Source organism: Triturus cristatus, chromosome 3_2 (genome assembly GCF_964204655.1).
Source record: "Triturus cristatus chromosome 3_2, aTriCri1.1, whole genome shotgun sequence".
In the NCBI taxonomy this organism is placed as follows: Eukaryota; Metazoa; Chordata; class Amphibia; order Caudata; family Salamandridae; genus Triturus; species Triturus cristatus.
The window spans coordinates 784,869,781-785,013,959 of record NC_140584.1 but is presented as its reverse complement, the minus strand read 5'-3'; the positions used below and the strand labels follow the sequence as shown (position 1 = coordinate 785,013,959).

Below are 144,179 nucleotides of genomic sequence, written 5' to 3'. Positions count from 1 at the left end.
GTAATCCTAACGAACGAATCCTTGTGAAGAAAACAAGCAAGTTCTATAAAGGCCTCAACCCTAATGGGCAATAGCTTGTGCAAACAAAGGAGTGCTATTACATTTGTAATCCTAATGGGACTGCTTTGTGCAAACAAACAAGTGCACCTCTATAGCCTTGTGGGTGTGGTGCAAGATAGTTCTTCGAGTTCAATGATCTCTTCTGCGGGGTTTTCATGGGTTTGCTCCCTGTTTCAGGGAAGGAGTTCCACAACAGTGTGAAACAAGCATTTGCAATGCAATAGGCCTCGCATTTGTGAAACTTTAAGCTATTGAAGTTGCAAATGCTAATTTTTTTTTTGTTCTTCTTTTTGCTAAAAAAATATCCCAGCAGCACCATAAGTAATAAAAGATATTTCACAAAGCAAGGAAAGGGTGCAGTACCACAGGCTGTTACTATGAGTCCCTGCGGAGTTATAAAGGGCCATCTATTAGCCATACAAGATACTGCACCCTTAATGCAATTATAAAGAGAAAGATTGCAGCGCAGCATATCTTTCCATTTGTTTTTATTGGAAGTGAGATCTTTGTTAACTTGCATTTAAAAAATGCCCCATTGTTTTTATTTAAATGGTGCATTTTCAAAACCCAAACTAGCAAAAATCTCACTACCAAAAAACAACAACATTTGCAATGCAATAGGTCTCGCATTTATAAGAGTTTGAGCTATTGGCATTGTAAAATTACAATGCCTTTTATTTATGTTTTGGTTGTAAAACAAATAAAAGGCATTGTCATTTACAATGTCAGTAGCATAAACTCGCATAAAAGCAGTGTGCGGTGTGCAGCAGTGTGCGGTGTGCAGCAGTGTGCGGCGTGCAGCAGTGTGCGGCGTGCAGCAGTGTGCGGCGTGCAGCAGTGAGGCGTGCAGCAGTGTGAGGCGTGCAGCAGTGTGCGGCGCGTGCAGCAGTGTGCGGCGCGTGCAGCAGTGTGCGGCGTGCAGCAGTGTTTCGTGTAGCAGTGTGAGGCGTGCAGCAGTGTCGTGCAGCATGCAGCAGTGAGTAATGCAGCAGTGTGCAGTGTGCGGCGTGCAGCAGTGTGTGGCGTGCAGCAGTGTGTGGCGTGCAGCAGTGTGAGGCGTGTAGAAGTGTGCGGCGTGCAGCAGTGTGCGGCGTGCAGCAGTGTTTCGTATAGCAGTGTGAGGCATGCAGCAGTGTGTGGCGTGCAGCGGCATCCAGCAGTGTGCGGCGTGCAGCAGTGTTGTGCAGCATGCAGCAGTGAGTAATGCAGCAGTGTGTGGCGTGCAGCAGTGTGCGGAGTGCAGCAGTGTGTGGCGTGCAGCAGTGTGTGGCGTGCAGCAGTGTGCGGCGTGCAGCAGTGTGTGGCGTGCAGCAGTGTGCGGCGTGCAGCAGTGTGCGGCGTGCAGCGGCGTGCAGCAGTGTGTGGCGTGCAGCAGTGTGTGGCGTGCAGCAGTGTGCTGCGTGTAGCAGTGTCGTGCAGCAGTGAGTAATGCAGCAGTGTGCAGCAGTGTGTGGCGTGCAGCAGTGTGGCGTGCAGCAGTGTGTGGCGTGCAGCAGTGTGCGGCGTGCAGCAGTGTGCGGCGTGCAACAGTGTTTCGTGTAGCAGTGTGAGGCATGCAGCAGTGTGAGGCGTTCAGCAGTGTCGTGCAGCATACAGCAGTGAGTAATGCAGCAGTGTGTGGCGTGCAGCAGTGTTTCGTGTAGCAGTGTGCGGCGTGCAGCAGTGCATGGCTCTTTCTTCCCCCACATTACACTCTATGCCCCTTTATTCCACTCTTTCAATTGCTTTTCAAGCCCTACTGTGGTTTCTTCTCGTGTTTTTTCTCTCGTTTTTTTGTGTGCAGTTTTATATAGCTTGAACTTTCCAATTAGAGCGCTTAACATGAGCGCTAGATTACATTATTTCTTAAACATGTGGAGATTAAGGGATTTGCCCAAGATCAAATTATTTTGAGCGAGGCCGGGATTTGAGCCAGATTCCTCCACTGCGAAATCGTCAGCTCTAGCCTTTATGCATCACCTCTTCCCCTGGGTCAATGTCTGATGGGTAAAAGTACATGTTGATTCCCAAAAAATGAGTGCTGGTGGGCTACACCTGCAGTCACCACCTCAAATTAAGCACTGCCCAGAGTGTCTGATTCAAGCCGGAAATGATGCAGCGCAGTGACAGTGGTGCAGCCACAGATGGCGCTACCACTTGCTGCTATGCTGGGCTACTCTACCGCAATTTCTGCGTTCCTAGTCACGGTGAATTTAGTAAGACAATTATGCATTAGTCGTGGTAAGGCCAGCTGGTCACTGCTGTCTGGGATTCCTCCTCAGATGAGGTGAGTGGTGACAAATAGCTTCCTTCACTGCAGACCCCCGCCCCTCAGGCAACACAGGCAGCAGCACCGAGGGAGGCAAGTTCTGAAGCCCCTAGAGAGTTGAAATTCTACTCTGATCAAAATATGCACATGCACTGCGCGCGCCGTATGAATGATCGGGTTATCAGTGATAAACGGGCGTATCTTGTGGTACTATTCACATTAAGGTATTTAGCTGCGTAAAGATGCGCCATATTGAATCACACACATGAGTTGAGCAAGGTACAGGTCTGTAAGAAATCCGGCTTTGTCAATGTAACCCATAATATAGGAAAGGCAACGCCCTAATGCTCTGTTTACCAACAATGTATGAGAGACACTCAAAATCTTTTGGAAAATACATGAAAGTTTACGGAAATATTTTCATTTTTTTTTGTGGAAACGAAAGTTAAAATCTGGTTGGAGCATATATATATATATATATATATATATATAATGAGCGGAAATAACCGCGGAAGTGGATAGTAATTAATTTCTGCCAATTAATTATTTAAATAATAAAACCAGCAAACAATAGTAGTTATATTTATTCCTGAAAGTTTTGGAAAAAAGCTTATTAAACAAGGCGCAGCTGGGAAATGTCTCTCTATAAAATCGTGCATTGGAAAAAAAGGGGGGAAAAGCGAATTTTCTTTTGAAGGAACAACAAAACATTTTCAATTATTTTGGTTCGGAGCCCAGACCGAGCAGCTATGTCCAGGTGGTGTGCTTTCACTCAAGGTCACTGTAGGTTAACAGGACCTTTTGGGGGCCGAAGTCCAAACGTAGCATCTGAACTGAGAGCACGACTTCGAGTCTGTGATCAAGGGTTTCCGAAAAAGAAAGGAAAACAAACAAGCAACAAAAAGACAGACGCGCTCTGTGGTGGGGGAGGGGGAGGAGCACTGAGGCGCAAAAGTGAAAGCAGGCTGGCTGGCGAGTGGTGTGCGCTGAAGCGCTTCCCCAAAAGTGGATTGCATGGCGGCACGATGCACGTGATTGTGCGCGTGCTCGCCATGCAATCAACTTTTGGGAGCACTTTGAAATGCCCCTTTACTAAAGTCTCGCATAGCAATTGCTATCGCAATAGCTAGGCGAGACCTAAAAACAAATGGAAAGCTGCAGTTTTTTCTATTTATAATTGCATTAAGGATGCACTACCATATGTGGCTAAGAGAGGTCTCTTTACAACTCCACGGGGCCACCCAGTGAAAGACTGTGGTACTGCACCCTTTCCTTGCTTAATGGAATTTTTTTTTTATTTTTATTTTTTGGTCTCGCCTACGCAGCGCTGCATAGGAGGAGACCTTTAGGAATCGATTCACTTTTTGGGCCAAAAACGTGCATGCTTTGCATTGCTTTCAATGGCAACGTGTGCACGTTTGGTGATTCCCTTGCGGGAGCGAGCTTTGAAACCATTTGTTTGTAATTAACTTGCAACCAGATGGTGCCCCTGCTCGTTCCCACAAGGGAAACACTTTGTGTGCTCTCGGCCGCACTCTCCCCCCCACCCCTCCCCCTCAGCTGCATTCCTCGCATCTCACAGCATTTTGCCTGCAGAAGCGAGCAGTGCCACCTTGTTTACATAGAAATGGTCAGCTTGCCTGTATTACTGAGTATATCGTATGTGTTTTAATTAATCGCCCAATAAAGTATTAAACATGAACCCGTAGCTTTGTGGCCTGAAAACTGATCCTGGCAACTGAGCATTTTGATGAACTGCTTTACCTCTCTACCTCTCCCTCTCTACTTCTCTCTCTCTCTCTCTCTCTACCTCTCTCTCTATACCTCTCTACCCCTCCCTCTCTACCTCTACCCGTCTACCTCTCTACACCTCTCTACCTCACTCTAGCTCTCTACTTCTCTCTCTACCTCTCCCTCTCTCTACCTCTCCCTCTCTCCCTCTCTCTCTCGCTCTCTAACCTCTCTACCTCTACCTCTCTCTCTCTACCTCTCCATCTATATCTCTACCTCTCTCTCCCGCTACTTCTCTACCTCTCTCGCTCTATCTCTCTCCCTCTCGCTCTACCCCTCTCCCTCTCTCTCTCTACCTCTACACCTCTCTCTATCTCTCCCTCTACATCTCTACCTCTCTCTGCCTCTCTACCTCTCTCTACCTCCCTCTCTACCTCTTTACACCTCTCTACCTCTCTCTCTACCCCTCTCTACACCTCTCTCCCTCTTACCTCTCCCGCTATCTCTCTAGCATTACCTCTCTCTCTCTAACTATCCCTCAACCTCTATATCTCTACCTCTCTCTCTACCTCTCTCTCTCTACCTCTCTCTCTCTACCTCTCCCTCTATATCTCTACCTCTCTACCTCTCTCGCTCAACCTCTGTCGTTCTACCTCTCTCTACATCGCTACCTCTCTCCCACTACTTCTCTACCTCTCTCGCTCTACCTCTCTCCACCTCTCTACTTCTCTCTCTACCCCTCTCTACCTCTACCTGTCTACCTCTCTACCTCACTCTAGCTCTCTACTTCTCTCTCCTTCTCCCTCTACCTCTCTCTACCTCTCCCTACCTCTCCACCTCTCTCTCTATCTCTCTCTCTCTACCTCTCTCTCTACCTCTCTCTTTACCTCTCTACCTCCCTCTCTATCTCTCTACACCTCTCTCCCTCTACTTCTCTACCTCTCGCTCTACCTCTTTCTATACCTCTCTCTACACCTCTCTCTCTAGCTCTCCCTCCTTCTCTCTCCCTCTACCTCTCTCTCTCTCTACCTCTCTCTCTACCTCTCTCCCTCTCTCTCTCGGTACCTCTCTACCTCTCCCTCTATATCTCTACCTCTCTCTCTACCTCTCTCTCTCTACCTCTACACCTCTCTACCTCTACACCTCTCTACCTCTACACCTCTCTACCTCTACACCTCTCTACCTCTCTACCTCTCTACCTCTCCCTCTACATCTCCCGCTACATCTCTACCTCTCTCTACCTCTCTACCCCTCTCTACCTCTACCTGTCTACCTCTCTACACCTCTCTACCTCACTCTAGCTCTCTACTTCTCTACCTCTCTCTACCTCTACCTCTCCCTCACTACCTCTCTCTACCTCTATATCTCTACCTCTCTCTATCTCTCTCTATCTCTACCTCTCTCTATCTCTACCTCTATATCTCTACCACTCTCTTCACCTCTCTACACCTCTCTCCCTCTAGTTCTCTACCTCTCGCTCTCTCTACACCTCTCTCTCTACCTCCACCTCTCTCTCTACCTCCATCTCTCTCTCTACCGCTACCTCTCTATCTTCTCTACCTCTCTCTCCTTCTCTCTCCCTCTCTCTACCTCTGCCTCTCTCTCTCTACCGCTCTCTCTACCTCTCTCTCTCTACCTCTCCCTCTATATCCCTCTACCTCTACCTCTCTCTCTACCTCTCTCGCTCTAACTCTACCTCTCTACACCTCTCTACATATCTTCTCTACCTCTCCCTCTACCTCTCTAGCATTACCTCTCTACCTCTCTCTCTACACCTCTACCTCTCTCTCTACGTCTCTCTCTCTCTACGTCTCTCTCTCTCTACGTCTCTCTCTCTCTACGTCTCTCTCTCTCTACGTCTCTCTCTCTCTACGTCTCTCTCTCTACGTCTCTCTCTCTCTCTACGTCTCTCTCTCTACGTCTCTCTACGTTTCTCTCTACCTCTCTACGTTTCTCTCTACCTCTCTCTCTCTACCTGTCTCTACCCCTCTCTCTAGCTACCCCTCTCTCTAGCTACCCCTCTCTCTAGCTACCCCTCTCTCTATCTACCCCTCTCTCTATCTACCCCTATCTATCTACCCCTCTCTATCTACCTGTCCCTGCTTCTCTACCTCTCTACCGCTCTCAAAGATGGCTGCAGCGTCTACGTGGGATGCGGTGGACTAAGTGGCAGCCGGAGCCTGATAGCACTGCTTGTCCTTTAAAAAAAAAAAAAGCATTGGCATAGCCAATAGGTCACCCCTTCGGGACCTTATAAGTGTTTAGTTATCCAGTACAATATCCTTGGTGCAACAACATCAAGTGTTGCATGGCTAAACACTTATAAGGCCCCAAAGGCGAGACCTATTGGCTATGCCAATGCTTGTTTACTTATGCTACTGCTGTGATAGCTTTTAACAAAAAAAAAAAAATTGCATTTGCACCACCAATAGCTAAAAGTTTAACTAATGCGAGACCAATTGCATTGCAAATGCTTTTTTTAAATGTATTTTGTTTGTTGTTGTGGAAGAGAGACATGCTGCCAGTACGTCAGCCGTTTCGAAAACGTTCACACCTTAATGTAGTTCATGCAAGAAGGATGCAAGAATGAGGAAGGTGTGAAAAAGGACTGAAGCATATTGTAGAGTTGGTTGAATGTAAATCGGTGCTACATGTTGTCTTCAAGATCTCAAGTAATGTATTTATGTCAAGAGCAAGTCTCCTCTACTGCAGAAAATAAAATATCAACATGACACTGAAGAATGACAAGGCGCACTGCTCTTCGAGGAAGGGCGATGAGAGGTGGTTATATGGTTACAACTGAGGCATGCCCACACAAGCAATCAAGTCACAATATTTTAGCACCAATTCAAGTCGTTTCACGCAGTTCTGGTAGCTGTACAACTATTTTGTATTGTTGCGGCTGCTGCCTCCAAAAAAAGCATTGAAAATGCAATAGGTCTCGCCTTTGATTAAGTTAAAGCTATTTGCTTTGCTAATGGTATTGTATAGAAAAGCAAATAGCTTTAACTTAATGAAAGGCGAGACCTATTGCAGGGAAGGGTGGCAGCGCAGGGGGGTTTGTAGCGTGGTGACGAGGAAGGCACATCTTAAATCCAGAGACATTAAGTACCAGTTGCTTGGGTCTTTTCGCTTCCATTGCACACTTTTGATTAATGCTTTACTTCAACAGCGCAACAGCGACATTATTCGCAGAGTGCGCGATTAAACAGTGTTGCAGATTTCCTCTGATAGCATATTGTTCTACATGTGCATTTTTGAGCAGGGAGTTTCAGGCTATCATAAATCAAACAATGGGGTAAATTCTGCAACTTATTCAAGGGAATGATTGTTTTAGCTCACGTTTAATTAGCTTTTCTGGGAAACTTACAACCTGAGCTATACAAAGCAAATGTGCATAAGAATTCAATGAACAATGTTACAAACGGTTTGCCTCTTGTGAGAATCACAGGGAAGAAGAAAAACTTGCGGATTGATAGGATGGGCCCAGTTCAACAAGATTTCACCATTGCATTACTTCTTGTACAAAGAAGTTCAAGGGTGGATACCAAATATGCCAACATGAGCTAACGTGACTGCCAACGCCCATCTCCTTCAATCATCCAATCAGATTGACACAGAGTCTTACTGTCTCTTGTCTCAGCGCTGAGAGGGCTGCTGGACATACTGGCATTGACTGCACACTGCACTGCTGAGACCGGAAGCATTTATGGGAAAGGCCTGGCCCTCCACCACCGTGAAACAGCGGGGACATTCTGTCTTTCGCTCAGCTGCTGTTGGTTTGTGGCTGCACTTTAGCTGTCTCTTTCCCTGCCCTGTCAGTTTCTGGCCTGCCAATTTCAACTTGAAGCTTGACTGGGCTAATCTGATGCAAATACCTCCAGGGAAAACCCTGAAACTGATGAACAGTTATGTCAAGTCGATTTTGCACCATTGGGAAAAGGTAACCTCTGTGAGGAAAAAAAACAACAAGGTTAAAGAGACAAGGGCTTTTCACGTGTAACGCCACTGCGGCACACCCTGCTCTCGGTTTACCACCCCTCATAAATGTCCTGGTGGTGGAAAGGCACACAGTGTGTCCTGGTGCAAGTCACGGGATGTAAAGCTGCACGTGGGAAGGCACACAGTGTGTCCTGGTGGTGGGAAGGCACACAGTGTGTCCTGGTACACGGGTAGAAAAAGCTGCACATGGGAAGGCACACAGTGTGTCCTGGTGCACGGCACGGGACGCAAGGCTGAGCGTGGGAAGGCACACAGTGTGTTCTGGTGCAAGGCATGGGATGTAAAGCTGCACGTGGGAAGGCACACAGTGTGTCCTGGTGCACGGCACGGGACGTAAGGCTGCACGTGGGAAGGCACACAGTGTGTCCTGGTGCAAGTCATGGGAGTTAAAGCTGCACGTGGCAAGGCACACAGCGTGTCCTGGTGCACGGGGAGATAAAGCTGCACGAGGGAAGGTACACAGTGTGTCCTGGTGCACGGGAGGTAAAGCTGCATGTGGGAAGGCACACTGTGTTCTGGTGCAAGGCATGGGACATAAAGCTGCACGTGGGAAGGCACACAGTGTGTTCTGGTGCACGCGAGACAAAGCTGTACGTGGGAAGGCACACTGTGTTCTGGTGCACGGCACGTAAAGCTGCACATGGGAAGGCACACAGTGTGCTCTGGTGCACGTGAGACAAATCTGCACGTGGGAAGGCACACAGTGTGTCCTGATGCACGGGACGCAAAGCTGCACGTAGGAAGGCACACAGTGTGTCCTGGTGGTGGAAAGGCACGCAGTGTGTCCTGGTGCAAGTCACGGGACGCAAGGCTGCACGTGGGAAGGCACACAGCGTGTCCTGGTGGTAGGGAGGCACACAGTGTGTTCTGGTGCACACGGGACATACAGCTGCACGTGGGAAGGCACACAGTGTGTTCTGGTGCACGCAAGACATAAAGCTGCACGTGGGAGGGCACACGGTGTGTGCTGGTGCACGGCACGGGACGTGAAGCTGCTCGTGGGAAGGCACACAGTGTATTCTGGTGCAAGGCACGGGACGCAAGGCTGCACGTGGGAAGGCACACAGACTGTGTGACACAGTGTATCCTGGTGCAAGGCATGGGACGTTGAGCTGGGTATACTGTGAGCAGAGGACCAAGGATGTAGTGTGCAGTGTGAAGAACATGGTGTTCCGGAGGTCACTGGTGTGTCGATCATCAGAGCCGGGATTCAGATCTCTCCGGCCCACGACCTGGCAAGATTTGTTGTTCTTTGTCAGTAATTTCCATACCTTTTGTTGTTCACTGTATCCTCTCACACGTGTTCCGTGTGTTTTTACAATGACCGTCTTGCGCTTTCGTGCAAATCTCGATTAAGTTGTGCCTATCACCTTGACGCCCACGAGGGCTCATACATCCTACACTAAACTATCGATATAAATACAGGACATTGGTGTCCTGCACTTACGAGCTTCGGGCACAATACCCATAACTGCGAGGTACACAGCCCAAGTGTATAAGACACAATACAAACAGCCAGTGAGGGGGCGGTGCCGAAAGGCCAGACCCTGTGTAGTGCAGAGTTCAGGAACAGAGGGCACCGTGTGCGTGCTCACAAGAAGCAAGTTAGCCATTAAGGTGACGTCTCCTTCCACCGGGGCGAGGGCCTTCCTCCTCAGGGGGCTGCACCCAGTGCCCTGAGCTCCATCCCCATCAGGGCACCCTAGGCACACGAGCACAGAAGCGTGGCACTGAGTGGCACCCAGAGATAGCTGGCTTCCGGGCGCTGCACAGAACACGGAGAGGGAACAGGAGAAAGAGTTTACATCTCACTCCTGTACTGGACAGGGAGATTCACCACCACACCGCACCACGGAAAGGGTACAGGGTCAATAGGTTACATCTCACTCCCACACCGGACAGGGAGATTCATCCCTGCACCGCACCATGGAAGGGGTACAGGGACAAGAGTTTACACCTCACACCCACACCGGTGAGAGAGATTCACCCCCACACAGCACCACGGAAGGGTACAGGGTCAAGAGGTTACATCTCATACCCTCACCAGACAGGGAGCTTCACCCACACACCGCACCACATAAGGGGTACAGGAGCAAGAGGTTACATCGCACACCCACACCGATGAGGGAGATTCACCCCCACACCACACCACGGGAGGGGTACAGGGGCAAGAGGTTACATCTCATTTATACTGCAGGAAACAGGCAGTTTCGGCTGCGCCGCACAGGGAGAGTGAAAGGCGCTAGAGTGGAAGCCCACATGGAAGTAGTATAGCGCCAAGAAACAAACTCTGTGTCAGACGAAGGGGCGCTTTAGCTCTGGCAACAGCGGTCATCGAGGTCTGCCAGGTGCATGCACTGCTGACACGAGAGGGGATTGGGTAGGAGTGGGATCCCGTGATGGACAGAGGGGAGGGTTGTGTGATGGACAGAGGGAACGGTTCTGTGACAGAGTGACGGGTTGTGTGACGGGAGAGTAACTGTTTGTGTGACTGACAGAGTGAAGGGTTGTGTGATGGATAGAGTGACTGGTTGTGTGACGGACAGAGTGAAGGGTTGTGTGACAGGCAGATGATGCTCACAGAACCCATACCATAAAGGATGGTTTGACCCCGCCTCGGACTCCTGACCCAGCCCACGCCCGCGAGCTCTTCCCATATGATCGATATGCACGGACTGATGCCTTATCGATCAGGTGCTCATTACCAGCAGGCTCGAGTGCACGGTGCACACCATCAGTGTGTGATGTGGGACTCCCCTTGCTTGGAACTGCAGACTCCATAACAAGTAGAATCTCTGTTATCCAACGGAGAGTACACCTTAAAATGGAAAGTGCGTCTTAAAATGGTCATCGGTCTATTCTCATTTTTATTTTCATTGCAGCGCATGTTTATTTCTTTGGCCAGAAGCATATTGTGGAATTACAGATGTCACTGACATGTATGAACCCCCTACTTATTATGACACCTTCCCAGCTCCACACTCACGTAAGAAAAGTTGGCAAACAGAAATTCGCTGTATTAACACTTATTTTCAGCGAAAAAATACAGATGAGTATTCTCCGTAACAAAGCGGGTACTTACCAGAGAATGAGACTCCTTCCGCCCGGGCTGCTATGCAATGGAGGCAAGTGACACTGACACAGGCCAGGACTGGCACGAGCTTCTCTCTGTCTGCCACCCCCCTGCACTGCTACCCATGGCTCGCGCTGACTCCCACACCTACTGCCAGAAAAATACCACGCACATACCTCAATGAGATGACCCGCCCTGAAAACCTTCCTCGCCCTCCAAACAAGTTTCAGAGTAGGCCATATGCACATTAATGGCTGGCGAACTGTTTGTGGATCCAAGGATGTGAGAGCCCGAGCTGGGTGTACGGCGGGCCGAGTCTGCACGGTACGCTCAGCAGCTGCGGCACTGGTGGTGTTCACTGAGGCTGGGTGGCGGTTTGGGAGATGGTGGGGACGATGACACAAAAGTGTATCGCGCAGTGCAATGAACAAAAGAAATAATTATGAGAGGCATACGCTTACAGTCATGGCGGCAGAGAATAAACAAGCATATAATAAAAAGTGCGGCAAGCTAATAATATACCTACTGTGTCACGCCGCGGTAAGAGATCCAATCCCGCTGGGCATGGCTAAAAGGTGACCGGGTAGCAACAAGCAGCGATTGACATGCCTGTGCCCAGTCATTGCACTGCCTTCTGCATAATTTGTGATGCCAAACGACGTGCAAAAATCAAAACTGAAGGCGGAGGTGGGACGAGGCTTCTGGAATCGTATCGATTCCAAGAAGCCTCGTAAGACGAGAGCAGCGCATGCGCTGCTTACGTCAGGCCGAGACCTAAAAACCCTGAGCTCCTGAAGTTACCCTTCCTAAGGGCACACTGTCTTTATCCCGATCTGAATGTTGTACCGTTTGGCTGGGTCAATGGCACTGCTGCCGGACCGTTCGTGGTTTAGGGAAACACCAGTGTTGCTTATTATTAGCATTTTTCATGTAAAAGTGTTACCAAAGGTGCGTTGTACAGCACTTTTCACCTTATAAGCAGGCGCTGATGCACAGCTCATGGTTACTGCGCCTCAAACTGATCAACACCTGCCTACCTGTAGACTATCGGCACCTCCCTAAAGTCGTAGGTGTCATGCCTAAAGTTCAAAGACGTTTAAACAGTAGTCCATTATCTACGATGCATTTCAAATCTTTAAAAACATTTAAAAGTAAAGTTGAATAAGAGAAAGGCTTAGATATTTAGAGCTGTCTGTTTGAAGATACCATAGTTACGGGCCTGGGTAGCGCCCAGATTCGGGTGGTGCTCATGTACACAAGAGTGGTGAGAAATATTGAGAGGTTCTGTGCACCGGGGGGCACGCAGCAAGCTGAGTTATTGTCAAACACGAATCCATTGGGGTTTGCACTGGTGTGGCTGTGTTATGTAATGGAGGGTGGGTTTTTGTATGTGGTGACTTCAATTTAACAATTGGTTCACTGAAACTGAGCACTTTCTGTGCCTCGTTTTCAGATATGCACAAAGTGCCCATCTGCTTGAATTTCGTGGGGATGCCCTTTGTGGTCCGGCAGTGCCAGGTTCGTAGGTATGCATAAGGTGGCAGCACACTGCCACGTTAGAGAGATTAACGAGACACAACTATTGTGCAAAGGCCATGAGTACGAAGCCAGTAGCTCCCCATGCCAGCCTGTAGATGTGCACATTGTGACCCCGCAACGTTCTACAATGCCAGGCTCGTAGGTCTGCATAAGGTGGCAGCGCAGTGTGATGGTCGCGAGGATACACTAGGTGACACAGTTGTGTCAGGTTCGTAGATGGAAGTGGCTCTATTGTTCTGCAGGTAGTGGCTGTGATGTTGCTGGCTTTTCATATGTTGGCGAGTATTGATTAAGGACACTGAGGCAGCTTGTGCTTCCAGGGCTCGGTCAAGACTGATTTTCAGCCACGCCCACAGTTATTTATTTGCCATAAACATTCCCATGTAAGTGTGTGTTTACAAGGCAACCACCCCTCGATGTTGCAGCGAGGTGGTACACTCCAGTGGCCTCATGCTTCAATCCTAGTTGCAGTTGTGCAGTGGCTTTAGCGTTGCTTAACCTGATGACGGTATAGACTTGACAGAAGGGATTTTTTGTATTACTCTTATTAACAATGAAGAGCCTTGCAGCGAACTGCTTTAGCCGCAGTCTCAGGTTTACGAAGCCTTTTTAATGGGCAGGTTTACGGCCGTGCAGATTTAAACGCATGGCGGCCAGTGAAGTGGGCGCCATGCTAAATAAAACAAAACCATAACATGTCACCAACATCCGAGCTGCGAGGCTGTGAGTAACCGGCCCTGAAAGCCAAGATCCTTCCTAATTAAAAGAGGCGCGTCGGGGTGCGCACGCGTGCAATGAAGAGTGAAAACCTGATGTGAAGCAGTGACCCTAAGGCTTTGAATCAAAATGAAACGCCCAAGCTTTGGAAGGATGCTGTAAACAGACACCTTCATTGCCCAAGCCCTTGCCCCCTGACCTCTGCCAGAAGCGCACAGAAGTGTAAACAGCCTTGTTAAAGGCACCCGCTGTGGAAGGAATGCAGCTGCCATTCTGCGCGCCCCTGCTCGCTTCCAAGACTCAAACACCATGGGAGTGAACATTTTAAGAAAAGGTGGGACATGCAACCGCCTTTGGCCAAGTGCGTGCTTTAATTTTTTGAAAGCAACACGCAAAAGTCAATATATGTGAAAACCACACACACAAGCTTTCTGAAAGCTTTCTGAATGTCTGGAGTGATTCCAAGAGGCCCTCTCCTAGAGCAGCGCATTCACGCTGCGCTAGGCTCGACCTAACCACTGACCTTCATTCTTTCCACGTGGCCGCGGAGTGGTTACGCCACAGGACAGCCAAATGCCTCGTCATTCGCTCCCAGCAGCATTTCTGTGCGAAGCCTCTGTTTCCCTGGGCAGGACCCCGGCATTACTGCACTGACTGCAGATGGAGTGCAGCTCATATTGCAGGCAGTCTCCCGGAACACCAGGGCAATATATTTTAATGGCGTCTGGCAAGCTAACAGGGCACCCGCTTATTGCTTCACTCATCTATCTGTGCGATATTAATTTCCTGTTTAGGAAAATTCATAGTGCGGAGATCTACAGCCCCCTCCCCAGCTAGCATGGTAAATGGCTACTACAGAAAAGGAATGAAATAAATCAGCCCAACACTCCTTCGCCTCAGGCATAATAACAATGAAGCAGTACCACCTGGTGGACTAAATAACGTATAGCACCATATAAGGTGCTCAAACACTTCGGGCTTTTTGCTAAAGAATTAGATTAGGGCGACCAGATGTCTAGAACCACAAACATTTCCAATGCAATAGGTCTTGCATTTGCGAGAGTTTAAGCTATTTGCGTTGTAAATGACAATGCCTTTTTTTAAACTGCTTAGCGCTTGCTTGATAATGTCAGCGACCGTTTTCAATTACGCCTTGCATGTCATCGCTAATGACATGCAAGGTAGGCGTTCCTGACTTAAAGTCCATGAAAACGGTCGCTAACACAACATCGCCCTATTACCAATGCGGCCCGAATCCAGCGACGCGATAAAAAAAATGTGCGCTAAGCGCGTTTATCGCATTTCCCTAACGCCTAAATGATATATGACTTAGCCATACATTACATGGGAGGTGGATAGTCAGGTTACGACCACGCTTGCCTATTAGCAAGCTTTATTTTTTTCCATCGCACTGGGTTTATCGCAGGATTTCTCCCGCTAAAACCCTCTATCGCTGGCTTTCACATCACATCTTAGCGGTGCCTTGATAATAGGACGCTAATGATGCGATGTGAACCAGTGATAGACTGCGATAAAAAAAAAATGCGCTATCGCATTTTGTTGATAATATCCCCCTTACTAACTTGTAGTGCTCCCAACTCTACAATTTACGACCTTACCATGCTCGGATTAGACCAGACTCTGGCTGTTGCTCTAGTGCATTCTGATTCAGGCCTCTTCAGTGCCCGCTGCACAGCGAGAATGAGGAGGCACATTAGCACAAGCACAGAACATCTGTCCCTGATGTGACAGGAGCTGATGAAAATTAAGCGAGCACTGCAGTGTCAGCTACGCGCTAATCCAGCCCTCTTAAAAAACCGGGATATCTATTTAAATCAGAATGACGGGGGGGGGGGGGGGGGGGGTGGGGGCAGGCCCAGTCCGTGAAAAACAGGGACTGTCCGGGGAAATCCAGGATGTCTGCTCACCCTAGACTGAATGTCAAGATGCCAGAAGTCATGCAAAAAAAAAAACCAGTCATCTCAGGAGGTTTTAGAATGTTGTAACGCTCAACTGTAGTTACGTCAAGCCATAACTTCTCCAGTAGTGAGAAGGGAGCATACTCAACCCAGACAGTACCCAAAAACCAGGACATTTATGCATTTTGGATAAAAGTGTCAGGACACGGGGATCCTCGTAAGATCTCGCAAAAGATGTGGCCAGAATCACAGACATGTTGAGGCGACATCAAGACTGGAACCCGGTTCCCCAGTTCCAAAGTGGGCAGCTCTGGCCATTAACCTAAACTCTCGCCCCTGTGCCAGGTCGCCAAAGAGGCAGGAGAAACCACCTCAAAGGCCGTGGGCCTGCTGGGGCAGTGAACAGGCATGGTGCCATTCCAAGCGCCATGACCCCACGATGATGGGGGGGGATGGGGGAGTCCGGATTCAGCGGGATTGGTGCCTTGTTCAAAAATGTGCAGGATATGGAACACCGCATGGGTAGCGCTTCATCAAAATATGTCTTACCCTCAAACTGGAAACCCAACAGGTGGTAGCTTTCAGGTTGCACTAGCAGATTTAATGGCTCTCTTTGCCATTAAGGCCCGCCATCCTGCTGCTCACACCAAGTCAATGGCATAATCTACTGATGCATAGCCATCCTCGTAGTCCTCAGGTCTGATCCCATCATTGACTGACTATGCTTCTGGGAAGAATAAGGGGTGAATTAGTCTCTATTGACCATGCTCCTTCTTGGGTACCACCCTTAGGGGGGAATTCACTAGGTCTGGAGGACACCCTGCTCCCAGAGGGCCCTCCACCCTGCCCAGCTCTATCTCTTTTAGAATCCTTTTGTGGACTATCTTAGGTTGCTGTATTGCTGAGTGAAGATTTTTGACATTGCTTGTCTTGACGTGCCCTGTCACTGGACTTCGGAAACCTTTTAAAAAGCTGTCACATGGCAAGTGTGCGTCTGCCTTATTGTAGAATTGGACAGCCAGCTGTCTTGGCCGGTGTATGTTGATGTGGGAGTGGGCTAGCTGAAAGCCCCCTCATGCATTTTGCAGTTTAGCATTCTCAGGGCTACTTCTTTCTCACCTTCTCTTTTTTGTCTCTCTCTGTCACCTCTAACTTTCTTGCAGTCCACTGCTGGGTCCCCCCCATACCACAGGTGGGGTACACATGCTTGAATTTACTAGCTGCGACCCATGCACATTCATTCTCATCATACTTTAAACATATTGCTGAGTACCGTTTCCCTGGTTGTCCCCCTTTCCAACCTGAGAAATTCTTCTGCTAAAAGAAGTACTTCTGCTTCCCTTGATGCCACTTGAAGTGGCCGTTCCGAAAGGGCTGCTTGTGTTTCCCCGCCCATGACCTGGATTACCTGGCCACCATCATCTTATGCATGGAACCTGACACATCTTCTTCATTCCATTCCATGTCTGGGTGCGCCAGCATCTTTAACCTAAAACCCTCATCATAGTGCAACCATGCTTCCCCTGCAAATTGACTGTATGCCTCATGAATTTTGGACTCGTATAATCATAAGTCTTTTGCGCAATGAGGGAACGTTTCCACTATCACGAAGGACATTATCCTCAAAGCGTTCAATCAGTTATCAAAATCTTTCTTTTCTTTCTCGAGTCCTCTCTTTCCTGTCTTTCTCCTTATTAGGTCTCGCGTGGCGTGGCAGCGCATGCGTTGCACGCCTCGCGAGATTTATTGCAGATGAGTACTTTGTGAAAAGGGCTTGAAGCCCCCGCCCCTTATTCCCATTGGCTCGTGTCACTGGTTATGTTAAATGGTGGGCTGCCATTGGAAATAAGGGGGCAGATTTACAAGCCCAATACGCCACTTTTGCATCTCGCTTTCACTTCAAAGTGAAAACGCGATGCAAAAATAAACCGCGGATGCCTGGCGAGCGCTTGTTTGCATCGCGCCGTTCCGCCATTGCCAAAGCGCCTGTCCCGGCTGCGCACGTTGTCCTGCTTGTAAAAGCAGATTACTAGCTCGCACCATAGAAATGAAATAGTTATTTCAAGAGGTTGACCGGTCGTAACCTTCCCGGCGCTCAACAAGAACAAACGGGATACTGTTACCTTAGCCAAAACACTGGTGAATCACTGACGAGGTTCCAAACTGCTTTCTAGAAACTTACACTACAAAAATATATGAATCAACCCTGCTGTTATTTCCTGTACCTTATATTTAGCCATTACTTTTTAGTCATAAAATTAACACCCCCTTATTGGGGAGAAGAAGAAAAAAAACGCCATAACTGGAGAGCCGCGGGCCCATGTGCCACTGACCCGTGGCATTATTGGTAGCTATGGCCGTTCTTAAATCGCCGAATTACGTAAAACTCACAGGTCACTGCAAATATTTTAAAATATCAAGCGCTCCTAGTTCTGTTTAAGTTTCAGGCCAGCAATTTTTTTTTTTTTTTAATCTTCAAAAAATCCTTTTTACAGCAGGGACGACCCACACACAACAGCACGACGGGCTCGGTACCCCCACAGCAACCACGAGCCAGACACAACAGCAAGATGGGCTCGTTACCCCCACAGCAACCAATCTCCCCTGCAGCTGGAACTCAGAGGACATGGCACATTTTCTAATATGATGGCACAGCTATCTTTGGAAGGTAGCACATAATGCCTATCTTAAGTCATATGAATGACGTAATCGGGAAATGCTCACAGTCCCTTACTGGGGGGGCATATTATCAAGCCAGGCGATAAAAGTATCGCCGCTTTAGCGGCAGAAAACTGCCAGATACATCGTTACCGAAGGTAAGTAACTTGTACATCTGATAGAGACTACTGGTCGCAGATCCCTTAACGTAGAATAGATTCCCTAGCCATACCCAGAGGGGAGGAGGGTCTGCGAGAGAACCTCACCAGCTTGGAAGAACACAGGGCCCCAACAGGGGATGTGTCATGGGGACAGGAAGGACGGCCCAGCCCCCACCAAGCAGAGATAAGCAAGAACAAGGAGAAGGGAAGGCCAGGATACCACAAGCCTACCTGAGGGGCAAAGGGCGTCCGCCAGAAAACCCAGAGGGACAGACGGCACCAAGCGAGTACCAAAGGAAGAAAAGAACCACCCTCAAAATCCAAGGAGAAGAGGTGGAACGGATGAAGAGCCCGCCTCAGGAGAGCACACACAGCTAAGGGGACAGCTGAACGGGTATCAGCCCGAGGTAGGGGACAAGGCAGAAACGGCCCCACAGCCGATAAGCGCATACTTGAGAAGTAAGACACAGTTGCGCAATGCTCCAGCATATCAAGGGACAGGAGCACATGGGTACACGCCGAGGCCCACGGTGGTGGACCATAACTATCAGGCGTGCGCGTACTATGAAGTAGTGTGCCCAGAACAAGCCGAGCGCAAGACGAAGATAAAAGGCAAGGGAACCCCAGAACGAGCCCCAAAGAAAGACCGTCCCAGTGGCACAACCCGGCTCACGAAGAGAAGTGGGACCGGCCAGAAGATAAAGAGGAGAAGAACCCCCAAGAAGCAGCTGGGGAGGGAGGGGGGGGGGGGGGGTGGAGGAAACAAAGCGACCCCCGGGAAGCGAGAAATATGTAGTACAGACCTAAAGCCTTCAACCAGAACACAGGAGAACACCAGGAATATCCTAGCCACCCTGGAACACAAGGCAGAGGCCCAGGTCGAAACGTTGGATAATAAAGTGGAAACACCAAGACAACAGTCAAAAGTCGATCTGGAGATCCAGAGGCTGAAGAGGGAAGGCAAAACGCACAGAAGCAGATATCCCGCAGGAACAAAGGGCAAAATGTACGACAGGCAAGCCCTGTAGAAGAAGGATAGAAACACCATTGGATACTGAGCAGGACAGAACCTGGAGCAGCGCAAGCTGCGCTAAGGCGGAAGAAATGCGTTACTTACCTGTAACTGCAGTTATGCAGTATTGGTATCTTTCATAGATTCACATGCCTGAATCATTCCCCGTCGTCGGGATGGGAGTCCCCGGTACATAAATAAAGTAATGTCCCATTAGACATCTATAGTAATAGGCCAAGGGCCTCACATTAGTAACATCTCCATGTCCTTTTGTAAAAAGGACAACCCTAGAAAAGAGCCAATCAGCTATCACCACCCTCTGGAACCCTCCTGGAAGGAGCTCTAGTCCCTCAGATTTTCATAAGCACAATGCTAAGAAGGTGTATCACAGAGAACTAGGTGAGCCCTTCCAGGGGAGGCGGGTGGGTTGCATGTGAATCTATGAAAGATACCAATACTGGATAACTGCAGTTACAGGTAAGTAACGCATTCCTTATCCAGTATTAGGGTATCTTTCATAGATTCACATGTCTGAATCAGAGTAGAAAGCAATGATAAGCACATTTCGGATGGTACAGCATATACAAATTCACCAGATAATAACATATCAATGTGAAACATAGAAAGTACCAAAGGTCAATCAAAGAAACCATTATGGAACACAATAGAGAAATGTGCGTATAAAAGAAAGGATGGTGGGATGAAAAAAAGGGCTCACCTCTATCGAAATAGATGACGCAACACCACCTGTCCCACTGCAGCATCCTTCATGAGTATCCAAGCAGTAATGCTTGGTAAATGTATGCTGCGTCTTCTATGTTGCCGCTCTGCAAATGTCTGCGATAGGCACACCTGCAAAGAGTGCCATGGAAGTAGACATCGCCCTAGTGGAATAGGCTCGAACCGTGGAACGCAAGGGTTGGCACGCTTGCTGGTGACAGAAAGTAATAGCTCCAGAGATCCAACGAGAGATACTTTGTCTAGTAAGTGGAAGACCTTTCCTAGGTCGAATGTAAGCCACAAAGAGTTGTTTGGATTTGCAGAACGATTTTGTCCTGTCAAGGTAGAATTTAAGGCAGCGTTTAAGGTCTAGAGAGTGTAGAGCTCTTTCTGCCGCCGTTTGAGGATTTGGAAAAAAGGTCCGCAAGACTATAGGTTCATTAAGGTGAAAGTCTGACAGGACTTTGGGCACCAATTTAGGATTAGTCCGCAGCATGACCCCGTCATGTTTGAACTGAAGAAAAGGGTCTTGAACTGAGAATGTATGGAGCTCACTTACTCGCCTGGCAGAGGTAAGGGCTAGAAGGAGTGCCGCTTCCAAGAAAGATATTTAAGATCAGCTCTGTGTATCGGCTCAAAAGGGTGTTTCATAAGCTGAGCAAGAACTGTGTTGAGCTGCCAAGTGGGAGGCAGAGCCTTCACTAGAGGAAAAGTCCTGAATAGGCCTTTGAGAAATTTTTTAATCAACCTACTAGACCAAAGAGAAGGGCCTGCAGAAGATCTTCTGAAACGGGATATTGCTGCTAGATGAACTTTATTAGAGGCGTGAGCAAGACCTGAAGTTGCCAGATGGAGAAGGTAAGGCAGTATTTGTTCTGGGGAAGACGAAAGAGGGTGTATTTTCGCTGACTTACACCAGATGCAGAACATCTTTCATTTTAAGGAATAGGTCTTGTTAGTACTGTCGGCTCGAACCCGAGCCAGAACCGCCCTGCAGTCTGGAGGAATGTCTAGGCCATGAAACTCTCGGAACTCAGGAGCCAAACCTATAACTTGAGAGATGTTGGATCCGGATGAAGGACTTGTTCCCGGTTCATTGTGAGGAGAGAGGGAAACTGTTTCAAAGAGATCGGCGTTTCCAGAGAGAGAAGATGGAGCTCCGTGAACCAATGCTGACGCGGCCACGCCGGAGCTATTAGGATTAGCGTGCAGGGTTCTGTCTTCAGCTTCCTGAGGACCCTGGGAATCAGGGGGAATCAGTAGGAAAGCATATGCAAAGACGTTGAACCATGCGATCCAAAATGCATTCCCTAGAGATCCCCGTTGGGGATGCCAGCTTACGGAGTTTTGGCATTTGGCTTTCTGTTTGGTAGCAAATAGGTCCAGGAGAGGAGTGCCCCATTGGGAGAATATGTGGTCGAGAGTCCGCTGGTTCAACTCCTATTCGTGGCATGTTGTTTGTTGCCTGCTTAGAGAATCAGCCAGTAAGTTGTCTGTTCCTGGAACATATCCCGCTCGAAGGGAAATGTTGTGATGAAGTAACCAGTTCCAGATTTTTTGAGATTCGTGAGATCGTGTCAGTGAACGAGTCCCTCCCTGCTTGTTCAGGTAGTGCATCGTCGTAGTATTGTCCGTCCAGATGAGCACTAGAGAACCTTTGATCCTGGGAAGGAACGCCAGGAGAGCCAGATAGACAGCTCGTAGCTCGGGGAGGTTTATGTGAACCTTTCGTTCGGCAGGAGACCACTTCCTGCTGATTCGGAGTTCTTGGAGGAAAGCTCCCCAACCCTCCAGGGACGCATCTATTGTGATGACCTGTGGAGAAGCTTGGAGGAAGAAAGGCAGGCCTTGAGAAAGATTCCGTGGACGAGTCCACCACTGCAGAGCAGTGACCTTCTGAGGGGTCACTTGAATGACATCGTCAAAGGATCCTTCGGATTGAATCCATTGAGCAGACCGTGCTTCTTGGAGAGAGCGCATGTGGGGGCGACAGTAAGGAACAAGCAGAATACAGAATGACATAATTCCGAGAAGGGATTTGAAGAGGCGTACTGAGAGAGACTTATTGGATTTTATGTTATTTGCCAAATGAAGAAGTTTGTTCTGCCGCTCTTGTGATGGGAAAGCCTTTTTCTGGGTTGTGTCGAGAGTAGCACCCAGAAAGGTTATCCGCTGAGAAAGCTGGAGGACGGACTTGTACTGATTCAGAGGGAGTCCTAGGCGACTGAAAAGCTGTAGACAGGCGTCGAACGACCTGGTCGCGCCGTCCAGAGAAGGTGCCTTGACGAGCTAGTCGTCGAGATAGGGAAAGACCTGATGGTGTTGCTGCCTGAGATATGCAGCCACTGGAAAGAGGCATTTCGTAAAAATGTGTGGATCTGACTTGAGTCCGAAGGGCAGGACTCGGAATTGATAATGTCTGCCTGCCACGGCAAACCTCAGGAATTTCTTGTGGTGTCTGTGGATAGGAATATGGAAATAGGCATCTTGAAGATCCAAAGACACCATGTAGTCGTTTGAGTTGAGAAGTTGCAGCACTTCTTGGATGGTAACCATTTGAAACAACTGTTTCTTTAAAAAATTGTTGAGACTTCTCAAGTCCAGGATTGGTCTCCATTTCTTCTCCTTTTTGCGCACCAGGAAAAAACGGGAGTAAAACCCTTTCCCCCCATTGACGAAGAGGAACCCTTTCTATAGCTCCCTTCTGGAGCATGAATGAAAGTTCCAGGAGTAACAGGCGTAGATTTTTGTGAAGCATAGGTCGAGGAGGGGTCTGGGGAGGTTTGTGAGTGACCTCCAGCGAATGTCCAAACTGTATCATTTTAAGAACCCAACCGTCCGTTATTTGTTTCCAATTGCGTAAGAAGTGGGAAATTCTTCCTCCAACTTTGAAGGGTGGAGAGGAGATGGAAACCGGCGGTAGAGAAAAGTCATTGCCGCCGAGCAGCGTCCTTCTGTCGTCCTCCTTTTCCTCGAAAGGAGGTTTTAGTGTAAGAGGATTGCTGTTGTTGACATTGTTGGTACTGTGGCCGATATTGTTGGTTGGAGGAGGCATAGGAAGACCGATAGTGTTGGTAGCCTCCTCTGGTGGAAGATTGACCTCTACCCCTTGAGCCACGAAAATGGGGGGGGGGGGGGGGGTTTGTAAATCGAAGGGTACCCAAAGCCCTAGCTGTGTCGGTATCCTTTTTTATACCCTGAAGAGCCTCATCTTTATGCGTGCCAGAGAGAAGCTAACCATCATAGGCCATGTCCAGAATTTTTGTCTGGACTTCCGGCTGGAATGAAGTTGCCTTCATCCAACCTCGGCGTCGTAGTACAGCAGCGCCAGCTAGTTGACGGAAACCAGTAGAGGCGATATCCATCGCACAATCGATGATCTCGGAAGCCGAACGTTCGCCCTCCAGCAAGATCTTCTTCGCTTCTTCCCTCGAGTCATCCGGCAAGGCTCCCAAGTATGGAGCAATGTCCACCCACATCTGCCTGTTATAGCGCCCTAATAATGCTAAGGAATTTGACACACGCACTGTCAATGCAGACATAGAAGAAAAACATTTTCCAATATTGTCAAGTCGTCTGCCTTCTTTGTCAGGAGGAGCAGACAGCGGGCAGAAGGGACTTTAGATTTCCTCTGAGCAGCCTAAGTGATGACGGAATCAGGCTTTGGATGTCCGGTAAGGCACGCTGGATCAGTGTCCGGAGTTCTGTATTTTTTGTCTAGCCGAGGTAACACTGGGGGAAATCGAAGATGGATTGTGCATTATTTTTACACTCTGATCCCAGATGTAGTCTATAATAGGTACTGATCTTACAGACTTTTTGAAAGGTTCTTTAAAGTCATAAAGGAAACAATCCTGTTGGTGAGAAGGCATAGGGATCTGGAAACGCTGTGCTGCTCTTGCCAAGATATTATGAAAACCCCCGATATCCTCAGGAGGCGAATCTGCTTGAGTAGGCACCGGGGACGCTGGACAAGGGATAACATAATCATCCCACTCATCATGAGTCGATTGAGAATCATGGAGTTCTCCCTCCTCTTGTTGCTCGTCATCCTCATCATCTGTGGAAGTTGGAGGCAGTAGCGTGAAAGGCACAGACTGTGGAGGAAGAGGTGGAGGCTGTAGCCTTGGCGGCGGAGAGACAACCGAAGCAGGAGACGTAGCAGAAATAGGAAATCTCTGCTTGTAGTCAGTAATCAGAAATTGGAGGTCAGAAACCAAAGACGCGGGTAGACAAACCATGAGAGGTTGGGGGGGGGGGGGGATGGCTGTCGTCCGGATAATATGGCTTGTCTTCTGGTTCTTGTTCGTCATAGTCCGAACTCTCTTGGTATTTGACATGGAGTTCGGAAGGACTTGTTGCAGTTCCAAACATATTGCCATCGTCTGAATCTTCCCCCTCTTCCAAAAGGTGAGTCTGAGGTAACGGCTGGACCCTGCTAGGAGAAGTCAGGGCAGGTGTCAACGTGCGTTTTGTTATTTTGAGATGGACATACGCACTCTCCACTTTGGACTCTGGTGTCGTCGACGAGCCAGTCGTCGGTGTCGTTGTCGACGGTGAAGCACCGACTGGCAAAATGGAAGGAAACGTCGACAAAGCTCCCGTCGACGGAGCAGTCGTCAACGGTGCCGTCGTCGACGGGGTAGACGTCGACGGAACGCTCTTCGTAGACGTAGGCGTCGACACGCTCGTCGGCGATCGCAGCGTTGACGCTGGCTTGGACGTCGACGATGATTTTTTATTTTAATCGTCGGCGATACAGGTTTAGCAGGCGTCGACAATGAAGTCGTCGACGTGGACGAGGCAGAAGATGCCAAAGAGGTGGATACTGTCGTCGTCGATGAAGTTACCCCCACAGCTGTAGACGGGGATTTTCTCACCGTTGATGCCACCGTCGACGAAGCAGTCGTCGACGAGGTGGAACTAGGCTTTTTAAAAGGTGTGTAGAACCTCCTGTGGAGAAACCTGTGTTTGTAAAGCCTTAAGGGGAGCCTCGGAAGACTTTTTGTACGTCTTCTTTTGAGGGGGCTGCGACGAAGGTCCTGGAGAAGCAACTCTGGGCCTTTTGTGAGAGGATTTTGAAGATGTAGAGTAGCCTTCACTCTCCTCAGAAGACAAGACTTGGTCATTATCTATAAGCCTCTGCAGCCAAATTAGAAGGTGTCCCTCCCGATCTTTAAGGGTCTTTGAAGAAAATGTACGACATACCTTACAGTCCTTTGAGGAGCGGTCCGGGTAAAGACAATAGAGGCAGTTTTTGTGTTGGTCATCAACATGAAGCCTCTATTTACCACAGGAAGCACAGGGCCTAAAAAGGCCTTTCTTTGGAGTATCTGCCATGAAGATATTGAGAACTGACACAGAAGAAGGAATCCTGAAGAAACAAAATCACTGGAAATCTAGAAAAGAAGTAAAACTGAGCAGAGCTCAGGGGAGACTCCCTTAGCACGACGTGCGGTAGAAAATCTGAGGGACTAGAGCTCCTTCCAGTAGGGTTCCAGAGGGTGGTGATAGCTGATTGGCTCTTTTCTAGAGTTTGGTCCTTTTTACAAAAGGACATGGAGATGTTACTAATGTGAGGCCTTTGGCCTATTACTATATATGTCTAATGGGACATTACTTTATTTATGTACCGGGGACTCCCATCCCGACGACGGGGAATGATTCAGGCATGTGAATCTATGAAAGATACCCTAATACTGGATTAGAAAGAAAAAAAAAAAAAAAAAAAAAAAAATGAGACCGCACCTAGCGGTATACAATGACGCCAGGAAACGCAAGGAATCCGAGAAGGTATCTACACCCGCCCAGCTTAGGACAGAGCTATACAATAGCCTACAAGTACCCCACCTAGGGTATGACACGTCCCAAAACAAAACAGGGGAACACCTCTTAGGAAAACCCGCAGCAGAGGTCAAGAACATAAAAGACCTGTCGGTATCACCACAGGCGGCTTACCAATCAGCCCCAAAAAAATACACAGAGTCCAACCAGAGGACCTATACGGCTTCACTTACAGCCAAAAATCACACACCACAAAAGTTGAAGGGCTGTACCAGCAGCCAAAAGTACAGAGGGGCCAATTTAAGGACCCTGAAGGCATTCCAAGCCACACACAGCACACAGACGGGTCAACCGAAACACTAGGCCCAAAGAGAAAGGTGGGATAGATGCCTCCCATAAGACACCTGAGGACCGACAAGCCGAAGCTTACGGAGGGGGGAGGAGGGGGGAGGAGGACGGAGCCCCGCAAGGAGTAGTTGAATAGCGGAGTTCACGTGGGTGTTAAATTAAAGAATCCCATCAAAAGGCAGGTCAACAAGACGCTCCCGAATATTCTCTGAAAAGACCCTATCCCGCAACCAAGCATGGCGGCTGAGGGCCACAGAACTCGCCATAGCGCGGGCGAGAGAATCAGAGCCATCCAAGGCCGAACGGAGAATAAATGCAGCTAACTCCAGACCCTCCAGCACATGGTGCCGCAAATCAGCGCGGGCACCTTCGTGGGAGGTGCGAGACAGAAGGGACTCCGCTGAATCCCATAGGTCAGAGGTAGCCCTGGCCAACACACAAAGTGTGTTGAGCGCACGCAGAGCAGCACTAGTGGAAGCGAAAATGTTACGCCCCCAGGAGTCCAACCACCGGGCCTCCTGTGACGGAGGGAGCAACACTGAAGGCAAGGAAGGAAAAGCAGTCTGCAGGACAGGTTCCTGGGCAGAAGGGTGGGAAAAAAGGCAGACTGGATCGTGCGGGGCAGGACGGTGGCGGTGGAGGAGCGGCTGAGGCACCGGATCCCCTGTAGCAGGATGCCCCCAGGCCCCCAGAAGAGAGTTGTGTAGCAAAGCTTCAAATGGAAGCGGCTCCCCTCCACCAGAGTCCTGGTGGAGAACCTCACAAGTGGTCTGTTCGGAGTGGAGCGACCAGGTTGCCAATTTGCAAAATGCCGGTGGCCGTGGAGATGACCCGGACAAAGGCTACACTCGCCTCCGTAGGGCGTCGTGGGGGAGAGAGCAACTCTTCTGTGGGCGAAGGCTGCAATCTAAGCCGCCCATCCCCGTGCCCTGCTGGAGGAAGAAACGGCCAGACCCTGTAGGATGGAAGACCCATGGATGAGTGAGGTGCCTGAGGTGTCTCCGGTGAAGACAGAGAAGCCTGCGGGGCAATCAACTGCAAGGTGTGGAAGAGCGGGTCCGGGGGCTGTGAAAGCAGAGACGGCATAGAACCCGCCGGGGAAAAGGCAACAATGCGGCGTCCAGTGTCCGGTGAAGAGGAGACAAGGAGAGGACAATCCTCCGGAAAGGAAGGGACATCCGGAGAAGTCGTCGTCGATCCGACTTCGGGACGGTGCCGGGGAGTCCGCCATGGGCACCGGTGTGTCCTCGATCAGTGCCGAAGTGTCCACCAGGGGTGCAGAGTTGGCCTCCACCACCACGTGCCTCATAGGAGCAAGGGGCAGGGGTCTGAGTCGAAGTGGTCAATGAACGGCGCCGAAAAGGCACCGGCTCGACCTCCGACGAGGCAGCCGCCTGCGCAGAGGACCGAGAGGGACTCGGGGAGGTGCCCCGGGGCCCGGCCTCCACCCGCAGCGCTGCCAGGGCAGAAAGCCGTCGGTCCGGGAAGACAGCCGCCTGCCCAGAGGACCGAGGGGGACTCCGGGACGAGCCTGGAGTCCTGGCGACCTCCTGCTACACCACAGGGAACCCCGCGGGGTTTTGTGGTGAGGCAGGGACGCCGTGGGTCGAAGAGGGGGAATCCCGTAGGGCCGCACTTCGACGACACCACACCTTCAAGACCTGAAGTCGAACTAGTCGGTGCCGGGGGTGAAGCCGCCGGCGAGTCCGCAGAAGGCCCCGTGCATGGCGAGAGATCCGCGGAAGTCTCAGGGAGAGGAGGGGGGCCCAAAGAAGCCTGCAGAGCCGTAGCGTAGGCCTTCATTTGGGCCCTTGTCGCCCCAATGCCAGGAAACTGATAGGGTGGCGAGGGCACACGTCCCGAGAGGAACCCGCGCCCTCTGCAGAAGGAGGACAGGGCCTTGGTGGCAAGCTGCAGGCCTTACTGGTGGGCGAGCGACGTGGGGCCTCGGTGAAGGACGATGTCGCAGCCGGAATCGGTGGCTTGTGGACCCTTCCGAGGTAGGGGACGGACGCTGTGACGAGACCAATCTGGACAAGCGGGCCGAAAGCAATTTCATACGGCGCTCCCGCCGGGACTTCGGCTTGAGATGCTGACAAGCGTCGCAGTCCGCAGAATCATGGTGCTTGCCTAAACACCACATACAAATAGGGTGAGGGTCCGTCGCCGACATCTGACGCGTACAAGAAGCACACGTTTTGAAACCCGAAGGCATTGCACACTGTTCGCAACGCAAAGGCATTAAAAGAGGCCTGAAAACAGGTCAAGGGAACTCACTTCGGATCCACGTTGCACGCGGAAAAGAAGGAAACTGACGTCAGTGCGCCGGGGTGGGCTTGTGACCTCGCTGACATCACATTCGCGGACGTCAGGGCGGAGTCACGTGGTGGCGCGCAGAGATGCTGTGGCAAAAACAATTCCGGATCCAGTCTCACGCCTGGGAATAAAATCTACGTTAAGGAATCTGCGGCTAGTAGTCTCTATCAGATTGATGAGACAATGGCAGCCGAGCAATAAATATGGAGGTAAATGCAGCAGAGTGAGTGATATGCGCGTACTCTTGGGCACAGACAGATAGACACACAAATGGTGATCACAATTCCTTCATTATAGTACCCTTTGTTGCTTTGTATATATGAACATCTGATCTAGGATCATAATGAACCTCAGATACAGAGAATGGCCCCTGCAGCATGGTTAGAAATTTCTGGTCCCGTTCATAGCGAATCCGACAGGCTAGAAGAATCACAGTATGTTCTGAACACAGGTGTTCTAAAGTTTTCAACAAATCCTCAAAAGTATCCTCTAGGTAAACAATATCTGCTCCCAGAATCAAATCGAACGTTCTTGAGAAGCTCTCCAGGTCATGTCCCCAGGTCAATTCCATGACAGAAACATTTTGCTGGATATGAGCGGGCAGGTTTGCTCGGACATTCGACTCAAGAAATTCCAAAGCCACCTTTCGGTCAGTAATTGTCACATCTGCACCTGCAATAAACGCAAAAACCATTAACAGCAGTTATAAACGTTGCATTTACAAACGAAATTACATTAAATGCAATGAGGCAAATCACACCTGATGAATCTTAATCACATTGAACCATGTTTCTGATTTGAATCAACAAGAATATTTTACATTGTTGGTTCAGACTGGGGTCTTGGGCGTTTTCATATAGGTGGACACAAAATTTCTTCCATCTCCGCATTCCCTAGGTTTACAACAATTGGTGATAAATTACCCCAATTAGGTTTTATCAAGCAATCTCCTGTCAATTTGTATACTACATCCCAGGTTTCTCTCCATTACCCAGTTTTGAGACCCCTGCACCATCATGTGGCAAAAGCACAAAACCTTTAAAAACTTTCATAGCTCTATGATGCCATTTTATTTCAAGTTTTTTTAAATTGTTTTATTGGTACAGAACCATACATACTTCTAGGTGGGAATCTAATCACACCTAGCAGAGCTTCGACATTTATTAATACACGCACTCTGAATTATATTTATTACATCCTAGGAGACCCAATGCAAAGACATTTCCCTTGAATAAGGGAAGGAAATAATGCCCAACCAATATATTGCAGTATACCTCTCCATATACATTCTTGAATTACCATGGCCATACCACATAGTACAGCTTCAAATGCCCTTATAACAAAGAGAGGAGTTTTGAAAACATGTACCACAACACTGTCCCATGGAGCACGTCTGAGTAGACTCTCACTAATTAGAACAGACAAATCTGGGACATAATCTACCATCCCTCTGGATTAACATTATGTCCACCCCCCGCACTCACATCATCCCCAATACAATTCTCCATTATCATATTGTTGTACAGCTCATATGCCCACTCTCTTAATGGAAAGGACTAGGTAGGAAGAGATCAGGCTGATTTCAGGATTCTCCAGGAAAGTGGAATATTGGGATGATATTGGTTTATTAGGCGTAAGGTTAGGATAGAATGTCATACAGAGAAAGAGAGAAAAATCGAAAGTTGCATTGCTTCAGCTTTTTACTGCATATTCTCAAATCTTTTTAACTTTTCTATTATGTGTACTAACACTGTAACTAAGACATTGAATGATTAAAGTTATTTTTGTTTATTGTAGCCAGACTGAAGAGGAAGCGTGTGAAAAGGCTAATTTTCATTGACTGTACATTTATATTAGACAATATGGCACACTTGTTGCGAGCAGGAATGTCAAGTAAATCAAAAGACCTATAAAATATAAATAGGGTTTCAGGCTTTCAGTTAAAACCAATAAGTGATATTCACCACTGAAGAGAATGTTTCTTTTTCAGTAGAATCTGGAAAGCACCATATTTTGCTCCAATTTTACTGCTTTGGCACTCTGTTATGTCAGAGTATAGCTGCGGCCCCTACCTCAAACTCTTTCCTGGAATGGAAGCTCCTACTACGACTCACTCAGGCCGTGGTTAGCTGCTTAATATGCTCTTGTGACTATCTACAAGGTCCCTAGACGTACTTTATTTCCATTCTGGGAGCCTTGCTCAACCTGTGTGTCCTCGGATCACTGTACGTTGCTGTGTAATGGCTAGCAGATGAATAGCTGGACTCTGCGCAGTGTCTCAGTCCAGGGTAGCGAGACATTCATGATGTAGAACTCCTTCACTAAGAAAGTTATAGGGTTTTGTTTTTAGAAAGCTGTAGTGTAAATCTAGGCAACAAAGAACGCTATGCATATAGATACTCCAGAATCAATCTCCTTATCGAAAACACTGCACCCAGCTCTCCTGCTCCTAGGTTTACCTTATGATGGTCTGAAAAGCCTTTATGAACCACATCCCCTCAAACATAAGGATCCGAGGCCGTATTATTTTGAACAACTTCAATGCCCATTACACATTCTCAGCACAGGTTCCTGCACCAGTTTTGCTGATATTCTGCTGCTTCTAGCCCATAAATTAACTCAGAAACCTTACATGTTAGAGTATAAGTTGTAGACACTACAACTCCGAAACATGGAAGTCAATCACTGCTCTTTGTTTCCAAGTATTAATATCAGACAGCACACTTTTAAGAAAAACAGATGTGTAGACCCCTTCTTAGCCAGTGCACTACAATGGGACACCGGCATAAAGCAGCCCTATGATCATAAAGTTCAGTTTTCATTCCTACATGTCAAAGTGAAGCTTGGACCTTATGGTGTGGAAACAAAACTTGAAACTTGACAACAACACATGTACAAACCCCTGTGACTGCAATTGATTGAAGCACATTGAGCTGTTTTCCCCCCTCAAGAACCCCTCAAGATGGAAAATGCACTAGAACTGTAAATCCACATCAATTGTTGATATAAAATCAGAATAAAAAAGTAACATTTACACTTTCTATTATAAAATCTAAACACATATTGTAAGAAATTGGTTTATTATTTGGGGTGGTTGACTTGCCACTTCAAGGAACAATCACAACCAATGTCAAAGGGAACCCTCAAAGTCAATAAATTAACCTAAACTTAACCTCCCGGGAGCGATGACACAGAGCAGAAGAGCTCAACTTTGGGCAATGTGTAAAGTATTTCTACAATACCAAAACAGTAATAAAGTCAAAATGCAAAACAATAAAAATCCCAAACCAAATTAACAAAATAGAGTAAAATGTAATAAACAAAATTGCCCTAAATTGACAAAAATCCAATAAGGGGAACTGGAGATATGAATCTTTAAAGTTTTAAGAAGGAATAGCACCAAGAAGCACAAAATTCAAATGAGAGTATGGTTGCGGTAGATCGAGACCGAATGTAATTTGACGCTGACCAAGTTTGAGCGCCGATAGGATACACCAACCAGGTTCGTCCGGGACAAAGATTTTACCTCCTGACTTTTGTTCTTCAAGACACAATCCACCAAAAGTGTACACTTCTAAAGCCCCTCTGGACCTCAGGGGTGTCACTTTAGAAGGCACAGGGTGTCAGGCAGAGGCCAACAGCTGAGTCCAGTCCTATCAGGCCACTGACAGCAGGTCCAGTCCTCTTCTGTTCTTCCTCAGGTTCTGTAATGTTCTAAAGTGGGTGCCTGGAGTGTCAAATCTATGTTTGGCACAAGTGGATGGGAATGACTGCTGGGCTTGCCCTATTCCATGAGGTGAAAGTTCCCTGGGCCAATCCTACCCACTTTGGGCCTTTTCAAGCTGGTAAAGCCTTCAGTCACACTAAACTTTGACTCCGAGGGCTAGGTGTGTGGGCAGTGTTCTATGGAAATATAAGTGTCTCCCAAGTCTAATACTAAAATCCAGTTTGAAGCAGCCACTGTACAGCCAATACACCAGAGACAGACATCTGGTAGGACAAAAGCAGGGTTTTCCAGCACATCACAGTGGATACACAAGAACGGTCTCGGAATCCTGGTCTCTACGCTTCAAGTGGGGAGAAGAGTTGGCCTAACGGCTAGGGCGGTCGACCTTGAATCTGGGGAACTGGGTTCGAGTCTCGGCAAGGACGCTGAACATCTTGTGATTCTGGGTAAATCACGTAATCTCCCCGTGCCTAACAATAAATGAATCTGTCCTCATGTAATGCAACTGGTGTTATGTAAAGCGCTCCGATACCCGATTTGGGTCAAGTTCGCGCTATATAAAACTCTGTAAAAAAACACATAAAGTGCTCCCTAAGTGCTCTATGAAAGCACAGCATATCTGTCAAGCAGGATTTGACACAAATGTCAGATAGGATGCTTACAGCCCCCACCCTTTTTGTGAGCTGAAGGACGTCATCCCTGCGCATTCAGGGTGACACGTGAATCACAGGAACCTAGCTTAATCAGGAGGAAAGCTTTGCGGCGTTGGCTCCCAAGAAGGGACAGTGATGTAGCTGCAGTGAAGGTGGGGTGGGGTGGATTGGGCAGATAACAGGAATAAAAACAGCAGTGAACTGAAAAGTTGCAGGAGCACCCCATAAATGACTTTCTAACACATTGCAAAGCGGCAGAACGCAGGAAAAGTATTTTTAAAATGTTTGTATAGGGCAAGACTTGATGGAAGATTCCCTAAAAGTGCCTTGATGTGCCATCAACATTAGCAACTGCTCACGTTTCTCACCCAGACAGCTGTACTTTAGTCCTCTGCTGTATGTCCCTAAAACAGGAACTGCTAGAACCATGCGGGGGAGGGAGGCAGCTATCAGCACAGACGACTAGAAAGAAATAGACATGCCAGTCATGAAGACAGACCTGTTGCACAGTATCCACTGATTTTAAATAAGAACTGAAGATGATATTTAAAAAGCTTACTTGATCTGCACTCTGACCGGAGTGCTAGGATTAGTGATCTTATACAGGAAATGCACTCTATGGGTGCCAGAGTGGTGAAAATATAAACTGGGGTCTATACATTGTTTTTTCCAGATTGAATCTCGAGCTGACACAAAAGTCAATGGAATTGTTGAAAACAGAGGAACTTGAGAACAGATCTAGAAGGGAGAACCTACAATTTAAGGGCCTGAAATAAGATGGAGAAAGCCCTAATCTGAGGGCTTTAATGATAGGCATGTTCTCGACTCTTCTGAGCGATGATCATCTGAACCTCTGCCTAGACAGGGTACACCATGGGCCAACAAGAGACCTCAGCACTCCTTGAGGCTGAGAGATATCCTGGTCAAATTTTATTATTTAAGAGGAAGTTCTCAGGGCCTCTAGTTCAAGACTTCCAAGACTGCACTTGCACGATATTTCAAGGCGTGTCACTAGCGATCCTTGAGAATCTGTTAACAATTAACATATCCATTGTGCATGGCCTTCCGATTTAAGGAGGGGCAACGTTATTTTATAGAAAGGTCGGAGATGGCCAACCTTTTAAAGATCTGATGAAGAACCAATCCCAGGAGGAACCACATTCCAACTAAATAAGGCTGGACTAAACTGAAAGAAGCAAAACCAAAGGAAATGATGGACGGAGTGTTGAACATTGCAAGCACTCACCCCCAGTCAACTGATCTGGGTTTAATCGACCACCGTTCTTTAGCCCACTCTGCCACCCCAGTTCAGACATGGCCATATGCAAATCAGTCTGACCCTGTGCCTCATGGGAACAGTCCAGCCCGAACTGCTAAGCCATGTCTTCCCTGGACCGAAAACAAGCTTCCTAGGACCGGTTTCTGGCATTTCAGCCGTCTTCAGCCAGGCTTGCTTGAATCCAGTGGCAAAGTGAGCAAGGGACTCACGTCTGAGCATACCCTGCCAACTTATGGCGAACAAAGCAAAACCAAAGGAAGTCCCTTGCTCACTTTGCCACTGGATTCAAGCAAATCTTCCACCCTCCCACGCCTCTGCCCCGCCCGTCCCTACAGCGCTGGCTCAGAGTCAGCAAATGCAAAATAAAAGGATGCAAGAACATACATCGTTTAATTCTTCATTTGCTAGCTCTGTGCAAGCAGTGGGGAGACGCTTCTGCGCCAAGCGGTTGTCGGTCTGCTTGGCGTCTGATTAATGCAAGCATTCATTTGACAAATCAGATCTGAAGAACTTACCCAGTAAAGCAGCTACTATGCCCACCAGTCCTGTTCCGGCACCCAGCTCGATCGCAGACTGCTTTTGTAGGTCAATAGTGCCCATCTCCAAAAAGGTGCAGAGAATAACGGCCTGAAAAGAGAAATCCAGCTTCAAAAATGTTGCCATCTTGCCATAAAATATTTGCTCTGAAGAAAGATCTGGACAGGTCAGGATGCATTTAGTATTGCTGATATCCACGTCATTTACAATTACAGACTGCTTCCCGCTTATGCTGCGCAGTAATTTGCAATTGGATTAAAAACTGCTAAATCATGGGAACCTGCGACAGCAAAACAACATTGCTACAAGAAGGGAAAGTGCAATAAAAAGTAAACATTGCTATATTCCCATATTAGCCATAGGAAACACACTTTAATTGTTTTATTGTTTGTTGTTTCATCTGTTTAGCCATACAATAAGTAAAAACAGTTAATTGATACATAAGAACATATAAAACAATGATCAATCACAGACATTTGTAGAGCGCACTACTCACCCGTAGGGTCTCAAGGCGCTGGGGGGAGGGGGGTGCCGCTACTGCTCGAACAGCCAGGTCTTCAGCTTCTTCCTGAAGGAGAGGTGGTCTTGGGTCAGGCGTAGGTCGGTCGGGAGGGAGTTCCAGGTCTTGGCGGCCAGGTAGGAGAAGGACCTTCCTCCTGTAGTCGCTCTTCGGATGCGGGGGACGGCGGCGAGGGCGTGGTTGGCTGATCGGAGGTGGCGTTTGGGAGCGTAGAAGTTGATTCGGTTGTTGAGGTAGCTCGGGCCTTGGTCGTGTAGGGCTTTGTGTGCGTGGGTGAGGAGGCGGAAGGTGATTCTTTTGTTGACGGGGAGCCAGTGTAGGTCTCTCAGATGTCCAGAGATGTGGCTGGTTCGTGGGATGTCGAGGATGAGTCTGGCTGAGGCGTTCTGGATCCGCTGGAGTCTCTTTTGGAGCTTGGCGGTGGTACCGGTGTAGAGGGCGTTGCCGTAGTCCAGTCGGCTAGTGACGAGGGCCTGGGTGACGGTCTTCCTGGTCTCGGTGGGGATCCACCAGAAGATCTTCCGTAGCATGCGTAGGATGTTGAAGCACGCCGAGGAGACGTTGTTGACTTGCCTGGTCATGGAGAGGGAGGAGTCCAGGATGAAGCCCAGGTTGCGTGCGTGGTCTGTCGGTTTGGGTGCGGTGCCCAGGGCGGGAGGCCACCAGGAGTCGTCCCAGGCGGAGGGTGAGGAGCCCAGGATGAGGACCTCCGTCTTGTCTGAGTTCAGTTTCAGGCGGCTGGTCGTCATCCATTCGGCTACCTCTTTCATCCCTTCGTGCAGGTTGGCTCTGGCGGCGGCGGGGTCGTCGGTCAGGGAGAGGATCAGCTGGGTGTCGTCGGCGTAGGAGATTATGCTGAGGTTGTGTTGGCGTGCGATGGCCGCGAGGGGGCTCATGTAAACGTTGAAGAGGGTGGGGCTCAGCGAGGATCCTTGAGGGACGCCGCAGATGACTTCGGTGGCCTCTGACTTGTACGGTGGTAGGCGGACTCTCTGTGTTCTTCTGTCGAGGAAGGAGATGATCCATTCCAGAGCCTTCTCCTGGATTCCGACGTTGCTGAGGCGATGCACTAGGGTGCGGTGGCAGACAGTGTCGAATGCCGCGGAGAGGTCTAGGAGGATGAGGGCCGCTGTTTCTCCCTTGTCCATCAGGGCTCGGATGTCATCGGTGGCGGCGATGAGGGCGGTCTCGGTGCTGTGGTTGGCTCGGAAGCCAGATTGTGAGGGGTCGAGGGATCCATTCGTCTCAAGGAAGGCGGTCAGCTGCTTGTTGACGGTCTTCTCGATGACTTTGGCTGGAAACGGGAGGAGCGAGATGGGGCGGTAATTCTTGAGTTCGGTGGGGTCTGCTGTGGGTTTCTTGAGAAGAGCGCTGAGTTCGGCGTGCTTCCAGCTCTCAGGGAAGGTGGCGGTGTCGAAGGATGTGTTGATGACGTCTCGCAGGTGGGGTGCGATGACAGCGTCGGCCTTGTTGAAGACGTGGTGAGGGCAGGGGTCGGTCGGCGATCCGGAGTGGATGGAGTTCATCGTGCGGATGGTGTCTTCGGTGCTGATCGGAGTCCAGGCGTGGAGGGTGGTGGTGGGGGGTGGTTGTTCGGTCGTGGTGTGCGTTGGTTGGTTGTTGAAGCTGTTGTGTATGTCCGTGATCTTGTTGTGGAAGTAAGATGCGAGGGAGTTGCAGAGGTCTTGCGATGGGGTGATGTCGTTGTTTCCTGCGTTGGGGTTGGAAAGCTCTTTCACGATGTTGAAGAGTTCCTTGCAGTTGTGTGCGTTGTTGTCCAGCCGGTCCTTGAATGCAGTTTTCTTGGCGGCGCGGATCAGCTGGTGGTGCTTCCGGGTGGCAAGCTTGAGGGTGGTCCTGTTGTCTGGTGTTGGTTCCCTTCTCCAGACTTTCTCGAGGGCTCGGCAGTTCTTCTTGGAGCTCTTGAGTTCGTCGGTGAACCATGGGGCTTTCCTACTGCCGGGTCTGCTGGGCGGGATCCTCAGCGGGGCGAGCTCGTCCGCGCAGTCGCTGATCCACTTCGTGAGGTTGTCGGCGGCCTGGCTGGGGTTCGCTGAGCTGGCAGGAGGGTGCTGGCTCAGGGAGGTGGCGAGCTGGTCGGCTGTGATCTTGTTCCAGCTTCTGCGGGCAGTCTGTTGCTGGTGGTGGTGGGTCGTCGTTCTTTTGAAGGTGAAGTGGACGCATCTGTGGTCCGTCCATTGAAGCTCTGTGGCGTGGCTGAAGGCGATGTCTGTGCTGGATGAGAAGACTGCGTCGAGTGTGTGTCCGGCGAGGTGGGTGGGGGTGGACACCAGCTGCTTGAGTCCAAGATTGGCGAGGTTGTCGAGCAGGGTGCTGGTGTTGCGGTCGTTGTTGTTCTCCAGGTGGAAGTTGAGGTCCCCCAGGAGTATGTAGTCAGCGGAGGGGAGGGCATGCGGGCTGACGAAGTCGGCGATGTCCTCGCTGAATTGGGTGCGTGGTCCCGGAGGTCGGTAGATCAGGGTGCCTCTGAGGGTGGTCTTCGGGTCGGTGTGGATTTGGAAATGCAGGTGTTCGGCGGTGGTCAGGGTGTTGTCGGTGCTAGTCGTGATACGGATGGTGTTCCTGTGGATGATGGCGATGCCTCCTCCCATCTGGTTGGCGGTGCGGTCCCTCCGGGTGATCTTGTAGCCTTCTGGGATGGCGACGGCGATGTCGGGAGCTGAAGAGGCGTTCATCCAGGTCTCCGTGATGAAGGCAACGTCAGGGGCTGTGGTGTCTAGGAGGTTCCAGAGTTCTATGGCGTGTCTGTGGACGGAGCGGGTGTTGAGCAGGATGCACTTGAGGTGGGTGCTGCTGGTGTTCGACTTGGCGGGTGCTGGAGCGAGGCAGGTCTGGATGCAGGAGAACTTGCAGGCGTGGCAGCTGAAGGGTCCGTGGGTGCGTCGTGGTGTGGCTCGGTGGCATCCTGGGAATCGGCCGGTGTTGAGTGCGATGAGGGTGGCGGCGGTGTACGTCAGGCGGGTCGGCTGGGGTCCCCGTGGGCCAGGGGTCCTGGCACTGGGCGCGGTCCAGGCGCGGACGGGCGCAGACGGGCTTGCCTTTGGCGCGCCTTCGGCGCACAATCGGCGCGCCCGCTGCGCGTGACCGCTGCGCGTTCGCACGGTCGCCATATATGGCGAAGTGCGCGGGGGGGCGGAGCAGCTGGGAGGCGGGAGCGGGGAGGGTACAGAAGGGAAAAAGGGGCGTGGTTCGCGGCGGTGGCGGGAAGCGGGGAGCGGGGAGCGAAGTCGAAGGCTAGTCGTGGGCAGCAAACACGCGATACAGAGGCAAAAGAAACAACTATACAACAATTCTAATCAGTCAGGCAGCAGGGGCACAGGGATAAGAAATACGAGATACAGAAGGAGGAAGAATTCAGGTTATGCAAACAATACAAAGCAATCGGACAGCAGGGGCACAGGGAAAGAAACGCGAGATACAGAAGGCAAGAATTCAGGTTATGCAAACAAAACTAAGCAGTCAGACCGCAGGGGCACAGGGAGAGAAGCGGACCACGCCGCTCGAAGGAGGGGGCGTGGCCGCGCGGCGGCAGCCGGGCAACGAGGCACAAATGCGGGGAGGCACACGCAGCAGCTGGTGGCCGTGCGGCGCGGGGGTGTCCTAGAACTAGGTCACACTCACCTGCGTCGCACGGTCGCCATATATGGCCAAGTGCGCGGGGGGGCGGAGCAGCTGGGAGGCGGGAGCGGGGAGGGTACAGAAGGGAAAAAGGGGCGTGGTTCGCGGCGGTGGCGGGAAGCGGGGAGCGAAGTCGAAGGCTAGTCGTGGGCAGCAAACACGCGATACAGAGGCAAAAGAAACAACTATACAACAATTCTAATCAGTCAGGCAGCAGGGGCACAGGGATAAATACATATTTGGCATATATAATCATCCTAACAAGAGCTTCCTAACAAAGTACAGGTGCCTATATGCAATGAAAGGAATAAAACAAAAGCATAAACAGCATAAGACCCCCCAACAATAAATATTCCTACTAAAACCAGGTCCAGATTCCCAGGGCGACTGGCAGCTCCCCCAGGCGGGGCTAGGCTGCCCATAGGTACGAAGCTATCAAAATGAAAACATATTCAACTTCACTTCTGAGGCTAAACAGCAATACCATTTTAACAGATTTAATCTCATATGATCTCAAAAGGGCCAGTAGCCATCTCCTGCGTTCTAGGTCATATTTTGAACAAAACAGTAAAAGAAAATGAAGTAGATTATCATCCCCCCCAACTTACAGTCACAAAATTCATCACCTGTGATAAGTTTGGAGCATCCGACTAGGTATTCCCTGGTCAGCAAGATATCCAATCTAAACTTAGCATATAGCATCCGTTTTTATTCAGGAAAGATTGAGTCTAGATAGAACCTACTGGGAGAGCCATGGCTACTACTAAAATACTCTCCCTGAATAGAACTAGGCCGTATCATAGACAGTTTCTTCTTCCACTTGCGCTCAAGGTAGAGTTCCTTTACTAGGTCAGCAGTTTCCTGCTTTAATTTGCTCAGCTCAGATCACAGAAACCCCTGCTGCAAATCATTTAAGGTATGTTTGACATAGGCCAACCAAGTATTCCCATCAAGTCCATAAGTATCGTCAGCGTCTTCCAATGCCTTTAGGTAGATTGCTGCTTTAGGGTTCCTCACCACTATAGCCCAGTGTATGTCAGCATCTTCCAATGACTTTAGGTAGATTGTGGCCTTAGGGTTCTTCACCACTATAACCCAGTGTAACACCAGTGTTAAAGCTGCTGCTTCTGCTTTTGGCATAAGTTCTGCATGCAGTGCTTTTAGACCTGGCATCTTTTGGTGTGTTTCCCCTGTCTTTTTGCTTTCTGACCTCCCAGTGTTGACTCTGTTTTTGCTGGTTTAGTGTCTCTGCGCACTTTCTCACTGCTGTTCAGTGTTAAAGTGCAAGTGCTCCTGTTGTAAATTGTTATTATGGATTGGTGTCTCCATGATTGGCATATTTGATTTACTGGTAATCCCCTAGTAAAGTGCACTGTGTGTGCCAGGGCCTGTTAATTAAATGCTACTAGTGGGCCTGCAGCACTGATTGTGCCACCCACATGAGTAACCCTGAAAAGGTATCTCAGACCTGCCACTGCAGGGTCTGAGTGCAGTTTGTAACTGCCATGTCGACCTGGCAAGTGCACCCACTTGTCAGGCCCTAATCTTCCCTTTTCTTACATATACGTCAACTCTAAAGTAGGCCTAAAGTACCCCTATGGGCGGGGTGCGGTGCAAGGTAAGACATGTACTGGTGTGAGTGGCATGTCCTGGTAGTGAATTACAGTGCATTTCTTTTTTCACTATGGAAAGGTTATCAGTCCCATAGGGTAGAATGTGAGTTTTACTTATAACATCTTATACGCATAACTTCCCACTGGGACAAGATAGGGAAATGGACCTTAGTATGCCTGGACTCCGAATGTAAAAATGCCTCTTTTAGTAACGATGATTTTTATGTTGTGTGTGTGAAAATACCACTTTTAGAAAGTAGATATTTTCTTGCTTCACTATCCTGTGCTGGGCTTGTGGATTGACTGTCTGGCTTTGGAGTGACAAGGGCTGGGGATGTGCACTCTCTTCAGACTGTCACTGGGGTTGGGGGCGGGGTTTGAGGTGTGTCCTGACTTTCCTAGATGAGTCAGACCTGGGCTGCAATTAGAGTAGTGGGAGGAGATTTCCTTGCACCGGAATGAGCCTGGTCTGCCTTGAACAATGCTGTATCCCTCTCCTGCCAGGAGGCTTCGCCAGAGAGGGCAGAACTGGTTTGGCCTAAGCACAGAGAGAACAAAGGAATGTGGAGTATAAATATTGGGCCCAGAACATTAAAACTTGCTGGAATCAAGTAACCTGCCAAGAAGAAGAGCTGTCAGGAGGAGTACTGCCACTTTGCTGTGTTGTTGCTTTGTTGGGTTAGCCTGCAGTTGCTGATTCTGCCTTAGGCAGTGAAAGGACTGGACTGAACTTTCTTTACCTGTACTGAGTATCTCCAAGGGCTTGAAGTAGAGCTTGCCTCCTGTTCTAAAGTCTCAGGGACTGCAAAGACTTCACCAACCTCTGGGTACCGCTTCTCGAACCATTGTTTCAGTTGCCACAGAGAAGGGAAAAGTCACTGACTCCGTCACTGGCTCTGTATCCTGACGGCACCGCAGAAGGTACCGTCCGCATCTAGCACCGCAACCCTGGTCTCAGCGACAACGACTACCACCACTGCCACCACTACCTTGCCGCTGCTTGCACCTGTGGGCACTGCACTCTGCACCACCTCGCTTCACTTCACTTCGCCATCCTGGTCTCACCGATGCAGTCGCTGAATGCGACTTTTGTGACCACATTGTGGATTGGGGGCACCGCTCGTAAGTCTCACGATGCACCGCCCAGTCGCACACTGCAGTTCGGACTGACCGATGCCAGCTCCCCGCACCCAGCTCGGTTGCCTGCACCGTAATCTGTCAGCACCTCAACGAGCACTGGGCTTCACTCTGCATTGCAGCCCTGGTCTCACCAATACCGCGACTTGACGGCACCGCCCAGGCCGTTTCGCAGCGCAACTGCAACGGTTGCCACAACCGGCCAACACTAACTTGTCGGCTGCAACACAAAAGGTACTGTTTACAAGTCTGTCAACGCCCCTGACCGACGCAGTCAGATGGAACTGTCGGATTCTGTTGTTTACAGCACCATTGTAGCCCAAGACCTATTTTTGATCTTGCCAGTTTGAACTTGCAACTTCATCATGTCTGAATCAAGAGCATCATCTGTTGCATCCTTGGAAGTGGTATTTGAGGAGGGTAGGTTGGAATCCTACAACGTGAAAGAGTTGAAGGCTGTTTGCAAAAACCTAAAGGTCCAAGTCAGAGGCCTCACCAGGAAGGAGGAGCTACAAAAGGTGCTGAGGGACTGTGTAGCAGCCAGACACGACAGTGGGCAGTCTGGAGAGATCAGTGGGCAGACAGAGGAGCCTATTCCTAGGGTGGATGTGCTTTTGGGAGGGGTGCGGGAGGAACCCTCCAGGCCAGGCAGCGATGGCTTGTCCACAGAAGAGCTAGAGGACAGGCAGGAAGCAAGGATGTTTGAATTGGAAAATCTCCGGATGGAGAATGAAAGGGAAGACAAAAGAATATAATACACAAACCTATATTAGGGAAGTTCCCTAGTCAGGCAAGGGGCAGAGAGGAATTCAATGAGGGAGTACGCCCTCCCGTGGGTAACACTAAATCACTATAAGTACTCCTGCGATGGTCCAACCAGTAATAACAATATACTGCTAGTTCAAACGGTGGTATGCCCTATCTGAAGTGTAAGACACCACCTAAGTGTGGGGAAGGAAGCAAGTCCTTTTGTTATTATTTTCCCTCACACACCCTAGTGGTGTCATGCTTCATCATCGGGACACCCCGACGCCTAAAAGTCAAGGTGGGCTCAACCAGTATTCCAGGGAGCACTTGATGAGATGTTATTTGGCCAGGGGGTTTTAAATATTAAAAATCGGTGTCAAACCCCAGTTTCACTTTATTCTTGGGTTTGGCACTGATAATAAAAACAACATAAGTGGGTATCCAGGGATATTATGGTCCTAGGACCCTATTGCCAACATGTTTCTGTTCTAATAGCCCCTTAAAGGGTGCGCGGACATTCTTCAGGGCGTATACCCCCTGTTAAATTAGAAAGGGGACTTCCCTATACTAATGTGCAGTGTAAGGGCAGGTAGCTGCTCCTTATTATAAAGCTGTCGTTCTGTTAATAAATTCACTCCATCCCAATTTAGGAGAGGATAAACATCATGTGGGACCTCTATACATGGGGTAGCCCTGTAGTCACACAGCCACCAAGGGTCCTGCCCCGTATGTACACCTATTCGGTATGGGTTCCCACGATTCGAATAGCCATGGAGGAAAGGAAGATGATCTTAGATCATGAACGTGGTCTTAAGGAGCTGGAGCTAAGGAGTAGGACCAGCTCAGATGGTGGCAGCAATTCATCAGTGTAGGCAGATAGAATTGTTCACATCCCCAAGAACGTAGGAAAATAATTCAAGAAGAGGGATGACATACAAAGGTGGTTTCAGGGTTATGAGGAATCTATCCACATGAATGGGATCCCTGAGAAGAATTGGGGGGCAGGATTGTGACCTCTTTTCCCAGAAGAAGCAAGGGATACTTTAGTGGCTTTGGGTAAGGTTTGTAACCTCACCTATGCTGACATGATGTAGGCCCTTCACACCAGGTATGATCTGACCACTGAAAAGTAAAAGGATCAGTTTAGGTCCAGTAAGAGAACTGATGCAAACACTTGGTTGGAACGTGTGGATGCGTTTTGCAGGTCACTGGTTGTTTGGGTGAAGTGCAGTAATGTGACAGCTTTTCAGGGGCTCTGCAATTTGATTGCATGGGACCACTTGTCTAGTCTATGTTTTGCAGAGCTGTGCCAGCACTTGGTTGATAGTAAGCCGACTGACCCCAGGAAGCTTGCTATGGAGGCAGACCGCTGGGTGAGTACCAGGGTCCACAAGAAAGCGTTTGGGGGAGACTCAGCCAAAGGTGGGAAGGGTCCCCAGCAGAAGAGTGGGGGGGGGAGGGGGACAAGGGTAAAGCACAGGAGTTCTCTAAAGGGCCCCAAACTAATACCCAGGGTAAAGGTTCCTATCCCCCATGAGACAAGGAAGCAGTGGTCTCTTCAGGAAAGCCTGCAGAGACCGGTCCCCACAAATGCTGTGCCTGTGAGCAGGTGGGTCCCTTGAAGGGGGACCCCAAGTGTCCCAAGAGGGCACAGCCACCCACCGGTGGGCAGACCAAGGTGTTGGCTAGGGTAGCGCTTGGGGAGGAGGGGTGCCCACAGGAGGGTAGGGATCCCGCAGAAATGACTCGCTAGGGGACAGTGAGATGGTCTTAGGAACCCAGGTGCCTGCTAACTCTAAAAACAAATACAGCCCCTGGGTGACCATCAATGGGAAAAGGATATATGCTCTCAGAGATACTGGAGCCAGTGTGGGCTCAGTCCGGTGTCACCTGGTCACTGAGGAGCAAGTAGTCCCTGGGGCATTCCACCAAGTAGTTGCTGTGAACAACTTAGAGCGCCAGTGTATGGTGGCGAAGGTTCCCTTAGAATGAGGGGGGAGGGTGGTCTCAGGTCCCTTGAGGCTGGTTGTGAGCCCTACCGTACCGGTATATTGTCTGCTAGGTAACTACCTGGAACAGTCCTTGAGGAAGGATGTTGAGCTCAGGTCTCACTTGGAGATGCTTGGGATGCCAGAGTGGGCATGCATGACCACTTGGTTGATGGAGGCCGGAAAGGGTGATCAGAAGGACCTGGAGCCAGAAAGAGTGGCCCAGGTTCCTGCCAAGAGAAAAGGCAGGGGATGCTGGAAACCCGCTCCTGAGGTTCCCACGATCCGGGAGGAGGCTGACTGAGGGCGACAGCCCTGTACCTACAGGGAAGCAAGTAGCTGAACTGGGGGATTTATCTGAGCTGACCCATTAGCCGCAAGAAGGTAGTCCCACAAGGGAAGAATTCTGTAGGGAGAAGAAAGAATGCCCTTCTCTGGAGGGTTTGCGGCAGCAGGCTACAAACCAGGCAGCTGGTGATCACACTGGATCTACTGGGAGAATGGTCTCCTGTACAGCGAGCCTAAGGTCGCTGAGCCTGGGTCAGCCCGTGTGCTAGTGATACCCAAGCGCTTCAGGACCTTCCTACTGGGTCTGGCTCACGACTTGCCTTTGGCTGGACATTTGGGGCAGGACAAGCCCTTTGACAGGCTTGTTACCCACTACTTTTGGCCCCAAATGCGAAGGCAGTCAAATGGACACTGCAGGTCTTGCCAAACTTGCCAGGCAAGTGGTAAGCGTGGGAGGAAGTGTACGGCTCCTCTCCAACCTTTTCCAGTTGTTGGAACCCCTTTTAAAACGGTTGGGATGGACTTTGTGGGGCCACTGGATCCCAAGACAGCCAAGGGCAACAGGTACATCCTGGTCTTGGTGGACCATGCCGCTCGGTACCTGGAGACAATCCCTCTCAGGACAACAACGGCACAAGTGGTGGGCAGGGCGTTAATGGAGATTTTTTCCTGTGTGGGTTTCCCCAGAGAGGTGGTTTCGGACTGTGGGACTGTGGAACCAATTTCATATCTGAGTATATGACCACGCTGTGGAAGGAGTGTGGTGTAACCTAGAAGATAATGGTTTGGTGGAGAAATTCAAACAAACCTTGATGGGTATGATCAAGGGTCTAACAGAACCCATGAGGCGTAAGTGGGACGTCCTCTTGCCATGCATACAGGGAAGTACCACAGATGTCTCTAGGGTTCAGTCCCTTTGAGTTTCTGTAACTTAGTGGGGGCCACCAGGGTTCTGGATGCCTATACCACCCCCTCCTCCCACATGTACCCTAGACCAAGGCTGTTATAGTATGGGATACTAGCCTTTAAAGTATTGAACCAAGATTAATGGTTACTAGTCGACTTCTACATCGATAAGTGCTATTATATAGAGAAGAACCAGTTTTGTCCACATTTGCTGACAAGAATCTAGTAACCCACCCGTGGCATCAACACCAGATCAGAGAAATGAATCAGCGAATAAACTGGGGTGCAGGCCTTGTTATTTCAGTGGTGGATTTTAGCAACTAAGGTTTTAGCTTACAGAGTCGTCTGGCTTCACAGCCCACTTTGGACCAGTACAAAGGTCTGGTGCAGAGTCCCAGCATTTGAACCCCTTAAACAAACTTGAATCTCTTGTAAGAGAAAGCCACTGCAATTAACAAGAGGGCAGTTGAGTTCCTATGTCCCCAGAGTTACATCTCTAGTTTTCTTTGTAGATCTCAGTTTTAACTGCCCCATGTAGCTGCATGTAAATAAAAGCCCCTTTCCTCTTTAAAATTGAACTAACTGGACATTGATATAATCTACTGTAATTTACAGTTTCATGCTGTATATGGGATTCTAACCACTGCCCTTCCTAGAGGCTCCTACTACTCTACTTTCCTGCTCCTCATCCTCCAGATCTTCATCCTCCTCCCTATTCTCCACCTCCATATCCTCTCCCAACCCTGCCATCATCTCACTCCTTTTATCCTCTTGAGATTAGATCCCCCACATCCTATACATCATCCTCCTCATCATTTGCCTCCACATCCAACTTGTTGTCCTGCTCCTCAGGCACCACATCCTCCTCACTTTCACCCTTTGCAATCTTCTCATCCTTCTGTGCACCCCCCACATCTACATTCACTGCATTACCCTCCACACTCAAAGTCCTCACTGACCAAGTGCTGCTAGCTGTGACTTTGGAATGCAAACCACCTTTTACACCAGGAGTCATCATCAAACTTCAAGAGATCTTGTTGTTGGCAAAGTGATATTTTGAATTAAAAACACTTGGGCTCAAGCCCTCAGTTGAGGATATACAAATATGAAGCAATTCTGTGCCAACATGGGAAAGATGGGCTTAGTACACCTTTCCCTTAAGGGAAAGTGGCCTTAATAACAGGTTTTCTAAAGGCAACTTTGCTTGGAACGAGGATGGATTTAGCCATAGCTTAATTTTTTGTGTTCATTTTTCATTGTTTATAAAAGCTATCTGGCAAAGGAGTTGAGAATTTGAGGGCCACTAGTGCTTGCCTGGTCATTGCACAGCTTTTTTAATAATGGAAACATTAAATCATAGAAATCTTACAAGATGTTAAGCACAACAGTTTCAGCTATTGATAGGAACAGACATTTCTTTTTAGAATTTCAATGTTCATTCCCATTTTACGTATGTTAGCTTTCTGCCAGAGCTGATTTCACAAAGAAATATACAGTGAGTGGGCTTTGGATCAGCCGCCTTAAGTGGGAAACAGCGTAAATCACGCAGTCAAAACAACGTGTGGCTTAAAAACGCAGGCTGAACCACGTACGTCTGCCTTTACCATGCAAATGCATGGTTTAGACGCACGTGGTAGTTAGCGCTCTAGACTCGGGCAGAGGGTCGGACTGAGCAGATAGTCGGAGGTGACTTTCTGCGAGGAATGGACGGATGGAGTGGCATGGTGAGTCCGATTTTTTTTTATTATGAAATTTAAATAGCTTTGGGGCCCGGGGCCCTAGGACGGGGGGGGGGGAGGAGGGGTGGTCAGGAGGGGGGTCAGGGTCGATTTCAAGTCTGGGGGGCGGGTTTTCGGGCTCTGGGCGCAGGGGTCAGGGTGTTTTTAAGACTGGGGCGGGCTTAGTATTATGCCTTAACCAAGTCTATGCCCTAACCACGCGTATGGGAGAACAAGGGTACCCCGATATGTGAACCTGGGGTTAACATATGTTTAGGAAAAACAATGGTTCAATGTTGCCCACAATGGGTCCAGAGCAAAAAGTGTGATCCCCAACGGGGACACTGGGGTTCAAGTTTAGACTGGACGATTAATCATACTGGGAGCACAAAAGTAGGGTAAAATATGTTGTGTAAAATAGACAATTTATTTTACACAGGTTTAACTTAGTACTTTAAGTAATATTCAGGACTGGTGCCTGTCTGACAGCCAGTCTCCCAGGGATGAGAGAACATTACCTACAATCTGTATTTTCTATTGGAAGAGTTGTGGTCTGCCCTGGAGCACCCAGAAGCCTGCCTGCTTGCTGACAGGTGGAAGCAGGCTGCTTAGCCCTACTCCCCAGTGGCAGCGGAATGTCTAGTGAGAGCGGAGTGAAAAAAGGAAACTAGCGAGGACCCCCGATTCCTGTACCCTCTGGTCTCTCATCCCAGTTCTTGGAGGGAATCACAATGATATGCTTATCATCAGCATGACTGCCATAGTGCAGGGGCAGCAATTAACTGATTGCCATAGGCACAATCCGGGCTCCAATTACTCAGGTCCCCTCAGGATCCCGACTGCAGTGACCACCACAGCACAATCCAGGCTGCATATGTCCCCATTCCAGGCAGGGCAAAATCACAGCAATGTCTAAAGTGTCGAGCCCACGCCTATTCCTGCACCAGACCCAGCGCTGTGGTTACACAAACTGAGGCTGGGTGGGCACAGAGACAGATGCGGTCTGTGCCGCTCTCCAAAGCACTTCAGCAGGCTTTTCAGCTCTGATATATGGTGACCGAGGACTCTAAATGTGCCAATCATACAAAGAAGGGAGTAAGACTAAAAAAAGACTACATGCACATCTGACTGTTGTCATTATACTACTGCATCAGAGCTCGATTCAAAGAAACTCATATGAGGGGCCACCCAGAAGAGAGTAGCAGAGGCAACAGCGCAGGTGTAGCAAATCACAAACACAGATTTGTATGATCATTGGATTTATGTAGTATTTAGTGCAACTATGTGATTAAAAGTATTTGCTTTTGATGGATCATGATTTTTGCAAATAAAATCTGCTCGATGTAATCCACCCTAATGCATACCTTTTATAATGCATGTGAAATTACTAATATATAATATTAGAGTGTATAATGCGTGAAATGTGCGTAAGGCACAGCAAAAAATATGGGACCCCCTTAAAAATTACTTAAGGTCAGGGAAAAGAAGGGGAAATGAAAACGATCCTATATTGAAAATTCCCTCACGACCTTTATTTCTTATAGTACAAATTAATTGTGATCAGGGAAAAGAAGGCCTAAAAACAGTGATACATTACACAAAAAATGGTAATTTTTACTTTTTTATTTTATATTATTTCATAGATTTATACCTTTTTTTTAAAACTTTTCTTGAAAATACAGATTCAATGCATTTCTGGTTCGTTATCAAAAATGATTCTGTTCTGCATTTCCTTTTTTTAAAAATATATTTAACAGTCACTGACTATCTTCATTACAGTGATAATGCATCATCTCGATTAACATCAAACAGTACTCCCTAGAACAGACTAAGATAAATCAAAAAAACAACTATATGTCATTCCACAATCTCATCTGCATATATCCCAAATCATTCTACATTCATACACACACACACACAAGGAATTCATAAAGAAGAAAAAGGATTTGTCATATAATAAACATTGGAGAAAAAGGACACACAATGATCTCCTATAGCTAACAAGACAACTGCAAACGCAGGATGATAATGTCAAAAATGGTCGACGCGTTTCGCTGGCATGGGCGCCACCTTCATCAGGACCACGGATAGATTCAACAATGACAAAATCCAGGGAATACTTGTTTATAGAATAAGGATGAGGTTAAAGGCACCGTCCTGTACTCAATTCTAGTAATTTCGAACGTCTCTGTAGTTAGAAATGAGTTTTCCTGCCCGTCCTCATAGGTCGACAATTTGTATTGAGCTCTCAATAATGTCAGCTGACGTTTTGTACGTGCTGGCCCGTCCGGATGGTCGTTTAGTCGGAGAACGTTCTAAGTCAAATAAACTCTAAGGAGACGACGGTGAGGAATGGTGCTTGTATTCACGGCAATATAATTCTTCGCTGAAACCCTGTTTTGAAGCTGACTCACTGTTCATCTTAATAAAAGTTGCACAAGGAAGGGGATATCATATTGACCTGTGGTTTCCCATTAGTTACTTGGATACCCAATATTAAACCGATATTGAGAGCTCAATACAAATTGTCGACCTATGAGGACGGGCAGGAAAACCCATTTCTAACTACAGAGACGTTCGAAATTACTAGAATTGAGTACAGGACGGTGCCTTTAACCTCATCCTTATTCTATAAACAAGTATTCCCTGGATTTTGTCATTGTTGAATCTATCCGTGGTCCTGATGAAGGTGGCGCCCATGCCATCGAAACGCGTCAACCATTTTTGACATTCTCATCCTGCGTTTGCAGTTGTCTTGTTAGCTATAGGAGATCATTGTGTGTCCTTTTTCTCCAATGTTTATTATATGACAAATCCTTTTTCTTCTTTATGAATTCCTTGTGTGTGTGTGTATGAATGTAGAATGATTTGGGATATATGCAGATGAGATTGTGGAATGACATATAGTTGTTTTTTTTATTTATCTTAGTCTGTTCTAGGGAGTACTGTTTGATGTTAATCGAGATGATGCATTATCACTGTAATGAAGATAGTCAGTGACTTAAATATATTTTTTTAAAAAGGAAATGCAGAACAGAATAATTTTTGATAACGAACAAGAAATGCATGGAATCTGTATTTTCAAAAAAAGTTAAAAATAAGGAATTAATCTATGAAATAATATAAAATAAAAAAGTAAAAATTACCATTTTTTGGGTAATGTATCACTGTTTTTAGGCCTTCTTTTCCCGGATCACAATTAATTTGTACTATAAGAAATAAAGGTCGTGAGGGAATTTTCAATATAGGATCATGTGCGTAAGGCACGACAGTATGATTTTCTTAGTCAAAACAATGAGAATAATGCTACCTGAATGTTATTCCGTCTTCCTAATTGCAGAAAATAAAAGACAAAGAAAATATTTTATTCTTCGTGAAAGTAGAATGTAGGCTTTTAGAAATTATTCTCTGTTTTGCTAAAATAATGTATTCCTTAGAAATGTTAGAGGATGTGCTTTTCTGTGCTCCTGTCCTTCAAATGTTACAAATGCTTCCTTAGAGTACAGATATTTTGCCTGTTTCTGAATAAGTCTTTAGAGTTCTTTCCTGTCGAGGCGAGGGTTGTAGATTACATGAATGTAACTATTTCAATGTTTAAATACTTTTGTAGCTAGGTACTTTCCTCTTCCTCTCTTGGAAGTTATACAATATTTTGGACAAAGAATGTTTAGAAAATAGTAGTAAAGTCACTGTCAGTAGACAGTCACACCATCGTGAATAACCAATAGAGAGACTTGCTGAAGAGAGAGAATGCAACATATTAAACGGAAGAAAGGAAGTAGCATACTATAAAGATTCCTATGCGAAAGTGCTCTGTGGCTTGTTCACAAGACTGGTGACCTGTCCCTGCGTTTGTGGTATGCTAAATGCCGCACTGATTTTGGATTCTCTGTCTGGTATAACCTGATAATTCTAAGAGACTTTACTAAAGACTCTGCACATCATTGGCTGGTGATGCTGCTCATGCTTTTCCCTAACGGCCGTTGGGTTAACTTTTCAGACTAATTGCACGCTGTGCATTAGTGTTTCCATTACGTAAGTGAACTGTGTTTCGCTGAGTTTTTCTCTCCCTCTCACTCCTCTATATCTGATGTTCTGATGTCTGTATTACTGACAACCAAGTAATGACATTCTAATTTGTATTTGACCATTCATATTATGATATGACAAGAAAAATCTAAATAGAACAGAATAGTGGTTGTCTTTATTTCTGAGTTTTCAAAGTTATTTGGACATGTTTATTATAATGACTAATGTTTCGCATATTTCTCCATTGTAGGTCCTCGTGGAGAAATAGCTTTCAATCTTTCATTATTTAGTCCCTTTTAGCTCTACCAAAGATTCATAGGAGGACCTTTGATATTGCTAACTGAGTGATAATGACTTATGGGCCTGTCATTAGAGTTACATTCCCGATTAGTATATAGTGGTTGGTGTGGATAAGTGAGATGACAACAATACCCCAATGCTTCCGCTGCATCACCTTCTTATCTGGGTTTACGTGTATCCCACATTGCTGCCGAAGACACAGCACTCAGCATTTAGAAAATCAAGCAGGGCATGAAAAAGTCCCTCTCCTTTTGGCAGAAACTACCATTGTTATCCGTGTTAAGGGTGACCCTCAGTAAAATGATAATACGTCTATGGTGTATTTACGCCTTTCATGGTGTGATGTGCTTATCACTCAGGAGCGTGTTCAGGAGAATTTACATAATACCGACTGCCCTGCTCTGTGGCAGATCACCTCCCTGCATTAGGCTCAGTATACTGAAGTTCCCTTATGGAAAGTGCAGCCTGGCCCGCCCAGGTTTTGAGTCTTATTATTATTAGGCATAAGAGATGCAGTATATACTGCTGCGGAGAGACGTTTGTACCAATAGGGATCCTCTGGGAACAGTGCATTTGCTGCTGAAACAGATCAGAAAGTCCCTTACTTTCGGATATAAATATCTCAGATCAAGATTGATATTGTAAATATCTGGTGGGGGCGACTACCTTTATATCAGTTACGGAAATATGGGAATACCCATTCTTCCACAAGCAAAGAAGGACGTCAGAGACAGATGGATGGTCTGACGCAGGGTGCACAGAACTTGGCGATCTCTATGAGGGGCTGGACTTTATCACATTTGAGGAGGAAAGACAGAGGTTCTTGGTGGGCTTTGGGTCAGTTTTTTGCATTTGCTAAAATGACGGTGGCAGATCAGCGCTGCTGGGACAGATTCCCGGGTCATGTCCCCGAATCAAACACGATGCAGGGGATTATAGAACTTACAGCTGGGGCAGGCGGGTCTCCTTATACAGTGCAGTTACAGAACCGAATAATAGGACCTTTGGTGGTTTGAGCAAGGTGAGATTGACAGGACTGCCCGGTTAACAAGCCTTGAGTTAGGCAAGAGTGATACAGTACCATAAGGCTGTTTCTAGTAACGCCTGGTTTCACCTCATTCAGTTTAATATACCGAATTGGGCCTATTTTTACTCCACAAACCCCTAGCAATATAGATCAGATACAATCGGATGAATGCCTGCGCAGTCATCAAAACGGGGCGACTTCCTTCATAGATGTTCTGGGTGTGTCCATTGGTCTGTGAATATTGGGCGAAGATGGTGAAGGCTTTGTCCCTAATTCTGACGGTACAGGCTACACCTCTTACATAAATGGGGTAAAATGTATTTTAAATCTCCATTCCTCACTATTAGTATTTGCCAAGCATAGAGCCGTGATACACTGGCTTGAACTCCATTGCCCTTTCTTGCAATTGTGGCATAAAGACATTTCGGAGTGTCCTTAGCAGTAGAAATCCAGATGAAGATGGTGTGTACAGACAAAAAGCTGCAAGATGATCTGCAGGAATGGAGAGAGATGAAGGACATACTTGGAGAGAGTAGGCGATTCTAACAAACAACAAACAGCACACCCTCACAAAATTGAAATTACTTTAACACCTGTGGGTATTAAGGTGAACATGTATCCAGGTTAGAGTTTGATTGTATACGTGTCCGGGATTGTGCTATAGTCCGATTGATGGAGCATGGTCTTTCATGATATTATTGTGCAGTTGCATTTTTGATACCCGATAAAATACAATATTGGACTGGACACAGATTATTGTGTCTGTTGGTTGATTGTTGAGAGCTAACCTTGAGCACCCCCACACTACTTCAGGGAAGTCTGACTACCAACCCTGGCTACCCTGAGAGTCCAGTGCAGAAGGGTTTGTACATAACCCAGTTTGCAAAGCCATAGCAGGATGGCCGAGTGAGATCCGGGGCACACAACCTATACAGATGATGCCCAGTAGACCTGTGTATCCCATGCACCCTCTCCGACTATTAGTATTCTGGGAAGTCTGTGACTACCACCCTTGCTATCCTGAGTGTCAAGCACAGAAGGGTTTGTACATAGCCCAGTTTGCACAGCCATAATAGGACAGCCTAGTGAGATCCGAGGCACACCACCTTAGGCCAAACAGATGAGGCCTAGTAGCTGTGTGTACCCCGTGCATCCACCCATACCAGGTCTGACAGAATGTATACAAACATCATTAGCTGTTAGTAGAGAAGTGAAAAAATTAATTCAAGAAAAAATCTGAGCTTCTCATTGAGCAAGCCATACTCCTTCTGAGCTGCTGAAGAACCATGTTTCTCTGCTCAGATATCAACAAATACCAAATGTCTAAATATAGAATTCTCTAAAATGAATCAAGACATGCATGACATGGCTTCTGAGAATGTAAGGAATAAACAACATTCGGTATGCAAGGGTAATTCAAAGTTGTTACAAAAGATCTGTCAGGTTGGATGATGGTAACTGGTGAAGTCTAAACAGAAATCGACAAATGTAACAATACTATATAGCCTTAGAGGAAGAGGTTGTTCGGATTTATGGGTGGATGTGGATATATCACCCTCACAGGGCAATTCTCCTGACCGGTAGTTTTATTAATAACAGGGAGGAGCAACTTTCGTAGTTGAGGAAAGTAATAAACAATGAGGTTGATACAGCAGATTGACTATTCGTCAGAGTAAAAGAAAAGTCAAACGACCCAGGCAGTTAAAGGACTATGTAAACTTTTAGTTTTTTATGCTTCATCTAAGCAGCCAAGCAGGCCCTTAAGATCTTGCAACAAATCTCTTCCCACTCCACTCAGAGTACACACTGTCAGAAATGGGGGTCGGGCTTTTTCATTTCTTGCTCCCACTCTGTGGAACAAACTGCCTCCATATCTACGTATTATTTCTGACCATAACTATTTCCGCCGAAACTTAAAAACATGGCTGTTTGACCATTAGCTCGGTCTCTTTTATGCTGATAACATGGGAGCCGTCCGCCAGCGCCATGAGACCTTCGGGAGATGTGTGCGCTAAATAAATATTCCTTGATTTGATCTATTGTACTAGTTGTCATTTTGGATTAGTTCCTAACCTGTTTGCTTTCATCCTTGTTTTGTCTGTCAGGTGCCCATCCCTCTGAAGCCCCATGTCTTTTTGTTCTCCCAGAAGTGCAGGATCTGTCTTTACCTGTCCTCCCTGCTCCTTGTTTGCTCATTAGTCCTTCTGGATGTGGCTAGTCTCATGCTTTCCCCGAGTCGTATGGTCTCTGGTGCACCCTCAAGCCACTGAAAGAAATGTTTGCTTACAAATTACAGTGCCAATTTGAGAGGGAGATGTTTGGCACTACCAACACGCCACAAAGCAGTTTCTATAGATGGTTGGAAGAGTGTTGGTTGAGGTGCAGCTTATGAGTATTCAGTTTTGGTGTCACAGTAGGCAGGCCCGGATTTGGCATTCATATAGCGCTTTCCTGCCCTACACCAGGCCCAAGGAATATCAGTGCATTATTGCATGAGGTGTAATGTCAATTGTGTGAGATAGGAATCACAATTTAGGGATGCAAACTAGTGTATCTCGTAACCTAAAACAGCTGATATCATGTTTTACAGGAAAAGTCAGTTCTTATGGGAGTAGCCAGTTCTTTTATGGTTTTTTGAAGACTAGGCAATTGATGATGATTCTTATTTTCTTCAAGTCAGATCTTGCATGTTAGTGAAGAACAAACGCTTCTGCCAATGTGGTTTCATTTGAAACCGGAAGCAATCAAGACCAAGACCATTCTGGATGTTAAGTTCCTCCTGATTATAGAGCGTTTCACTAGTGTAAGAAGACTGGGCCTCTCCTTTGGGTCACCCACTGAGCAACACATAGCCTTCTTGCTACCGTTGGCCTTAGCAGAGCCTCGAAAACAGGAGTAACATACCTACATCAGCCCAGAACTGTCTAGCAGTGATGATTTGCATTTGCTGCAGCCTTTTTATTAAATGCCTAGAAACTCCAATGTAGAGCCCATTGGCATAGTCAAGACACCAAGACGTTATCACACAACCCACTGACACCTCACCCAAGTGATAGATAATGTGTAGCATGCTCAGATTCTGAAAATAGTGCAAAAGACATGGCAAGTGCCAGGAATGAAATACAATCAACTAAGGGCCAGATGCACTAATGGCAAAATGTAAGAAGTCTTTTAGCAGTCGGAAACATAAAATCGGGCATTTTGCGACCGCTTATTAGCCTTTTCACATGTACTAACCCTATTTTGTGGGTCAGTAAACTATTACAGACTCCCTGTGAGTCACTATTAGGAAGGAGCGTGCCAAGGGCATCGCTTCCTAACAGCAAGTCGCAGGTGGATGATCGATTGTTTTTAACTGGAATGCAGTTAAAAAATAATTGCAGTTTACCACCTACTAGTAGGTGGTAAACCATTGACTAACGGGAAGGGGACCCCTTCCCCTTTGTGAATGATAGTGAAAAGCTTTCTTAAGAGTAGGCAGTTGTCCCATGGATAACTCCCTACCCTTTAAAAATGAAACCGAAACCTTTCATTTTTCTTTTTGAAATGCATCCCGTTTTCCTTTAAGGGAAACAGGCTGCATTTCAAAGAAAACAAAGTTGTTTTATTCAAAAGCAAACACAGATATGGTGGTCTACTGTCCTCAATTGATATTTGGTTGCAAACCAAAATTGCCATTTTGTAACATCTCACGGAATTGCAATTTAGTTTTGTATGTATGTAAAGGTCTTTTTGCAGTCACAAACGTCTTGATTCTGCAAATCGGACCCTTTGTGACCACAGAAAGGCTTTGTATATTTGGCCCAAAGATCGCTTTTGGAGGAAATATAGGCATAGAAATTCCAAGGGGTGAATAAAAACTTCTCTACAAAAGGTAAATATAAAGAGCATCCAGCTGCAGAACCTTTCGCACTGCTCCTCCGGCATACAGAAGCCCATGAGATGCCTCACTAACCATGCCATCCCCGAGGATATTTAATGAGCTTATTCACCAACCATCAAACAACAATTAGCATGCTGCAGTCTGCGTTTCCAGTCCAAAACAGCTAAATGCTACCTACTCTATGAAAACACAGTAATCAACTGTCAAAACAAGCATACACAAGACAATTATGTAAGACAGGGGAAATAAAGCACCAGGGACAAAACATACAATTCAAACAGCATACATTATAGTAATATTTTAATTGACTTAATGAATACCCTTCTTCATACAAATGTTATGTACAAGGGCCAGCTAGGCTGAATGCAAACCAACACCCAGAAGCAAAATGCATGATCAACCGGGAATGTGAGGACCCACACCAAGGTGCCAACATGGCACTTCAGCCATGAAGGAAATAGGGTTTCTGTTGCAGTACCCTCCTCCATTTTACCTGGCTTTTGATGCAACTTTAACAGTAGAGTACTGGGTCCCTGCTAATCAGGTTCCCAGTATCAGAGATCTTTCCCTAAAACAGTACCACAATTGGCACCACTTAAGACCCCCCCTGTAAGTCCATAGTAAATGGTACCCCTGGTACTTAGGGCATTGGGACTGAAGAGGGTTCCCTAGGAACCCCTCACCAAATCCATGCAAACTCCCACTGCCTATGTGCCATGTCAAAGCAGCCCTGCCTAAGGTATAATGTAAGTCACCCCTTTAGCAGGTGTTACAAGCCTTAAGGCAGGGTGCACTATTTCTCAGGTGTGGACATATCTGCATGAGCAGATATACCCCAACAATATTTAAGTCTATTCTTAATATTTCAAGTGCCAGGGATGCCATAGATAATACATGTGCTGGAAACTCGAGTTCACCAGCACCATGATGGCTTCAGTGAACCCACCAGTGTTTGATACCTAACCACTCCTCTTAGTAAACCCACACTGATGCCAGTGTTGGATGTATTAAAACATGTACGTGGAGAGCACCTCAGAGGTGCCCCCTGAAAACCTACCAACCCAGGTGTGGTCTTGGACTGGCTTTTGGCAGCCTACCACCACCAGACATGTTGGGTCGAGAGCCCTTGCTCTCTGAGGACAGAAACAAAGCCCATCCAGGCAGAGGCTCCCTCAGGATGAGCACAGTGCTCGAGAGGGAAGCTTCAAAGGCCTTGCCGTCTTTGTAATACGACCCCAGCTTCTGCTGCTAGTAGCAGATGGAAGCACCTGTTTAAACCCCCACTTTTGGCGGGAGAACCGTCGGGAAAACTAAGCGAGAAGAGGCGGTGTGCCCCCCTTTGCCAACTCCACCTCTCAGGTGGGGGAGTTGAGGTGAAACACATTTTTCAGTGTCAACCATCTTTAAGATGGTGGGACTTATCCGATAAGGGCTAGGGCTATCTGTCACTCCCCTGCAATGCCCCGTCAGTATTTAGGTGGCACCCCCAGACCCTGAAATCAGATTCCTGACAAATTATAAAGCCCGGATGCCAAAGAACCGCCCAGCAAGAAAGGAGAAGGATGACCAGTGAATGACTTGGCGCCAGAACCGTCTGCCTGACGGCTGTCTTTCGCTCTTGCTACAAAAGTCAACTCGTACTGCAGGCCCAGTGACCTCCAAAACCCTGTGAGGACTGCCTGCCTTCTATAAATATCAAGAAACTCCAGCGGAACTTTCAAAGAAAAAAACAACTTTAAAACCAAGGACCTCTGACTTGAGAAACTGCAAAACTGCCTCCGGACCCACCTCTGCCCAGATGCCCACGGCCCAAGTCCAAGTAGCCAACCAGTTTGCGAAGGTTCCCTAGCAATTCTGAGCCAGAATCTACCATGGGCTGAACCCTGCCGAACTCCACCTCGACGCCTGTAGTCTCAATCCGGAGACTCTCCCCTGACTGCAACCTGCCCAGTTTAATGTTCCTGATGCCAAAGAACATCCTACACTCAAAGTCCCTGGGCCTTAGGGAGCTTAACCAACAGTGTCTCTACGTTCCCCAGCATCAGCACTTACCTAGGCAGCGATGGGTTTTCTTCGTGCAGCCTCCTGGCCAGCGCCTGCAGCTTCTTTTAAAAAAATATCTCCCCCATTGATCTGCATTGGGTGCCCATTGCTGTATTGGCACTTTGCACCTGCCCGCCGCTGTGCTGCTGATGGTGTAAGTTTAGTGCTGCCTTGTGGCCCCCCCATGCTTACCATAACCCCAGGAGATCGACCCCTGTGAGCAGCGAATCTTCCATCAACCCAAGTCTCCATTGGTTAACCTTGGACGCCCAACCCCGAATTGGACTTCTGCACCTGGTCGCCCTCGTGCCGCTGGTGGTGCACTCTTGGTACTAATTTGAACCTTGCCTAGTCTTGATCTGAAACCCAAAGACTGGATTTGTAAGTCTTGTACTTACCTTCAAAACTGCATTATGTTTTCCTCCCACAAGTTAACATTGCTGAACTGAAAATTTGCACTGTGTCCACTTTTTAAAGTGAAAAGTATTTTACTGCAAAACATACTTACCTTTTAACGTACATCTTGGTCTTAAAATAAATCTTAAAAGAAGCTTATTTTTATAAAATTGCTGTGGATCTCCTTTTTGAGTCGTGTATCATTCATTAGTCATTGTGTATACCAAATGTCTTGCACTCCTCTGTGTTATGCCAAAGGTTGCTCGACCACACTACCCCAAATAGAGCACATTGGGTTTACATTGAGCCCTGTATACCACTGGGGAAATCACTGGACTCTTTACACGATATAACCACTTAGTGGTATATCACAAAGTGCCAGTTTCCTACAAGCCACATGTTTACCCAAAGCTAGAACCTTAGGTAAAGCGTCACTGAAAAAGGAGAAGTAAAACCTTGCAGGTCAGCCACCCACAGTAGCTTTACATTTGACTAGAGTAGCAATAATAAGAGTTAAAATTGCACTATAGCAAGACACGTATTACTCCATAAGCTTCTAGGTGCTAGAGATAAGCTGTCACACTGCTACCATCACCTATCTATTCACAGATAATAGTAAGATAAGTGGGTAGGTTTTCATGAAGATGGAAATAGGAGAAAAATTGAAAAACATTAAATAATCAAACAAACAGCATTTGTAAAGCTCAACACTGTCACCCCTAGGGGTAGCCGAGCACTATGTCTCTGTCGAAGAGCCAGGTCTTGAGTCTCTTTCTGAAGTCTGCCAGCGAGGGGGCTGAACGGAGCTGGAGGGGAAGGCTATTCCAGGTCTTGGCAGCGATGTAGGTGAAGGAGCGGCCACCGATGCAACAGAGGTGGGGTGTGTGTGCAAAGGGCAATAGAGGAGCGCAGGTGTCTAGCAGGTCGGTAAAAGGTCAGTTGATGGTCGAGGTAGGAAGATCCTAGGTCGTCGAGGGCTTTGTAGGCATGCACGAGGATCTTGAACTGGTATATTTTCTGGATGGAGAGCCAGTGGACGTCTCTCAGGTGAGGGGTAATGTGGGCTTGTTTGGGAAAGTCCAGGATGAGTTTGGTTGCAGCATTCTGTATGGTCTGGAGTTTACGGAGGAGCTGGTGTCAATGCTGGCGTAGAGGGAGTTGCCGTAGTCGAGGCAGCTGGTGACGAGGATGTGACCGACTGTCTTTCTGGCGTTAATTGGGATCCATCTGAAGATTCTGTGGAGCACACGAAGAGTGTGAAAGCAGGAGGAGGCGACTGAGTTAACATGTCATGTAATGGTAAGTTGGATGTCGAGGATGATGCAGAGGTTGCACACGTGGTCGGTCGGTGTGGGTCTGAGTTCTGCAGCCCATCAGCTGTGGTCCCATGTGGAAGTATTCATCCCGAAGATCAGTACTTCAGTTTTGTAGGAGTTCAGTTGGAGGCAGTCATCTCTCATCTACTTGGCTACGTTGGTCATAGCGTTGCAGTGCTGGTTTTGGCTTTGGAGTGGACATAAGTAAATGAGAGGATCAGTTGAGTGTCGTCTGCATAGGAGATTATGTTGAGTCTGTAGTATCCAACGACATCCTGTAGATGTTGAACATGGTGGGGCTGAAGGATGACCCTTGTGGTACGTCGCATATGATGTGTTCAGGTGCGAGGGTGAAGGGAGGTAGTCAGATGCTGTGTGTGCGTCCTGTAAGGAATTTGGTGATCTGCTAGTTAATGGCTTACTGGAGAACTTTGGCTGGGTAGGGGAGCAAGGAGATCGTACGATAATGTTTTAGATCGTTGGAGTCAGCAGAGGCTTTCTTTAGGAGGGGTCTGATGTCTGTATATTTCCATCTGTCCGGGAAGGTTGCTGAGAAGATGGAGGTGTTGAGGATGCTGGCGAGTTGTGTGCCGATTGGGTTTGTTGCGAGGTTGTAGAGGTGGTGGGGGAAGGGCTCGTTGGGCGCCCCGGAGTTGATGGAAGACATGATAGCTGAGGTGGTAAGGGTGGTGAACGGTGACCAGGTGGTGATGGTTTGGTAGGTGTTCGCTGGTTGGTTGAGGACGTCTGAGGGGAGGGTGGCAGGTTGGATAATGAAATTGTTGTAGATGTTGGTAATCTTGCTGTGGAAGTAGTCTGCGAGGGGGTCACAGAGATCGTGGGAGGGGTGGATGGTGTCCTCTATGGCTGTCGGGTTGGGGAATTCTTTGACTATTTAAGAGTTCCTGTGTGTGGTTGGCCGTGGAGTCGATGCGGGTGGTGATGGCTGCTTTCTTGGCTTCTTTGTTGTGCTGGTGATAGTTGCTGAGGGCTGTTTTGTGATCTGTTCTGTCTGCCGAGTTCTTGGTTGTGCGCCATCGTTTCTCCAGTTGGTGGCAGTTGCGCTTTGTGGTCCTGAGTTCTGGGGTGTATCAGCTGGCATGTTTGGAGGTCTTGTTAGATCTCGTAGGTTTAAGTGGGGCGACTCTCCGGGCTATCGGTGATCCAGGTGGAAAAGTCCTGGATGGCCTGGTTGAGGTCTGTTGAGGCCTCCGGATGGGAGGTGGTCAGCGTCTGTGACCATTGAGTTTTGGTGACCTTGCTCCAGCTGCGGTGGGAAGAGACCTAACGCCTGGTGATGATGTGCTGGGCATCGGTAATGGTGAGGAGTGCAATGGTGTGGTCAGTCCAGGTGAGTTATGTGGAGTGGTAGAATTTGATTCTGTAGCAGGAGATGAAAATGGGGTTGAGTGTGTCTGGCTTTGTGTTTGGGTTCAGTGACCAATTGGGTGAGGCCGATGTTGTTCAGGTTCTCCAGGAGGGCGATGGTCAAGACCCCCTCCAACCACCCGACTACACCAGCCAGCTGTACCAGACTGCATTTCCTAGCAGCTCCAGAGGCAGGGCCACCTGGTGGTCAAGAGCGGGCCCATCCACTCCTGTCAGAGCCCGAAGGAGGCTAGGCTGAGCCACCCCTCTTTTGCCTGACCCCTAGCCTAAGGTAATGTACTCCCTTGCCCTTGCCTCTGCACTGTCTGCTGTCCCTGCGATGCCTTTGCCTCTGGGCTACCTGCTGCTCCTGCGCTGCCTGCGGCTCTTGTCCATGTGCTACCTGCTGCCCCTGCGCTGCCTGCTGTCCCTGCGATGCCTTTGCCTCTGGGCTACCTGCTGCTCCTGCGCTGCCTGCGGCTCTTGTCCATGTGCTACCTGCTGCCCCTGCGCTGCCTGCTGCCCCTGTCCCAAGGTAGCCTGCTGTCCCTGCCCGTGCACTGCCTTCTGTCCCTGCACTGCCTTCAGTCCCTGCCCCTGCCCTGCCTTCAGGCTCTGCCACTGCACTGCCTGCGGTCCCTGCACTACCTGCTGTCCCTGCCCCTGCACTGCCTGCTGTTCCTGGCCCTACACTGCCTGCTGCCCCTACACTGCCTGCTGCCCCTGGCCCTGCACTGCCTGCTGCCCCTGCACTGCCTGCTGCCCCTACGCTGCCTGCTGCCCCTGCGCTGCCTGCAGCCTGCTACCCCTGCTACCTGCTGTCCCTGCGCTACCTGCTGTCCCTGTCCCTACAGTGCCTGCTGCCCCTGCCCCAGCGCTGCCTGCTGCCCTGACCCATGCTCGGCCTGCTGCCCCTGTGCTGTCTGCACCAGCACCACTATTGGAGGCCACTGCCAGACCACACAGTGCCTGTTGGACAACACCCAGCACCAGGACCCCTGGTGCACCCGCAACCAGACAGTACACCGCCAAGGAACTCCTGGACCCCGACCGCCAAAACAGCTGCTTCTCCTCCTGCCTATGATCCAGCAAAGGACCCTTCTCCTGTGACACAACCCACGAAAGATCCAGCCCCACTCCTACCCACGAGACCAAGAACAACCCGCAACTGCTCTATTGTATCCTGCTCGACGCCCACTCACTCTGCAAACACGCCACGGAAATCTGGGTCACCATCACCACCCTCTCCACGTACATTGACTTCATCACCGAAACGTGGCTCAACCCCTCCTCGGACCAAGAAATCACCATCAAAGGCTACATGATGATACACCGTGACTGCGCCAACAACCAAGGCAGAGGCACGGCCATCATCTTCAAGGAAACCATCAGATGCACCATCATCAACGATAACCCCACACCTCTCATGGAAGCGAGAGAATAACAAATGGTGCAAGGTGCTGTACATACATGAAGCATGTTATTTTAATCTGAGCCACAAATGATTCTCGTACAGAGCCATTTTTCAGTTATATAATACTTCCACATTAAGTACTCTAAATATTTTTATTCTAAAACTACAATTTTTGAAATCGCATGGATTGTCATCTTATCAACTTATAAGAATGAAAAGCTGAGTAACCACTAAAGACGCACACGCGTACACACAGATCTCACCAGTCAACGTTTACTAAAGCTATATGTCACTTACTACATCACATGATCACAGTAAAGAATGTGAACAGTCCACCTACCCACCCAAAACCTTAAGTGGGGATTGCCTTCTGATGGGATCAACTCTGAAAGTCATCTGGCCAACCACGAGAAAAGTTGGGAAGAGTCACTGATGAAATTAAATCGATATTTGAAGGGGTCAGACAGGTAAACAGTTTGGCATGGATGTGCATGGCTGCCAACACGCAGTAAGGCCTGATACTGTTGGGTTTACAGCCACCTAGCTCAACAGAATTCAGAGGAGTTAAGTCAGTACCCCGAAGGAGTGTGTTTTTTTTTTTTTTTTCGGAGGTAAGGCCACTCTGAGGTCCATGGCCATCTTGAGCTACAAAATACCAAAAAGAGAGAGAACTTGACTAGATATAGAAAGAGTAACAAACTGCAGCAAGGTGTTTGAATCTTTGAGAAACAGGGAGACACAAATTTCTGGGTGGGTAATAAATGGTATAATTCTTTCATTTGTATAGCTCGTTATACCTCAGGCAAGGCCAGGAACACTCGGATTTGCATCAGTACCTGATGCCCTTACAGAGTGCATTATTAGAATGGTGTTGGTTGTGAAATGAACTATGTGGAAATTTGTTGGTTGAGGCGCAAGAGGTTCAGAGACAGGCTTCAAATAAGAGCAGTGAGCAAACGTGTTCTAATAGCAAATGTATGGCATTAAATTTAACAAACTATCAAGGTTGCTTGTTTGATAGACACAGACACAAACTTTCTGAATTAAGAAGCTGGACAAAGAAGAAGGACAAACGGTCAATAATGCCAAAGTACACATCCTCAGCATGTTCAGTTGTCAATGGATTGGACCATGGAGCAGCTCTAGATACATTGCTAGATATGTGGGCATGTTTACCATTGTACACAACACAAAGAAAGCACAATTGTCCTTTACATATTTATCGGCACCTACCGCGTCCCATACCACCGCTGCCACTCCTAACTTATTCCAACTCTGCTGGATATGTATTGTGCGGTTGGCAAAGCTGAAGGTGGCTGCAGGCTGGTGAAATTTCAGTAAGCCGCCAGCCAATGTGTCATCATAGGGAACAAGGGCCATTGTTTCCTGTGCCAAAAAACAAACGAAAACATAAGTATACAACAGTTAAGTAGCGACTCATACTACCAAATCAATGTAAACAAAGCTCCAGAACCTGGCTTTCCTTTTACAAAAAAATAGCACCCGGGTGCGTTAATGCACCATAATTTACCCAATATCAAATTCATTAGGTTGGGGTATTATGACCCCACGATCATGGAGTGGTCTGGTAGTCCCAGGACTGTGGAAGCCTGTGTCAAAGTAAATTCAAAGGAAAAGTACTTTACCAGCAAACCCATCCATCTAGCAACAATAACAGATCAATGCACAGGTCACTCTTAGAGCAAAGAGCGCAAGAAACTCATATTTCAGCTAAACGGGGCCTTTGGGGGATAAGAAAAGAGGTCAGTGGGCCCAATGGCTCGTAAAAACAAAAACACTAATCCCTTCCATGAGACATTGTTTTCATTTTTCCGAGGCCCTAAGCAGGAGTAGCTGAATGTCACCATTATAGGGATCGAGGATCACGGATAACAGTGCTTGGAGAAACCCTCTTCCACTTGTCAAATGAGATATGAAGGCTGCATACGCAATGCCATTGGACATGATGCGAGGCCAACAGACTAAGACCGAGGGGCCTTATAAGGATTTTTTAGGTCGAGCCTGGGCAGCGAATGCACTGCTGCGAGGCGTGGAGTATGGCTTTGAAGCCCCGCCCACATTTTTCATTGGCTTGTGCCATTGTCCTTCTTCTAAAAGCTGGCTTCAGATTCGTTATTAGGCTTGTTAGTTCCTCCTTGGTACCGCCTTGCCTGCATTTGTAACCTCCCATAACGACTGGAACTTTTACTAGTATTTTATTTAATGCTCTTCCCCTATTCCACCCACTACCTCGCAGCACGCTGCCCGCTTTTATTTTAATTTTTATAAATGGCGGTCCGATTTAACTAAAGCGACTGCTTTATTTATTTATTTTAGCAGCGCGGTCTGCATTTAGCGGGCGTGCGCATTTATTTTGTTAACTAGCGCCCATGCAGCGCTTTCACATTCATAGAGGCTGCGCACCTTTCTTTACACAAACCGTGTCTAAAGAAAGGTACATGGCCGACATTAAAGGGAAAGCGCGGCATGGGCGCCCTTACCCCTCCCCCAAAAAATATGTTTGTCAACTTGGCAAACAGATGCTTTTTTTGTCATAGTCCCCATGCTGTGGTTTTACTTCAATGTCGGACACGCCCCTTTCTTTAGACGCGGCTTGTGTAAAGAAAGGGGTGCAGCCTTTACGGCACTAGTAAAAAGAACAAATATTTGCAATGCAATAGGTCTCGTATTTGCGAGAGTTTAAGGTATTCCATTGGCAATCGCTTAAAATCTCGTTAATGTGAGACCTATTGCATTGCAAATGCTTTTTAAACCCAGTCTAAGGTATAAAATTAAGAGGAAATGCCCTAAGGTCAGGCTTTTAAAAAAAGGGGAAAATCATTTTGTCAGAGTGCAGATACATACCATTTAAAACAAATATTAGCAAATGGGCAGTAGTAGGAAATCCACCTTTTCTGCATTGTCGCACTCGACATTTATGTTTTTTACAAACCCCATTTATGCTGATATATATCAGGACTCTGTGCCACAGTATGTGTTCCGTCCCTAAAAAATTGCATTGTTAATTTTGATTCACTCAGTTATTTATCTGTCTAGTAAGATCATTTTAAGTTGTTGCAGAAGTTACATGCAATATAAGGGCTGCAGTAGATATTCATACCACCAATGCATATCACAAAAATATGTGGCTTCAGAGAGCACCATTGTGCACTGGCTGGACAGCAGTTTAAAAGCATTGCATTGACAGATGACAAGAAAAAGTGCCTTTGACATGTGGGAAAACCTATTTCAATTTAATAGATAAATCGCCCCTAAAGCAAGCCTTGTAGGCCGAAGGAGATGGGTGCTTAATATACAACAAGCATTGGCTAAGCCAATAGGTCTCGCCTATGCGAGAGCTATTTGCTTTTCCAATGTCTTTCAGCCATGTGGTACAGCAACCTGGTTGCTGTGCAGCATTGCAGAAAGGTAGAAAAAAAAGTGCTATGACACTGCCAGTGCTGGCCGTGTCATAGTGTTTTTTTCTGATGTGACAGGGGTAAACATAGTGGGTTTTTTTGGTGGGAAGGGGGAAGCAACAACAGGTGAAGGGGGGACGGGTGAGAACGGGCAAGCAACAAAGGGGGAAAGGTAGAAAAAAGAAAGCACTATGACGTGGCCAGCGCTACCCAAATTAGTGGTTTTATTTCCCTGTTGGAAGCAGGTTATTGCAAACATCAACATAGAAGAGGCAATATGACAGGGTAAGCAAGAGCGCAAAGAGATGCAAGGTGATAAACTAGTTGTTTATTGCTATATGTGCGTGTTTATCCAGTACTAAGAAGGTAAAACCTCTGCTCCAATAGTGTTAACGTGACAAAAAAAATAAAGTAATACTATAACAAAATGTTCCATATTAGGTTGCATAATTTGACTTTTCTTGCTGCACAATTTAGTCAACCCTGCCACATAAATTGGTTCTTCTCTTCCAGATAATTCCAGTGGCGGTGGGTATAGATTACCCAATCACACCACGAGATGCTAGTCATCACTTAATGGGCAGCTGCATTGCGGATCAGTTGAAGGCGACTGAGCAGCTACCTGGGCTCTAAAGGTCAGACGGAGTTGCCATTGTCCTGACATGACTGGGCCAGTGTATGGATTAAGATTTCAGAGTATTTAGCTGCAGGAATCTCACATTGATCATTTTTGAGATCGGAGTATCAGGCCACAGTTCATCATTGATAGACATACCCAGGTTCTGACCAGCTTTGGCCAGAGTGAAAGATGGACCTACCACGTGTTGTCCGAGGCTCGCCCTCCGATTTGCCTCTAATTGAACAGCTAGCCTATACCAAGAATGGGTCTGAAGGACATTATGTGTGGTCAGCAGCTAGTTCTCCTTTGAAGGAGTCAGATGAAGTCCGGAGCACCTCTGGCTTGGGGGATTCAGATATATGTAGTTACTCAACATCCACCAATGTATCTAAGAAAAACTAACAGATAAAGAAGTTAGGGTCCCAAGTAAAGCTTTGGTGTTAGGTTAGAGCCCAAAGAGCCACTATGTGTCATCCGTGTATAGGCAAAATCATGTCCAGACAAGATAGATTGGTCTATCCAGGGCCACAATTGGTAAAGCCCTCTGGATTCACACCTTAGACATCATGATCATGCAACCTAAGCTTAATGACAACACAACCTAGAACACAACAGCCAGAATACACCAGTGTCCAAATTAGACTCTGTTCAGTGATGCAAAACCCGGATTCATGTGGAAAGATAAAAAGAGTGCCGAAAGCACAAGGGCATATCAATGCAGCTATATATGCTATATAATTGCCAACAAAGCAAAGTATGGTAAGGGGTAATTTATTGCATAAACTCAGAAATACAAAGCATCGAGAAGAGTGGGCAACAGGTTGCTAAAGGTTTGCTTGAGAGATCCTTTTAATTCAATAGCCAAATCTGCCTATTTAAAAAACACACATTAACAAAAGGGTAATTCATGTAGGTGTTCGCTTTTGCACCAGCCTTGAGACATGCAATGCTTTCTCAATTAATAACATTGCAGCTGGAACACTTCTCTGGTTTAAAATACCCCGTTAATATTTTAAATGTGCCCCATTTCCTTTACTAGTCCCTTTAACCAAGATGTAAGGAGAGCACTGGTTTGGTGCCATTTTGAAATGAGCGAATTGGTCTTGGGATCTATAGAATCTTTTCCTCCAAATGTACAGAATGTAACCTTTAGATGCAGGCACAACCTAGCAAATACCTCTCACATCCCGCAGCTGCTGGCACCAAGCGCCAGTAGGTGCCATCTGAACATTAAGGCTTGGCCACAATGCACCTGGGAGATTTTTAGGATGGTACCTTGCAAAAAAGCTTGCCCTTCACCTTGTTAGCACATTTTGACTGTTCAATCGGAGGTAATGATCTTAGAAAGACATGACACTAGTCAAAACTGGATGTTCCAGATGGTTTGTTAGGTGCCTGAAAACCCTACAGCAGGGGTGCTCAATATAGGTCCAAGAGTGTGGGATCTACACCAGATTTTTAGAATAGTCACATGAAATAAATTTGCTAACACTGAATTTAAACTAATTTACATAACCAATGGATGTCATGGTAATCTGTAGTCGAGCTACCGTATGCTGGACAGAAACACTATGTTATCGGGAGAAAAACTAACACAGAAAGGGCTGGATTAATGGGATATTAATACCAAGGCCCATATCTCTGAAAGTTATAGTTATCTGAACTAACTATAATGGGGGAAATTTCATTGGTTTTTTACGAGTGAAATGTCACCTAACTATAACATGTGTGAAACCTATGGTTTTTTTAAATGAATTTGCAAGGATTTTTAAATGCTAATTCCTAACGTGTGTGAAACCTATGGTTTTTTCAGTGAATTTGTACGGTTTTTTAAATGCTAAGTTATGTATTTATTATATATTTATTTTACAATAAACTACGTATTAAAAATTTCTCTTTTGGGGGTTTTCACCGTGCGATTTAAAAAAAAAAAAAAAATTAAAATGTTTTTTTCTGCCTTCGGGGTCCTTCAGGGACCCCCTGACAAAGGCTAGGGGGTCAGGAACTCTCTACCCTACCCCCTTTTCACGTTCGCCACCTTCCTTTTTCACTCTCGCACTCAAAACAAACAAAATGGCGGCCGACACTTCCTGATTTCGACCGATTCGAACGTTGACTGACATGTAACCACCAATAAGAATTACGCTCGCGCATGTTAGGGTGCGCGCACCGTGCGCGGCTATAGATATTTATTTACTTTAACTGCAATTTTCTCAGGAACTACTGAACAGATTGACTCCATATATGCAAAAGGCACATCCCTGACCGGAGGACTACCTCTTTGCCAAATTTCAAGTAATTCTGTTCAGCCGTTCGGGCTGTACCTTCGACTAAAGGTCCTATGGGAAAATGCATGGGGAAAACGCGTTTTGGGACCCCCCTTTTTTCTCGGCCCCCGCTTGACGAATCCCCCCGAGACTTTCAGGGTAGGAGCTGAGCGGAGCGCCCCATTAGTTTTGAAAATTTCGCGAGGATTCGTCAACCGGCGCCAAAGTTATTCAAAATAGAATTTTCAGATTTCCTATGGAAACATGGTCCTAACTATAACTATCTACGGGCCATTGCTGAAATAATTAAAAAACACGGCTGCCCTGCCGTGCGAGGTCGCACCATCTCTGGAAGGTGAGAGGCTGCGCAAAACAGAACTATGTCGAACTTGCGATCAGCACAGCAAAGTGGAAATTAATTAAACCTGTCTAGCATTGTGGGGCCCACTGGAGGGTTTTTGAACATATGCAAAGCTAAAGGAATTTAAATGTTGGCGCAGAACCCACTGAGGGTGATTAATTGAATCTTCTGGACTACAAGTCCCTGCAAGCATTACAAAAGGAGCACAATGCAGTGCGGCCCACTGGGGGCAGTACAAATGAGATGCATGCAATGAGAAACTCTGTGCCACATTTTCACAGCTGCCCAAGAAGAAGAGGCTGCCTGCCTCGAAACGCGTTGGCAATAAAGCAATTTTTCCCTAACATGCAAAGGCAGGTCTTCCGTTTGTAATTGCCTAAAAGGTTACTTCTGCTGGGAGTGCGACGTCGAAGCTTTCGGGCCATTGCTGAAATAATATTATATATATATATCCACATGGTGTTTGAAGTGATTCTGCCACTGTGCAGACCTTCACTTGGACTGCATTACCCAGCATGCATCTGCCTGGGAGGATGATCGTGTCATACTGCTGCACCTTTAATTGAAGGAGGAGTCGAGCGTCACCTGACTGGGAGCGGTCACCTTATCTGCTGCATCGTTTCAGACCCCCAGAGAGACTACGAAGTCCGTGAAACAGGCACTGAGGAAAGCCAACAATTGCTGAAACGCGTCTGCCTAAGCGTTTCAGGGACTGCCAGCAGTACGCAATGAAATTTTAAAAATAAAGCCTTTGAAATTCCCGGGAGTGTGTCGAGCCCTTTTCTCACCTGGAAGAAGGCAGTGGTCGTTATGTTTGGTCAGCAAGCAGGTCGCTGACATACGGCACACCCTCTCGGTCAGGAGCACCGCGGAAGACCAGCAACCCTGGACACTTGCATTGGAATGCAATAAAGCGGAGCCCCCCTGGCAGCTGGTATTACCAATTGGGCGTGTTTGCTGCATTGGGGAGAGAGGAGGCAATATCCAATGCCTGAGTAAGGGGATGGCAGGAGGCTTTGCTTCGTCCAACTGGGCACTCAAGCTGGACTGTGGCACAGGTACAACGAGTTTGTTGCATCACATGGTGTTTGAAGTGATTCTGCCACTGTGCAGACCTTCACTTGGACTGCATTACCCAGCATGCATCTGCCTGGGAGGATGATCGCGTCATACTGCTGCACTTTTAATTGAAGGAGGAGTCGAGCGTCACCTGACTGGGAGCGGTTACCTTATCTGCTGCATCGTTTCAGACCCCCAGAGAGACTACGAAGTCCGTGAAACAGGCACTGAGGAAAGCCAACAATGGCTGAAACGCGTCTGCCTCAGGGACTGCCAGCAGTACGCAATGAATTTTTAAAAATTAAGCCTTTGAAATTCCCCGGAGTGTGTCGAGCCCTTTTCTCACCTGGAAGAAGATATATATATATATATATATATATATATATATATATATATATATATCTATATATATCTCTCCATCCTCGCTGCCCGCCCCTTTCACCTGCCGAAGAGGGAGAGAGCTGGTTGGCCATTCTGATGCAGAGTGAGCCCATCGCTGCCCTCCTTTGATAACCACTGGATGTCTGCTGACAGCCTCCAGCCTTAAAGTTGCCAAATTTTTTCACAACTTTCAAGCTCAAAGGCAACCAAATACTAGCCCTATGTTACCACTCCATTATCTTATGTGTAGCCTGACCGCAACATTAAAAAAAACATACTTTCATTTCAAGGGTTATATGTTAAACACCCACATTAATCAGACTACCTATATTCTGCAAACTAAAATCAAATTTGGTCGGTCAGGAAAATTGCCATTCACTTAATATCTCATGATTTGGAGCAAGCTGCCGAAACATTTTCTGGGTCTGATTTTGGGGACTGCAACTGCAGAAAAGTTCTTCAAGGGGACTGCATTATGTTTATTTTGCATACCCACTATAGCCCCACCCCCCCCCCAACCCCCCCGAGTATTAGGAATATAGGCCAACGCTTCACGTTTCCTCACCTTGGTTTCATTACTCCAAGAGCAATTCAGGGGCAAATGCTGAAATTCTCTTTACATACGTAAGTTATGTACGTTTTGCACTTTTGGTACTCTTCAGAAGAAAGCAGCCCATTGCATGGAGTGCACAACTTGCTGCTTGATGTTGCCGTTGCCTACTACCTAAAAAAGTGCAAGTGCATTCTGCAGGAGGCACACAGAAAAATCACCATCCCCTATTCTTTGCCAGGCGACAGTAGGGTGGACCTTTGATCAGGCAGTGGGAAGTTCAATTGCGCCAAATATTTCTTCAGGGCATGGCACTGTCGACTGTGCAGAGTAGCAGCACCATTCAGGGTCTGGCAGAGGCAGGTTAAGGTGTCCAAAATTGTTCTGGCTGCACCAAGAGTAGCAGCATCCTTCAGAGTCTGTCAGTGGCATGTTGAGGTGCACAAGCATGTTCTTCTATGGCCTAGTACTGCCAAAAGTAGCAGCATCCTTCAGAGTCTGGCAGTGGCAGGCTAAGGTGCACTAAAGTGTTCAACTGGGCTTGGCACTTCCAGGAGTAGGATCGTCCTTTAGAGTCAGGCAGTGGCAGGTTGAGGTGCTTTTAGTGTTCTTTAGGGCCTGGCACTGCCAAGATTAGCAGCATCATTCGGAGTCTGGCAGTGGCAGGTTAAGGTGCACAAAATTGTTCTGGCAGTGCCAAGCGTAGCAGCATCCTTCAGAGTCTAGCAGAGGCAGGTTAAGGTGCACAAATGTGTTTTTCTGTGCCTGGCACTGCCAAGAGTAGGAGCATCCTTCAGAATCAGGCAGGGACAGGTTGAGGAGCGTTTAGTGTTCTTCAGGGACTGGCACTGCCAAGAGTAGCAGCATGCAGAGTCTGGCAATGGCAGGCTAAGGTGTACAAGCGTGTTCATCTGGGCTTGGCACTGCCAAGAGTAGCAGCATCCTTCAGAGTGAGGCAGTGGAAGGTTGAGGTGTGCAAAATTATTCTGGCGCTGCTAAGAGTAGCAGCATCCTTCAAAGTCTGGCAGTGACTAGAGGACAATGCAGCAGGAGTAATGAGTCCTTTGGAACCATTGTGTTAAGTTGTGCTGTGGATGAATTTGGAGCTGGTGTTTTGCCACATAAAAACCCCGATGTGTGGTAAAATATGTAGCCCAATTTGGTATGCGAGGTGTTCAGTGTCAGGAGTGCTGTTATAGTGAACAAAGATTTGGATAAGTTTACAAGACAGTAGAGCATTTAATTATACATATTGCTGCTGATCTTTGCCAACAGTTCCGGGGCAGGCCTGAATGAAGATGAAGTGTGACCAATTTGCCTGAGTCCAAATTTTACGTTAAGTATATTTGCAAGCAGATCCAGCCCCAAATTTTCTAATACGGTTCTCATTTTTAAGTAGCATAATTAGTGAGATTTCTCTTTCCACGTGTGCATTTGATATGGGAAGGGTCAGAAGTTAAATGGTTCCCCTGTCCAACTCCTGGTACCGATGATTCCCAGCTGCATCTCTATAATTGAATAATTCTTTCCAGAAAGATTCCATGCCTGATGAGCTACTGAATGAACACAAAGTCACTGTTGGCCTCTGAGTTTCTAAGACGTGTGTTGGGTATATGAAACAATCTTTTGGCAAATCAGTAACCAGAGTTTTACAATCTGAAAAGTAAATTTTGGGGCTTCAAAAGTTCCAAATGTCTTAACAGGCTCAGCGAATCTGGCAGTGCATCTGATATTCTGCTGCCAGAACTTTGATAAAGTCTGTGCATCCTTGGCAGCAGCAGGCAGTTTGTTTTCTTGAAGCTTCTTGCGGACGTCAAGGCCAAGGTCAACATCCTCCTGCGTAAGATAAATGGTACTAACCCAAAGATCTAAATTGTACAACTGATGCTCACTACTAGTACTGATGACACTTGGCTTTAGAAATCTTCTCATAGCTGACCTATATAAAGTTTGCAAGTCCCGAAACATGTGGAGGACATCACCAGATTCAAGCTGAAATGCTTTGTTCACTGCCTTAATTTCCAGCAGCACAGGTTTGAGGAAAAGAAGGTGTAGATAATTTGTCTCATTGCTGTACATCTCCCGCAGCATTCTAGCTGCCTGTCAATGTTCTACATATGATGCATTGCAAAAGTGCAACTTTTGTGCATCATACTGCTCCAGAAAAAGCTCCACACAATCCGCCATAATGAGCCACTGAGTGTCACATGGCAAAATAAGCTTCATCGGCATTCCTCTGTCCAAGGTTTGATACAATCTGTGTAGTCCGCCTGGCGCTTTGGAGCATGCACAAACCAGTTTCTAGGTTTCTCGCACCAGAAACTCCATGTTGTTGGGCAAATTCTGCATTGCTTTTTTAGCAACAATGTAGAGTGAGTGACAGATGCAACGTACAAGCTGCAAAGTAGGCTGCTTTTCTCTCAATAAAGTGTACGTGGAGTGGTTTTTGCCAGGCATTACACTTGCACCATCTGTACCTTCACCTACTAAATTCTCAATTGGAAGCCTGCTGTCAGTGAGGAACTCTAGAAGTGTTTGCTATATTTTGGGCGCATGTCTCTTCTGATTTTATCATCCCAAAGTAACTGCTCACAATTCTGCTACTTTTCGGACTGAAGTATTTTATACATATGTACAGCAGTTTCTTTAAGGAAATATCAGTAGCTTCATCAATGATCAAATAGTAAGATGAACTACCTATATCTTGAAGGAGCTCCCCTTTGAAATAGGGGCCTAAAAGTCAATTTATCAAAGCTGTGCACTTTGTCCGATGCATAGGGAAAGGAAGCACTTCTTCGCATAAACTTTCTCTCAGTCTGTCAACATTGTTAATGGATGTCCTACATGCAGTTTGCACTGCAATCCTAAGCTCTCTCCTTTTCTGGTCATTTGATAACGGAGGCACAGGTGGGGCAAAAGCTGCCATGGTCAGGCTAGGTGTATTCCAGAGTGCACGATGTTTTGCTGTGGATGCATGCAGCTTTGAATCATGGTAGTGGGCACGTAGCTGTATAGGATAGTATTTACAGCTTGTCTTTGCTTCATCTGTTTTTACAGGGGTAATCCACTTTTTTAGTTCGGTGTCAGACACCCAATCGTTCCTGTACACTTTCTTGTACTGTACCCACTTGCCCATTTTCGAAATTACGTAGTTGGTAGCTTCTTGGGACCTGGTAGATGACTGTAAAATCTCTGGTACGCAGCTGAGAAAGTATCGGTAATTGGAAGAGACAGAATATCTATAATCGTCCATAATCAAATAAAATTAATAAACTAAAAAACATAATACCACTTAGTTCAAAGTGTCTGTTTAGCAATGAGGAATTGTCCCCGTTTTTGGTCTGGTGTTTGGTCTCATGCATTGATCAAAGAAAATAACCCACACAAAAGGCCAAAGTAAAATCCTAATTGAACCTTAAACACACTGCACACATCACCCACGGCTCACAGACTAGGTTTCTCCTTTCTAGCCCAGTTTATAGTTTATCCCATTATATCATTCATAGTAACCTTCAACGTATCGCTACCTGCGTTTGCCTTAGTAAATTTTTGTTCACAGGCAGGACCACTGGAATTGAGATTGTGCAACGGTGGTGTTTTTTCCATTATTATAAGATTCCCCACAAAATCCATCAGCTTCATTATTCTGCAGATTTTTTAGCAAAATTGCTTCCAGGTGAAATAGTTCAAAACTTACTAAAACGCAGAGACAGGTGTTGCCACACAGTGCCCGATCCTTTTTGAAGGTTGACTGGTCACATTTCTGCTGCTTATTGCCATCTTTAGGTGTTAAACTGGTACTAATGAGGTGCAAATAATGCCCAGACAGCGATTCTTGACTTGCGGGCCGCAAACCTCCAGGAGTCCTCCACACATTCTTTAGGGGTTCCGCGGGCTATATACAGTGCCTAGTGCTATTCCAAGCAGTCCGGGGAAACTAGGGCCAAAGTTCAACAGTAATAATAATTAGGTTATCCAAGTCAATGAGAAAGCTCATGTTCACATTTGGCTTAATTTGCTTCCCTAGCAGCATATCTTTTTTACCAGCACATTGTTTGCCTACAGTTTTTGTTATACTGTGTATTCATCTTGTGCTGGGGCTTCGTTGCTCGTAGGTATCTCGGAGTTCAGGTTGTGGGCTGGTGTTTCCTAACGGGACATAAATGAAAGATTTGGAGTTGAGGCAGGAGGCAGTTCATGGTTCTCATAGTGCCTATCAATGGGTCATTATAGTGTTTAGACTATTTGGCAGAGTGCACAGAGCAATAGTGGCAAGTACCAATTATGATTATGTATGAAAGTAAGTGATGGTGTTACAAAGAAGCAAAGTGTTTAACAGTTGAATAGGTGTGTTTTCTTGTGTGCTGGGGGTGCTGGGCTGCTGGTCTGAGACACTAATTGAGAGGGCCCTGGAGCAGGGCCTGCTTTCAAAACAAAGATGGTGGCTTAGCAGTTTTAATCATATGCTTATCGTAGACAAACAAAGGCAGACAAATTATTCGTATTTTGCTCAGTGCTCCCACAAAGATACTCAAACAGTGCTCTAATCAGGTGTACTATAGGCACACACATGCGGGCCTCGTAAATTCTGTACTTAGTGCAGGCAGATATGAAGTCTCCAACACTGCACTATTTATTCTACTGTACTCATTTAGTGCAAAACTCGTCGTAAAGCAATGGAGCTCTGTACAAGGAGAGGGGTGCAATAGAAAGGCCAAGAAAGTACAACTTGCATACATGTAATGGGGTGGCTTACGATACAGCTAGAGGGTTGCTGTAGCCAGTTGGACTTGAAACGTTGCACTACTTTTGGCAAGCGCTTAGTGCAGTGAGCCACAAACTTCCATGGGCAGATAATATTGATCACCTCCTTGATGCAAACAGAACAGCTGTAAACACTGCAACTTTGTAACATGTTTCTGGTAGGTATATACAGACACAGGGACGTGCTACAGGACGTTGAAAGATTGTACAAAGACCTTCTGATGTCATCATTATGCAAAGCGGCTTTACGCAAACTAGGCTGGCTCACAAGAGCTAACAAACCTAACATTCCTGTTTGATATCTACGTTCCAAGGTTTGGGACGATGGCGGACTGACTGCTATTCACATCAGTCTGGTAAGCACCCAAGTGAAGAAAGGAAACAACCTAGGATGTCATTCTAAATGTTGAGGATATTAACCTATCAGAGGACCAAAAGCCACTAAAGGAAACAACTAGAGCACACCATAGCTTAGTTGGCCGAGCCATTCCCACCTTAACAGTATGGATATTAGCAGATCTACAGCCGCATACACACAGAGCAGCATTAAAGAACCATAGTGGGGAAAATGCCTCAAAACAATCACCTGAAGACGCACCTTGGACAAATGTACACCAGAGGAGCAATGTCCTTCCTCATATAAGTTCATGACATTTCTGCTTGGAAGCAATGGGGTCACTATCAAAGAAAAACTAGTGTCATCACTGTGATGCGTGATGTACCCATCTAAAAGAGGAGCAAAACACATGCCCAAAGATGAAGAGTCCGTTCACCTGCTATCATGTGAAGTTTGGGCTGTAAGATACCTCAGTAGGGTGCTCTGCTGCACATGTAGATGGGCAGTGGAACGGGCGAGAGACCCTGTGTGTCTACCAGAACCAACTAGGTCTTTCATCAACACATTATAACTATTAGGTATTCTACTGAGTTGGGTAATATCTATAGTTTAATCGTGTACTAAAAACAAATCGTGTTTCTGATAAATCATGAATAACATTGCTAAGGTAACCTGCAAGTAAATGCAGATACAAATGGAAACGCCTCCAAGCAAAGCATGGTGCATACTAGCCCAGTACCAAGAAATAGTATTGGCCTGGTACATACTGCCACCAACTATATTTCTTCTGTGAATACAAGGCATAGAAACCTGGTGGACTACATCAGAACATGCAATGGAACATTCGGAAAGTGCTGGCCAAACAATCTCAGAAATAGGACATCTGTTGTCAGCACAGATCTGCTTTCCAAAACAGAAATCCTATATTATGTAAAAATGAATGTACCAGAATGTTACAGCTCACATCACTGTCAACAAACATTTGCAAGTATATCTGGCAAAATGACTGCTTGTCAGCTTTTTTAAAACATAGGGCCAGATGTATCAACATTGTATTTTGCGAGTCCTTAATACGAATTTTACAGGCCCATAGGAATGAATGGGACTTAAATGCGCAATTTGTGAGTACCCAATCATTTTCAACGGTGCCAAAAGGACACCCTGTTGCACCCCTGAAATATGCATGTGTGGACATGTGGCACACATACATGCCCAAAGGGCATGTATATACGCCACAAGGCACTAAGAAAAATACAATGTTGTGCATCTTTCTAAGGATTTGCAACCACCAACTTGAAGTAGGTGGTAAATTGCAATTCCTTAAAGCAAGGTTGCAATTTAAAAAGCGCTTCCTGCATTGCATTTATAGAATCGCAAACTGCGATTCTCTACATGCATTCGCAAAATAGGTAATCGCAAAAATTGCGATTCCCTATTTTGCAATTGCCTTTCGGGGTGATGCATCCCGAAAGACTTTTTCCCCCATTTGCAATGGGCCGATTCTGCGAATCGCTCCGTTTGCAAATGGGGAAACACTTGATACATCTGGCCCAAAATCTTTTCTAAGAGTCCTGCTGCTCCCTGAAAGATGCATTAACAGCAATTATACAAGTTCAAGAGAGACTGCTACTCTTGGGATATTGCGATTGGGACGATTTCAGCCTTTGCTGCTCCCCTTAACGAAAGGAAGTCTAAGAGTCTTGGGCATGAACTCCCACTTAAAATCATTGAAACCTCTGCTAAGAATGTGGGATAAATGTTCTTCAAGTGCACAAAGATGAGGAAACTTCCTTTTAAAGTAATCACTTTATCTGAAGCTGCATTATTACACGAACTGCCTGATTTCAAGTGGTTGCAGTTGGATGCAACAGTGATCGCACCCAATAAAATCCGACACTGGAGTGTTCAGATTTATCAGATGCTATTTTCCTCGATTCTGTCTTTTTGGTGAATAATTGGGAGATTTTGCTGCTTACCACACTAAAAGCTGCAAGTCCAGTGCATACTGGGACTCTGCTCTTATTAAATTCCATCTGTTTTGATCGGCCGAAATGTAACAAAGTGCGCATACTTTTCAGCGCCACTTAGACTTGAGACCCTTCTCAAACAATTGTTTGTGCAAGGATCTTGTTGAACGGAGCTCCTGTCTTACGCATCTCACCAGATAAGGAACAACGTGGATGAAAGAACATAAAGTGTACCCAATCTTCTGAAAGCAAACAAGCCTTGATACATCTAAGGAGTGCAAAAAGAGTCAAATGCACACCTTTTATACACACCATAGTAATGTTTTCTTTTTATGTTTAGATGAATTTATCTGTTTCGTATCTTATATGTAATTCATGTACTATGAAATCCTTATGTAATGTAACTGGTTCTACTGTAAAGTGCTCTGACGCCTTCGGGTACAGTACACCCTAAATAAAAATGCATAAATATATAAATACACTTGTGTGAGAAGATGTGGCGTTACGGCCAGAGCGGTATGCTTTGGAACTGGGGGACCAGCTTCAAGTCTCAGCGTCGACTCAACAGTCAGATTCTGGCTTAATCTCTCCCCGTGCCACTAAAAAATGAATGTGACCAACTGTAAGGTTAGAAACAAAGATAGAGTGGCCCCACTCTCCAAGAGACAGGGTACCATATACAGTAAATGTATAAAAAGAGAATTTCTCTTGGATCACACCTCAAAAACATTATATTCATCCACACTAAATCGTACAAAGGTCATTCAAATACCCTTAGTCAACTATCATACTAGGACCCGTAAATCAATTATATATATATATTTTCTTTTGTATGTATCAAGGGCACATTTATTAAAAACAAATTTCAATCATCTAGGAAACAATTCATAAATAGAATGATTTTTTCAAAGGTTAAAGACCAATTCAACAATTAGACTCACATACATCACAATTGAGCTTCAATAAAAACAAGAGACAAAACAAGTGACAACTTAAAATCATCATATCCAAGTTAATTCGACTGAATCAATGTTGTTGAAGTCTATAAATTCTTCTGTAGTTAGACTTAAAAGTTCCTCGAATTTAACAATGAAAACAGAAGCATCAACGCGTTTCGGTGAGCAGTATATTGCTAGGCCACCTTCCTAGGACTCTCAATTTTAATGTCTCTCTTAGAAATGACAGTACCATATGTGCCTTATGATGGCACTATTCATTCTGGAAGCAAAGGTGTCAGATATAATTCCACATGTAGTATATGGCTTTTTCTTGCATCTTAATATTGTTAATCTCGATCTCTGATGATCACTAAAATACCAAGAGTTAGGTGAATATACTTCAGAAATGTATACCGGTGTGTCAAGGGGGGGGTGCAGTGTAAAGTACGATCCCACAGGGGTCAAGGTCCCTCCAAATAAAAGATCTCCCAAAAAGAGGCACATACGTCCTCCACCAGATTTGAGCAGTTTTCAATGTCTCCCGAATCACCAATATTGTTTTCTGGTGTGTATAACGGGGATCTTTAAAAATCCTCCTGTGGGGTGGAATACCACCCGGCTTTACTCAAGAGCAGGGCGATCTGCATTGCCAATTGCAATGCAACTAGTGCTTGTGCAAAGCGATCTAATTTCTTTGGGTCATGTTTGCGCTATATAAAAACTGAAAACAATTATTTAAATTATATTTTATTTATAGCGCTTACGACCCATGACTAACTATGTAAACACACCATTTGGGATCGGCAGTGAACCGGAAGGGAGAGTAGTCCAATCACGTATGTCTCAGAGATTTGTTAATACACATTATGGATGGATGGTGGGGGTTGGGAAAGAATGACTCAATTATCCCTTTTTAAGCACATTCTAATGCACACTATCTCACCACCGCCCCTCCCCCACCTACAGTTCTGACACTCCCCTCATGGCCGGGAGTGTGCCAGTAAATTTAACATCCCTAACACTTCCCCTCTTAAGTGTAAACTGCCACCTTCGATTCACTGTAACAAGCATTGGCATAGCTAACAGGTCTGTAACTACCCTGGTGATTGGCGCAGGAAGATAGGGGGTGCTATGAAGAACTGGCGAGTTAACGGGGAACATGGGAACACGCCATTAAGCAGTCACTGGAGTTGACTGTGTGAAGGTGCTCAATAACGCATCCACATGCGGCACTGGTGAGGGATAAGGGGGCACAATAGACCAAGCAAAAGATTGATGGACTGAGGAATGCCAGGATGAACTGGGTGTATCTGACTGGAGGAGGGCTTGTGAGCAAGTCAGAGGGGTGTCTCACAACGGTACATACAAACGTATACAATTTGATTAACTGTACAGAACCTATCTTATGCCTGCCAAACTGACAAATATTTATCTGGCTAGCCCAGCAGTGTGTGGCAGGTGTAACCTTCCCTCTGCCAATTATTTGCATATGACCTGGACTTTCTCATAGGAGGCGGAATTTATTTGAAGTTTTATATAGTGCTGGCTCCACCCAGGGGTATCAGAGCGCTTAACATTATTAGGATGATATTCAGAAGAATACAGAACAATTGTATCAAAAGTAGCAATCAAGCATGGTACGCAAAAATATTATAATGAGTGCTCTAGAGTCATTGGCGAGAAAGAGAATGAAAGGACAGCTTAACCCCTTCGCCGCGGGGGTAAATCTTCCACAGCGCGAGGGGGGGCACGGCGTCGCGGTGCTCGTGACGAGCCCAGCTCGTCATGAGTCACAGTGTAGCTGTGCTCATGACGAGCTGGGCTCGTCACGACTCCGCCCACTGATTAATTCACCTGCACAGGCAGGGAATCAATCACGCGTGGGCGGACCGCGGCCGTTATGACGAGCCCAGCTCCACTGTGACTCATGACGAGCTGGGCTCATCATAAGCATGGAAGGGGTTAAGAAGAAATAGCAACAAAGGATGTTGTAACAAATTATACTACTGTAAACATATAATAGGTTCATTTGACACACTCAAGCTGGTAGGTAGGGTGCATGAGTAAGGTGGGATGTGGGTTGTTGGGTTGAGGAGAGGATGGAGGCAATGGGCATAAGGGGCTGGGAGGGGGATGTGTGGTGAGAGGGGGAGAGTATTTGGGAGAAGGGCGAGTGTAGCAAGTGCAGTAAGAGAGGGATTAAGAACCCCAGTATTTGTTGAGCAGGTGTATTTTAAGGTCTTTTTTTAAATTGAGATAGGAGGGGTTCTCTCGTATATTTTTAGGCAGGGCATTCCAGATGTTGAGGGACTTTCCAGAGAAGGATCGGGATTGTGAGGCTTTTTTTTTTTTTCAGAAGAGGTGGGGTTGAGGAGAAGAGAGTTGGTGCTTCTCAACGGTCGGGCGCAACCCACTTTGTTGAATTTGTTTGAGAGGTAAGGCGGGGTCTTTTGGTAGAGGGTTTTGTGCGTAATGCAGGCTATTTTATAGGAGGATCGGCCTTCAACAGGAAGCTATTTAAGGGACTTGAGGGCAGGTGAGATGTGGTTGAAGTGTTTACAGCCCGTTGTGAGCCTAGCCGCTACGTTGAGAACAGATTTGAGGGGGGCAAAGTGAATTTTGGGAATTCCGGAGATTAAAGCATTTCCGTAGTCAATTTTCGAGAGGACTAAAGATTGGACAACAGATTTGAAATCTTTCGCTGGAATAAAAGGTTTGTTTTTTTGAGATGTCGGAGTGTGAAAAGTGCTCCCTTTGGCGATTTTTTTATATGGGAATTAAGCGTTAGCTTATCGTTGATGGTGATGCCAAGAGATTTTACTGATTCAGCGAGGGAGAGAGCGCAGTTTAGGGCATTAAGGTCAGTGACCCAAGTCTGAATGGCGAGAGGATTGTTTTTAGGAGCCAAAAGAATGATTTCAGTTTTGCTAGGATTGAGTTTGAGGTGATTGGAGTAGAACCAGGCTTGGATCTTGGTTAGGGCAGTGTTGAGGTGTAAGATATCGGAGTGGGATTTAATTTTATAGTACAATTGGGTGTCATCAGCATACAGGTGGCAATTAATTCCGGCATGTTTGAGTAGGAGGGTAAGGGGTTCTATAAAGAGGTTGAAGAGAGCGGGAGAGAGGATAGATCCTTGAGGCACACCGAGGGAGACAGGTGTGGGGCAAGAGAGGTGGTTTTGAATTTTAATTTGTTGGGTTCTGTGTTGGAAGTAGGAGGTGAACCAGTTAAGGACAGTGCCATTTAAGCCGAAGCGATTTTGGAGTGCATTAAGTAAGGTTGAGTGGTTAACTGTATCAAATGCAGCAGTTAGATCTAGAAGAATGAGTAGGCAGGACTCCCCCTTATCCAGGGCAAGGTGGATATCATCTACTATATTAAGCAATGCAGTTTCTGTGCTTCAGCCTTTGCGGTAACTGAATTGTAGAGGGTCGAGTAGGCTGAAAGAGTCAATGTGTTTATCTAATTGGAGAAGGGCACATTTTTCAAGGGCTTTGGAGAGAAGGGGGAGGTTGGAGATGGGGCGGAGGTTATTAGGGTCATTAGGATCGGCTTTGGGTTTTTTAGGGATGCTTGTGATTTGTCCAAGTTGGAGGGAAACAGGGACGCACCCCGCAGAAATGGAAGAATTGATGATATTGCTTTAGATCATGGACGAGGGAAGATGGCAGTGGGTCTTTTGTGTGAGAGGACCGTTTTGATTTGGACAGGATGTTAGACTTCTAGTTCTGACACGGGATTGAAATCATGCCAGGAGGCATTGTTTTTAAGCAGAGGTTTAGTGAGGCAGGGTTCAAGCAGGGTAGATGAGGGGAGGTAAAGGGACGGAGTGGGGGGGGGGGGGGTAAGAGGTATGGGAGGGGGTCGCATCAGGAGGACATTGGGGGGTGGAGGGGCCCGAGTTATCTGGATGGATTGATCAATTTTGGCACTTTTTTGCTGAAAAAGTTAGCAATTTCTTCACATTTGTTAGTGGCGGCTAACAAGTTGAGGGAGGCCGGGGAGGTTTGGTTTCTAACAACGTTGAACAGTTCTCTGGGTTGGTTCTTTGCCCGGGTGAGTTGAGCATGGAAGAAAGATGCCTCTTCAGAGAAAATTTGTTTTTTGTAGGTAGATCTAGCCGTTCTAAGGAGGGTTAGAAGGGAGAGGGAAGGATGAAGCCTCCATGTTCTTTCTGCGAATCTAAGTGAGCATCTTTCATTGTTGAGGTCAGAGGTAAACCATGAATTGGAGGGGATATTTTAGTGTTTTAGTTTTGAGAGGGGCAAGTTGGTCTAAAACCTCAGAGACAGATTTATTATAGTACTCCGTGAGTTAGTTTGCATTGAGATAGGGTGGGGTGAGACGAAGTTGGGATTGGAGTTTGGACTCAAGTGCACCCGGAGGGATTTGCCTAAGATTTCTAGTCTTAATCATGGTTTTGTTGTTTCCAGCAGGGGCGGGCGGGGTTGATGGGGAAATCTTGAACAATATGAGGTGGTGGTCAGACCAATCAATGGGGATGATGTTGGATAGGGATGCTAAGTCTTCATTAGCGATGATAGCGTCGAGAGCAGCCCCTTTGGAGTGGATTGGGGCGTGGCAGAGTTGTTTGAGGTCGCTAATCTCAAAAAGATTAGTGAGAGGGTTGATTGTGGGATCCGCAGGTTCGTTCCAGTGAAGGTTAAAATCGGCAAGAAAGATTTTTGGAGTTAGAAATTAGCCATTGCGTAAGAAGGTCTGATAGTTCTTCTGCGAAGGGCAGAGGTTCACCAGGTGGGTGATAGATAGTGTAGTCGTATTGGGGGAGATCCCTTCAAATTAAGTTTGGCTCCAAGGTATTCAAAGGTTGTGTAGTCCGTGATCTTGGCTAGGGATAGTTGGAGTACTTTTTTTAAAATAATTGCTAGACCACCTCCTATTCTCTCAGATCTGTCTTTCCTGATAATGGAGTAACCAGGGGAGGGGGAGGATAGGTCGAGGATGGGGGTTGAGTGGTCTTTGAGCCAAGTTTCTGTGAGGAAGGCGATGTCAATATCTTCGCAAAGGATGGTTTCAGATATTTCGGTCGCATGTCGAACAGCCGAGCGGCAGTTCACGAGCATTCAGGTCAGGGGTTTGGGGTTAGAATTGGGGGGAGGTCATGGGAGGATGGAGGTGAGTTGGGAGGGGAGGGGGGGGGGTCTGGGGGATTCAGGAGAGGAGTGGATTCTGCTGATCCCCATGATAACAGGGATGTTGGATTGAGGGAAGGAAGAATCCTTGAGGGAGGGCCCATTAGGGTAGGAGTCGCAAATGTCAGCTAGGTTGGAGGCGGAGTAGTCATTCAGGGCGCGAAGGGGTCTGTGTGTACGGTTGAGAAGAGGGGAGGGTTTCCAACATTTGGGATACGGGTATTTGCTAGAGCCGGAGTATAGAGAGCACCATGAAGGGGGGGGGGGGGGGGTTCTAGTTTTGGGGGATTTGAAGTTTTAGAACTCTTCCCTAAGTTGGGCAAATTCAGTAATCAAGGTGGAGATATTGCGTTCAATGTTGCAGAGTGTCTGGGTTAAAAATGAGAGGTGGGATGAGGTAGGGGCCGGAAGTATGGTCATTGTTCACTGGGGTGGTTGGTTTGGGGTCAGGAGGGGGCGAGAGGTCATGAGGGGTGATGTTGGGGCAGGGGAAAGGGGTGTAGTGAGAGTTGACTGGGGGAGGCGGATTGGAGTTCAGAGAGGGCGAAGGGCAAGGGGCGGGGGATAGGGGTGATACTGAGCCTTTGGTGGTGGGGGAGGCCTGGTTAGCGGAAATGGAGGACGAGGAGTGAGGAGATGCAGCGTAAAGGTTGGGTGTTGGAGTGTAGTTCTGGGAGGGAGGAGAAGGGGTGTAGTAGCTAGGGGGAGATGGAGAGTTTGTGTATGTTGGGAGGAAGGGGGGGTTGCGGTGGGATTCTGGGTTGGAGCTAGGGGGAGAGCTGGGGGGGTGAAGGGAGGATTGAGATGTGATTAGGGGTTGGAGAGAGACAGATATTTGGGGGCATGGTAATTTGAGGGGTGGTGAATGAGTTAGATGTGATGATGGGGTGGCTTCAGGAGAGGGTGATAGCATAGCGCTCAAACGGAGGGATATGTTATTAAGGTTTGGTATGACCTGGTGGTGGAGAGGGGTTGACGTTGGGGAGTCAGGGGAGAGCCATGAGGGGTCGGACAGGTGTGGGAAGAGGAGTTGGTATGGACAGCTGGTGTGAGATGGTGTTGAAATGGTGTTCATAGATGGTGAGGTGGTGTTTGGAGGCTTCTATCAGGATGTTACCTGTTTTGAAAATGGAAATGTCAATTTCACAAGGGAAAAGTGGGGAAGGAGTGATGGATAGTTTAAAACCGTAAGGAATTTTACACAATTTAGATATTGGAAGGTGGTGTAAGAAGGTGCTCTTCCATTTGGAGGGGCGTTTGGAGTAGAAAATGTAGTTTGTTTTTATGGGGGACGTGAGGCTGTGGTAGTTGTCAACAATAAGGGTTTCAGGATGCTGGATTAGTAATTTATGTTTAAGATCTTTCCTGGCATTTTTGGAAAGATTAGGGGGGTAAGGAATGGTCCAGGAGTTGGGGCCATGTTTGGTGAGGGAGGGGTGTTTGGAGGAGAGGGCGGGAAGGAGGAGGGGTGTAGGAGCGCGATTGTGGATGGACGTGATAGGTCAGTTTGTTGAGGGATAAGGCGTAGTAAAGAGGGGTGGGTGCAGTGGTGTAAAGAGATTTAGGAAACTGCAAAGAGAGAGGGGCAGGAAGGGTGATGTAGGGTGGTGAGGAATTGTACTGAATAGAGAGATTAATTCATGGGGAGTAACATGGCGAGTGAGATAAAGAAAGCGAGAGAAATAGATACAGGGGGGATTAGCAAAATGGAGTGCATGAGTGAGATATTGTTAGGATTACGTTATGGAAAGTATCCAGGTTTTATTGGCTGCTCATGTGCCTTTAAATAAAGTGTTTATACACGTTTGAAATTTAGATAAAAAATATTTTATTTTTAAAACAGGGATAAGCCATTTGGAAATTATGGGGAACAGGAACTGTTGGCATAACAAATGGTAGCCTTAACAGAATGCCAAATTGGGCTGACAGGGACTGCTAACATTTATTCCTAAGGACCTCCCAGATGTTTTGGCTCCAACTCCAGCATGCAAAAAACAGGTTTTGGTCCTGAAGAGGGGAGGATACCTCATATCCACAGGGGAGTGGCCAGAGGAAGGCCCAGAACTTCTTCAGGGGGAAGATGACGGGAGACAAAGAAGAAATACTGCAAAAGGAATTGGGGAATTTGCAAGAAAATAGTTAGGTCTGAGAATAGAACATTTTCCAATCAATGGCTAGTGCATAGAATAATACTGGCATCCCACTACCACCTCTTCAGAACATTCCTGGACCTGGTGAAAAAAATATCTATAAGGGAGGACCCTGCCCAACTTCTTGAAGAGGACGACGACTCAAGAAATCCGGACTCTTTCTGGGACTCAGGAACTGGAGCTGTTCTTCAAGGGTGGTGGATGACGTAATATTGGACTGCTCCAGGGAAACAAAAAGCAAAAGGGCTCCTGAACACAAGAGGGCCTAGATGATCAATGAGGACTGGAGCTGGCAGGAGCCTTGGCTGGAAAGAGACATGGTGGCTATCTTCCTGGAGAATGGTCACAGTTGTATCCTAGCCAGGCTACTAGAAGAATCATGCGATTCTGCTTCCGTGACGATATTCCCCTAATTATGTATTTGCCACATAATCCATCATCTGCTGCATAATCTGCAGATTTAAACATTTTTATTTTGCTCAAACAGATCAAAAGTTACAAAGAATATGGCAACTTGAGTTCCTGTGCACCTGAAGGCTCTTTGCAAAGGTGGACTGCTCATCTTTCAGTTGCTTATTGCCTTATTTGGTTGTTAAATTGGTACTGCCGCATAATTTAGTCATCCTCTGCTGCATAATTCCAGTGGCCCTGCTCATAGCATTACTGGAGCCTATTTGATGTGTGGGCTTGTCCCCAGGCTCCTCTAAAACAATCCTGAGCCAAGGGAAGTGAAGATCTGACCAGCACCATAGCCGTGGATGCTTTTTTCTCAAGTGAAGCACTTTTCCTTGTCCCTCGGATGTAGCCAAGAGGTAAAACTGCATTGAGGTTTCTGCTGGCCATTGGAGCATGAGGCACTCTGGTGAGAGGCAAGACCTGGGAGACCTGTGTAGAGTGCTGTAGAAAGATGGAGCAAACAGTTGTCTGGATGATAACACCCAGATGACAATCCAGCCCCAGGTGGTTCCTAGGTCCTTCCCCGTAAGAGGCACATCCTTTATATATAGATCTTCTATCCCAGATTTTCAGATTCATATCCTTATACATAAGATGTTTCTATCAACTCGTTCAATCTAATTAATGGTATAAGAAGGGTTAAAGGCTGACTTTACCCTCCTGGTATTTAAACCTATAAATAGCAGCATGCATACAAATCTCAGGGATGAGTGTTCAATTGTGAGCTGTTTTACTGCTTATAAGGAAAAGATTTGTAGCCTGACCTAACAGGGCATTTACAATAAAACTGAATGTTTATAAAATGGATGAGAAGGAATTTATTTACGGGAGAATGGATACATATTATGGTATCTACCGGAATGTTATATACTTTGATCCTTGTATCACTGGACAGGATGATGAAATGTACACCAAATCTCAAAAGAAATTACTATTTGGATGAAACTCTATACATCCAATGTTTACAGATGTACTAACGCTCTACTACATTAAGCCCTGATGAAGTTCTATATGTAATTGGAACTAAATGCTTTGGCTGGACATTGTTGAAATTGGATATTGAAAGAAAAAGTATAAACATCATATTTTGGAATATATACATTGAATGCTTTCTGGACTACAGATTTCTTACTGTGCACCTTTCCATTTGCTATCATTATACATAAGATGTTTCTATCAACTCCTTTCAATCCATTTAATGGTATAAGAAGGCTTACAGGCTGACTTTACCCTCCTGGTATTTAAACCTGTAAATAGCAGCATGCATACAAATCTCCGGGATGAGTGTGTAATTGTGAGCTGTTTTACTGCTTATATGGAAAACATTTGTAGCCTGACCTAACATGCCATCTACAATAAAACTGAATGTTCATAAAATGCATGAGAAGTTTCAACAAGCGCTCCATCTTGCCTTTCAGTTACTTCAGATCGCTGAAAACGCTGAAACGCAAAAGGGTATGGTTCAACATACAATTTGGGAAATGTTGGATTTAGATAGTATTTTTTGAATAACTGTGTCCACTGTTGTTTAATTATGACCACTTGATGTCAAACAACTTAGCTGAAAGCAACTCTTTGAACTAAACACATTAATGTATTAAACATTTTAAATACTGTCAGAAATTAGGATATTCATTTGGGAGGTGCCAAATTATTATCCACCCAGATTATGATCTTGACAATTTATTGAGCAGAATCTGGTTAGAATAACTGTTCTAAGAGAATCTCTTCTTGACTGCTGGTAGCTGTGGTACAAGCAGAAGGCAATTCCTGAGAGATGTGTGTTGAGTTCAAGCAGGACCAACTTTTTAAAAGTCAACAACAAAACATGAAATTCCCAAACCAATCTAAAATATAAAGAAAAACTCCATAATAAAGACACAAAAATCTATATTATAAACCAAAGATGTAGACAATCATTTGCTAACCAGAAACTAGGCAAGATTTATGAATGACCCACTGGAGCTAAGGTCGTCTACACCTAACAAACTATACCAGTTTAAGTTTTTTACATTGGTACTTGGTCTATTTTCTGAAACTCTGTCTTCCAGAAAGTTCTTTGAGGTCCCTCAAAGTTGAGTATACGATAGTTCTCACCAAATCAAATTTCTTATGCCCCAAGAACTCAGAGATTGAAAAAGCTAGATTTTTTTAGCCTCTGAGCTCGCATTGTTGCTGGGCCAGATAGGTCTCTTTGTTCCAGTTCAAGGTGTAACCTTCAGAGTTGGTCACTATTTTGATTCTCAAAATCCATCAGTCAGTAAGAATGAACTCCATGATAAAGCTGGTCCGCTCAGGATATGCCTTCCCTTGGGAAGCTTCAGTGTTGTGTCCAAGTCCCCCGCACTAACAGAGTAAAAGGATGGTACGTGGAAAAAGGTCTTGAGTCCCACTTATGATTAACTGCTAGGCAAGGTCACTCATTGCATCTAGGTCCTACAGCCACAAAAATAACTCCATGGGCATCTACGACATCAACGGCGCACTGGCCCGAGAACATTTCAGACAGTGTAGGCTTCACCCAGTGAAAATTGGACATAGAAATTGAAAAAACGTAACAGATCCGATTAAAGAAGTCTCCCTCTGAACACCAGAATATTTCTGAATATTCCATCAAGGTGGAGGGAGAAATAAGCAGACCATAAAATTGGCATCCCACATTTCCAGAGGATTGGCTCCCTGGCTTTGCAGTCGCCTTGATGATGGAATGGCAAGCAGTGTTGCAGGTATGGACACACACTTTGAAAGATTCATCCAGATGAGAGCTGTGTTCTTGCTCTGCCTTGATTTAGTACTCAGGTGACTACTTTGTGCTACCATCCAAAAGCCTGAAAGATGTCTGGGCAGTAGGTGACCTCGGTGGTACTGCTGTAGGACGACTACTACTTCAAACCTGTCATTTTGGGAAGTCTGGAACGCACATGCTTCCTTTTACATTGATTCGTGGACCTGCATCCAGCTGCCGACCTAACAGAGTATCCAAGGCATTTAACCTTCTTCTTTGCGAGTAAGTGCATAAGGGTGAACCTTGTTTCATCCTTGGTCCAGGGAGACTATAAAGATTATCACTGCCACCACTGTTAGCCTTCTACAGCTTTGCACCAGGAGTCATGATCTGTAAGGAAGGCCGACTTTGTGTGCCACTTTAGATGACAGATCATCACTCTAGGTCTCAGTCCATGTCACAAATGCCTCTGGGCATTCACTAATGTCATGGGGATCACAAATTTACCCGAATTATTTAGAGGACCTTTCTCCATCCAACGGAAATTTCTTAAATAACTAAGTACCGCATGAGCTTGCAGACAAAGCAGGTTTCAGAAAGGTATGGGTTTGTGAACAATCTATAATCCTAGAGTGACTGCCATTTTTACGTAGTATTGCCTGTGTCGTCGTCCATTCTTGATAGCCAAATGTTCGGTAGTAAGATGTTCATGATTGGCAGGTAAGCAGCACAGTGAGGTATGCTATCAAGTAACAAGGGCCAACTGAGAATGGCACTTCAGGAGGATGGTTAACCCGCATTACCTGCAAGAACTACCATTTTGTGCAGTGACTAAGCAGCAGTCATTTACAATACTGGCTACAGTTAGGAAAAGTAGGTTTGATCTGCAAAGGATAGTTGTATACAAAATGTACCAATAGCCACTATGAGCATGTCCGAATGTAGATGAACAGGGTATTTCCCCAAAACTCTCAACCCCTATATTGCACTCTAGAAAAGCATCCTGAATGGTGGGGACCACTGGCTCACCAATGACTGGTAGTGTACTGTGCTGTAAATACAGTCTGCAACAGAATTAGCACCAACATGCATGTCACTTGTAGAAAGATCACCAGCGAGGGCTGTCTGGATGTTATCATCAGCAGGCAACATCGGAGGGCACTTTGGTTTAGGAAGAAAGGCTGGTCAGTAGCACGCTAGCTGGAGGGGTGAGCAGAGGGAGGTCTCCAGCTGCAGGTGGACAATAAAGAAGCCCCCTTCTCAGTCCAAATCCAGCACAGTGGTGCCAAGCTGAGACATACTCTAGCCTTGAGGAGCAGGTCATCTCCCAAAAATGTTCACTCAGAAAATCACAGAGTCCTGTCAAAAGCCTCCTAAAACTCCTTTTCCCATTTGAATGACTGAAAGGTCTGACTAGCCAACCTCCAAGGAAGAGGATTCAGCCTAATCGTGAAAGTCATGCACCTCTCAGAAAGAGACCACTTCCTTACTGTGCGGTCACTATGACGTCATCCACATAACTGACTGGGAGTCAATAGAAGTTGTCACTTATTACAGCTCCCGGTTGATGACAGGCCCCATTACACCAGTGGGGAAACCTAGGCTATACCCTTTGCTCAAGCTAACCTTTGCTCAAGTATCATACCTTTGTTTACTCTCTGCTGGAGGGGTAATCCAGGTGCAATCAAAACTCTGAACATTACCAGGGTAGCGTGTGCAGGGAAGACACATCATGTGGGCCATACTCCTGTCTCCTGACTTGCCCAAGGCCAGTAGGTAAATCACAACAATGCCCTAAGGCTAGAGTGCCCCCATCTCCTCCACCGTTCATTATATAAATTATTTATTAAGTGCCCGAGGCGTACATTGCCTTGGGGAGCGAGAGCAGGCTTTCTGGCAGGCTCCAGCCTGCCCTCGTGATAAAACCAATGTAGCTACTGTGAGACCCTTGGGATGGCCTGGAAACTAGGTTTTGCGTCACAGCCAATTGACACTACCAGCAGGGTGCTTTTGGCACTTACCATTTAACTCATTGTGCATTTCTCCAGTGGGTGTGAGCTTCTGAGGCTGATTTATTTAAGCCCTAACACCACTGCTGGTGCCTCTGTCTCAGCAGACACAGTGGGGGGCATAAGCAAAAGGTATAAAGTTAGAAAGGAGGAAAAGAGACAGAGGTCAATCAAAGACAGCGGGAGGATAGAGGACAGATGGAGATTAGAAAGGAAAGGGAGAAGCGAGAAGGAAACAGTTCCCCAGCATGTGCTGGGCCCACGGAGAAGGAGCATGACCCAAGCAGAAACGGGTGAAAGCAGGTGCTAGCTATCACAGTCCTTATGGCCTCTTGCTGGTGGTAGTTGAAAAACCAGGAGTGACAGGCCCCATCCACCTGCACTGATGACAGGGGGGCATGCTAGCTTCACTCTGTTACAGTGGGTAGCAATGGTTGTACTGTGCTCTTCCCAGTGCAATGCTGGAAGCCGTACCCAGTTCCTTCCTACAGGGCCAGTGTGAGCAGTCAGGCCAGTGCAAAGAAGATAGCAGCTGGGGCACACAGTCCACAGGGGGTCCTGCTGCTCCCCTGTGTTATGATCTATATAGGTACACCAATATAGGCTCAGGTAGTCACCTAACCTTTCACTTATATTCTCCCCTACCATTACACTACTAACAGTTCTTAGTACTGACCTTTTACCTAGTTACAGTAATGTCCAAAGATGACATGGGGTTTTCTCTGAAAAGCTTAAGCCTCATCCATTATGCATGAGGATTCTTGGAATCACAGCAGAACTGCACGCCTACCATCTCCTGCATAATAACTATGTATACGGGTCATTCCTTCTGTCATCCTAGTCCGACATGAGACAGCAAGGTATAGCCCCAGAGGGTACCACTTTGGGTATATATACACCATATCTTGCTGAGGTAGTCAGAGGAGAAAAGGACTTCCCTGCTGACACACTGACGCGAGACGCTGAGACTCCTGCACGCAGACACTCAAGCTCGCAGTGGTCTGACATCCCTTGCGGGGTGTCTATCTCAAAACCAAGACAGGGTCCCACAATCTCTCACTTCAGGTAATGGGGTTGACTTTATCCTAGAGGGATTCTTGGCTGTACACCCACATACATGCTAGGTACACTAAGTTACATCTAGTTAGGGTCGCATCGTAGGAGTACGCATTTTACTACTGTCATGTATTTTATATACTTGCCTGTATTCATTGTTTTAGCACAATGGTAGAAATCTACCATCCTTTTACTCGGTTAGTGCTTATAATCATTTATATTGGTTACTGTCTAGTGGTTGTTTCAGGACACCTATTTTTCACTAGAATGTCACTGGTTCAATAAATACTTATTGAAAAACGTCCCCACAGTTTATTCTGTGCATCTCTCCGAGACGAAGTTAGCACGGGTGACTGAGCGAAAAGTAGTACACTGTTCCCAAAATCCTGAGGGATCAGGGTTGTCATGTTTGATAGTTGCCAGGAACAATTCTCTCCTTGGTAAGAGGGGTTTCTAGTGGCACTGTGAGGTAGCTCGTATAAAGGCTAACATACCCGGTAGGGGTGTCTAGAATCAGTCTGACACCAATTCTACAGTGTAGGTTGTCTAAACGCGCAGATCCTATATAGGTTTATAGGAACTACACGACACCTGTGCCCCAAATAAGACCAGAATAAGGTAAGAGAGCACTCCTAACTGCTTTGATGCTGTAATTAATCTTGCTGAGATCAGGTTTCTGAATGATGACCTGTGGGATGTGACAACCTACCTGGTCTATGCCAGGAGTCCCCGTCAGGAACTATATTTGATGACCTGATTTCCAACAGCTAGACCCTCTCTAGGTCACACTGGCTGAGAACAGGAAGACGTACTCACTGCAGAACAACTTCCTCAGTTTCTGGAAGGCAAGGCTTGTCTTCAGGCGTCCGAAGGAACAGGACATTTTTTGGTTATTCCAAAGGGGTGCTATGTCTGGAGAGAAAAAAAATGACCTGCAGCACGTAAAGTACATAGAAATGTCTACAGTTTCTCAACTGTGTGTGTTGTTGGTCATCCTCAAAGAGGGAGCCTTTTGTTGATCCACTGACATAAAGTAAGAGAACAGATTGTGCCATGTGATACCTTACTGGAAGCATGAAATGTGACCCTGTCTCCCTTAGCACACAGTTGGCTATTTAGCTGCCTAGTTAGGACTTACTTGTGTAGCAGGTGTGATCAGCTATGTGTGATTAGATGCACAACCATGTCAATCCGGAGGATATTCTGAAGTTTTCTTTATTTGAGTTTTATATAGCGCTGGCTAGACGCAAGGGTATCAGATCGCTTTACATGTTTTGAGAATACGTTTTCAAGAAGTAAATGACGAGTCAGATTGAAAAATATAGGACAATAGAGCAGTAAGGTAGTCCGCGTAGATACAACAATATATAACACTGGAGCTGTTGGATTATAGGGACGGAGACAGAGTCAAGACTGCATTGTCAATTAGTCAGGGGACCTCTCTGACGGAGATTGTCAAAGAGGGTTGGATCTTTGGGAGACGTAAATAAGCTTGTGTAACTGTTGAGTAGTAGAGGTGTGAGATCCCGTTTGAAGCAAGAAAAAGGAGGGGTTGCGGCGTAGCTCCTTAGGGAGTAAGTTCCAAGTCTTGGGAGTGTTTCCAGAGAAGGACCATGCCTGCGAGGATTTCTTTTAAACTTTGGGAGATATGAGAAGAAGAGAGTTGGAGATTCTTAGAGTCCTGCCTTTTCCTGCTCTCAATAGTTTGGTTTCTAGGTATTTTGGGGGTTTGTATGTAGGGCTTTGTGGGTTTTACAAGCTGTCTTGTAGATGCATCTTCCTTCAATGTGAAACCAAGTGAGACTTTTAAGGGCGGGTGAGATGTGGTCAAACCGTTTGACTCCTATAACGAGTCTGGCAGCCGCATTGAGGATTGTACTTGGGGGCACAAGGTGGCTTTTAGGGGTTTCTGTCAGGATGCCATTGCTGCAGTCAAGTTTCCAGAGGACTAGCGATTGTTCTACCGTCTTAATACCATTGGAGGGAATAAACGCTCCGATTTTCTAGAGATGGTTTAGTGTGTAGAGCGCTCCTTTGGTGGTATTTTTGATGTGCTCCTTAATTGACAAGTTTATGTCTATTGTGATACCCAGGACTTAACGGAGGACAGAAAAGTGTTTCAAAATGTTTGAGCCATTCTTGGATAGGTAGAGGTTTGATTTTGGAGAAAGGAGTAGTAGTTCAGTCTCGTTCGGATTCAGCTTGATGAGGTTGGTGTTTAGCCAAGTTTGTATCTTAATTAGAGTGGCATGAAGATGTTGGATGGCGCTGGGTGATTTTTTTCTGTAGTTGAGCTGTGTGTCGTCAGCATATAGGCAATATTTGATCCCAGCTTGGTTCAGGATAACTTTGAGGGGTTCCATGAAAAGATTGAGGAGTGTGAGGATGGAGCCTTAAGGTACACCTTGTGGTACTGGAGCAGGCTTTGAGAGACAGCTGTTGATTTTCATTTGTTGGGAGTGATATTGAAGATATGACGTGAATCATCTCAGGAATGTGCCATTGATACCAGTGCAGTTCTTGAGTGTCTCAAGTAAAGCTGGGTGATGAACTGTATCAAATGCCGCCAATAGGTCAAGTAGGATAAGGAGGAATAGGTCACCTTCATCTGAGGATATGTGAATGTCGTCTAATATATTGAGCATTGCCGTTTCGGTGCTACAGCCTCTCCTGACTCCCGATTGGAAAGTGTTGTGGAGGTTGAATGCTCCTATGTGTTAAATGAATTGAAGTAGGACTCACTTCTCCAATGGTTTAGCTAGGAAAGGAAGGTTGGTGATGGGTCTGAGGTTGTTGAGATCACTGGGGTAAGCCCATGGTTTTATTTAGAATAGGGGCGAGTTGGCCGAGCTGGAGGGAGTCAGGTACGCGTCCTGATAAGAGAGGCATTGAGTTCTTTGGTCCAGAACAGGGAGATGATATGGTTGAGGGTCTCTATTAAGGTGGGGGGAAGGGAGGGGGAAATGGTGATGTAGGATGTGAGCTTATCTCACAGGTTTGAAGTCTGTCCCCATAGCATTATTTTTAGTTGAAAGTTAGTTATTTGCTATATTTTGCTTTTTGGGGGCTCTCCTCTTTAGTTGAGTCTTGGGGAGGAGTTTCCGTGTTGACCTGTGTGTAAGTGGAGTCGGCAGGTTAGGTTGTCAGACTATAATCAAGTGTCAGGGATTGTTAGATTTTTACAACTTTGTCAGCGAGGAAGTTGGCCATTTCTTCACAGAATTTGTTGGTGGTTATTGTTTCTGTTGGGAGGCAAGTGTGGTGTGTTGTTTTATTAGGTTGAAGAGCTCCCTTTAGACGGTTTTTCACATGGTTGAGTTGTTTACGAAAGAAAAAGGCTTTTTCCCCTGAAGATGTGTTTCTTGTAGGAGAGCCGTAAGGATCTTAGGCGTGAGAGGTGCTCCAGTGAGGGGTTCTTTCTCCATAACCTTTTGGTCTGTCCAAGTTGTCTTCTTTGGTTGTTAAGATCTAAGTTGAACCAGGGTCTGGATTAGAATTTTCTCGACCTCTTTAGTTTGAGTGGTGCAACTTAATCAAGAACATGTCATCACTGAGCTAGAGCAGGCGGTGAGATCATCAATGGTGTGAAGGAGGGGTTGCGAATGTAATTGAGTGCTGATCCTGGATTCTAGCTCTGTTAGTGGGATATGCTTGATGTTCTTAGCCCAGTGCGTGGATTTGTTGGAGGGGCTGGGAAGGATATGGGGGGGTGTTTTGATGGTGGTCTGACCAGTCGATGGACAAGATGGAACAAAGGGAGACAAGCTCACTCATAGTAATTATAGCATCTAGACCGGAGCCTTTATTGTGGTCTGTTCATTACAGAATTGCTTGAGGTCATTGATTTACAGTAGGTTACAGATTGTTTCGTCTTCTGTGTTATTCCAGTGCAGGTTGAAGTCACCCAGGAGCACATCATTGGAGCCAGTAAGGGAGAACTGAGTTATTAGGCCGGCTAGTTCCTCAGCGAAGAGTCACCAGGTGGGTAATAGTTGGTGTGGAGTTAGGTGGAAGTGGTGCCTTTAGTTGTGATTTCGAAGGTCGAGTACTTTGTGGTCTCTAGGGGGTTAAGCTGGACTGTGTCTATGTGTATGATCGCAACCCAGACCCCTATTCGCCCTGGTCTATCCCTTCTGATGATGGAGTAGCCAGAAGGAGTGACCAAGTCTAGTTTCAGGGTTGAGTGCTCGTTAAGCCATGTTTCCGTAAGGAATGCAATGTCGATTTCTTCCAGCAAGTATTGTTTTAGCAATCTCTGGGGTGTTTCTCACTGCAGATCTGTAGTTTAGGAGTATACAGGTTAGGGAGCAAGGGCAATTCTTAGTAGAGTGCAGTGTTTGGATGGTGGTGTATTCATCGGGTTCTCTGGGTGATATGTTAGCTCCTAGGATTCTATTAGTGCCAACGAATACTGGGATTGTGGATGCAGGCTTGGTGTCTGTTTGAGGGGTTTTTGTGTTGTATGATTCGCTTCGAGTAGTTTGGCTTCTTTTGAGGATAGGGGTTGAGAGCTCAGTAGGGTCTGTAAGACAGGCGGATCTTAGGAATGGAGGTCTGGCCGGTGAGACAGCTGACTGTTGGAGATCCTTTTTGGGGAGTCAAATTCTCTATTGTCAGGGTGGAATGGAGTATTAACTTAGCCTAGATCGCAAGGTAATTTTTTATGATGGAGCAGTCTTTAGCTAGAGAATCAAGTTTTCGTTCTATTTGCCTCAGTAACAGGGCTTTAGACCCTCTGCCTATTCAGGCAGAGTGTCTAAAGTAGGCAAATGAACTTTGACTGATGGGAGGGAGGTGACATCGAGGTAGGAAATGTGGAGGGGATTTGTGGGATGGGTGGATTTTGCAATGGAAGTCTGGGGGGGCTCAGTGCTTAACATTCTTGAATTAGGGCTGGTGCTCTTGTACCCACTGTGTGCGACATAGAACGGTTTTGATGTAGTCATTACTTGTGGTGGGAGTAGTGGGGACAGAACTGGAAATAACTTGACTCGGGCGGGTGTAGGGGGCGGCAATGGTGCATAGTGTGGTGGTGGAGCCCTGTAAGCAAACAGGTTCTGGGTAAATGTACCAAGGTGGCAGGGAGGGGGGTGGCTGGGGAAATCGGATCTGGTTGTGTGAATTTGCTGAGGAGTAATGTGAAGTGTCGGTCAAAAATGGTGAGCTGATGGTTTGCCGCTTGGATTAGTATGTCCCCGTTCTGAAGATAGATATGCAGAACTCTCCTCTAACGTTTTGGGAAAGGGTAGTGGTGAGTTTAGTACCATAGGGAATTTTGATTGTTTTTATCATCAGAAGGTGGAGAAGGAAGAGGTTCCTCCATTTTGCCGGGCATTTAGAATACAAAATGAGGTCATTTCTGTGTTGCTATTGTTCATACAGTGATATGTATTAGGTCAGGGATATAGAGTTCTCAACTTTAATGTATCATCAGGTATCCTGTCAAGCAGTCATGCCGGAGGGGGGGGTGGGTGTAGGGGGGGGCGGTTGGGGGAAGGGTCATAGTAGGGGGTGGTTGTTTGAAGTTTGAACTTTGTTCGGCTGCTCCAATTTCACGGGGGTACTATCTGTGTGGGGACCCCGCGCCCTGCGAGTCTATACTATGCCTACGGGGGGCCGCCAGGGGGCGGGCCTCTAAGGATTATCCTGCAGGGTGACTGGGGGGAGCAACGATTTACCCATGTACTGAGGACTCATAGCTGGGAAATTTATGCGATGGAAATTGTATTTTAACATGCCCAGGCGGGGGATAGTCGTTGATTGTATTGTTTTCTGAGTGTTTAAATGCCAATAAAAATATTCAACAAAAAAAAAAAAAAAAAAATTAGTGTTTCTGGAAGTTGTTTGAGTAGGTTGCGTTTGAATATTTTTTTTGCATTATTTGAGAGATTTTGTGGGTATTTTATGCTACGAGTTGTGGCCAAATCTCTAAACTGTAGGGGTAAGTCACCTTGGCAGTCCTTTGCAATAGAATCCCTGTTTGAGAGGAGGCGGATTCCAGTGTAAATGATATACAAATGCCTGCGTTTAGGGGCAGAGTTCTAAAAGGCCATAGATTAATTGTTGGGCGCTTCCTCCCCAATTTCAAAAGAGCAGTGAAAAAAGGAAATTAATCCCGCTCTCTCTCATTCTCCAAAGGCAGGAAATTGCCTTCAAGGAGGTAGGCCAGAGCTGATCTTGAATGAGTGGAGCTGGGAGTGCTCCTTGCAGCATAAACAAGGCTCTCATTCAAAGGCCCTTGAGCCATACTCGGGTAGGTATTAAAATGTCATTAGTGGAGCACAGCTGTATTAACTTGTGCATTTTTGTTTGGGGCGCCACTCATAAGCAGTTTGTGTCAAATGAGAGGGAGCAGGGTCATGGGCGCAGAACAGGGACATTAGAATGTTAACTACATATTAAGAAGCCTACACCAACGTTATATCGCTCCATTGCGGCATTTGTATCAAGCATTAATCTACTGTATATATTGGAAAACATATATCAACAGTTGGAGTTCAGATTATATAATAATATTTGGATGACTCTCTTGTACTGTGCCCGTTATATACCACTGGGTTTTGTATCCACACTGTAGACACACAAAATGATAGTATGGAGGGTGTGTGATGAGAATTGAGAATGTATGGCATAAGAGAATTGGGTTGCGAGTAAGAATGGTTGATGAGGTATGAATGGTGTTTCGAGTGGGGTTGAGAATTATCTTTATTTTTGTGCTGATTCTTGCTTATATTATTGACTTAATATGTATTTTGGATTATGCTATATTTATTGAAATGATATATTAAGTGTCTACATTTTGTATTAAATATATAATATTGTGTAATTCTCGTACATAGTTTATTTTCTGTATCCCTTGTTTGGTTTGGTCAGTACGCGTGAACTTATCCGATTTAAGAGAGAGATAGGACATTAGCTGCAGGGGGATTTTCCCTGGTTTTCTTTTTATGGAGCAGGGTAATAGTGTCAAGAGAGCCGTGTAGCCACTCCATTCTTGTAGTCAGCGGATGAGGCTCAGCGTATACCAGGGGCGGCTCTCCCACTTTAGAGGCTGCTAGAGCGTCTCCTCTGACACGGACCTTTTTCCTCAGGCCCCACTCCACCACAAGCCATAGCTCACACCAGGAGGCAATTAATGGGCAGCACCGAGCGACTCAGCTCCTAGGCCTGATAGTCAGCATTACTAATCAGGAGGGGGCCTCGCCGCACAAGGACTCGAGTGCTCTGGTCGGCATGGGTAGACTCAGACCAGAGTGTCATACAACAGTAGGCTCAACTGCTCAGGAGTGACAATTGTGGGTCCAGCCACACTGGCGGGGTGACCCAGGACAAATAATTAGTCTTTGGAACTGCAGTTACAGTTCTCAGCCAGTCTAAAGACCAAAAACATGTGTGGGAGAGGCCGTACTGGGCAGCTTCGGGTGAACAGGTAATGGCCGCCTCAGTCTTCTCGGCTGGCGTAATAGGAATTCCTCCGCTTACACAGAAGCAGTATCTCTCACGCCTCTGTAGCAGACAGTTGAGAAGTGCAGCCCATCTGATGTCCTGAAGGGGAGGATTGCATCAGGCAGCTCAGCCCTTAAAGCAGTCAGCTGGACAGCATAAGAGTGCCAGGAACAAGAGAATCCCACCGTGAAACACTGGGAATTGAAGCCAGACCTGGATTCCTAACTTCCCATCCTCGTCTCAATCATGAGAAAAAACAGGAAGCACTGTGGGTATGCAAGTCCTTGCAGAATCCATTAGGTGGGTTGTGTCTTTGAATTACTTCCTGTACTTTGATGGCAGAATCTCTTCAAAAGTAATGACTGCAACGAGGAGAATGGATGTAGGGATAATGGAAGGTTAACAGCATCTCCTTGTCCCTATACCCAGACCTAAATTCTCCTCAGCTCTTCCCCAAGACATCACTAGATTTCCCATAATCCATCTGCAGTGAAAATGACATCACTTCCTGCCTTCTCCCTACATCAATCAACTCTTCAGGGTGTCGCCATAAAAGAGCAGACAGACAAGGGTATTGTCTATTCAGGCCAGGAAAGCCAGCACCTCTGTTCCACTGAAACTTACAAAGTGAGATATAATCATGGGCCTCACCTAGCACCCTATATTGTCAATCACACTCAGATGTAGACAACCCACTCACATAGCATTTGCACAACCCACATACACAACTGTATACACATCCTGCTAACTACCACACAATCTCAAACTACAGAACACACATTACAGGTCATGCTCATCAACACTCGCTCTGCAGTACTCCACACATCAAACATCGCAGACCTTATTACGCACCAAAAGCTTTATGCTCTCTTAATCACAGAAACTGGCCTATGCCCATATCTTTGCACATCCTGGACATTTTTCCTCCCATAGGCTACAGCATCCATTATGCGGACCTTCCACATAAAAAGGAAGGTGGCCTTGCTGTTATCTACAAGTCCTCTTGGTCCTACACCCTAGGCAAGCAAGTAATACTCAGCTCTATAGAGTTACCTACTCTCTGCAACTCAGACCACCACGTTCCATCCCATCTACATGCTTCCCGGGCCGAACAAGGCCATCACTGATTAACTCTCAGATCTCTTCAATACCTCGTCCACCGAACATGCCCACACCACTCTCTTGGGTGAATTCAACCTCCCAGATAACACAAGCACAAAAAAATAAAAGACACCCTCTTCAACCTCATGGATATACTAGTGTGGTACAGGATGTCACACAACCAACACATTCCAAAAGCCACATCTTAGTCCTGGTCTTCTGAACATTACCAGCAATCCAATGCAAACCTCCCCCATACCTCTTGACTGGATCACTTTGCCATCCCCATCTCTTAGCATCCTACCAACAAACCAATGTTAGCACGAAAGAGAAGACCAAACCTTCAGATCCTTCAAAGATATCCCCAAAGATAACCTAATGCTTGAAATAATCGCTCAACCTATGAAATTCACACCAATCCCCTTCAAAACAAATTCAACAATTTGTTGTCTAAGTGAACATCCACGCCCCAATTAGAAACATGCATGTGCAAGCCAAAGCCTTCAGACCCCTGGCAGTCTAAAGACCTTTACTACAATAAGCAATCCATCCACAGACAAGAAAGAAGATGAAAGAAAAATAGAACTCCTGAGGACCTCTTCATATTAAACTTCCTCCACCCAACAGGCAGATAGCTCACCAAAGCAGCCCAAGTGAAGTACTATTCCAGCAACATCAATGAAGCCACCAACAGATGCAGTAGGCAGTCCTGCATCAGCAAACCCCTGCCGGTCCCGCCTATTCCTCACGTCACTGTTAAAGTTCAATGCCATCAACTTGTTCTTCTGTGAAAAAATACAGAAGATCTGACAAGACGACACCAGGCCTGCTTCAATTCTTACACCCATCTCTTCCCTTAAAATCCCACAATGGTCAGCCTACAAAGACCGATCCCTCCAAGATCTTGCAGACATATCTGACTCCCTCAAAAACACTTTTTTATGAGGATGATGTCTTACCAGCGTCCTTCATCAAAGTTCTCACTGGAGAAGCCGTCTTACCCCTAGTTAACATTGTCAGTGCCTCCCTCACTCAAGGCATCTTTCCAGAAGCACTAAAGACAGGCCAGATCCTCCACCTAATAACATAACCTACAGTAGTCTGTGATGACCTTGCCAACTACATGACCATCCCTCAACTACCATTCATCTGCAAGATCTTTGAAAAAGCGGCCTATGTTCAACTTTAGGACCGTAGCAATAATAACCATTTCTTGCACAACTGTCTGTCTGACTTCAGATCATCCTGTCGCACAGCGTCTGCTACCTTACAAATCGTAGACGATGCCCTCTCGACCACAGATGAAGATGACCCCCTGCCTCCTGATATTGCAGGACCTCTCAGGGGTCTTTGATAGAGTCGACCACCCTACCCTCACACACACCCAGGAGTCTACATTGAGATTCACCAGCAATGTCCTTCTCTAGTTTTCCTCAAAACTTCTCATGCTCAGGTCACAAAAGATCGCCATTACTTGTGGAGTTTCCCAGGGCTGTCTCCTGTCACCTTCAACCTATAAATGGAGTCAATTATGCTCTAAACACAAATAATAGAATCAGGATTCACTAATATGCTGATGATACACAACTTTACCTGAAAGTCTCTTCAGTTTCAAACATCCAACCCCTCAAACACTGCTTGCACATCATCCAAATTGGATGATGTGCCTACCTGAAGCTCAATCCCATCAAGACAGACTTCCTATTATTTGCGAAGGACAATAAACAGGATACAGCATCCACACTTATCTTGCAAACAAACTCATAATCTCTGGTGGATTTCAGCACAACCGTAGTCAGGACACCATCAGACTGCAGACTACACATAAAAAAAGAAAAAAGCAAGACAGGTTTTCCATCAATGCACCCAGGATCTGGAACAACATTCCTGTATCCATCAAGGCGGCCACAATGCTGCTGCAATTTAAGAAAGAATTGAAGACTCACCTCTTTGGTAAACACTACACCACAATTCACAAAACCATCCACAACCCAGCTTCCAATTCTCTTGCTGACTTTATGCTCGTCTTTGACCAGGTACAGTGTTCTGCTGTCTTTTGGCTAGGTTCACATTATAGAAATACCTTCTACATACATAGATATACATGTCAGGCAACTTAAAAGGGACTTCAAGGCTTTGGGCTTCTATTGCTACTAGGTAGACTCCATAGAACACTTTACTGGTGGTCTAACAGTGCAGCCAACGCTTCAGGCACCCATCACTCCTGGGACAACTCTATTGAGTGTTTTTGCTGGTGCCTTAACAGTGCCTTCAAGTGTTTGAGCTTCTATTACCCCTCTGTGGTCTTGACAGAGTGTTTTTCTGGTGCCACCAGGGGTTAGACCCCTATTGAACCTAGGTATATGATTCCAAAGAAAGTAATGATCAACTAAAATCACTTTCAATTTTGATTTGCAATAAAGTCTTGGATGCTCTCAATTTCTAAAACGTCTGTCTTAGCCTAAAAGCTATATTGTATTGTAAATGCTGTACATTAAATAATCCCTTCCACTCATGTTGTATTCAACTCGATGTGTAAGATGTGGCCACCCTCCATTGCAGCACGTCTAGAGCACACTCTCTGAACCTCACAAGGAACGCTAAACTCAACAATGAGAGAACACAGCAACCAACACCTTCCATTCATCCAAAAATTGGAAGATTGCATAACTACCTACTTAACCTGTTGGAGAGCACTTTGGTGTTTCGTCAGTAGGTAGGGAAGGCTAAAGAAATGGGGCAATACAGTACCTAAAACCAGCACGCTACCAACCACGCGTAATAAATTGAGCTGGTACTTATTCGGTGACTCAAAAAGCACTTTGTGGCCCGGAAAGGGCTATACAATAGTGCGCTACTTGCTGTCATTCATGTGCTTTCAGTTAGCAAATCTGCATCTGCAGGTTACACTACACAGCCAGTTTAATTGGGCCAATAACATTAACACGCCTAAAAACAATGATTTACAACAGCAAAGCTAAAGTAAGTCATGTCACGGTTTCATGGGAAAGTTGCACCTGAAAGGAGAGCCAAGCCTTACTCTTAAATCGATATTACACCTGATGGACTGAATCCAGGATGGACACGGGAATTCTTTTTTTTTTTTTTTTTAAGAATATTATCTTTCTGTCGGTGTAGGGTAGACACCAGCAAATATTGCAAAAATCAGCAAAAGGTGATATTTTCTCCTCATTAAAATAATACTTTTTTAATGTTTGTATTTGTTTTAAATAAGAAAATACATAGAGAAATAAAATAAAATATATTTTAAAGCGGTCTAAAATGTTACTGAGGATTATAAGAAATAGAGGCTAATTTGTCAGGATGAACGGGACCACATAGGATTTTCTTCAAACCCTGATTCAAGTAAGCGGCTCCTGGCCTTTCCGAAACTAAAACCACGAAACAATGAGTGTATTTTTCTTTGAGACAGGTGGCAATCCCAGGGTGCGTTCACAGTTATGACAAGAGGCGGGGCACATTGGTAATACAGCGCTGCGAGTCTACAGGAGATCCCTTGAACGACTACAGGAGAAACATGCTGGACGTCAGAGCTGCGAGAGGCCATGCTCGGGTGGGTGCTATCGATCTACAGGAAGGGGCACAGAAGGTTTGAAGTTCACCGGGCTCTCGAGACATGCTGGAGGAGCAGACGTGTGGAATACGGTCTAGGAGGCTGCCGCCCAGGTCATCGGGACAGAAGCTTCCTGGGAAATGGGCTTGCTGCGATCTGTGCTGCTGCAAAATTGGAGAAGGAAAACAAAAGCCTAGCGGTCTGCAAGGCATGGAGACATTGTCCTGTTGCGTGGAGAACCCCACTCCGGGCTAAAGTCAAACTTGCCAAGAAATGTACTCACCCTCTAGGGCCCACGGCTTTCCACTTCCGCGTTGCTTCCTCCTCGTGTTAAACTGAATTACAGTAGACCCCTTAGCACCGCCCCCTGCAGTCTTAAAGGGACCGCAGGACGGCTTTAACGTTTATGGTAATGAGAATCCGATTTTTTTTTTTACAACCTGAACATATTTGCTTTCAGGGCACAAATTACAATCAAGGGTTGATAAAGCCAGTCTGCCTGGTTATTTTATTACTAAATGGACTTGTTTAGTAGACTGTAGCGTTGTAGCCTGGGGACTAGGAATAACTTGTTACGCCACACGTGTTCTTGAGTGGTGACTAGAACACTGCTTGCCACACCCAGCACTCCGGGCCATTTATTCTTACACATCACCTGCCTCCCGTGTGGACGTCAGGCACGTCCACGGTGGGCACGCTCAGGGGGGGAATTACTTTCACTATGGCCAGGGACCCCCGTGACAGTGGTCGGTTCCACTTGGCCAAACACTACATTCCTCCTTTACCCACAAATGCAAAAACTAAACAAACAGTAGGCTTAACGCCAAACGTTCTTACAGTCTCAAACTCAGTCTCTGCAGATTTCCTGACCAAACAAACAGGAACAGTCTTACTTGGTCTTGGTGCAGCTCACTTCCACTTCGGGAGTTGACAGCGGGCCACAAAGTCTCGGTACCTCTGGGATGGCTGCGGGCATGGGCGTAGGTGGTACCTTCTCTGGCTGCGCCCTTCTGGAGGGGTTGGAAACAAGTCCTCAGAACAGTCTGTACCCGCTACGCTGGGGCGGCTCGGTGTCCCTTGCGATTCCCGATCTCCTTGGGCTGGTGTGGTCGAGGCGCTCTCCGCGACTTCGGTTTTGCGGGGAGTCTCTCCTGCCGCGGCTGTCTCCTCTTCCGTGGCCTCTCTGGGACTCGGGGGTGCCACTGGCCGGTAGTCTTCTCGCTCGGGAAACCCTTCCTCTCCTTCACCTGAGACTCTCTTAAAGAATGACACATTCCTTGTGACCTCTTCTCCATTCCTGACCGCCGTGATCAGTGTTCCACTGACTCTCGTGACCGTCCAGGGGTCTAGCTCGAAGGGCAGGCGGAACTTTCCCCCTGGGTGGCGGTCTTTCACAAGCACTCGGTCACCCACTTGGATGGGGCTGTCCGGGATGCTTCGCGATTGGTTTTTGTCCTGTGTTCCATGGACTGGTTAGGCGGGGTCGGCGCTGACGCCCACCTGGGAAGGTGTGGGATAGTATCGGTGACTGTCCTGCCAAAGCAGAGGCGGCTTGGAGAAACCCCCGTGGTGCAGTGGGGCGTCAACCTGTACTCCCGTAGAAACTGATAGAGGGCTAACTCTATGCCCTGGCCATCCGCCAGTGCGATCTGAATGGTCTTGTTTAGAGTTCTCATTAGTCTCTCGACTTCACCGTTAGCTTGAGGCCACCTCGGGGTTATGCGTCGGTGCCTAATACTGCAGGACTGCAGGTATTCTGCTAGCCCGGTGCCATTGAACGGGGGACCATTGTCTGTGCGCAGCTTCCCAAGGAGGCCGTGGGTGGCGATTATCTTTTCCAACTTGGGAATTACTTCAGATGCGGCTGTCGAGGACAGGAACTCCACTTCGGGGTATCACCAGAAATCGTCCACTACCACCAGCATGTACTTTCCCTCGGGGAGACTGCCGAAGTCTGCGCTGGCTCGCACCCATGGAGACGTTGGTCCTTCTTCGGTGATTATTGGCGCTGGAGGGTTGGGTAGGCTGGTCGCTAAGCACACTGGACATCTCTGGACGATTGTCTCCACCATCTTGTCGAGGCCAGGGAACTAGAGCTTGCTCCGAAGGCGGTTCTTCGACTTCACAATGCCTTGGTGCGCGCCATGTGCCAGGAGGGCCGACTGTTGGGTGAGGCAGTGAGGTAGCACCAGATGGGGCCCTCTCAGGAGGCATCCTTCCGGAGACACGGACAGTTCGTTCCGGACTTGTTGGAGGGCCTTAAGCGTCGCTTGGGCATCCGGTGGGCGGAACGACGATGGGCTTTGGAGTGCCTTCCAGTTGTCCGACGTGACGGCTTGGATGGCGATCTGTAGGCAGTTGTCATCTTTGGTGGCTCGCGCCACTTCCTCCAAAGAGATCGGTAGCGGCCATGACCTCTCCACGATCATCCTGACGTATTGCTCCGTGGCCGCGGCTTCTGCGGCTTCCGAGTCAGTGGCAGGGCGTGCGTGCCTCGACAAAAATTCAGCAGGGTTCCGGGTGCCCGGCCGATACTCCACCGTGAGCTGGAATTCCTGGAGTTGGAGCACCCATTTTTCGATCCGAGGAGGGGGGGCGCGTGGAGGAACCTTGGAACAGCGGGACAAGAGGTTTGTGGTCTGTGATGACCACAAAAGGGTGCCCATACAGGTAAATGTGGAAATGCCGGCACCCCCACAGGATGGCGATGGCCTCTCATTCTATCTGCGAGTACCGCAGTTCCGTCGGTGTGAGGGTTCTGCTCGCGTATGCGATGGGGGCCCATTCTCCGCATGCTTGTTGTTGGGTTAGCACGGCCCCAAGGCCTGTCGGGCTGGCATCCACCACAAGTTGTGATTCATTGCGGGGATCGAAATAGGCCAAAGTTGTGTCGGCCGATAGTGCCGCTTTCGTCCTCTGGAATGCCTCTTGCTGTGCCGGACCCCACTCCCAGGTGGCAGCTGCCTTTGTGAAGTCCCGGAGGGGGCCGGTGAGGTCAGACAGATCCTTGATGAACCTCTCGCAGTAGGTGACCATCCCGAGGAAGCTGCGGACTGCTGTCACCGACGTGGGGGCGGGGGCCGCGTGAATATCCTTGACCTTTTCTGGGTCCGGGCCAATTCCTTGGTCTGAAAACCGGTAGCCGAAAAAACTGATGTCCTTGCGTAGGAAATCGCATTTTTTTCGGTGGATGGTCAGCCCTTGCTCTTGAAGCCGGGTGAACACTGCCTGGAGGCGTTGGATGTGCTCGTCCAAGGTTGGTGCGTGGACCAGAATGTCATCACTGACATTTAAAACTCCCTCGAGCCCTTGTAGTACGTTCTGAATGATGTTTTGAAACACCTCCGCCGCACTCGATATTCCAAAGTTGAGCCGGGTGTAGCGCCAGAGGCCCGCATGCGTAGAGAAAGTGGTAATCGGACGCGAATCCGGGTGCAGGGGAATTTGGTGGTATCCCGACCTCAGGTCCATCTTGGAGAACCACCTCGAGCCAGACAGCTCTCCGACTATTTCGTCTATGGTTGGCGTCAGGTGGCGCTCACGCTTGATAGCGAGGTTGGGAATGCGCATATCCACGCAGATTCGCACGGCGTCCGGCTGTTTCGGCTTCTTGGCCACTATGATGGGTGACACCCACGGGGTGGGCCCGCTTACCCTCTCAATGATTCCAGCTTGCTCGAGTACCCTCAGCTCTGCTTCAACTTTGGGTCGTAGGTGGAATGCAATGCGTCGGTGATGGAGGGCTACCGGGGCGACCGTCTTGTCTATGTGGAGGTGGATGGCGGGTCCCTTCAAACAGCCGATCCCTTCTAACAGAGATGTGTGTTTTTGCACCAGATGGTCGAGGCTGCGGGCTTGGACGGTGAGCGCGAAATAGATCAGCCCGAGATCTTGGGCTGTTCGGCAACCAAGCAAGAATCCCGATCCCTCTTGTGACACATAGATCTTGGTTTGCAGGCGAGTGGTGTCGTGGGACAGATCCGTTCGGAACAACCCGCACAGGCGGAGTGGGCGACTGGTGAAGTAGGTGTATACTTGTACCCTCGTGGGATGGAGTGCCGGGGCATTTTCTAGCGTCCGGTATACGCTGGCAGCCATCAGGTTGATTGATGCGCCCGTTTCGATCAAGGCCGCCACTGCTTGGTCTCGCACGTTGACTGTGCACATGGGTTCTGCGGATGGTGTAGCCGCCAACGTGTGGAGCACTCTCATGACATGTACGGAGGCCATGTCCGCTTCATCGTCATCCATGTCACTGCTGGTGGACGTACTGGGTAGCGGCTCTACCTGTCTTACCCTCCTGGGTGGGCCACTCTGTGTTTCTTCTTGGGTGCCGACAGACACACACTCGCAAAATGGTTGGCCTTTCCACACGCGCTGCATACTTTGCCTTGTGCCGGGCACGCTCCTCTGTGGGGTGTCGCGCCGCCACACCACGCGCAGGCGCGGCCGGGAGGGGCTTGCGCCGGTCTTGGGTTTCTCCGCTGGGATTGTTTCGTGTGATTCTCGGCGGCGTCGGTCCTGAGGGCGCACACTGGCTCTGTCTTGATTGCAACCACCGGCTTTGGCTCCATGTGCGCGGCCCTGGCTTTAGACAACTCCTTTGACCACCCGAGTACGAGGATGTCGCGCATGGGCATGTTGTCTGCTTCCAACAACCTCTCGCGCAACTTCGACGACGCACAGCCCTGGATGAATTGGGCGCGGATTTCGTCGTCCACGTCGGGAAGGGTGCACGTGCTGGCTAGCTTCTTTAGTCTTGCGTAAAAGACGTCTACTGACTCCTCCAGGAGTTGGCGGGCTTGGCGGAGTAGGAATCTCTCATAGTCGGCGCTAGCGAAAGGTTCAAAGTACGCTGTGATGGCGACGCGCAGCGTGTCATATGTCCTGGGCGGGCCAGCCTCCGTCACGTCCTTCGATATGTCATGGATGGCTTCTCCGCCTAAGTGTAGAAGCATGGCGCGCCGCCGCTCGGCCGCGATCTCTGCCGCCACAAAGTAGTTCTCGAGCCGTTCCACCCACTTCTTCCACCGTGCCGCCTGCGACGGGGGGGTGCCGGTGACAGCAAATGGCTCCAAAGGGGGTACGTTGGCCATGGCCGTTGGGGATGGGCGCAGCAGCAGGCGTGGGCTCACCTTCACTCTCCTGGGGGTGGAGCACTATTCTTCCAGGCATCGTGTGCTGGTCCTGAGGGGCCGCCTCGGTGTCCAGGGGCATCCAGGGAAGCAGGAGGGGCAACCCAGGGCCTCAGAATGGCTAGATTCGCATCTCACACGAGATGCGTGAGAAACGACAATTCCGGACCATGCGTTGCACGCGAGATGCGTGAGAACCAGCAGGCGGGTCGTGTTGTTCCGCGGGTGCAGGCTCCGCAGGCACAGAAGCTTCCCGGGCAGGCAGGAGGCGGTCGCTGGAGGCCGAGGGGGCAGCGGTGGGCCTGGCCAGGCGCGGAAATGCACACAGCACGGCTGGGCACGAGGTAGGCAGCCTGGAGCCAGCTGGGGCCACACAGGGGGCGGTGCATGGCCTCACGAGGAGGGGAATCGATCCGCTCCTTGGGCAAGAGCGAGAGGCGGCAATGCACGCGATGGGGTGGCTAGACCACCTCGTCGCCAGTGTAGCGTTGTAGCCTGGGGCCTAGGAATAACTTGTTACGCCACACGTGTTCTTGAGTGGTGGCTAGAACACTGCTTGCCACGCCCAGCACTCCGGGCCATTTATTCTTACACATCACGTGCCTCCCGTGTGGACGTCAGGCACGTCCACGGTGGGCACGCTCAAGGGGGGAATTACTTTCACTATGGCCAGGGACCCCCGTGACAGTGGTCGGGTCCACTTGGCCAAACACTACATAGACCACTGCCAACTCCTTTAAAATGAAATGATTTTCTTTTTTAATGCTTCCAGTTTTCTTTTAAGGAAAAAGTGTTGCATTAAAAAAATCTTAATTTAAAGGGCAATCACAGACATGGTGGTAGTCTGACCCCAGCAAGCCACCATCCCAGTGATGACTTCAATTCCTAGTGGTGTGCAATTTTTTACCTTCTTCATTAATATTTATGAGGAAGGTCGAATTGCGACCCGACCCACAGCTACTTAGGTCAGGTCACAAATGACCTCACCGGTCGCAAAATACAGTATTTTGAGACCAGTGCAATGCACATCAGTCCCTTAATCATGTTTACAAAATCATCTCACCAGTCGGTGCAAATTAACGCCAATGGGTGATATTTTTGTAAACAATAGTTAGGACCATATATTACAGTGGGCTGTGGAAGCAGCTTTGCGTAAAGTTGTCAGGCAAAAAAAGTATTTCCAAACTCCTGTGTAACTCATTTCATCCGAAGCAGCGCTTTACATGGTAGAACACCACCTGGTTATCAGCATATGCGTGTAATGACTTTGAGAAAGAGTTTTGGCACACTCTTTAAAACTTTTTTACAGCGATATGTATACCATGTGGATGGAGATTTAGCAGACTTCAGTGCCTTTCCTAGGATAGTACCGCCATTTCAGCATGAGGAGCAGGTTGTATGACTAAGAAAATGCCTACGTGATGCAGTTTGATACTCTTGAACGGGACTCCTCGTTTTTGTGGCAACTTATTTTGTATAAACAAAATGTTTTCTCTCAGCAAATATTAGTATTTCTCAGTAGGGTGCACAAAAATGGGGTAATAAGATTCTTCCCCTCTTGCACACATCTATCTAAAGTGTGTGTGAAGTTTTCTCTCTCGTGCGCACGCGCTACCCCCGCCCCGCCTCCTAGTTTCTGTCCTGGTGCGCTGTGGGGTCCGTTGAAGTGGGGGAGGGGGCAGCCTGGCCTCCTTTCAGGATGCTGGTGGCTAGAGCCCCCTGCGCCTCCCCCCCTCTCTTTCTTTCGTTGCCCTCCGTGATGTGTGTTTTTTCTGCACGCAAATACACTCAGACAGGGCACCCATTACATTGCAGTTTTTCCAGCACACCGTGCGATTAGACTATTAGCAGAGTGATTAGAAAAGAAACAGTTTCACATGGATATAGGTTTCAACAAACAGCGGCTGCCAAGTGTATGTTCCGCCCGCAGGAAGGGCTGCGCTTTGAAACTCGGCTATTTATGGGTTTTTTAGGTCTCGCCTGGCGAACGCAGCGCGAAGCGCTGTCGCCAGCGAGATCTATTGTTGCTGACTTGCCTCGGAAGGGGCACAGGAGATGGGCACGCGCAGGCTCTCGGCGGATTTGAGTTGGTGTACGCGCTTACAGCCACGCGGCGTGCACATCTCCTGCCCCCCTTCCCTCGCAAGCCAGCAAGCAGTTTCACTTTCGTCCTCACCAGCCTCATGTAATTTTTTTTTTAAATGCGCTCCAAGCACGTCGCGCTTTAAATGTACAACATGCAATTTTTTTTTTTTTAAATGCACACGTGCGCTCCAAGCGCGGCGCGCTTTAAACGTACAGCATGCCCCACTTACCAGCTCTTGTGGGGACTCCGGCTGGTCGTGAGTCTTCAGCAGCTCACTGCAGCACCACGCGGGGCTCCGTCTTGCCCACAGGAGCCCCGTCTGAAACCATTCGGCATTCACGAAGGCTGGGTGGGCTCCCGCCGGACTTCTGCTTTACTTTTTTTGCCTTGGCTGCACGATGCAGCACTCATTAAAGTATGGCGGCTTTTGAAGTCCGCACGCGCCGCCGTCCCTGTGCACGAGCCGCAGTCGCAGAACACGCAAAAGATTCAGTTACTGCGCATGCGCGGGCAGCCCTCCACCTCCCAGGTCTCCTCCCCGGCCCAGATATGGATCTGCTTTCTGGCGGAAGAGGCTCTAGTAACTCATTTTATTTACTATTTTTTTTACTTTTGGGTTCCGCACTTGTTGTTAAAGTGTTTAGAAATGGAAGAAGGGGCTGACAGGGAGGCCAGGATATTAGTCCACGCCCACGGTCTCATCTCTTGTAAAAAAAACGGGTACGGTGTTAGTTACCTGACATGTACCCGACACGGTTTACTTATAAAGGCCTTTGAGAGAAACCAGTCTGTCGGCAGTATTTTTACGTTTTAATGTCTAGCCTTGATAATATATCCCTGACTTTACCCATCTCTTCTGGACTCTCCAACCTTCATTCAATTTAATCTTGCAAACCCTACTGGCCTTTCAGAGTTCGGATTGTGACTGACTCTGTCCAGCCCTGTAAAGCTTGTCCGGCGACGATGTTTGGCCGGCCCTTCTGGACTAGAAAATTCTCAAAATCTGCCCAGAAGCTTCAGCCCGACAGAAAGATGATTCTGCCCCTTCAGTAGCTTTACATTCAACAGATACTCGTCATTCAGAGCTGGACACGTGAATGACTCCTCTGCTCTTCTGGCCTTTTGCCGTGCACCGGACCTGCCCTCCCTTACCTGTCTTTCAGAGGCATGTCGAAAAGCCTTCGGATTTTATCCGATCTGATTCCATCGGCTACTCTGTAGAAATATAGTGCCCACTAGGGTCTAGCGCCTCGCCTCCAGGCGCTTGCTGACTTTAATGTCCTTTTTTCCTCCGCCCTGCAGAACATCTCGTGCACATGCTGTGGAATGAAGCTCACCATGGTGTGAGTTTACATTTCACTGAAACCCCAGCAGTTCTAAACAGTGACACCAATCCGGCCTCCTTCCCGCCTCTCACACTGCTGTGTTGCCATACAGATACAAGACAGAACACTGAGGCAGCATCATAGCTCGGAGGTCAATGCCCCTGCTGCAGACCACTAGACGTCATCCTCAAAATGAATTCCAACTAGTTGGACTCACTCAGTCTTTCATGCTTTGAGATCGATTAATTGAGCCTCACCAGGTTGGCTAAAAATGCCACCTATTATTTATTATTCAAGCGCCTAGAAACATTGCGATGTTAATGCTCTGCTCGAACCTGAGGTCCTTGCATAATAAATGGCATACAAGAATCATGGAAATAAAATGTATACCTATTGTGAAGCAAAATGAGACAACTGCAGAATGTAAAGACGAAAACGCGAGGGAGTGTGAAAAAGAAAACACTATGGCGGGACGAGATAACAAAATGCATTGGCAAAGCCAACAGGACTTGCTTCCTGTTGCCTTTGCCTTTTAGAAAAGTTGGCTGCCCAGCATCATCCAACAAGCATTTGCAATGCAACAGGTCTCGCATTTACGCGAGTTTTAGCTATTTACAGTGTAAATGACAATGCCTTTTATTTATGTTTTTTTTTTTTTAAACGCATTGTCATTTACAATGCCAATAGATCCAACTCGCGTAAATGCGAGACCTATTGCATTGCAAATGCTTGTTTTGTTTGCTTTCCGTGGGACTACATGGGCCCCAGTGCAAGCAGGAGAAAATTGGACCTCCACCTCTTTGTGCGAGAGCAAAAAATAGTGTCAATTGACGTGAGATGGGCACTTTATACCCCAGAGCCCTGGTGCCACTGCACCTGCTGTTCTAAGAACAGCTACATACCTATGTGCTTTCTCAGTCTCGAGGTATTGTATTAGGAGCATTCTCAACTTTTAGTTTCGCCCAGCGTGTGCCTGTTGTCAAGCCAGATAGTGTCATCGTGTTGTCAAGTGTGTTGCTGCCGTGTTGTTCAGTGCAGTGTCTTTTAGTCTAGTCTTGCACCTGCCTGTGCAGTGTGGTGCTGTTTTTCTAGACTAGTGCCACATTGTTCCATGGGTGCGGGGCACGGGCTTCGTTGAAGAAAGACACCATAAAGAGTTTGCATTGATAAAATAGCATTGACTGATATGAGCACCCTGCTCTAATAGATGCAATGTTTAGTTCTGTCGGATTCGTGTGTTCTGGTGTCTTCAGATAAGGCGCACTCAACCCCCTCTCTACGAAAAATAAAACCGCAGAAAATATTTCTTTGTACTGTTTCTTTGGTCTTACCTCCTTCTCCCCATCTTCTTTGATTATTCAATGGTTTTAAGAATATGTTCCAAGGTTTCTTAAGCATGAGAAAACTCTTTTTCTTTGGTCTTATCTCTATCTTTACATGTAACAGGCGTATTTATAGAACACACATCCATTGACGTGGAGACCTTTAGTGTGCTTGATAGATAACAGATGTTAATGATATTTGTTTTATCGACCTCGGAGGGATGAAAAGCTGAACGGCCCATCAGATTTCAAACCTGTGACCATAGGGTAAAACAAAAAGTCTGGCAAAACCAATAGGTCTGGCAAAACACTTATAAGGTCCCAAAGGCGAGACCTATTGGCCATGCCAATGCTTGTTTTGGCTAGTTGATGACTTGCTTTATGGTCCGGTGAGCTGGTTTTTACCATTCATTTTTATGATATTAAAGCAAACATTGCCTGCACCAAACTCAGATCAGTGCAGTCTTCCATACCTTACAAAAAACTTACACAGCAAATCTTTACAAGGTCAAAACTGCCCTAGTTTGTAAACATGGGACACATTTCTGGCTAACTAACTCACTAATGGGGGCCCCTTTTATTTTGGTACTGGGCCTCTTTTCTTTCCCAGTCTAATGATGCATGTTTGGCAGGGGCACTGGAATTATGCAATTGTGCGGCAGTGGCGATTTCTGCACAGTTATGCATTTGACACAATTGCGACATAATCCATCATCTGCTGCATAATCTACAGATTTTAACAAAAAAATAGCTTTCTATCTCAAACCGTTAAAAAGTTACTAAAAATGCAGCGTCACGTGTCGCTGCATGTGGGAAGGCCCTTTGAAAAGCTGGAATAGTCAACTTTCTGTTTCCCACTACTAAATTTGATTATTAAATTGGTACTAATGGGGTGCAACCAGTGCCAAAATAGTGTAACTAAGTTTAAAAATGGCAAAAAAATCAAGTAATACTATTTCAAAATGTGCCGTATTATGCCGCATAATTTGCTTTTCTTGCCACAAAATTAACTCCCCCTGCCACACAATTTAGCCCTCTCCTGCCGCACAATTCCAGTGGTCCTGATGTTAGGGTAATCCATGGCAGTGATTTTGTTCCCGTTTATATTTCCCATGCTTTACTTAATCTTGCATTCCCCAAGTGTGCTAGCTATTTCCAGCATGTGTGTTTCTGTATTTCATTTCACAGCATATTACTCTTGGATGATATACCCTTTGTACTGAGTCACCTTTAGGTGTTTATAACAGGCTACAGTTGAGCACTTTGGAGTTGAGGATGCAGGCAGTACAACTTTCACACTGTGCCTGTCTGTGGGTCAAAAATGTGTTCAGAGTACATGATCATTCAAAATATGGCCTCTCTGCAGAGCACAAAGAGCAACAGTCCTGCATTCCAGTTGTGATTCTATGCAAATGTGCGTGAAGGAGCTACTTATTGGCCAAAACAACAAGGTGAAAGGAAAATAATTTATTGTTACTCACTTAGCTTAAACAGCTAACAACCATTGACAAAACCCAGTCACGGCCGGCATGACTTGTGGGGGTGGGGTGGGTGTCGCGGGGGTTTGGTTTAATTTAAAATATTTAGCCGCCCCAATCCAATCCCACGTCCTCTCTGCTTAGGGGGGCCTCACATGTTCCTATTCTGCCCGGGGCCCCACATATCCTAGGACTGGCCCTGCATGGCACTTCGAGTAAGGAAAGATGGTATCAGAGCCCTACCCTTAATAAGGAAGGCTTTCCAAAGCATTAAACTGGTAGTCTTGCGAGATCTAGTCTGCAGTCAGTTTCAAAGCATTCACACCACTTCTAAATGATACTGGGGAACTGATAGGTAGGTGGGTGAAGCATCAGCTAAATGCCTGCAAACGCTCACCTATACATGACCCCCTATTTGCCTAAATTATTATTGGATTGTAACAAAGAATGCTTCACTTTGTGCCGGAAGTGCAAAATGTGTAAGATAATTCAATACCCTATGAATAAACTGGCAAAGGTAATTCTAGTCAGGTTCTTCTCTGGATTTAGTAGATCTCCATATATTTGATAAACAAAACAAGACCAAATTGCCAAAAATCCAATAAGTAGAAGTTGAGATGTACATTTTTAAAGATTAAACTGTAAAATAGTGCTTAGAGGTAATAAGCACCTATTCGGGATATCTAGTCGTGCTATACCGGGACAAATCTAAAAGTTCAAGCTGACCGCAATGGAACACGGGTCGGATACAGTTCCAGGTAAGTCCCGCTGAAGAGACCTGTTTCAGGGGAAGCAGGTTGCCGGAAGCAAGGAGAGAGTCATTGGCGGAGGTCCGTGAGGGGCGAAGAGCCCCCAAGTATCACGGACGGATGGACTGGAGCCTCGCGGTCGTGAATGGGCGATGCTTGCTGTGTAAAGAGACGAACTGTGGCGGCCTGTGCTGCCCCTTGGTACGACCACCGCGGTTCCGGAGTGAACGGGCACATTCGCGTTTGCGAAGAGCATAATGGCTTGATAACAGGAGCCCAAAAACCACTTCCATGGGCCCAAGACCTGAGAGGCTTCTCTTGGGGGTCAGGAGCTTGTTGAAGATGGGTCCAGGAGCTGTGACAGTCCTTCAGCAGCACCGCAGTCCTTCTTCTTGGCAGAGTATCCACAGGTCCAGAAGTGTACTGAAGTCATGGTGTCAGAGGCCCAGTACTTATACCCAGTGGTGCCTTTGAAGTGGGGGAGACTTCAAAGAAGAGATCTGAAGTGCACAGAGACTTCCTCCAGACTCCCTACAGGGTGGTATCCAGCACTTTTTGTGTGGGCAGGACACAGCCTATTCTAGGATAAGTGTGAAGCTGTGCCTAACTCCTTCCACTGATCTCTCACAATGGCTCATCAAGTCACACCTAAGCTCCCTTTTTGTGTGCCTGTCTAAAGGGAATACACAGAGCCCAACTGTCAACCAACCCAGACCGAACAGAGACAGGCAGCAGGCACCAAATGGTTCAAGTAAGAAAATGCCAGCCTTCTAAATGCAAAAAGGACAGATGAAGGACAGAATGGTGAACAAATCAAACATTCACCCCCAGTCACAGATCTGGGTTAGATCCATAATTTTTTAGCTCGCCATGCCATTCCAGTTTGGACCCAGCCATATGCAAATCAGTCTTGACCCTTCTTCATATGGTAACAGTCCAGCCCAAACTGCCAGGCCAGGTCCTCCCTGGACCAGAAACAAGTATCCTGGGGCTGGTATCGGGGTATCACCCTTCATCAGCCAGGCTAACTTGAATCCGGTGGCATAGTGAGCACGAGACCCATGTCTGGACATACCCTTCCTACGTCGGGCAACAAATGCAAAAAGAACAATTGATAGACAGAATGCTGAACAAATTAAACATTCAACCCAGTCACAGATCTTGGTTAAGTCCATCATTTCTTGCCTGCATACTATTCCAGTTTGGACCCATCCATATGCAAATCAGTCTTGACCCTGCTCCCCATGGGAACAGTCCAGCCCGTACAGACCACTTTAGCTGTCATGGTTATCTCAGCCCTCAGCACCAACTGCTGCATACAAGCTGAACCTCTGCTCTGTATATATTCATATTGGACAGGTCTGGTTACCACATTTCAAAATATGTGCACATGCATGCTTATCACTGCCTGTGTTATAGCTTGGTTTGAAGGTAGCTGCCCCATCAGCTGGTAAGACATCTCACTGGATTAAGCACCTGCGGTAGAAATGTATTTGGTACTCACAGGGCCTGAATGGTATCCAAGAAGGAATAACAAATATTTACATATCTAAGGTAGTTATAAATAGGTGCTATTAGAGTGGCCAATGACAACAAGTGCATCAGTGGATAAGATTATCAGTACATTAAGGTTTCTTTAGAACATTCAAGTATCGCCAGCTCACCGGATTACGTCAAATGAGGAGGGCACCAACTGATGTGACAGCATGCAGCCCATGGGACTTTCCAAACACAGAGGGCTTGTATTGTAAATACAGTCCTTCTGTCTAAAATTCTGATGTTCATGGGGTACTGATGTTTCTGCAGTCAATTATCTCATGATAATGCCCTGTAAACTGGTTGTTAATAACCCTATCTTTTAGGCCTGCCTGATGAATCAAAGGACAGATCAAATACGATTTTTATTCGGATTACACAAAGAATCCATAAAAGAATAAAATCAATGAACTTCAAATACATTAACAGCAATTCTCTCATGTAGGACTAGCATAAAATTGATTAGATAGAACGCTCAGTGCAAATTGATATATATAGGTTACGTCCAAGATATCGCTTAGAACGCTTGGATTCATGAGGTAATCTATCTAAAATGCAGGTAGAAAGGAAAAATGCCATAATACATTAATAGCAGTTCTCTCATATGGGACAGTCCTCATAAATAAATAGATTAAAAAAATACAGTGCAAATTTTGGATGCAAGAATTACATCAGTAATTACATCAGAGGCATAATTTAGAACCCTTGTGATCAAGGGGTAATCTGTCTAAAGTAGAAGTTGTCACAAGAAATAAAACCAAAACGACACAAATATAAAAGAATAATATAAAAAACATTCTACAAAGGTATCTTATGTGTAAACGGATGCAGGGGTAATAATCAATATCTTAAATTAGTCTTCCTCCTACTGTAATATTTCTAAATGGGTAACTGACTTCTGCCTCCTAATTGTGGACTTAATGTATGTCAAGATTGAACAACAGGTCTAAACATCATTCAATATACGGAGAAATTTAAATACCTCTTTGTAGTAAATGAGCTTCTTCGATAATAATACTGGGTGCAATACAGACAATCTAATGTCTTTGTAAAATTTTAAAAACATGAAATGTATGGCGACTGGTTATCCACTACATGAACACTTAGTAATTTTTCTATCCGTGCCTCTGATTTTGGTACCGTGATTAGGTAATGAAGCATCAATAAGTGTAGTGTGGTTAAATAAAATCTACCAGAGCATCTGTTACAGTAGTCAGGTGTCCTTGTATCCCCTGTTGCAATGGTCCTAGGCGGTATCTATCTACGGTCGGCTTCACTCATTAGCACAATTCTCGATCAGCCTCCCCTTTTCTCATATAAACAGTTCTTAGTTTGTTTGCACTATATTACAGGACACTGGTGATGAGGGTTGTGATGCTAATTTTATCGCCAATTTCCTGCAAGAAGTTGGACAGATCATTCACAAGCGCTTTATCAAAAGTCAAACCAGCTTGTGGAGGAGGCAGAAGTAGGTGGGGGAAGGGCAGTCCAGAGCGCCCTAGAAGGACCCTCAGGGCAAGACTGGCTTCATGCCAGATGCTGCCCCCTTGGAGAGTATCACATTGGTGGGACCTCCTAAGGTAGATTGTGCAGCAGAGACAGACCATCTTTGTCACTCTCCCAACAAGATTCAGAAAGATTACAAAATCTTACCAACACGCCTAAGTGACAAGACACATAATGATGCCCAAACAGTATACCTTAGACAATGAACACTCACCCGCCCGACCATATACGTCAGGTAAGGCGCAGATAGGCACAATTTCTCATCCTCACAACTTTGTACTACACTGGTATGCATAAGAGCATCAAGTCCTCAACAAGACAAACAAGCAAAAGCGAAAGCACGTTGTGCTGAAACGCCGCGACCTGGACCTGTACGTGTGCACAAGACCCGTACAGGGAAAGCGCGACACATAATGATGCCAAACAGTATACCTTAGACAATAAACACTCACCCGCCCGACCATATACATCAGGTAAGGCGCAGATAGGCACAATTTCTCATCCTCACAATCTTGTACTTCACTGGTACACGTAAGAGCATCACGTCCTCAACAAGACAAACGAGCAAAAGTGAAAGCACGTCGTGCTGAAACGCCGCGACCTGGAACTGTACGCGTGCACATGACCCGTACAAGGAAAGCGAAAGTGCGCCATGCACGCGTTGTGCTAAAACGCCGACCCGTACGCATGCACATCTCCTGTCTGCCGTACGCGTACACATGTCCTGTCCCCCTTCGGCCAAGAAACTGACAACAATAGATCTCGCCAAGGCGGGCAGCGCATGTGCTGCGTCGCTAGGTGAGACCTAAAAAGAGGGAGCTCTGTGCAGAAGGACAGGCAGGCATAACATTTTCACACAGCCTCTCTAAGCCTCTCCAAGTTATCTGGGGCACTGTGTGCAACCAGAGAGCAGTGGATCAGTGGTGTGCACCTGGGGTGCATAGTGTGGCAAGGGCCTGCGGATGGCGATGTTTAAAGCCGCAACCCAGAGAGGTACTGTCTGGAGGAGGAAAGTGGTGAGGCGGTGGGAGCTCCTGGACAGAGCCACCATACCGCTGCAACCTGTTTTCCAAGCTGTCAGTGGACCTTTCCCCCTAATGACATCCATCCTCTGTCCAATTGCTGGCCCCACTCACATAGTTACCGGTCCCCGGACCCCGCGTACTATTGCGCACTGCCACATACGACAGAGGCATGAGAGACCTAGAGCGTGAAGAGAGAATACAGAGGTCCACAGAGGTCGGGGAAGCTCTGGAGAGCCAAGTAGTGCACTCAGGGGTTTATTAAGAAGGCGATGCACCCTATTACAGCCCTTCATAATTAATTAATGAAACATCATCACGACCCCCCACTGGAAAAGGCCAGCCTGCTGTGTGGAAGCCCAAGCGGCCATGCCAGCAAGGAAACTGGTATCCCGGAGAAAGAGCCTATCCACGGACCCCCAGCAGCAAGACTCAGCTATTCAAATCCAGATTCTTGCAAGTTTACCACCACTTGTCACTTCACAACCAGGTCAAGATTTACGGGACAAGGCACTGTCTCCCACTCTCAGTCCCAATGCCGGGTCGTCCCTCAAGACCTCTCGACCCTGCTCCAAGCCTCAGGCAGATCAGAAACCTTCTCATCAGCCTCGTTTCTCTTCTGGGGACCAACAACAACCCCATAAATGTCAATGTCAATGTCCTCGTCACAAAGAGGGCCCACTCCCCCAGTCTAGGAGATTCCTCTGTCATAGAGTCTACAAAAAGATCCCCAAGGTCAAACCCCTCAACTCCAGTACATTTTCAAACTCAAGCAACCAGCCCACTTGCTTTGTCAAACTCCCGTTAAGTGGTGGGCTGGCATCACCTCTCTCGAGTCCACTTCTACTCCGATGGGCTGCTATCTTAGTGCCTGCCCAACTGAGCTAATCGACTCCCTAACGCCAACATAGAGGATAATAAGGGAAAGTCCCCTTAAACTGAGAAATCTATCTGACCAGTTCCTAGTCTCCTTTGAAACCCGAATTGAGGCCTCCTTGGCTCAAACACTGGGTCTCAACAAGGAGACCCATTATAGTCCCCATAACCCTACACAAGCAGACATGGAACCACTTATGGCACAGGGCCCTCGGAGCCCTACTTTGGTCTCACTGACCTCTTTACACATTAAACAAGATTCCATTGCTACTGCACTATTATGGCTATCACAGAAGATGGACCTTAAGCTTGATCTAATTCAAACAATGGCTTCAACCCTAGCCGACATAGGCACTAGACTAAGTACAATTGAAAAGACTATCAGACTACCGGAAACCATCAACACATGTTCCTGTTCACCATTAATCAACAAGCTTTTGTCCCTTCCAGAAGTACTACGCTCGCTTCTGGCCAGCATTAAGAATAACAGCCACAGTGGCAGAAACCTTACTCAAAACCTACAAAATGGGATCTCTTCATCTAGGACACCATGAGCAATAACCAATGAATCATCGCTGTTTCCCAGAGGCAATACTTCTCCCCCCGAGAATCAGGACTCAACAAGCCAACATCCCCCGTAGCTCAGACATCAAGTACTAGCCCCTGGAAACTAAAAGCCAGAATTATGCCAGCCAGCATCCACAGCCCGATGGCTTCGCTGGCTCCAAACCAGGGCAGGAATGATGATCTAGCCGCAGCAAGCGCCCAACAATCCTCCATATATATCTCGACAAAACCAATTATCTCTCAACTAAAAAACAGTAAAGAAACCAATGACTTGCAAAACGGAGATCTTGGCTCGCAGGGGTAGGGGCTCTCATCAAGTAGGCACTGGACGGGAGGGGGGTAAGCCACTTCCCCATCTTTAATCAGATCCCAAAACCAAAAACTCAAATCGCTGAGTCTAAGGAGGCCCTCACAACCACCAACGTTCCCCTTAATAACTTCTCGACAATTATACAGGAAGTACCCAAGGTCAACGTCACTGAACCTAGTGCCCCCGAAATGTACACTACCATGGTCAAGGCCAGCACCATGTCCACGCAACTTACGGGGGCACCCCAATGACCCTGTGATCCAGCCATTCAAGACATTAATACACAATCTTCAAAGGGCACCACAAACGAAGGGACTGGACCCAACCATTGTAAGGCAAACGCAAGCAATAACAGAGCAGTCCCTCACGTCTCAACAGATAGTGGCCTGTTAGGCCGGTACATGCCACAGCTGACGTGCAATCCCTTCGACATCCCTCGGGCTGACCAACCAGGAATGTCATCCCGTAGACAGCCTCAAACCCACCAGGCGACTGACAGGCATAGACAAATGGAGGAGAGCCGTTTTCCACTCAAAACCACATTCCTTCATTTCAAGGCTCCTCAACACCTCCCCGCTGAACTTGGCGAGCCGTCTCATCAAAAAACCGACAATCATCTAGAACTTGTTTTCATCCGCATTACACCCATAAGGGCCCACATAACATTCTTAACAGGAATAACCTCCTGCGCCTATTTAAGCAGGTCCCGGCCTGAAGGGGGATAATCTTCTCTGACCTAACAGTTAGCCCAAAAAACAGACAAAGGGGCTTCAGAAGCATCCTCACTTCATGGTCAAGAGAGACTTTAAGGGACACCATCCTCAGGGAAGCCAGGACTTTTGAAGATTGGGGCATCGAGCTTTCGACCCCCACCGACAAAAATATCCACACGTCCTTCTACAGGAAGACTTGGCAAGGCCTCATATAAGAGTTCCCGAGAGGGAGATGGTTAGCAACTCACAACTGGCTCCCTGGCACCTCAAAAGCTGAAAACTCTATCAAAATCTCATGTACAAACAATCAACATCTGGTGAGATGCAAGTCAAACCCCACAGACCACTTCAATAGTCAGAATCGCCAGGGGTTCGCTCATCGAGACCAGCAATCATCCCGCTCCTAGCAGGAGCCCTCAAAAGTCCCCTAAAGGTTCACTAAAGCTGGCAGACACCAAATTGATCATCAATTCCTGGAACGTGGCTGAACTCAAATCAATACTCTCATCCAAATCCGCTGTGGAATATTTGAACAAAAGTGACATTATCTGTCTACAGGGGACCTGGGGCCTATTCCCATCAGCACTCTAGGGCTACTGCAAACCTTTCTAACCTGCGACCCGGTCTAACCTCTTTGGACGTCCATCTGGGGCTCTCTCAATTTTCATCAAACACTCTTGCAAGATCACGGCTACACCTCTCCACCGAAATTTCTCGGCAGGGCATGTTGTTTTAATTCCAGGGGCTTTTACCCAAACAATGGACCTCCTTCTTCTTTTAATTGATATCTGCAACAGTGCTCTTGACTAAGAATTTGAAAGATCCCCTCTTAGAGTTTGCCTCTGCTGAAATCCTGCTACTAGGCGACTTTAATATCAGTGGTTTGGGAATCAATGACAACTCAGCTCCTAAATCTAAAGAATAAGAAACTATAAATATTTTATTATTCACCTGCAGTCTACGCTCCGCAAAGCTAATCTTACAGTCTCGATACTCCAACCTACATCTCCCCACAACATTTCAGAACATTTCAACTATAGATTATATCTTCTTGTCAACAACTCTGGCAAACCTCCTGGTCAAACTGGAGATTCCCACCCGCACATAAAGCAACCATAACCCCCTGAGTACAATAATGGACTTAAATCTCCAGTTGCTGCCAAAGTCACAGAAGTGGGACACTCGATGTGGACAGAATCCCACACACTAGTCAGGAGAATCACATGGAATACCTCAGGTGCTGCTAAGGTGGGCAAATGGCTCAAAGAACTAACCTTGAACTCCATTGACAGCTCCCTTATGAACCACCACCACTTAATATCCAAATTAAGAGACATCTTAATGGGACTCGGAGCCCTCAACCGACATCCCGGGAGTTCTCCACGGCTGCCCTTCAATATGGCTATTGCTAACGCAAGAAGAACATTAATGAGAGCCACTCACTCACATAAACATAATCCAACTGCACTCTTTATCAAAAACCTGGTCACTCTATGCAAATTGTACAAAAAATCAATATGGGCAGCCAAGAAACTCAAAGAACAGAAGGAGTGGACAAAAATACATGGCATGCTAAAAGAGAAAAGTTTGACCCACTTCCGGAATCATATTAATAAACTACGATCTTTCAACAAGTGCTGGGGAACACTGTTTCAGAGGCAGCCTGGGTACGGCATGTCAACTCACAATATTACAGTGAAACCCCAGGCCTTACTGGTGCTCCTAGCAGGGAGTCAAACGACAATGCTCCGATGGAAAGCCTCACTCTGACCACCCCTGCTCAGGTCAGCAGATTCTTGAAAATCATGAAAAATGATGGATCCCCCGGGTCCAATGGTCTCCCAGCTATTATATTCAAAAGTGCTCTGGAAGATTGGTCCAAGCTGCTAACTCCTCTGTATAACTACACCTTCATCACAGCACAGATCCCCCACTCATGGAGAGACTTGAATTTATGCCCAATCTTTAAAAAAGGGAACCCCACCCTTCCTTTCAATTCCTGACTTATCGCCTTATTAAACCTAGAGGCCAAGGTTTATGCTCCGTGCGTTCTTACGTTATCAGAAGAATGGGTCACGGAATATAACATCTTACCCTATTTCCAAACAGGGTTTTGTGAAGCCGCCTTCACAATCCACTGCCCGAGCCATCCTGAGTCATTGAGCAGCCCAAGAAAGTAGTCTTCCTCTTTACTGCTGTTTTATAGACTATAGTGCTGGCGTTGACAAATTGGTTCGCAACATTCTTTGGCGGAAATTAGATGCTTGGGGGATGTCCGGGGACGTGCTTAGAGCTCTTATTTCGCTGCACAAGAATACATGGGTGCAAGTGAGAACACGCCTCTCGACCGTTTCTACACAAATTTTCACCACAGGCAGCCTGAAACAAGGATGCGTTCTTGCACCCCTCCCCTTTAATCTCTACACTGCCGACCCTGGGAAATTTTTGGAGCACAGCAATTTGCTTCCTCCACAACTGGGCCACTCGAAACTGCACATGCTCCAATACGCTGACATCATCATCATAATAAACCATGTTAAATCTTGTCTCAAACGAGCCCTGAGCAGGCCCGACGATTATAACAAAGCCAACTCCCTCAAAATTAATCAGGATAAAACCTGATTTTCGGGCACTGTCAAAAAAATACATTTTTAACCTGGAGCATTGGGCTCGCTAAGTTCAAATCCACACCCAAGTATAATTACCTGAGGGTATGGTTCAGCGAGTCCTCTAGACCATTAGTCTACTTAGCCGCCCTGAAAAAAAGAGCCGGAGCCATAACACAAAGCCTGACAAGCCTTAATCAGACACTGTCCAGCGCTGCAGCCGTTCCATATTGAAGGTGATAAGAGCCACTTCCCGCCCTAAGCTATGGGCATCAGGCCTTCCCAGAGGAGAGTGCGGCCAGTCTAGACACCGCCCAATGTATGACTCACAATCCAGTTCTTCAACTCCTCAAATGCATACTAAGGGCAAGATTACGACTCGAGCTGGGCCTTTTGAGACAATATCTGACACACGAGGCCCACACCATGAGATCCTATATTAAGATATTAAAAAGCCCCAGATAACACCCTTAAAGCCCGCCTCAAGAAAGCTTCGAGAGTTCTGGTGTAGGAAAGTGGCTCTGTATATACTGTTCCCAAATAGGTACAGTGTGTACAGAGTAAACAGCCCCCAGAGGTTTGGCAGAGGCTAAAGTTAGATATAACCTTACTCTCTAAAGTGGTAGCTTGGTCAAGCAGTAAGGCAGTATCAGAGGACAGTGTAAAGCATTTGTTGTACACACTCAGTCAGCAAATGGTCTCACACACTCAAGAACTGAACTCTAGGCCAATTGTTTGTATATAAAATCATATGGTTGTTTTGTTTTAGAATCAACAATAGGTATCAAAATATACTTTCTCAGAATGAGATGCTTTAGTTAAATACTTTGCAATAGGCAATTGACTTTTGAATGCAATAGTTACAGTTTGCTGCAATAGGCAACACAATTTCAAACACAATAATACATTGAGCTCAATGGGAATTTTAAGTTATATGGAATTGGTTACTTTCAGGATTACTTTTCTAACTCCAGGACTGGATCCTAGATTCAGTCCTGCAACAGTTCTTGGAAATAAGTGAATAAATCCGTTTTAGTTACTGTTGTGATTTTTAAGCAATATTTTGCTATTTTAAAAGTTCACACTTAGAAACTTTTTCTAATCAAATTACCAATGTTATCCTAAGGGAGGAAATTCACTTAGCAGGTAAGTGGGGTTATGGTTACTTTTTCGAGGTCAGTGTTGGATCCTGGATCCAGCACGAGTGTACCACCTGTAAGCAGTTGAGAGACTGCGTTTAAGTTATACAGGCGATTTTTAAGGAATATTTATAAGTTTGCAAAATCAACACTTAGAAGAAATTCCACAGAAAAACAGTCAATGGTTTCCTACGGAAGAAAATTGAGTAAGTGGTAAATATGGTTGTAAGTACTTTTCAGGGTCAGTGCTGGGCACCAAGATCCAGCACTGGGATCTCTCCTAATAGCAGGTGAGTATTTCCGTTTTTGTTACTCTGTTGATTTTAGGTGAATATTTTAAAGTTTAGAAACTCCAAACTTAGAAGAAATTTCAAGTGAAACCAGTCAATGTTACCCTATGGGAGAAAAGTGAGTTATCGGCTTTTGGGTAAGTACTCGACTGGCAGAGTTAAGGTTCTGGGCATAGACTCAAAGGTCTCCCAAGGTCAGGTAAGTATAGTTGTTACACCCTCAGCGGCACTGGGGCAGCCGGGTGCAGAGTGAGTTAGGCCCAATGTTATCCTATGGAAGGCAGGGGGCCCTTGGTTGATGGCTGCTGACTAGCAGGCCACGCGGCAGTGGGAGCTGGGCTCCTGGTCACTTGCTCAGGGCAAATGGGGAAGTAGGTAGGAGTAGAAGTTGCACTGCCAGGGCTACTTGAGTGGCTGGGTGCAGGATGCTTTTGAGCCGTCGGGCGCTCAATGGATTGCAATGGAAAAGCTCAAGGACGAACAAAGGCTGCAAGCTAGGGGACGGAGATTCTTCAGGTGTGACCACCACTTCGAGAGGTCAGTTGGGTAGTTGGAGAATAGGTAGGTACCCAGGAGTTGGGCACAGGGGGCCGCAGTGCGCTGGGTGCAGGGGTGCCTTTTGGTGTCGGGAAATCTTACCCTCTGTTGATCGCGATTGGGGTGGTCCCTGGTTCTGAGGCTGCAGGCATCGTCAGGAGCGTCGAGGTGGGTCCTTGGGTGCCGGATTCGGGGTCACAGTCGCCGGGGGGGACGTCCTGGGGTCTTTATCCACTCCAGCACAGGCCAGGCTTGTTGGGTGCAGAGTGTGCAGGGTACGAGGTTCCTGGCTGGTGCCAGGGGTCAGTTACTTGCTTTGAGCAGTGCCACTGCTCGTGGGAGTCCAAGATGCTCAGAGTCACAAGGTAGCCAGGTCCTCTGGGGTTTGTGAGGTTGCTGGCCACGGGAGGTGCCGGGATTTAGCAGGAGCAGATTCGAGGGTCGACAGGCCGGTAGGGCTGGGGCCAAAGCAGTTGGTGTCTTCCTCTTGCTAGCAGCTTCACGGCAGGGCTTCTTTCTTCTTGATCTTCTTTGCTATTTCAAAATCTGGAATCTAAGGAAGGAAGGTTCAGGGTGCCCCTAAATACTACATTTAGGGGCGTTACTGGTAGGTAAAGGGCAGGGACCAGTGGTCCCTGCCCTGGGGTGGGTACACCCCCTATCCTGCTACTCTCCTGTGGGAGGGAGGCAGTAGCCTAGTCCTGTTTGGGCAGGGCTTCCCATCTTCAAGATGGCGAGAGCCCGGGGATGTGCTTCACCTCACCTCCCCCACCTGAGGGGTGGGGTTGGCAGAGGCTGGCACACCCCCTGTCCTTCCTTGGGGTTTCCGGACAGTCTTTCCGCCAGAGAGGGGGTTTAGAGCCGGTAGGGGCCAGTTGCTGGGTACAGCAAGTGGCCTGGAGAAGCTCACAAAGGCGGCATGTCTTTGAAGCTTCCCCTGCCCATCCTGGGGGAGGAGACCTAGCACCTTGCCCAGGATGTGCATTGTTGCAGGCCCAGGATAGCAAATGGCTCTCTACCCAGGGGTCCAGCAACATGTCTGCCGTGTGGCAGCCTAGGCAGCCCCTCAGACCAGACATGGATTGTAGGTTAGGTTCAGGGGGCATCTCTAAGATGCCCTCTGTCATGCATTTTACATTAAATCCTGCACTGGCATCAGTGCGGGTTTAATGTGCTGAGAAGTTTGATACCAAACTTCTCAGTCTTCAGTGAAGCCATCATGGTGCTGTGGAGTTCGTGTTGACGATCTCCCAGCACCATATACTCTTAAATGGCAGCACAGCACTTACAGTGCCCAGGAATGGACCTGGGTACTGTAGGGGCACAGGGCTCAAGCTCCTGTATCCACACTACTGGCACAGGGCACCCAGTTAGAGGGGTGGCTGATGTATGCCAGGGCAGTGTATGTTGTGGGCATGGCACACAGGGATGTGTGCCATGTCGACTCTCTGTTTTGTTCTGTACCCAGACACTCAGCCTGCAAGGGCAGTGTGTTTGTGTCAGGGTACAGGGCCTCTAAGGTGGGCACGATAAGTGCTGCAGCCCGTAGGGCCCTTCCCTGGTCACAAGGCCCTGGGTACCTAGTGTGCCATTTACCAGGGGTTGACATGTGGCCAGGGTTTGCCAAATTGAGTTTTAGGTTTTAGCATAGTTTTTAGGGAAGGAACAAAGGCCCTGGGCACTTGATTGGCAGGAGCCCAGGGCACACTCAGTAAAAGTACATTCAGAAATTCAGCAATAAGTGGGGGCATACCATGCAAGAAAGATGGCACTTTCTCACATCTGGGAACCCTTGAAACCCACAAATACTATAAGATCTTTAAAAATGGATGAAACAGCGCGACAATTGGACACCATCTCCTACGCAGCCCGTAAAAGGTTTTTAAGCAAGCTTGTGACATAAATCTTGTATAAGCAGGACACTCGGTCATTAAAAACATCAACTTTTTTGTCTGTTCTGAACGACTCTTATCTCCCAGGGATACCTCAACCATACCTTTCAGACAGCTTAAACCCATTGGCTCGCAGGAACATTATGTTTATGAGCTTCCTAGGCCTGCGTACCATTGCATATAACCAATGGGCTCCACGTGCAGAGTAGGGGGCCTGCAGACTATGCAACTACAGGATCGAATCATTGCCCCTCCTCTTGTGCTGATGTCCTTCTTTCAATGCCCCCAGGTGATCTCTCCGGAAACTACTCTACCTAAGAATGGGCATCCACACATGCGTGGAAGCATCAGCACTTTGCTTTTCTCAAACAGACACTCAAACGCTTGCAAGGTGTGGAAAATATGTTAGAATCCTGGAAGATCTACTGTTCCCTCGTCCAGCTCTTTCCAAACCGGTTATCGTTCCTCAAAAACCAATAACTGATTTTTTTATGGTGTGCCCCCGAGCTTTATTGACACACTAAATCCCTTTTACGTTTTAATCTTGATTTAATGTTTTTATTCTCAGCAGGGGTATTTTGCAAGAATTCCTTTTATGAGTAATGGTTTTATCCTAAATGTGATGTCCAATACCACTACTGCTGTTAAGGCCGTATCAACGGTGTTATTATTGCAATGGTTTTAAGTAACTGTGCAGAGAAATTAATAAATTACAAAAATTACAGTCATCAATGTCCAGCAAAACTCGAAAATGGAGGATGGTAAAATGTTGATGCTTTGCTCCGTACATGCAGGCACTTGCTCCGAAAATGAAGGTGTGGTGTTCACGTCCACTCAAGACGCTGTTCGGATTTAGGTATGTTCACATTGGTGGTTCTTTCTTGAGTCCAAACACGATCTCCCCTCCCCTAAGCAAAGTGCAGACCTCCTTCCGGTTGCAGTGATACTCCAGCAGAGGTCAATGAAAGGCTGCTGATTGTGGGGTGTGATCTTGTGGTAGAGCCCCTTTTCTTGAGGGACTTTGGTATTGGTTAATGGGACCGCCAATGTGTGGTCTCGATTATTCAGACACACCTGCAGTCACAAGTGCCTGACAGCTGCACAGGGTGACCACAAACTGAAGCTGCAATTTCCATGCGCATCCCATCGTTCACAGGCGCTATAGCTTCTAAGCACACCGCCAGGGTCACAGGACTTCAAGTATTCACCGCATGGCCAACCAGTGCAGATCCTTCCCTGAGCTGTAGTGAGCTGTATTCTGCTCCTCCTGTCTATGCTCCTCTCAGTCTTCCTTTTAAATGCACTCAATTCCTCATTCAAGCACATTCTCAGCACCCCTCCTCAGCAGAGAGTCAGCTTCTTCCCTCATGGTAGGCCTCAGTAAGCTCCACTTTAGAGACTTGCGGAACTTTATATGATTTCCATGTAAACATAAAAACTAGGGCACATGCTTTAACTCCATTTATATTGCTCTGAAATGAACCGGCCACCACTTCTTTCAAAGTGTACATTTTCTGCTTTGCAAAGTGGTAAACACTTGTGTGATTTTCAATTTGTGCAACTCTTACATGATTTCCAGCAGAGCTATCTTTGAGCTTAAATCAGTGACATGAAAATGCATTGCTTGCCATACATGCGCATTGTATGATTTTACTGCCATTTTGACTATTTTATCTGTGCCTTCGGGTGTTGTCAGAACCAGTATCAAAGTGTCGCTACCCACTTATTCAGCTTTTGGACCTTTAATAGAAAGTCTAAAAGCCTTGACCACGTCTGCCTCTCCAAGCTCCTCCCTATTATTCTTTTGATCACCTGTCATCTTGGTCACTGACAGCCTAAATGTCACTGCCCTGCAATTGGGGGGTGGGGGTGAAGAACTACAATTGGGGTTGGCGTCCATCTTCAGGTGTTTTTTATTCCACCAACATCCTAACTCCAGGGTCGAAAAGTTTGTGCAGTGTGCACTAATGAACATGTGCCCAGAGGGCCGGCTTTAGCGCTGGTGGCGCCCGGTGCGACAATCATTTTTGGCGGCCCCACACCTAGGGACTGCCTCTTGGGATCCTCTCACTGCCACTGGGCTAAAGTGCCCCTCATCTCTCCAATCATAAGTTATTGCTAAACACAGTCCAGCGCCCCTCCACAGATCATCGCCCAGTGCGGTCGCACCAGTCGCACTGCCCAAAAGCCGGCCCTGTGTGCCCACTCCCTAAGGGAGGTCTCTATCATGAGGGGGAAGTGTTCAAGGGAGTCACTCCTTAGCATCCACATTGAGTAAGCTATGGTCATACCAATCAACTCTCAAGACGGCGCCCCCATTTTATTTCCTGCAGCCTTTATAGCCTCCTCATTGTTACTCAGACATCTTGCTCTTCAGGCCAGTGTGGAATGAGGTAATATACATCAGCAAACCTTTCTCTCCCACTGTATGTTCCTCTTCTTCCATGGAATGGTCTGATTTCCTGATTTGGCTCCCTTCAGGGACTCCCATGGTGCTGTGTGACAAAACGTGAAGAAAGAGTCAGCCAGTGCACCTGTCGTCAGGTGGTTTTGCTTTACTTCTCTGCCAAGTGTCGTGTCAAGCGCTTACTGAAGGTTGCATGTGTTCAAGGTATGAAGGCGCGCCCCTTGCGCTGCATGTGTTCAAGGTATGAAGGCGCGCCCCTTGCGCTGCATGTGTTCAAGGTATGAAGGCGCGCCCCTTGTGCTGCATGTGTTCAAGGTATGAAGGCGCGCCCCTTGTGCTGCATGTGTTCAAGGTATGAAGGCGCGCCCCTTGCGCTGCATGTGTTCAAGGTATGAAGGCGCGCCCCTTGCGCTGCATGTGTTCAAGGTATGAAGGCGCGCCCCTTGCGCTGCATGTGTTCAAGGTATGAAGGCGCGCCCCCAGTGGGATCTGGGCTCCTGGTCACTTGCTCAGGGCAAATGGGGAAGTAGGTAGGAGTAGAAGTGGCACTGCCAGGGCCACTTGAGCGGCTGGGTGCAGGGTGCTTTTGAGCCGTCGGACGCTCAATGGATTGCAATGGAAAAGCTCAAGGACGAACAAAGGCTGCAAGCTCGGGGACGGAGATTCTTCAGGTGTGACCACCACTTCGAGAGGTCAGTTGGGTAGTTGGAGAATACGTAGGTACCCAGGAGTTGGGCACAGGGGGCCGCAGGGCGCTGGGTGCAGGGGTGCCTTTTGATGTCGGGAAATCTTACCCTCTGTTGATCGCGGTTGGGGGGTCCCTGGTTCTGAGGCTGCAGGCATCGTCAGGCGCGTCGAGGTGGGTCCTTGGGTGCCGGATTCGGGGTCACAGTCGCCGGGGGGGGACGTCCTCGGGGTCTTTATCCACTCAAGCACAGGCCAGGCTTGTCGGGTGCAGAGTGTGCAGGGTTCGCAGTTCCTGGCTGGTGCCATTGGTCAGTTACTTGCTTTGAGCAGTGCCATTGCTCGTGGGAGTCCAAGATGCTCAGAGTCACAAGGTAGCCAGGTCCTCCGGGGTTTGTGAGGTTGCTGGCCACGGGAGGTGCCGGGATTTAGCAGGAGCAGATTCAAAGGGTCGACAGGCTGGTAGGGCTGGGGCCAAAGCAGTTGGTGTCTTCCTCTTCCTAGCAGCTTCACGGCAGGACTTCTTTCTTCTTGATCTTCTTTGCTGTTTCAAAATCTGGAATCTAAGGAAGGAAGGTTCAGGGTGCCCACCTTCTTTTTCGGAGCAAGTGCCTGCATGTACGGAGCAAAGCATCAACATTTTACGATCCTCCATTAGGGCAGGGCAGGGCAGGGACCAGTGGTCCCTGCCCTGGGGTGGGTACACCCCCTATCCTGCCACTCTCCTGTGGGAGGGGGGGCAGTAGCCTAGTCCTGATTGGGCAGGGCTTCCCATTTTCAAGATGGCAAGAGCCCGGGGATGTGCTTCACCTCACCTCCCCCACCTGAGGGGTGGGGTTGGCAGAGGCTGGCACACCCCCTGTCCTTCCTTGGGGTTTCCGGACAGTCTTTCCACCAGAGAGGGGGTTTAGAACCGGTAGGGGCCAGTTGCTGGGTACAGCAAGTGGCCTGGAGAAGCTCACAAAGGCGGCATGTCTTTGAAGCTTCCCCTGCCCATCCTGGGGGAGGAGACCTAGCACCTCGCCTAGGATGTGCATTGTTGCAGGCCCAGGATAGCAAATGCCTCTCTACCCAGGGGTCCAGCAACATGTCTGCTGTGTGGCAGCCTAGGCAGCCCCTCAGACCAGACGTGGATTGTAGGTTAGGTTCAGGGGGCATTTCTAAGATGCCCTCTGTCGTGCATTTTACATTAAATCCTGCACTGGCATCAGTGCGGGTTTAATGTGCTGAGAAGTTTGATACCAAACTTCTCAGTCTTCAGTGAAGCCATCATGGTGCTGTGGAGTTCGTGTTGACGATCTCCCAGCACCATATACTCTTAAATGGCAGCACGGCACTTACAGTGCCCAGGAATGGACCTGGGTACTGTAGGGGCACAGGGCTCAAGCTCCTGTACCCACACCACTGGCACAGGGTACCCAGTTAGAGGGGTGGCTGATGTATGCCAGGGCAGTGTATGTTGTGGGCATGGCACACAGGGATGTGTGCCATGTCGACTCTCTGTTTTGTTCTGTACCCAGACACTCAGCCTTCAAGGGCAGTGTGTTTGTGTCAGGGTACAGGGCCTCTAAGGGTGGCACGATAAGTGCTGCAGCCCTTAGGGCCCTTCCCTGGTCACAAGGCCCTGGGTACCTAGTGTACTATTTACCAGGGGCTGACATGTGGCCAGGGTTTGCCAAGTTGGGTTTTAGGTTTTAGCATAGTTTTTAGGGAAGGAACGTAGGCCCTGGGCACTTGATTGGCAGGAGCCCAGGGCACACTCAACCATACCTTTCAGACAGCTTAAACCCATTGGCTCGCAGGAACATTATGTTTATGAACTTCCTAGGCCTGCGTACCATTGCATTTAACCAATGGGGTCCACGTGCAGAGTAGGGGGCCTGCAGACTATGCAACTACAGGATCGAATCATTGCTCCACCTCTTGAGCTGATGTCCATCTTTCAATGCCCCCAGGAGATCTCTCCGGAAACTACTCTACCTAAAAATGGGCATCCACAAATGCGTGGAAGCATCAGCACTTTGTTTTTCTCAAACAGACACTCAAACGCTTGCAAGGTGTGGAAAATATGTTAAAAACCTGGAAGATCTACTGTTCCCTCGCCCAGATCTTTCCAAACCGGTTATCGTTCCTCAAAAACCAATAACTGATTTTTTTATGGTGTGCCCCCGAGCTTTATTGACACACTAAATCCCTTATACGTTTTAATCTTGATATAATGTTTTTATTCTCAGCAGGGGTATTGTGCAAGAATTCCTTTTATGAGTAATGGTTTTATCCTAAATGTGATGTCCAATACCACTACTGCTCTTAAGGCCGTATCAACGGTGTTATTATTGCAATGGTTTTAAGTAACTGTGCAGAGAAATTAATAAATTACAAAAATTACAGTCATCAATGTCTAGCAAAACTCGAAAATGGAGGATGGTAAAATGTTGATGCTTTGCTCCGTAGATGCAGGCACTTGCTCCGAAAAAGAAGGTGTGGTGTTCACGTCCAGTCAAGACGCTGTTCGGATTTAGGTATGTTCACATTGGTGGTTCTTTCTTGAGTCCAAACACGATCTCCCCTCCCCTAAGCAAAGTGCAGACTTCCTTCCGGTTGCAGTGATACTCCAGCAGAGGTCAATGAAAGGCTGCTGATTGTGGGGTGTGATCCTGTGGTAGTGCCCCTTTTCTTGAGGGACTTTGGTATTGGCTGATGGGACCGCCAATGTGTCGTCTCGATTATTCAGACACACCTGCAGTCACAAGTGCCTGACAGCTGCACAGGGTGACCACAAACTGAAGCTGCAATTTCCATGCGCATCCCACCGTTCACAGGCGCTATAGCTTCTAAGCACACCGCCAGGGTCACAGGACTTCAAGTATTCACCGCATGGCCAACCAGTGCAGATCCTTCCCTGAGCTGTAGTGAGCTGTATTCTGCTCCTCCTGTCTATGCTCCTCTCAGTCTTCCTTTTAAATGCACTCAATTCCTCATTCAAGCACATTCTCAGCACCCCTCCTCAGCAGAGAGTCAGCTTCTTCCCTCATGGTAGGCCTCAGTAAGCTCCACTTTAGAGACTTGCGGAACTCTATATGATTTCCATGTAAACATAAAAACTAGGGCACATGCTTTAACTCCATTTATATTGCTCTGAAATGAACCGGCCACCACTTCTTTCAAAGTGTACATCTTCTGCTTTGCAAAGTGGTAAACACTTGTGTGATTTTCAATTTGTGCAACTCTTACATGATTTCCAGCAGAGCTATCTTTGAGCTTAAATCAGTGACATGAAAATGCATTGCTTGCCATACATGCGCATTGTATGATTTTACTGCCATTTTGACTATTTTATCTGTGCCTTCGGGTGTTGTCAGAACCAGTATCAAAGTGTCGCTACCCACTTATTCAGCTGTTGGACCTTTAATAGAAAGTCTAAAAGCCATGACCACGTCTGCTTCTCCAAGCTCCTCCCTTTTATTCTTTTGATCACCTGTCATCTTGGTCACTGACAGCCTAAATGTCACTGCCCTGCAATTGGGGGGTGGGGGTGAAGAACTACAATTGGGGTTAACGTCCATCTTCAGGTGTTTTTTATTCCACCAACATCCTAACTCCAGGGTCGAAAAGTTTGTGCAGTGTGCACTAATGAACATGTGCCCAGAGGGCCGGCTTTAGCGCTGGTGGCGCCCGGTGCGACAATCATTTTTGGCGGCCCCACACCTAGGGACTGCCTCTTGGGATTCTCTCACTGCCACCGGGCTAAAGTGCCCCTCATCTCTCCAATCATAAGTTATTGCTAAACACAGTCCTCCACCTAAGTTCAGCGCCCCTCCACAGATCAGCGCCCAGTGCGGTCGCACCAGTCGCACTGCCCAAAAGCCGGCCCTGTGTGCCCACTCCCTAAGGGAGGTCTCTATCATGAGGGGGAAGTGTTCAAGGGAGTCACTCCTTAGCATCCACATTGAGTAAGCTATGGTCATACCAATCAAGTCTCAAGACGGCGCCCCCATTTTATTTCCTGCAGCCTTTATAGCCTCCTCATTGTTACTCAGACATCTTGCTCTTCAGGCCAGTGTGGAATGAGGTAATATACATCAGCAAACCTTTCTCTCCCACTGTATGTTCCTCTTCTTCCATGGAATGGTCTGTTTTCCTGATTTGGCTCCCTTCAGAGACTCCCATTGTGCTGTGTGACAAAACGTGAAGAAAGAGTCAGCCAGTGCACCTGTCGTCAGGTGGTTTTGCTTTACTTCTATGCCAAGTGTCGTGTCAAGCGCTTACTGAAGGTTACATGCAGTGCTTTAAATGGGGAAAAAAAAGTGCAGGTACTCATCACATCGAGCTAGGGGCGTTGCAAGGAGGCGGGGCTAGAGGCGGGACTAAGGGTGGGTCTAATGAAAAACATTTGAAGGGCTCAAGAATTTTTGAATGATGACAAATTGCTTCCCTCAGCAATTTATTGTTGATGCCCTTGCATGTATTAAGTTGTACTAGTTGACAGACTATTGAAAGGCAACTATCATGTTTTCCTTTTTGTCAGAGGCACCTGTATATTAAACAAAACATTAAAAGGTGCAGAGACTTGTTTTACTGAAAATTAATTAAAGGAAAAAAGACTACATCCTAAAACGCAACTCTGACTCGCATCGGGTGAAAGGAAGCCATCAGTTGTCATGCTAGTGATCCTGGGAGAAGAAAGTTATCTGGGTTACAGAGCAATAATATTTCACCCTTTCATTCACTTTCAGATACTGTGCCACCCAGCAAAATCTACTCCAAAATTCTGAGGGGCTAGTAAAGGGATGGAGGCACATATAACCATGTACATATGACCACAGTGTCACTGATGATGGTAGTCAGCAGGCCTGCTGTAGCCACGGTTTCTGATATGGGAGGCACCCTGTACCCACATGTGTTTGATGCTCAAAGCTTCCCTAAGGCCTGCTCCTTCACCTCAAGTCCAAGGCTTGGCTTCCTCACTTGGGTGCTTTGGGTTCCCTGGTGCTCCCACTCCTACTACATGGCTCACTTTTTTCATGAATACCAGATACAGCCAGCTGTTGTGTTCAGAAACCCATGAAAACACCTTAACCACTGTAACACTTCCCATCAAGGGCTTGTAGAAGTTGGCCAAATCCACCCACACTGAAGGTATTGTATTGTATTGTAATTGCATTTATATAGCGCTTACTACCCCTGACGAGGCGTCAAAACGTTTTTTCGGTGAGTAGCGCACTACTCCGTAACCCAAGAAGGGTTAGTGTTGAATTAGTATAGTGAAAATCTGAAAGTAATTTGAGTGGTGGATAGGTTAGTCAGTTATTTGGATTCAGAAGGATAGCAGAGAGATAGAAGAGGGAAAAAGGTTTGCATTTATATAGCGCTTGTTACCCCTGATGGGGTGTTGAAGCGCTTTTGTTTGGAGAGTAGCACTTATCGGGTTTAAACAACAAAGAACTGCCACAAAGTGTGACTGAGCATGTGTATGACAGCAAAAAAGCGTACTTGACAATCTGGAATAGGCCTCGTTTCTGAGAAATGCTTGATATCAGACACAAGCATTCTGGAAGCAATTCAAAGTGTCATCTTACACCATAGAAATGAATGAGAAACGTTCACCAAGCCATGGGATGTCATGTCTTAGTCGTGTTTGAATACTTATATTGTTAGCTACATTCAGTGTTTTCTGGTAAATGCGCATTTTTAACTCTGTGCACATTATTCTTCCCCTTCCAGTGTGCCCTAGTAAGGTCTATACTTTGTTTAAGTATTTTGATAAATCCTTTATTCCTCCAAGTATGCGATCTGAATTCTTATGATTGTTTATTGAGCCTTTTATTGTTTAACTTTGTTACAAAAAAATGAGTCACATTATGGTTAACTTTATATTAGCTGCTAAAAAAAAAAACACGACTTAAAAATACCACTGTCCCCTCAAAATTATTTTTCTATTCAGCTGCCGCCCCCGCTTAGATAACACTCTTTTGGATGACGAGATACTCTCCTACCTCTACCCTCTGAAGTCCCTAGCCCTTATTTACTTAGCCCCATGTCCCCTCCGATGCCCCATTTGTCTCTTTACATTTTCTCTTTTTTCAGGTGGTCACGCCACCTTTCATCTTAAATGTCCCCTTGTTCATCTTATCAAATTCCTTCTCTTGCTTTTCTGGGATACACCTCCCCCATTTAAAATACCAGTCTCTGCCACTGTAGCTGTCGCTCTGTCCTCACACAACTGGCCCCTTCCACCGACCTGTGTCATTCTCGAAAGCCTTGGCTTTCTTGGGACACCTACCCACCCCCGACTCTCATCAGATGATCCCCATCTCATCCATCAGGTGCTTTATTTTAAACCCACTGCCCAGGGCCGGCTTTAGTGCTGGTGGCGCCCTGTGCGACAATGTTTGGTGCCCCCCCCCGCCAATGACCACCTCCACCACGGATTCTCTCACTAGCACCCTTTAACAGTGACCAAGTCACCATAGCCACACTCTCTCAGATGCATTGAATTAGTTATATAGCGCCACTCATACCAGTGTAGGGTGTCCGAGCACTTTGCATCACACACACATTACACAGAGACAATCAATCATACGAGTGTAAATCAGTGTATAGGAAATGTTACTTAAGCCAAAGGACTGAAAGTGTAGGAGTCACATGTCACCCATACTGGTAGGCAGTATAGTTTAAGAGTGCTTGGTGTGGAGAAGCACAAACGCAGAGTCGAAAATGAAACAGCATACTTGGGAGTTTTCTTTAATAATAAGAATCGATTTCTAGCCAAATTAACCGTTTTTGCAACATTAATCAATGTTCTAATAATTTATACTTTGCAGTGTGTATGCAGTACTGGGATGAAAGTTAATAGGTCACTGTTGTATATTAGTAATTTAAGTTATAAATTGCAAGTAACAAAAGGATGTCTCTTTTGAAAGCAGTAATCTGCTGAGCTGTTTACATAATACGCACTCTGTAATCTACTTGATAGAAGTTCTTTGCAGCAGGCATATTAACCCTCTGCACTAACTTCACCTAAGTCAAAACCTCAACTATACAAAACGCTGATCTCTCTCCAGGAAGATAATTAATCACACGAGTTTTCTTGACATTTATGTGAGGCCTGGTAATTGCAGGCGGAAAGAAATGCTGCAGCAGGTGCTTCAAAAGCTTAATAAACTTTCAAACACGGCGCCCCCAGGAAGCCAGCACCCGGTGCGGTGGCACCGGTCGCACCACCCTAAAGCCGGCCATGCCACTGCCTCACGCCCGCAGTGTATTCTCAAATATCTTTGCTTGCCCCTTTCTTCTTTTTCAGATAACCCCTCGATTTATTTAGCTGACTGTGCTTATACCCCTTCATTTCTGAAAGCTCTCCTCAGTTGTCCCCTTTTTCACCCGCCAGCTGCTATGCTAGCCTCTCCGTCTTTTTCGCACAGAAGAAAGGGAAAGCCAGAGCAAATTGGGATTTTTAAAGAGCTTCCCTTTCTTCCCGCCGCATAGCTTCCTGGGGGGGGGAAGGTCACACCTGAGGCACAACTAGAGTCAAATTTTGTGTGGGATGGGGGGTCTGATTCTTCAAGTAAAAGGTAGAGTGGAGGTGCAGGGGCTCTAAGGGGGGAAAAACATCAAAGCCTCGTTAACGAGCAAAAGGTCTTTTAAGACCTGTGAAGTGCTCGGGTGCGGCTGTGTTTGTTACCGGGGAAACTGTCTCATCCCGGGCTGCAACACACGAGGGGGGGTGGGGGGGGCGAAGGCCTTTGAGTCCAATGGGCGTTGCGCGCCTGGGTCACACGTTGCTCTGCTTTGGCGCAATGGCGTCACTGCTCTCCTTGTGAAATCACCAATATGTGAGCATGCGCCGCAGTGTAGAAATGCGATGCATGCTCACATGACTTTGTGTGACAGTGAGTACCGGTACTCTATTTAATAACAGAGAAGTCCCGGTACTCTTGGAGGGGGAAAATATAAGTGCCGGTACTCAGTACCGGTGAGTACCGGCCCATTTAAAGCACTGGTTACATGTGTTCAAGGTATGAAGGCGCGCCCCTTGCGCTGCATGTGTTCAAGGTATGAAGGCGCGCCCCTTGCGCTGCATGTGTTCAAGGTATGAAGGCGCGTCCCTTGCGTTGCAAGCCCAGTTTTTTCTGGAACATTGTGCTCAGTGAATGCACTCAGTGAATGCTGGATGCTTGTGTCGAAAATGTCGCTGTGGCGTCTTTGCATTTGCGGTCACCCAAATGTGTTTTCCTCAAGTCACAAGGAGAGGCAGAAGAGGTGGCAGCAGAGCCTTGGAATCACACATTTGCTACTGTATCTATCCCAGATTTTTGCTTTCAGCAGAGTGTCCCCTTCTTTAGGATTATTTCTCCTGTATTCTTTCTTGGTTCTTTCATCCTTCCTGATTTGGTGCCTTGCTAATTTCTTCAATTCTAATCTTCCTCTTCAATCAATAAGATAAGCTATAAAAGTGTCAAGGAGGTTTTTTCGCTTTTATGGGGGTTTCCCCCTCTGTTACCCTCTTGAACAAATACTTGACACCTGTCAGGCATACTACTCTGTGGAGGGCGGCAGCGAATCTTTCCTCAGGCAATCAAAAAGGCAACTCCATAGAGCCTTTCCGCCTCGAGTTATTCTCAGACTGTGATGCTTTAAGTTTGGTAATAGGGATTCTTCATTTGACCTAGCTCCAGAGTTCCAACAACTGCGCCCTGAGAATTCAGCACTAAAGCAGCCTTTGATGTTACAGTTTACTGCAGTACCTCCCAAACCTTTCCTAACCACAGCCTAATTTTCTGAACGACAAACTTTCGCAACCCACCTAGCTTTATTTTCCTTTATTTTAATGTTATTTTAGAGGGCATCACAAAATAGAAATTCAACTCAACCAAAAGGGAAAAAAAAGAAATTCCATCAATTACAATGGAACCAACACTGATCAGTCAGAGGATATAGAAAGCGACTAAGTGCAACGTGCGTCAAATAAAATATATATAGATATCAATCATTAAAAAGAAGTCCATAGAATACCATGGACAGTTCGTGACCAGCCAGTACCTCTGGCAGTCACGCTCTTAAGGGCACAAGATATGGTTTAATTTAGATCGCTGCCTATTCATGTCTAAAATAAATATTTCAAGAGAGCAAACATTTAAAAATTATTGCCACCATATTTTTGTATCCGGTGCTCCAATTGGCAACCAATATCGGGCAAAATCCAGTCTAGCCAGCGAAATAACAACAAAATAAATCCCAATTACTGAGGTTGGTGTTATAGGGGAATGCCCCAGTAGTATCTGCTTATGGTCCCATTTAGAGTCGTTGATAAAGATTCCATTCAGTTTCTAAAAGATGTCGTCCCAACACTTACATATGCATATGCATGCAGAAGAAATGTGGACAGCTCCCGCTCCATCCACCCCACATCGGAAACATCGACTATCCTGCCTTACCTTCATTTTATGTAAGCGATACGGGTATAGTATAAATCGTTACAAAATTAGAAATGGTGAACTTTGACTCGAGACACATTCAAAACCGTCTATGCAAAATGTTACCACTCTCAATACCATGAAATGTCACCTCAGCCCCCAGGCAACCAGGCCATTGATTAGCCCTAAATCGAAATACCTTAGTTCTCCCCTCAAATTCAGCTGCCACAATAATTTTATAGGACAAACTTATGTTCCCCTTATGAGTCAGTTTCATAATAAACTCCAAGCCCTACAGAAAAATGACAAAGTTGGAGATATTTAAAAAAGCCCTGGCGGGGAAGAGATAGCTGCTGCTGAAGTGCCTTGAAGAATAGCGGAGTTGTGTCCTCCTGATGTGTAACTCCTCCAGCAGCTTAGCGGACTATGGTGAATGGATAACAGGAGGTCGGATTACACCCCAATAAAATATATTGATTATAAGGAGCAATACCAGGGAATAGTTTTTTCAGACAGGCCCATATTTGATGATAGAATAAAATCTTAAATCTTGTCCTCTTGAAGTAAACCGTATCAATGAGACCTAAATGAGGTTTAATGTCCCCCCCCTTTCCCCCCCACCCAAGGTAGATATTCAGTGAAGAATAATCCTAATGGCCAGAATTCCCTACCTAAAACCATAGTAAGATGGGAAACATAAGCAGCCAGATAATGCACTTGTATCGCTGGTAAGGACATTCCCTCTCTATCCGAAGATAATTAAAGATATTGTATATTTAATCACGGTTTTTTCTAGTTCAATGTGAACGTTTGCTGAGGGACTTAGAACGGTATGGACTGGGGCGTACACATATGTATTGAAGGTTTACAGACAGAAGAATTAGCAGTTATTATAAATAGGAATACGACCAACTACCTTTTAGGTAAGTGCGAACAAGACCTTCACATACTTAGAATACAGGAGTTTGTTTTAAAATCTATAAAACCTGTCACAGTGGTTTTCCCAAGAGTAAGGCATCCTTTAGAAGGTCTCTAATAAGAATTGACCAATCCCACAGTAGCAGTGAGGAAAGGGGTCTAAGGATATTATATCATAATCCCAAAAGTCCCCAAAATGACCAAATATAGACACAGAAAGCGGCATAGCAAGACATAATATTCTCCCAAACCATAGCCTGTCGTTGATGATATTGTCTTTATACATTTCGCCTTGAACATTGTAAAAACACTCTGATACCCACAACGGTTATGTTCGCGCTGTATAAAACTTTATAAATAAATAAATACAATTAATTAAAAAAACATCTTTGAAGTGGGGAAATGCTCTCCCTGATGGAACATAGTACCCAGTGAATAAATATGTATGCAGATATTCTGTTTAAATTGTTCAAGTGTGACACTGGCACCACCTTGTGTCGGACAACAGAATATA

General features: G+C 47.0%; 1 protein-coding gene across 1 annotated transcript; it reads right to left on the bottom strand.

Moving 5' to 3' along the window:
- Positions 1 to 28,559: 28,559 nt before the first annotated feature.
- Positions 28,560 to 105,526, bottom strand: METTL21A (methyltransferase 21A, HSPA lysine). Its single transcript, XM_085648880.1, has 4 exons — positions 105,435 to 105,526; positions 64,050 to 64,202; positions 34,463 to 34,574; positions 28,560 to 28,960 (listed from the first exon to the last, which is right to left on the bottom strand). The coding sequence occupies exons 2-4, from the start codon at positions 64,194 to 64,196 to the stop codon at positions 28,566 to 28,568; spliced, it is 654 nt and encodes a 217-aa protein (XP_085505006.1). The 5' UTR covers positions 64,197 to 64,202; positions 105,435 to 105,526; the 3' UTR covers positions 28,560 to 28,565.
- Positions 105,527 to 144,179: the final 38,653 nt, after the last annotated feature.

What these genes read in the sequence shown, in the direction of transcription:
- METTL21A (XM_085648880.1), bottom strand. Translation starts at nt 64,196, where the DNA reads ATGGCCCTTGTTCCCTATGATGACACATTGGCTGGCGGCTTACTGAAA. An exon ending in CAGCGGTGGTATGGGACGCG is followed by an intron (nt 34,575 to 64,049) that starts GTAGGTGCCGAT and finishes TTCTCTTTTCAG; the next exon opens with GCCGTTATTCTCTGCACCTT. An exon ending in CATAGTAGCTGCTTTACTGG is followed by an intron (nt 28,961 to 34,462) that starts GTAAGTTCTTCA and finishes CGTTTATTGCAG; the next exon opens with GTGCAGATGTGACAATTACT.